The sequence below is a fragment of the Cervus elaphus genome, chromosome 15, assembly GCF_910594005.1.
Source record: "Cervus elaphus chromosome 15, mCerEla1.1, whole genome shotgun sequence".
Lineage (NCBI taxonomy): Eukaryota > Metazoa > Chordata > Mammalia > Artiodactyla > Cervidae > Cervus > Cervus elaphus.
The window spans coordinates 12094497-12238675 of NC_057829.1; the positions used below are offsets into that span (position 1 = coordinate 12094497).

The 144179-nt window shown below is 45.0% G+C and overlaps 2 protein-coding genes, 1 long non-coding RNA gene and 2 pseudogenes across 10 annotated transcripts; 2 read left to right on the plus strand and 3 right to left on the minus strand.

The window, feature by feature from the left end:
* Positions 1–18389: 18389 nt before the first annotated feature.
* On the minus strand, positions 18390–39872 carry LOC122709581. 3 transcript variants are annotated; one of them, XR_006345577.1, is made up of 4 exons: positions 39282–39872; positions 38129–38223; positions 37308–37438; positions 18390–19240 (listed from the first exon to the last, which is right to left on the minus strand). It is a non-coding gene; the product is annotated as an uncharacterized LOC122709581 (long non-coding RNA). The 3 variants fall into 3 exon arrangements; XR_006345576.1 differs by lacking the exons at positions 18390–19240; positions 37308–37438 and adding an exon at positions 36310–37246; XR_006345575.1 differs by lacking the exon at positions 18390–19240 and having other exon boundaries at positions 36310–37438.
* Positions 39873–39903: 31 nt separating this feature from the next.
* Positions 39904–90599, plus strand: RAB4A (RAB4A, member RAS oncogene family). 2 transcript variants are annotated; one of them, XM_043927078.1, is made up of 8 exons: positions 39904–40223; positions 65396–65476; positions 67512–67626; positions 71848–71910; positions 72987–73141; positions 74416–74511; positions 77887–78019; positions 86756–90599. In XM_043927078.1, the coding sequence occupies exons 1-7, from the start codon at positions 40193–40195 to the stop codon at positions 78000–78002; spliced, it is 657 nt and encodes a 218-aa protein (XP_043783013.1). In that variant the 5' UTR covers positions 39904–40192; the 3' UTR covers positions 78003–78019; positions 86756–90599. The 2 variants fall into 2 exon arrangements, with proteins under 2 accessions (XP_043783013.1, XP_043783012.1); XM_043927077.1 differs by lacking the exon at positions 86756–90599 and adding an exon at positions 82015–83687 and having other exon boundaries at positions 39936–40223.
* On the minus strand, positions 45482–46260 carry LOC122709578 (annotated as a pseudogene).
* LOC122709577 (centriole, cilia and spindle associated protein) lies at positions 83700–118232 on the minus strand. 5 transcript variants are annotated; one of them, XM_043927073.1, is made up of 4 exons: positions 118129–118232; positions 117241–117644; positions 104767–105035; positions 83700–83828 (listed from the first exon to the last, which is right to left on the minus strand). In XM_043927073.1, the coding sequence occupies exons 2-4, from the start codon at positions 117593–117595 to the stop codon at positions 83700–83702; spliced, it is 753 nt and encodes a 250-aa protein (XP_043783008.1). In that variant the 5' UTR covers positions 117596–117644; positions 118129–118232. The 5 variants fall into 5 exon arrangements, with proteins under 5 accessions (XP_043783008.1, XP_043783011.1, XP_043783009.1 ...); XM_043927076.1 differs by lacking the exon at positions 83700–83828 and adding an exon at positions 90639–91201; XM_043927074.1 differs by lacking the exon at positions 83700–83828 and adding an exon at positions 95608–97634.
* An 8095-nt stretch (positions 118233–126327) lies between these two features.
* LOC122709580 lies at positions 126328–127522 on the plus strand (annotated as a pseudogene).
* Positions 127523–144179: the final 16657 nt, after the last annotated feature.

Consider the following 144179-nt stretch of genomic DNA (forward strand, 5'->3'; position numbering starts at 1 on the left):
CATAATAAATCAAAGAAAAACCTTGTTCTTACTCACAGTAGCTCTTCTTAGAAGTTCACGGGACAGGATATTGTCATTGCTCTTCTTTTTTTTTTTTTCTTTTCATTGCTCTTCTTTTTATAGAAACAGCCTGTGTTTACTAGGCCTGGTAATAAAACCAGAAAGATTGTGGGAACCTAGGCAACAGAAAGACTGCGGGAAGGATTCCCTCTTCTGGGGTGCCTTAAAAGCCACACTGCTCCCCTTGAGAACCTCAAAGCCTGACATGGCCCCGAGCCACTTAGGGCCTTTGCAGAGCAGAGCTGAATCCACTATCAAGTGCACCCTTGGGGTCTGGGGCCAGTGGTTTGTGCGGTGACAGCTAGGCATTCAGAGGGGCCTCTGAGGAAGCGATTATTTACTCTACTTCCGCAGAAAGAGAAGCAAAACCTGAAACACCAAAAGCAGCTCTCGCTTACTGAGCCAAGACTACACATGTGCTTTTCATGCATTCTCTCATCTAAGCCTCAACAATGAGATGCTGGAGGGCTGTTACCAAACAGATGAGAAACAGAAAATACCAAGTACTGACAAGGAAGTAGAGAAACTGGGCCCCTTGGGAGCTGCTAGTAGGAATGTGAAATGGTGCAGTCACCATGGAAAACAATATGATGGTTTCTCAAATAATCAAGAACAAAATTATCATGACCCAGGGAGGCCACTCCTGAGGATATACTCAAAAGAATTGGAAGCAGGGGTTTGAAAAGACATTTGTACACTCGTGTGCACACGAAAAAGTTCATTTGAACTCGTGTTCAAAAGAGGGAAACAACCCATCAACACATTAATGGATAAACAAAATATGGTATATATTCAGCTTTAAAAAGAAGGGAAATTCTGACACCTGCTACAACATAGATGAAGCTTGAAGACATTATGCTAAAGGAAGTAATCCAGTCACAAAAGGACAAATAATGGATGATCCCATTCACATGAGGTACACGGAGAAGTCAGATTCAGAGATGGAAAGTAGAAGGGCGCTGTATGCTGGGGGAGGGGAATGGGAGTTAGTGTTTAGTGGAGACGGAGCTTCAGTTTTACGAGATGAAAAGAGATCTGGAGATGGATGGTGGTAATGGCTACACAACAGTAAGAATGTATTTAATCTCACTGAACAAACAGTGTACTTCAAATAGCTCAGATGGTACATTTTTTGTTCTGTGTATGTGTATTTTACCACAATAAAAACCAACCCCTACAAGTGAGGTGTTTTTATCTGGCATGCATGCTCATTTGGGTCCAACTCTCTGAAGCCCCGTGGACTGAAGCCCACCAGGCCCCTCTGTTCATGGGACTGTGCCAGCAAGAATACCGGAGTGCGTGGGGATCTTCTCAGGATTGAACTCCCGTCTCCTGCGGCTCCTGCATCATAGGTCAATTCTCTACTGCTGCAGCCACCAGGGAAGCCCTATTATTTTTCAGCATAGCAACTGAAGCATAAAGGCGGTACTATAAGAAGGAGGCAGAGCAGAGCCAGGACCCTCACCAGCCAGGTGGACTCCAAGGTCGGGGAGCCAACACTACCATCTGCCATTGGCCATTGACCAATGGCCATGGATATTAACCATTGATCATATACTCAGTAAAAATAATAAACAAATTAAGTAATAAAAATATCCAGTCTTGCCCTGGGCAATCAGAGGGCCAAGTGGCCTGAGACTGATCTCCCCAGGGCAGCTGGTTCCAATCAGAGACTAACCTCCCAACCCAATCAGTTGCAATGTTGTCTTATTCTACACCATGAAATGGAAACTGCACACAGAACTTACAAAACAGGAGTAAGTTTTAGCAATTCTTCGGTCAATTCACTGATTTCTCAGACGTCAGTGAAGTCATTTCCAAAGTGGTTGTTCCTTCCACACACCTGTGCTAGCCCCTCTGACAGTCATGAACGGTGTTGTGCAGGTGGTTGGCCAGAGTCATTGAGAGGTTGTTGTGACTTGGTCATCTCCAGAAGGTCACTGGGCACTTGGTAACTTGATCTGTTTCTCTGACTGAACTACAGTCCAGCAGGCTCTGGCAGTGGGTGTCTGGGTCCCCACTGGTCACACCCCATGGCCATGGTCTCTCCAGGTTGTGGCACCAGCTCCTCTGACTCTCCCCTCTGAAGGAGGAAGGGGCTGGGGAACGTCTCATCGATGAGACAGCACCACCCCCTCCGAGGGCCACAGGCACAGGCAGCCGATGTCAAGTGTGGGGCTTAAGAGCCAAAGAAAGAAGGAAGGAGTCAAGCAGAGAACCTGAAAAGCAAACATCACAAAACCTCCAAAACCAGACTCAGAGGTGCCCTTACTATGGGGACAGGCCAGTTAGCAGCTCTTCCTCTGGACAATGTGATGCTTGTTTAGCTGGAGAAGAGTTCGACTGGGTGGGGGGTGTGAGAGTGTGTGTGTGTGTGTGTGTGTGTGTGTGTGTGTGTGTGTATACGTGTGTGTGCGCACAGGACATGGAAGCTGGGAGGCTAGGGACCTCCGTTAGCACTCAGAATGTCCACCCTCTGAGTCACAGAGGGGCCAGCTCTCCAAGGCTAGTAACTAAACATGGGTGTGGACTCCAGAAAGAAAAGGACAGGCCTAAATAACCATGTTAAATGCCTCCTCTACCTGGACATAAAAACATTTTACACAACAATCTATAGCTAGAAATGTTTTACTGTAGCCCAGCACACACACACACACACACACACACACACACACACTTCATAAAAACAATGCTTGCCCTTACTACTGGTGAGGTACTCTGATACTTTTTTATTCTATTTTTTATATTGAATTTTTAATTGAGGTCTAACACACCTTAATAAAGTGCATAAATTTCAAACATACAGCTTGAGGAATTTTGTAGGGCTTGCTAAACTTTTTTATATATAGCTTTTTTGAGATATGGTTTACATAGCACAAAATTCATCCAACGTGTATAACTCAATAGTTTTCAGTAAATTATAAAAATTATTGCCAAAATAACTTTGAAGCTTCTAGAATTTTTAAATTTTCATCAGTTCAAGGATAAACTTCATACTTAACACCTATTCTATTTTATTTATTTATTTTTTGGACACACGTCCTCAACCAGAGATTAAACCCACAACCCCTGCAGTGAAGCTGAGTCTTAACCACTGGACCACCAGGAAAGCCCTATTTATTTTTTAATGCTAGTCACAACACAGCAAATTTATTCCATTAGTGGGCCACAACTGCAGATGATAAAACCGGAGTCAGATGTTTTACTGAAATAGCTCATTTGCTCCTTACAAGAGTCCTGAAAGATAGGTACCACTATGCTCATGTAGCAGGAAAACCAAGGAGCAGGGTGTCACAGGAATTTCAAGCTTCCAACATTCACCAGGGACAAAGCAGGAAGTCAAAGCTAGTCTGCAGACTCATGAGAGCTGCTGTCCATCCCTGAAGGATGGAGGCTGATCCGGAGGGCAAACCAGTGCCCCCAGTCCCCCCACCTCAGAGAGATGCTGGACTTGGTCAGCATAGTGACCTACTGCCCAAAATGTATCAGTCAGAAAGGTTGCCAGACAAGCTGAATTCAAACTCCATTGACGCAGAACTCGGCGATGGCCTTTGTAACCTGTGTGGGGCTGGGTAACACTAACCATAGTGGGATTTGGGAGAAGAGCTTGAGGAGCAAACTAACCACATAAAAAAGCCTTCAGGGATGTTGCTGCCTCAAATTCTTTAGGCAGGTAGCAGGTGACCATGTTTCAGAAGCTGCAAAGCATAAAAAGTATATCTATTTTTATAGCATTAAACTACTGTTACCAGTAAAATTTAGAGCAGTTTCAACCAGGCATAGGTTGAAAAATCCTACAGCATATTGTGAAAAAGTACAGACATATGACAAGTTCATGTCCTCTGAGTCAATCCTTCAACCAGTGGGAGGACCTGGGGTCAGAGGGGTGGGGGAGGGGTATACATGTGTGTGTGTGTGCGCGCGTGTGTGTGCATGTGTGTGTGTGCGCGCGCGCACTCATGCACACCTTGAGGGAAATGGGAACACTCAATCCTCACCTCCACTCAGAAGGACCCAAAAATTGGAGATATAAAACAACAGGCAAACACATTGTAGCCCAAGATGCCATGAATTATGTGGACACAGATGCCAAATATTTGCCCACTGGCCACAGGAGAGGCTCAGCCAAACACCAAAGTGAAAGAAGCCACAGAGGGCCTGGGCTCTGGATCTCTGACAAACTGAGCCATCCTGAGGCTGTCTGATCCCTGCGGAATGGAGGCAGAGGGCGAAGGGACAGAAATCAGGTTGCAGGGGACTGAGAAAGTGCAGCCAGCCCGCCGCTGGTCACATCAGCACGTTAATGAGCATATCTTATCCCTTACCCTGGGGCAGTACTGGAGTGTGAATGTCATTAGGGGAAGGGAAATGTATAAAATGAGTTTTCCCCTTGCACACTAGCCCTGTGCTATTTCTAGATACCTGTAAGTTACTAAACTGGATTCCCTTTGGAGAGCCCAGATTCTTGTTCCATGTGAAGTGAAAGTCGCTCAGTCATGTCCGACTCTTTGCAACCCCATGGACTATACAGGGGGTCCATCGACTTCTCCCCATCGACTATACCCCATCTACTTCTCCAGGCCAGAATACTGGAGTGGGTAGCCTTCCCTTCTCCAGGGGATCTCCCCAACCCAGGGATCGAACCCAGGTTTCCCGCATTCCAGGTGGATTCTTTACCAGCTGAGCCACCGGGGAAGACCTCTTGTTTCATAAGTAGAGTTTATTCATCCATTCAACAAGATTTTCCTGAGCACTTTAAGTACTACCAACTGGGACAGAGGGCAGAGAGCTGCTTCACTGTTCCCTAGAAACTCTCCACAGGTGGAGGGTAGCAGCAAAGATGTTTACATACAAACATCATGAGAGCCTGCATACAGCTGCTCCTGGGGCTCCCCGTCACTCGCAGGGCCCAGGGTCCCACGAAGAGCCAGAGTGTGATGGGCGCACGGCCACCATGGCCCAGAGCGTGGCTCCGCCACACCCTTGCTCTGGGCTGAGCCTGACATCTGCTTCACGGGGCCTATGGCCAGGAGGGTTCCTGCTTCAGGATGCTGTGTGGGGTCAAAGGGCACCGCCTGATCCCACAAAACCTACCAGAGCTGGTCTTGGTGAGGTTGGGCCTCCCCTGCCCTGGAGCCAGAGGCCCTGACATTGAGAGCAGCAGGACGTGGCAGGGGCGCCGAGGCCTTAGGACCCCCGACCAAGGTGCCGCTGCAGCTGGATGGCCCGAGGACATGCGTTCCTGGGACCTTCTCAAAGGTCTGGAAGAGAGCCTGACCTTTTCCAAGCTCTGCCGCGGGCTGTGTGTGGCGAGGCAGGGGGTGAGAGGCAGAAGTCAGCAAGCTGCTGCGTGCTCAGCCCAGCTCCTGAGGCCGCGCTTTGGGGTAGAGCACCGGCTCCTGGAGCCTTGGTCAGGCGCCCTGTCTGGGGCCAAGTCTGTCTTTGACCCCCTCCCTGCTGTTCTCCGGAGGATGGAGGCCTGGCCCACCTTCACTGGGGGCTATGAGAGGTGCCCCTGGCCAGGCAGTGCCCGCTCTGGGGCTGGGGAAGGTGCACGCCCTCCCTTCCTAGTGTCCTGTCCCCCAAAGGCCACATAGCCCTCCTGCAGGGATCTCACCTGAGGTGGATGCCTTTTGTGCTATAGCGCGGGGCGGCCGGTGTACCGAGGCCCAGGACTTTCAGGGGTGTGACCAAGACAGTTTGGTCACTGTACCTCATCCCTCCACAGAGAGGCTCGGGGTCTCAAACAAACTAAACCTGCCTTTGGTCAGAAAGCATCAGAACCAGCCCCCCAGCTGCAGGGCGTGCCCGTCCTCACTGGGATTTAGAGGACAGGGTGCATGCCGACTCCCAGACCTGTCCAAAAGCAAACCACCTGGGTTGACCCAAACCAGAACAGTCCTCCAGCCATGCCCAGCCTAGACCGAGCCTGACCCCCTCCTACCCAACGGCCGCCACCAGGCTCCCAGTGCCCTGAGGCAGCCCCCACGGCTGCCCTGCTGCCCGGGCCTGATGCAGATGGAGGCCACCAAGGCAATGACCACACAGCACTGCCAGCTCTGCTCCCGGGGCTCTACAGACCGGTCTCCACGGGCCAGACTCCTGGGACATCTCCCATCCCTGCTGGGGTGGGGTGGGGATGGGAAGAGGCTTGTGGCTCACTTTGCCTTCCAAGTGAGCAAGAGCCCAGACGCCGTCTGCAGAACGCCCCTACAAGGTGACGTGAGAGCAGGAGAGGGGCTGCCTGGCCTTGCTCCCAGCACCCTGGGGGCTCACCCCTCCTCTAGTCATCCTGGCCCAGCGGGATGGGCCAGGGCCGCCTCAGCATCACTGTGGGTGGCAACCTTCACCTTGCAGGGGGAGCAGAGTCAAGGAGAGGAAAAGGAGGTGGGGGCAAGGAGGAAAAAGATCAGCGCAAACGGCCAGGCCCCAAAGTCACCTCAGTGGCTAAGATCTCTATCAGCCACCCAGCGTTTCCAAGAGCTTCACCCCCGCACCACTTCCGAGCCACCTTCCTGGTCCCTCAGGTGGGTAGAACCCAAGGAAGCAGAACCAAGAAGCCTCACCACGGGGCCGTCTGATTGCAAAGCTCTCAACAGCTATTATACAGCACACAGTCTTCTGCCTTCTCCACGCTGCCCAGATGCACAGCCGAGACCCCGAGCTAAGGGACAGTCCTGTCCTCCCGCAGCAGGATCTCCGGAGCAGTTGCCACTCAGGCCGGGTCTGAAACTGGGACGTGGCCGCTCAGCGCCCCCTGCCGGCTCCTCCGAGAGCGCCGCGCACGCAGGCAGGAACCGGAGACCAGCAAGGATGCTCAGAACAAGGGCAGCCTTGCTCCGAACTGTTCTGGGCTTGGAACACATCCTGCAGACGTAGGAGGAAAGACCTGAACACTTCAAACGAGAGCTGATCCTAAGACGCAGATGACCTTTCAGAATGAAAAGTACCGAAGTCAGGTGGATGTGTTCCCACGGTCTGAACTCAGAACGCAAAAGACCCAAGTGAGGTCTGATCCTTGACTAAAAATAAAGCAACAGTAATAAAGGACAGAAATGGCATGGACCTAACAGAAGCAGAATATATTAAGAAGAGGTGGCAAGAATACACAGAAGAACTATACAAAAAAGATCTTCATGACCCAGATTATCACGATGGTATGATCACTCACCTAGAGCCAGATATCCTGGAATGAGAAGTCAGGTGGGCCTTACAAACCATCACTACGAACAAAGCTAGTGGAGGGGATGGAATTCCAGTTGAGCTATTTCAAATCCTAAAAGATGATGCTGTGAAAGTGCTGCACTCAACATGCCAGCAAATTTGGAAAACTCAGCAGTGGACACAGGCCTGGAAAAGGTCAGTTTTCATTCCAATCCCAAAGAAAGGCAATTCCAAAGAATGTTCAAACTACCGCACAATTGCACTCATCTCACATGCTAGTAAAGTAATGCTCAAAATTCTCCAAGCCAGGCTTCAACAGTATGTGAACCGTGAACATTCAGAAGTTCAAGCTGGATTTAGAAAAGGCAGAGGAACCAGAGATCAAATTGTCAACATCCATTGGATCATCAAAAAAGCAGGAAAGTTCTTTAAAAACATCTATTTCTGCTTTATTGACTATGCCAAAGCCTTTGACTGTGTGGATCACAACAAACTGTGGAAAATTCCGAAAGAGATGGGAATACCAGACCACCTGACCTGCCTCCTGAGAAATCTGTATGCAGGTCAAGAAGCAACAGATAGAACTGGACATGGAACAACAGACTGGTTCCAAATCGGGAAAGGAGTATGTCAAGGCTGTATCTTGTCACCCTGATTATTTAACTTATATGCAGAGTACATCATGTGAAATGCTGGGCTGGATAAAGCACAAGCTGGAATCAAGATTGCCAGGAAAAATATCAATAAACTCAGATATGCAGATGACACCACTCTTACGGCAGAAAGTGAAGAACTAAAGAGCCTCTTGATGAAAGTGAAAGAGGAGAATGAAAAAGCTGGCTTAAAGCCCAACATTCAGAAAACTAAGATCATGGCATCTGGTCCTATCACTTCATAGCAAACAGATGGGGAAACAATGGAAATAGTGAGAGACTTTATTTTTCTGGGCTTCAAAATCACTGCAAATGGTGACTGCAGCCATGAAATTAAAAGACACTTGCTCCTTGGAAGAAAAGCTATGACCAACCTAGACAGCCTATTAAAAAGCAGAGACATTACTTTGCCAAAAAAGGTCCATCTAGTCAAAGCTATGGTTTTTCCAGTAGTCATGCGTGGATGGAGAGTTGGACTATAAAGAAAGCTGAGCGCCAAAGAATTGATGCTTTTGAACTGTGGTGTAGGAGAAGACTCTTGAGAGTCTCTTGGACTGCAAGGAGATTGAACCAGTCCATCCTAAAGGAAATCAGTCCCGAATATTCACTGGAAGGACTGATGCTGAAGCTGAAGCTCCAATACTTTGGCCACCTGATGGGAAGAGCTGACTCATTGGAAAAGACCCTGATACTGGGAAAGATTGGGGGCAGGAGGAGAAGGGGATGACAGAGGATGAGCTGGTTAGATGGCATCACCAACTCGATGGACATGAGTTTGAGTAAGCTCTGGGAGTTGGTGATAGACAGGGAAGCCTGAAGTGCTGTTATCCATGGGGTCACAAAGAGTCAGATACGACTGAACAACTGAACTGAACTGAAAAAACATATAAGGACGGACAGGAAACAGAAAGTCTGTGTGCACTTTCTGTGAGCCGGGCACTGTTCAGGAGCTTTGCCTTTACTGTCTCATAGTGCTCCTCTGCAATGATGCTATTATTAATTAAAATTAGCAGCTGCAAGGGGTGGGGCACAGAGGTGGGAAGTAACCTGCGAGGCCACTTGGCCAGAATGGCAGGGCAGACAGACACAGCAGCGAGGGCCGCGGGAGCAGAGTGTGTGCTTAGGTAACATCCCCTCCCAGGTTACGCAGGGACAGCGATCCCACCCTGGGTGTGCAGGAGTGGTAACACCCCCACCCACCCCACTCCACCCCCTAACCCTGCTGATATGTAGAGTCCATGATCCCAGAGCAGCATGTCTTGTCTGTCTGCTACTCCGCCTATTCGTTCTGCCCTGGTGACTAAAACCAACCCACCAAGTGTGTGTGAGTCCACGGTCAGATGGGCCCCGCCACCCACATGTAGAAGCCCCATGTCCCATCCCAGAAGGCGATCCCCTGCACCTGCATGGTGAAGCTGGAGGAGGGGGTGGGGGGAAGGGGTGGGGCAGGCTGAGGACCCTGGAGCGGCTGGGCAGCCTTACTGAAGTCTTGGGGTTTGGGGTTCATCCTGGAGGTGCAGGGTCACCTGAATCTGCCTCCTCGGCTCCTCGGAGTCACTGCCCGTTCTTCTCTCCCACTTGGTTTTCTACTAAAAGATGAAGTTGTGCCTATCTGCCTAGCAGAGAGGTCAATGATTTCAGGGGGCAAAGTTCAGCCCTATTGACTCGCGTGACTCCCAGTCCTTTCATAAAATACAAACAAGAGCAGTCACTGGGTGGCTGCTGGCATCAGGGGCAATAGGGCGCCCTGAGCCAGACTCTCCACACTGGGAGCAAGGAGAGCAAGCCCGTGACCTGGGCAGATGCAGGGCAGGGAGTGCGTTTAAACCTCCAAACTGGCAGTACCTGGGGACCCTGGCAGGGGCTCAGCCTCTCCTCTGCCCTCGGGGGACAGACAGGGCTGACCTTCAAGATGTCCCTGCCTTACTCAAGGGCAAAGTGCAGCTTTGGCAGCTCACCCGGGCACAGCCGTGCCAGGGACGCACCCAGAACAAAGCACAAAGGAGAAAGAGCAAATCTGGCTTGTCCGCGGGTCAGAGCGTCATCGTGTTTATCCAGCAAGACAGAGCTGGTACAGTGAGGAATCATCCCTGCCAAAGGCAGATCCTCTCGGGCCAGACCCTGAGCACCAGCCTGGGCCCAACACTCCAGGCCAGTCCCTCTAGGATTTGGGAGATCAGGCAGCCTGGACAGTGTCCACCCCCCACCCCACCCCCAGGGGGAGCAGGGCAAGCAGGGGCCTTGGGAACCCAGCTGGAAGGGAGTGCTGCGGGGGCTGTGCTGTCCCGGATTGATGGAGGCCTTTCTGGGTCAGAGTGACACAGTCCGCCCTCGTTTATATCCTCAGGGCTTTAAATCATGGTGACAGCCCCGCTGGGCTCTGACCGCCTGGGGGCTTCCAGGGCCAGCTCGCGGCTCCTCACCTGCGGGGAACGAGGGAACAAGGGAGGAGTGGGCTTGCTGCACTGCACTCCCCCTCCCATCTGCTCCAAGCCACACCCCAGGTCCTCTTGGGCCTCTGTTTACTCAGATCATCATCAGAGCCAGACTCTCTTTTCACTGACTAGATGCTTCCTAAACAGAAAATATATATATATATGTATGTATAAGCCAGAAAAAAACTGATTGACACAACAGCTCACACTTACCTTGTATTATTGCTAAGCTTCAAAGCAAACACCTGCTACTGTCAACAGAGCAAATGCTAAAGCACTAGGCTGACTAACTTCTTTCTTTAAACAAATTCTACCAAACCTCTTCAATCCTACTGGGCTGGAGGAAATTCTGAGTGCCCACCCAACTTTCAGTGCCAAACCAAACCTTTGAAGTCTACTGCCTCTTGCAGTAAAAGAAAAAAAGAAATTAAAAAACACAGCACACAAGAAAGCCTTTTTATTTTTTTGAGGGGGAGGCCACAGTAGCTCACTCTCCATATGGTAGCTGTAGAAGCAAGTAGAAACAGAAATTAGGCAGCAGGTGAAAACCAGGCTAGCCAGAGCTGTAGGAAAGTTTGAGGCAGCAAAGTGACAAGGAAAAGGGAAACGGGTGGATGACTTCTTCTCTGAGATCAGATCTGAACTCCCCAGCTAACACCAGGGCGAGCCATGCAATTACCAGGCAGCAAGTAGGTGTTTCTTATGCTCCCACTCTGTGTTGCTGCTGAGTTCAGAATTAGAGGTTGTCTCTGAGATGATCTTGGCTCTCCTGGAAAAAGAAATCCAGCCTTAGAAATGTAAATCATCCAGAGATGCCCATGGAGCCTTTCCTGTCCTGCTTCTTATGACAGAAGAGATTCTGTTTCTGACACAGGGATGCCAGAGATGCACTGTGATCCATTGATTCGACTCAAGGGAGATGCTCAGGAGGCCAGGAGACTCCTCAACTTGCATTGTGGTTGGTGGGCTGTCCCGTCACTGTTTCCTCCAAACAGGAGGCTAGGGTTGGGACTTCCTTCAAAGGGTTTAGTGGCTGCCAACACCACCAACATGCGCTGCTCAGAGAAGGCACCTGGGCAATTTAGAGTTTTATTCTTTTATTATCAAAGTGGTAATTGAGGGGGCATTGTAAAATGGGGCTCTGATTAGGACTCCGAATTTATATTCCAGCTGGGGAAAAACACATGACAAACTGCAAAACTCTATGAGCTATTGAAATGAGTAAGAGACACATCATACCAAGAGTAATGGAAAGAGCAGCTGCTGGCAAACCCCAGACAAAGCAGAGGGCAGAGTGGGCAGGGGTCTTGGCCTTTTTGAAGGAGGATTGAGATGATTTGTGACAAGAAAAGGCAAAGGCATAGCTGTCAGGGGCACCTAACAAAGTGGGCTGAGATGGGAAGTGCACACAAAACCTACAGGTTTCTGAAGACACATGATCCACCCAGCAGGTGGGGAACTTTCCCTTGAGAAGGACAGAGAGGACGAGGTCATCAGTCATATGGGAGTCATTGGGCTCTTATGGAGGAGAATCAAGATATTGAAATCACCGTTTTACAGAGATTCATCTGGTATCAAAGAATAGACAGGATAGAAGACAGAAGAAAAACAGAAGGTCTCTAGGAAGCTCCCAGACCCTACGTCCTGAGGACCGCAGAGACAGGAAGAAGCAGCCAAGGTGACCGCTGCCCCACATTGCAAAGGGCAAGGCTCCAGGTCCAGGTGACCACAGCAGGCAGAGGGGAGGGAGGCATATGCACACACTGGGCTCTGTTTCCAAATAACTGGGTAGAACCTTCCATCGAAGCTTCTCTAGCTGCCACCACTGTCACATCCAAACTCTACCTGCACATTGGAATCTGCTCCTGCCAGTGGACTAAGCTCTGAGGCCCCTTGGGGCTGTTTTCATTAGAAAAAGTTTCAAGTGTTCTCACAGAGACCCCAAACATCAGAACTACAGGTAGACATGGATTTATCTCTCCTGTAATCATCCACATTTCATGTAAAGACAGGCACAATAAAGGACAAAAATGGTATGGACCTAACAGAAGAAGAATATTAAGAAGAGGTGGCAACAATACATAGAAGAACTATACAAAAAAGATTTTCATGACCCAGATAACCACGATGGTGTGATCTCTCACCTAGAGTCAGACATCCGGGAATGCGAAGTCAAGTGGGCCTTACAAAGCATCACTACGAACAAAGCTAGTGGAGGGGATGGAATTCTAGTTGAGCTATTTAAAATACTAAAAAATGGTGCTGTGAAAGTACTGCACTCAATATGCCAGCAAATTTGGAAAACTCAGCAGTGGACACAGGCCTGGAAAAGGTCAGTTTTCATTCCAATCCCAAAGAAAGGCAATGCCAAAGAATGCTCAAACTACCGCACAATTGCACTCATCTCACATGCTAGTAAAGTAATGCTCAAAATTCTCCAAGCCAGGCTTCAACAGTATGTGAACCGTGAACTTTCAGAAGTTCAAGCTGGATTTAGAAAAGGCAGAGGAACCAGAGATCAAATTGTCAACATCCATTGGATCATTGAGAAAGCAAGAGAGTTCCAGAAAAACATCTGCTTTATTGACTATGCCAAAGCCTTTGACTGTGTGGATCACAACAAACTGTGGAAAGTTCTGAAAGAGATGGGAATACCAGACCACCTGACCTGCCTCTGAGAAATCTGTATGCAGGTCAGGAAGCAACAGTTCTGGACATGGAACAACAGACTGGTTCCAAATAGGAAAAGGAGTATGTCAAGGCTGTATCTTATTTAACTTATATGCAGAGTACATCATGTGAAATGCTGGGCTGGATAAAGCACAAGCTGGAATCAAGATTGCCAGGAAAATATCAATAAACTCAGATATGCAGATGACACCATTCTCATGGCAGAAAGTGAAGAAGAACTAAAGAGTCTCTTGATGAAAGTGAAAGAGGAGAATGAAAAAGCTGGCTTAAAGCCCAACATTCAGAAGACTAAGATCATGGCATCTGGTCCTATCACTTCATGACAAACAGATGGGGAAACAATGGAAACAGTGAGAGACTTTATTTTTCTGGGCTTCAAAATCACTGCAAATGGTGACTGCAGCCATGAAATTAAAAGACACTTGCTCTTTGGAAGAAAAGCTATGACCAACCTAGACAGCATATTAAAAAACAGAGACATTACTTTTCCAACAAATGTCTGTCTAGTCAAAGCTATGGTTTTTCCAGTAGTCATGCGTGGATGGAGAGTTGGACTATAAAGAAAGCTGAGTGCCGAAGTATAGATGCTTTTGAACTGTGGTGTAGGAGAAGACTCTTGAGAGTCCCTTGAACTGCTAGGAGATCCAACCAGTCCATCCTAAAGGAAATCAGTCCTGAATATTCATTGGAAGGACTGATGCTGAAGCTGAAACTCCAGTACTTTGACCACCTGATCAGAAGAGCTGACTCATTGGAAAAGACCCTGATACTGGGAAAGATTGGAGGCAGGAGAAGGGGAGACAGAGGATGAGATGGTTGGATGGCACCACCAACTCGATGGACATGAGTTTTGAGTAGGCTCTGGGTGTTGGTGATGGACAGGGAAGCCTGGCATGCTGCGGTTCATGGGGTCACAAAGAGTCGGACACAAGTGAGGGACTGAACTGAACTGAATCATCCACGTGTGATGGCCCACGGTTGCCTGCATCGCAGACCAGCTCCCCCCTCCCCAGTGGCTCCACTGTCCCTGTGGTATTCTCTTCTTGGTTTTCCCCGAACTGGCTTGCTCCAGCCTCCATGGTCTCGGCAGCAGGATGGCGGAAGGTGTGGAAGGAGAGAGCACCATATCCTTTTAAGGAAATGACCTACAAGTTGCACCTACAAGTTTCACAGCCCTTTGGCCAGACCCAGTGTGTTGCCACATCCAGGGGCAGAGAATCTGGGAGATGGAGTCGGTGTCATGGGCAGCCTGGGTGAAAGTTCCATAACCGTGAAACAAGGGACAGATGGCTGTTGAGGGGTCACCTGCAGTTTCTGTTACAAAAGCACTTCACCTAAATTAATAAACCAGACCTTTCTGAGCAGTGTGGAAAGAATGGCCCAAGAAAGTGATGGGACCATTAACAGAAACAAGAGGAGTGAGGAGGGGCCAGCAAGACAAGTGAGATGATTAATTCGTGTGGGGATGTTGTTTGTTTTATTGAATTATGGTTGATTTACAATATTGCATTAGTTTCTGGTATACAACAAAGTGGTTCAGTAATACATAATTCTTTTTCAGATTTTTTTCCATTATAATTTATCTGACAAGATAGTCAGTATCCTTCCCTGTGCTACAGGAGAAACTTGTTGGTTATCTATTTTATGGAAGGTTGTATCTTCTTGTAGAAGCTTGTATCTCCTGATCCCACACTCCTAGTTTGTATTTCTCCACCTCCCTCTGTTGGTAACCATGTTTGTTTCCTATGTTTGTGAGTCTATTTCTGGTTTGCAAGAGAGTTCATGTATCAGAGTTTAGATTCCACATGTGAGTGATAAATCACATTTGTCTTTCTCTGCCTTACTTAGTAGGGTAAGCTCTAGGTGCATCCACATTGCTATAAATGGCATTATTTCATTCTTGTCTGTGGCTCAGTAATACTCAATTATGCATATGTACCACCTCTTCTTTATTCCTCTGTCCATTCCTCCATCAATAGACAATTAGTTTGCTTCCGTGTCTTGGCTATTGTAAACAGTGCTGCTATGAACATGGGGGTGCATGTATCCTTTTGAATGTTTTCATTTTTTATGGATATATACCCAGGAGTGGGATTGCAGGATGATAGAATAGCTCTATTTTAGTTTTTTAAGGCACCTTCACACTGTTCTCCATAATGGCTGCACTAATTTACCTTACCACCAGCAGTATAGGAGGATTTCCTTTTCTCCACGTCTCACATGGGGTGTTCTAATGAACCTCCCCAGGGACACAGCTCCTACATTTGGAGACCTGGCCCTGGGTCTCAGGGATACAATGGGTTTGGAAACCCACAAGACAGTCATGATGGCAGAGACCATGAATGCCCTGCCCTAGGACTGAGAGATGAGCCTTCTAGAGGCCTGTCCAGCAGGCTCACAGCACTGTGGTGAGTTCCTAGATTGTCTCCAAAAAGACACCGTAAATCCTAGTCTCCATTACTGTTGCATGTTCCCAATGGCACTGGAGCTTAACCTTGGGGGGAAAGAATCAGTATTTGAAACTCTGATGGATAATGACTCCTCCTTACTAAGCAAGCTGCTGCCTTCTTGATGTCAGTCCCTTGTTGTATGTGTGCGTCTTGGTGGGAAAGAGACAAAGACAAAACAGAAGCACTGAGAATTTTCAAGCCACCTATGAAGCACCAGCTGCCTTTTCTTGTGGTCGCCAGCATTTTAAAGTTTCCCGAGTGTTTCATCCCCATGGCTCTGTCGACCCTTTTTAAGGTCTTTACACCAAAAAGTAGGATTAGTGTCAAATGGATGGATGCTATCACTTTCACTTGGCAGAAGAAAAGGATCTCTGGCTGGAATAAAGTTGGCCCCAGAATATAAAGTGGTCCCTGCTCCAGGCTGCTTAGCAAGATTCTAGCTGAACTGGGAGCCAGCAGCCCAGTGCTCTAGAAGGTCAGTGTAAATGTCAAGTGCTAAGGGAATGTGTCAGATGTGGCAGAAAAGGGGGGCAGTTTTCTAACCCACAGATCTGAGGAAGGCTCTCAGAATCACAACTATAACAATGCTATTTTGTCTGGTGGCTTTCTGTGCATCAAAAGATAAAGTTTATATTGAATTACAAGATCAGGAATGTCGTACAGGATGTTTGGATTTACCCTGTGTGCAGGGTAAACCAAGAGTAAAATGAAGTCAGGGTGATGCTTGGCAGTTTGCGTTTCTTGCCAGCCAGCAAGGTACAGTTAGCAGAGAAGTACGGTCATGCCCACTTTAGTAGCTCTGTGTACCTCTCAGGCAAATGTAGCAAAGAGGCACCTGATGCCTTTGCTTCCAGCACAGAAGGAAACTAAGACTGATGGAATACGTCATGCATGCGGGACACTTTACATATGCCACCTCATTTACCATCCCAACAATCCTAAGGAAGGGATTTTGTTACTCCTACTCTACAGATAGGGAACCCAAAGTTCTGAGAGGTTAAGTCACTCACCCAAGGTCACACAGCTAGTAAATTGTGTGGCCAAGATACAAGCCCAAGTCAGTCTTCACCCTGTAACTTGGGGAAAAAGGAGGTTTAAGAAGAGGGTCTTCCCTGGCAGTCCAGTGGTTAAGACACCACGTTCTAAATGCAGGGGGGCATGGGTTCAATCCCTGGTTGAGGAACAAAGATCCTGAAGGCAAAATAAAGAACAAACCATGCTGAATTTATTTCAGCTTAATATTTATGCCATGTCTTAAATAGGGCAGGATAAGACAAAACTTAGGAGTGACGTATTGGATACCACTTCATAGGATGAATGAGAAGTGGTAAAAACACATTGTCAAAAATAAATGTGCAGGATATACATGAAGAGGGGTACAGAGAAGGGTGAAATCATCATAAAGGGACTATACCAAGAATTTTTTACTAGGTAGTGTTGTATAAAATCCTGTACAGTGTTTCTATAAAATCTAATATCTATAGATTAGTAAGGTTAAAATCTATTTTAAAACTAAACTAAATAAGAACAGAAAAGTAAAAATACAATATGTGGCAGCATTCTAGCTTATTGAAAGAAATATGGAACCTACCAGGATGATTAAAAATAGAGGACTGAAAATACCAAATGTCAGTAAAAGTCTAAAGCAGCTGAACTCTCAGACACCACTTGGTCAGCAGTTAAACTGGGTCTTTTTAAAACTGTTTAACATTATCTACTAAAGCTGAACACACACCTGCACTCTAGCCCAGTAACTCCACTTCCAGGTAACCCAACACAACGCTTGTCTGCCAAACACCCAGGTGCTCATGGCAAGTCTGTCTGTGAGGCCAGTAACTGGGCAGAGCCCAGACGTCTCTTCAGCAGATGGACAGTTCCATCCCTTTGGCTTTAAAGCCATTCACTATTTCCTGCTGTTTCACTGGTCCAACTTTATCCTCCATTCCTTTTCCTTAAAAGCTCAAAGTTCCAAAAAGGCAAAGTACCTCAGTACAGGCCCCTGTGGGTGCTGCAGGGAAATGGTGCTGGACACCCTGGGGGTCATGCAGGCAAGGCAGCTGGGGTCAGAGGATGAAGGGTGCTGAAAGGACTTGGGAGTCACACTACTATATATAAAATATGAAATTAATAAGGGCCTATTGTATAGCACAGGGAACTCCACTCGATACTCTGTAATGACCTATGTGGGAACAGAATCTTAAAACCAGTGGATATATGTCAATATAGATGCATAACTGATTCACTTTGCTTTACAGCAGAAAGTAACCCAACATTGTCAATCAACTACACTCCAATAAAAATGTGAAAAAAGAACAAGAAGGCCTAGGGAGTCAGACAGACAATTCACTACCCTGGGAAGGTCTGCCTGTACTTACATTTCAAAGTGTAATAAAAACTGGATCCACCCACTTCTGTTCCAAAGGGCCATAACAATCCAAGGACACCAGTGTTTTGATTTAAAGAAAGAAGTGATTCACAAAAGGGCTAATAAACATATAATAATGTGCAAGCTCATCGATACTCAGAAAAGAAACAAACTCAAAGCCCAGCACAATGTTTTGCTTATCAATTTAGTAAAGAGTGTGTAAATGTTTTGACATGATGTGGTGGAAAGGTGGAGATAAGCCTCCCCACTCACAAGGGGAGGGAAGTGGGCAGAGGCACCTTGGTACTAACTGAACGCCTGAACTCACATACACACCTTGTCTTCTTTTCGAATCATCCAGGGAAATGACAGTGGATCCATGCAAAGCACAGGGTAATCTTGGTAGCAAACCTAATAGACCAACCACAGGAGGTCGATAAAATAAATTATGGTGTATCTATCCATTTTGAAATGCTGCGGGAAAATAATGACACAAAAACATATTCACAATATATCATTTGCAAAGTGTATTGAACATATACATAAATCTATGCATAGACACATGAACAGAAACACTCAAAGTCTGTACACCAAATTGGTGAGAATATGCGATGTTTAAACGTCCTTCCTTCTATGTTTTTTAAGTTTTCTAAAATGAACTACCATGTCTACTGGATTAAGAACAACAATAAACATTATTATGTTCAATAATAGAGAGGAGTCAGCTGAGAACTGGATGCAGCCTCGTGGCTCCCGGGCAGGAAGGAGCCCACCCCACACCGGCTCCCACCCACCCACTTCCTCCTGCCCCTGGGCTTCTCCAGCCTCTGTGATGGGGGCTGGCGAGAGGGTAGGGAGCTTGTGACGCTCCTGGGCTCCTGGGGGAGGAGGAGTGAGATCCCGTCAATGTCTCCTGACCCTCCCCCCACACACATACACACACACACATGAACGCTCCCAGACGACTGGCCAGTCTTTGCAGGATTAATAGGTGAGGTCCCTAAGAGCTGAATCCGTGTAACTGAGCTGGCTGCCACCTCACCATCACACACGACATCGTTTCTAGGAAATACACTCCAGGTTCCAAAACACTGACTTATTGGCAGTTTTTGGCAGCTGACACACGAGTAAACAGGAAAATGCCCAATTGCCTCTTCTGGCAACTGGGGCTTGTTCAGTGCCAGCCAACAATGATTCCTAGAGGAGGGCTGCCCTCAGAGGTTCCACCTCTTGCTACCGGCTCGGCGACCGTTAAGTGAGTCCACGCTGCGTGACGGGGGAATCCGCAGGTTCACTGCCCCTGGGTACGGGGTGGTCAGCTCTGCCAGGCCCCACGGAGACACCCGGAGGCGCTGAGGGTGACGTCACAGGACCCCACCGAGGCGGCTGTCTCAGGGGGCCGTCAGACCCAGGGCAGTCAGGCTAGAAAGATAAGCATCGTGTGATATCACTGACACGTGGAATCCAAAACAACACAAATGAACATACCTGTGAAATGGAAATAAACTTACAGACAAAGAGAATGGACTTGCGGTTGCCGGGGGGAGGGCGTTGAGGGAGGAAAGGATTGGGAGTTTGGAGTTAGCAGATGAAACTCAAAGTATATACTATACTATATATAGTAATATAGCACAGGACACTAGACTCAACATCCTGTGATAATGCATAATGGAAAAGAACATGAAAAACAATATATATATATATGTATATACATATATAAAACCAAATCAGTTTGCTGTGCAACAGAAATTAAACACAACATTTTAGATCTAAATAACTAAAAATATCAGAGCTATGTATAAAGTCATGTGTTCTTATAGCCACGCCGCTTTCACAAGGTACTTCAAATATATCCCTCTGCCCTTTTTCCTCAAGCGTCTTGACGTTACTGTCATTTATGTGTTTACTTTATTATTTTTATTTTTGGCTGTGCTGGGCCTAAAGTTGCTGCTCTCCAGTTGTAACTCTCTGGCTTAATTGCCCCATGGCACGTGGGATCTTCCTGGACCAGGGGTCGAACTTGTCCCGCACTGACAGGCAGATTCTTAACTGCTGGACCACCGGGGAAGTCCCCGTCAAGCTTCTTACAGCTACATTAAGGACCAGCGTCTGTAGCTCATGAATCTAGTTAATCAAAATGATTTGTTAAGCCCATTGATTGTCCAGAGTTCAGGTTTTATGAACAGAAGCCAACAGACTCTGGGCTATGGCAGCTCAGGGTAAGAGCCAGCCTCCCGATGACTTGGAAATTGGCGAGTTTGTAGGGTTTGCTCACCAACACCTATGAAGCAGGCAGAAACGAAGCTGAGTTTGGGGACAACACTGTCCTCAGGTCTAGGCCGTGGGGCTGCCCTACGAGTGGGTGACGGAGCTCAGCAGTAGGGCCAGGCCTCCCTCAGCAGCCACGCAGGCAAGTCTAGAAGGAAGACCAAGAAATGGGAGTGGAAACAAACTGCTTTTCTGTGCCAGAGTGCAGTGTTAAAGTTTTAGAGTATCCATTCCAAAAGCAAAACGTACAGTGATTTAACTGTTCTGTGCCCAGCTTTGCTGGGTGCCAGGATGCTGAAAAGAGTACCCGGGGTTACAGCCCTGAAGCGACTGATGCTGCTTGGGACAAGCATTTACAGGACTACCAAAGACTATAGGGACACCTATTTACAGGGCAGGGGACATTTAAGATGAACTTTGAAGGATGTGTAGGAGCATGCCAGAAATAAAAAAGGGGAGCAAAGCCCTGGAGAGGTGAGCAGATGTGGAGGTTTGGGGGATCTGAGTGGAGTAACCAGAATATAATGGGGCTTAACGGGGGTTGCTATCACACGAGACAGGAAAGAGAAGGGTCAGATTATGGAATATTTTATGCATAATGCTAGGAAGCTTGTGTCAGTTCAGTTCAGTTCAGTCGCTCAGTCGTGTCCGACTCTTTGCGACCCCATGAATCGCAGCATGCCAGGCCTCCCTGTCCATCACCAACTCCCGGAGTTTACTCAAACTCATGCCCATCGAGTTGGTGATGCCATCCAACCATCTCATCCTCTGTCGTCCCCTTCTCCTCCTGCCTCCAATCCCTCCCAGCATCAGGGTCTTTTCCAATGAGTCAACTCTTCACATGAGGTGGCCAAAGTATTGGAGTTTCAGCTTCAGCATCAGTCCTTCCAATGAACACCCAGGACTTATCTCCTTTAGGATGGACTGGTTGGATCTCCTTGCAGGAAGCTTGTGTAGTCTGATCATAAAATAGAGATCTCCTGATGCTTTACTAGAGCCTTGCTTCTAAGCATCATCTGATCTCTTAAGGATGAAAAATGGCATTCTTATCTCATTTCTTTCTTCATCTTTATAATCTCAACTGAGTGCTTTAACCATCATCATTTCTTGTTCTTTCTTACTCTGACATGAAGCTGCTCAACAATGGAATAATTCATTTCTTTATTTTTCAATATTGCCCTTTTGAAGATTTTAGGTTTTATAAGAATCTAAACACTCATGGCTATTGTTTCACAGGGGTAGCCTGTAGGTACTTCCAAAGCACAGCAGAGAGGCTAGTTTCCTGGGGACAAACGGGACTGCGTTAGATCTGATCCTAGGGCTCTGGCACCAGGGCACTGGGAGGGAGATTAAAATGCAGAGTCGGAAACTGAGCTGAAATCCACGTTAATATCAGCAGCGAGCCCAGCTGCACAGTCTCCACAAACCGTCTCCCACGACGCTGAGAATATATGTATTCACGGCACAGTAAGTATTGCCAGGCTTCATAACCCCCTTCCTTTCCACTCATCCCAGATAGCTGTGATACCAGCAGTATACAGCAGCCTCACATTTTATTTCTCTGACTCTGACCTCTTTTGACTCCTGAATCCACCTGCTTGCACAGCATCCCAATTCACACTTGACAGATCTTGATCTCCGCATTCCTCCTGTGGCAGGATGTATTTCCCCAAAAGGGCAACAGGATATCCACCACCCCGTATACTCCTCTAGAATGTGATGCTGACACGCCCCATGGAGATCCAGGGTCCCTGTCCCCTGCCCTTGAGCTTGGCAGACCTCTATGACTCCGTCAAGCAATAGAGGAGAGTAGGAATGAGCCAAGGGACTTCGGGCTGGCGCATAAAATGCCACACCCTTCCACCTCATCTGAGTCTCACTTCTGGAGCCTGGCCTCCCGGCAGGGAGGGACAAAACACTGGTGCAGAAAGGCTAGGTGTGGGGGTTCCACCCAACAGCCCGTGTCAGCAGCAGGCGTGCCCGGAGCCTCGGCCGGCCCAGCCAGCACGCGAGCCGCCTCGCCCGCCAGGTCCCCGCTGAGCTCTGCCCGCACAGGAGGCTCGTGAACAGAACTGAGTTCAGGATGGTCTGTCACTCAGTGATTGATCGCTAGAACCCCCAGTCCTGCTCCCTTCTCCCCGCCCACCCCAACCAGCAGCTTCTCTTTCTCAGATAATAGAAATGTTGTTTACCCCATGGCTCAGGCCAGTGCCTGGAGACACTGTTTGCTCACTTCTCACATCTAATCTATCAGCAGATTCAGTTGATTTTACCTTCAAAATACACCCAGAACCCATCTACTTCCCATTACTTCACTGCCCCTGCCGCACAAGCCTCTATCATCGTGGAGGATGGTGGCAACAGCCCCCGCTCTCCAGCATGTGGAACTACCCCCTCTTCTCCCAGAGAGGACACATTCCGTACTGACTTGTTATTTCCCTCGAGTTCTGTCTCCTCCAACATATAAGCGAGCTGCAGGGGGCAGGACCATGGCTTGGCGCGCTCCTGCAGCCCTGGGAACAGAACAGACCCGGAACTGACAGGCATACAGTGAACGTCTGCGACCCCGACTCTGAACCCTGCAGCAGAGGGCACTGTCAGCCATAGGACATGAGTCAGCCAGAGGAGCCACCTTCGTTTCTGTCTCCTTAACTCAGATTGTTTTTTTGTAATGGACAATACAACCCAAATTGGCTTCTTTCCAAGATATGGTTTTAGATGAGCCATATCTCGGCTCTAGCATTTTCCTTGTCTCCAAAACAGGAAGAGTAAAACTCAGTTCTTGCGGGGGTCTTTGAAGGATGGGAAAGAGTGTGAGAAGTCCCCACCTACAGAGGACTGTGAGTGTGATGTTAGCACTGCTGCGGATATTAATAAAAGTAAGTGGCAATCAGATTGGGCCATGAAGGAGTTTTTATCCTGGGGGTCTGGGAGTCATGGAAGGATTTTAAACAGGAAGTCACCCAGTAGGATTTGTGTTTCACAGAGCTCTCTGTGGACCTTGGAGCCTCTCAAAACTCTCTCTGGGACATTCTGTGCTGTGGATGCTTGGGCTTCACTAGAGTGTCCCTCAGTGAGTCTGCGGCCCTGTTAAGGTCAGTACCACTGGGAAGGGAAGAAGGTGGTGAGGTAAGCAGGCAAGGGCAGTGGGAAGCATGAGGAGGTGCCAAGTCAGGAAATCATTCACGGGGACCTACAGAGACCACGCAGTAAGGGCCTGAGGCTTCCCATCAGCAGTCACGTGAGGGCGCCGCCCTGGCATCGAGCCCCAGCCCGTCTGAACTTCAGACGCTGCAGCCTCTCAGGAGACCCCAAACCAGAACTGTCTAGTTAAATTGCTCCAGATTCCCAAGTCACAGAATCTGTGTGCAGCAACACACTTATTGTATTAAGACACTAGTTTTGGTCTAATTCGTCACAGGGCAATAAATGACAGATCCCTTTAACTTCCTCCAACTCCATTCCTGGGCATCACTCCTTTGACTCATTTAATAATCCTGTCTTTATGATATTTCTGCACATGGACCAAGGCAAATGGACATCAGAGCCTAGCTCTTAGACTCTGCACTGCGCAACCTCCCAGCTTCCCTTCCATAACAATATAACATTTGCATCACACTCTAAAGCTTACAGATTGCATGGTCACACTTCATCTTCACAGGAAACTTAGGGTAAGGGAAACACTTGTATTTTCCCATTTCGTAGTTCAAAAAATTGACGCCCAGGGGAACTGAAATGATTTGTCCAAGGTGACAGAGGTAGTGAGTGGTAACAGGAATTCAAAACAGGTCTTCTGATTCCAATCCCAGCCTCTCTCTGTGTTAGTTTGCTGGGGCTGCCATAACAAAGTAGCATGAAGAGAATGGCTCAAAGCAGTAGAAAGGTATTCACTCACAGATCCAGAGGCTGGAAGTCCAAACTCAAGGCGTCAGCAAAGTCCTCCTGGAAGCTCTGAGGGAAGATGTGCTTCACACCCTCCCGAGATCCTGGTGTTGGTCTTGCCCACAAGTCCCCTGGCTGTGACTGCACCATCTAATCTCTGCCACCATCCTCACGTGACCCCAACTTACTCTGTGTCTCTGTTCTCTTCTTTTAAGGACACAGTGTTACTGGAGTAAGGGTCCACTCTAAAGACCTGATCTCACTTCTTAACTACATCTTAACTATACCTGCAAAGACCCTGTGTTCAAATAAAGTCCCATTCACAGGTACCAGGGCTTAGGTTTTCATCATATCTTTTGCAGGGACACAAATTAACCCAGAAAACCTTCATAGTTATTTTCTTGCCTAGTAGACAATCTACAGACAGTCACTGAACTGGGCCTAACCTGGGAATTCTTGGGATCCTCCTTGCCCTGAAGTGCAGCCTGGGAGAATTCACAAATGACCACGAGGGGGCACCCCTTGACCAGACAATAACTCTATAATATGTGTTGGTTTATTACTCTTTCATGAATTGTTTCTTAATTTTATTTCTTATATAGATAAATGGAACAAAATAGAAAGCCCAGAGATAAATTCACATACCTATGGACACCTTATCTTCGACAAAGGAGGCAAGGATATACAATGGAAAAAAGACAACCTCTTTAACAAGTGGTGCTAGGAAAACTGGTCAACCACTTGTGAAAGAATGAAACTAGAACACTTTCTAACACCATACACAAAAATAAACTCAAAATGGATTAAAGATCTAAATGTAAGACCAGAAACTATAAAACTCCTAGAGGAGAACATAGGCAAAACACTCTCTGGTGTAAATCACAGCAGGATCCTCTATGACCCACCTCCCAGAATGTTGGAAATAAAAGCAAAAATAAACAAATGGGACCTAATGAAACTTAAAGGCTTTTGCACAACAAACGAAACTATAAGCAAGGTGAAAAGACAGCCTTCAGAATGGGAGAAAATAATAGCAAACGAAGCAACAGACAAAGGATTAATCTCAAAAATATACAAGCAACTCCTACAGCTCAATTCCAGAAAAATAAATGACCCAATCAAAAAATGGGCCAAAGAACTAAACAGACATTTCTCCAAAGAAGACATACAGATGGCTAACAAACACATGAATAGATGCTCAACATCACTCGTTATTAGAGAAATGCAAATCAAAACCACAATGAGGTACAATTTCACGCCAGTCAGAATAGCTGCTATCCAAAAGTCTACAAGCAACAAATGCTGAAGAGGGTGTGGAGAAAAGGGAACCCTCTTACACTGTTGCTGGGAATGCAAACTAGTACAGCTACTATGGAGAACAGTGTGGAGATTCCTTAAAAAACTGGAAATGGAACTGCCATATGACCCAGCAATCCCACTTCTGGGCATACACACCGAGGAAACCAGATCTGAAAGAGACACGTGCACCCCAATGTTCATCGCAGCACTATTTATAATAGCTAGGACATGGACGCAACCTAGATGCCCATCAGCAGATGAATGGATAAGGAAGCTGTGGTATATATACACCATGGAATATTACTCAGCCATTAAAAAGAATTCATTTGAATCAGTTCTAATGAGATGGATGAAACTGGAGCCCATTATACACAGTGAAGTAAGCCAGAAAGATAAACACCAATACAGTATATTAACGCATATGTATGGAATTTTAAAAGATGGTAACGATAACCCTATATGCAAAACAGAAAAAGAGACGCAGATGTACAGAACAAAGTTTTGGACTCTGTGGGATAAGGTGAGGGTGGGATGTTCTGAGAGAACAGCACTGAAACAAGTATACTATCAAGGGTGAAACAGATCACCAGCCCAGGTTGGATGCATGAGACAAGTGCTTGGGCCTGGTGCACTGGGAAGACCCAGAGGGATGGGATGGGGAGGGACGCAGGAGGAGGAATCAGGAAGGGGAACACATGTAAATCCATGGCTGATTCATGTCAATGTATGGCAAAAACCACTACAATATTGTAAAGTAATTAGCCTCCAACTAATAAAAATAAATGAAAAAAATTTTTATTTCTTAAATTAGGATCTTCCCATTTGATAGTCCAGAGAGATTCAAGGATTTACTGGTTTTCCAATTACAGGTTTCTGAGCAACTTTAAAACTCACCGCTCCCACATTTGGAGCCAAAAACTTGGAGACACCCTGTGCTGCCAGGCTCTTCAGGAAGAGGGTGTCTCCCTGGTACTTATTCGGGACACTCCCTTGGGATGAGCTCAGTTAGAGGGGCCAGGAGCGCCCACTGACCCTAAGATTCAAGTGAGTACAAAAGTACATGGAGGAGCAGGAGGTCATCCCTCTAAGACTGGCTCAAGCTCCTATCTTGCTAAGGGAATTTCAACTCAGCGAAGCTGCCCAAGAACAGAAGTGTGCTCTGGCCACTGCGTCCTCCCCCACCCGCCCCCTCACCCCACTCTCTTTCCTCATGTCCCACAGACTCGCTCCCAAGTCCATAACACACCAGGTCCCAGAAAGCCCTCAAGTTCCCCAGACCACATATCCAACAAAGAAAATCACCAGTTCCCTGAGGGTCAGTACTGAAGAAAGGCCCCTCATTACCCACATTCCATGTGCAGCTTGTAAGCTGAGCAAGAAAGGGCAGCAGGAAAACCCACAGAAGCAGCCTCAGAATAACTGTCCCTGAGTCCCAGCCCTGAGTGGTTCACCCATCCTGGAGATGCTGGCTTGCAGCCTTGGCACGGACTGGGGCTCCCCTGGGATGGTTTAAAGACTTGTCATGGTCTCCATGGGGCCTCCCTGGGGGCTCAGACGGCAAAGAATTCACCTGCAATGCAAGAGACCTGGGTTCAGTCCCTGGGTTGAGAAGATCCCCTGGAGAAGGAAATGGCTACCCACTCCAGTATACTTGCCTGGAGAATTCCATGGACAGAGGAGCCTGGCAGGCTACAGTCCTCGGGGATCGCAGAGTCAGACAGGACTGAGAGGCTAACACACTCACATAATCTCCACAGCCACTGTTCCTGTCCCCACACAGGTGGCACCAGCTTCCACTGACCCGGTCACTCATCCCACACACATTCGAGGGCATCTAAAAAGTGCCTGGACCCAGGGCAGGTGCTAGAGGGGGAAAGAAGGGAGCACAGCAGCGGTCACGTGGGTCCTCAGACACCCCTGGTCTGAGGCTCCAGACTCCCGGCCCAGTGACGCTGAGCCATCGCTCAATCACGGAGTCAGGAAACTAAAAGAAAGAAACTGAACAAATCGGGCTGTAAGAATGGAGATAGGCCATCTCAACAAAGGGGATCAGGGAAAGTCCTGAGTTTCAAGAGCCTCCTGAGGATGGTGAGAGAGCGAGGAGGGGGCCCTGCACGCCCACTGTCTCCCCACCTCTGACGGCTCACACGGCGTGGCTGCAGCCCTGGAGAGCTCTGCTGACTGCGAAGTGGGGGGAGCGTTCTTCAAGGGGAGAGAGCAGCCCCCCAAAATGGATAGCTTGAACTTTAGGCCACGGTGTATTTTCAGCTCTTCTATACTTCTAACCAGAGGACTACCTCCCTGCAAGACATCCTCACTTCCAGACAGGGTAGCCCCAACACCCACTGCATTTAAATACTCTACTTAGCCTCTGCCTGCTCCCTTGCGTGTCCCTTAGGCAGCTAGGGCCCAAGGCCTTCTGTAAGGAAGCCCACCCCACCCAGCCCATACCAGGATTCCTCATGTGTAGGGACCACCTGTATCAGAAAACTGAGAAGTTGGTTAAAAAATACGCAGATCCCTGGGCCCTGATGCAGGACCAGTGAATCACAGGCCCTGGAGTTGGGATCCAGAATATGTGTTCCCACCAGTCTCCTAAGTGTTTACAGTTTCAGACTCTGCAGAAGCAAGAAGACAGTGGGACCTACATACTGTGAACCCTCGTGCGGCACTTGAGTGATGAAAAGTGTTACTGATGGGTTGAATTGTGTCCCCACCCCCACACCCACATGTTGAAGTCCTAGCCCCTAGTTCCTCAGAAAGTGAACTTTTATTTTGGGTCAGGTTTGTTGCAGATGTTATCCATTGAGGTCATTGGGGTAGGCCCCAGGTGGTGCTAGCGGTAAAGAACCCCCCTGCCGATGCAGGAGACCTAAGAGATGCGGGTTCAGTCACTGGGTTGAGAAGACCATGTGCAAAGGGCATGGCAACCGACTCCAGCACTCCTGCCTGGAGAATCCCACAGACAGAGGAGCCTGTCGGACGACAGCCTGTGGGGTCTCAAAGAACCAAACGTGACCGAAGTGACTTAGCACACATGCGGCAGCTTTAATTCAATATGACGGGCGTCCTTAAAGAAAGGGAAAATGTGGACACAGATACACACACAGGGAACAGACCACATGAAAATGAAGATGGGGGGTGCCAATGACCACAAGAATCTGGGAGCAGCGGGAACAGATCCCCCTCCCCAGCCTCAAAGGGAGCCAACCCTGCCCACACCTTGATCTGGGTCATGTTGCTGCCAAGACTGGGGGACAGTAAACGTCTACTATTTAAGCCCCTGAGTCTATGGAATTAATACTTTGTCACAACAGCCCTGGAAAATTCATAGAGGAATAGAGGTGGTATTTGGCACAGTTTGGGTCCAAATAAATAGATGTGGAGACCAACAGAAAATTCCGAGTTTGGAGGAGGGAGGGCAGGCTGCAGATGGAGGATAAGGCAGGTGTCCTCACAGTGGGAAAATCTGCCCTCCCTGCCCCGCAATTTCACAGAACACATTATATTTTCCCATATGAAATCCAGTAATCTTCTACCAGAATTTCTTAAAAATCAGCCTAGAGAGGATTGGGAACAAGCATGAAAGAGCTTTTAGGGTGACATAAAGATTCTATCTCACGATGGTTGTTATTGGTTGTTCAGTCAGTTCAGTCCAGTTCAGTCGCTCAGTCGTGTCTGACTCTGTGACCCCATGGACCCCACGGCTTCCCTGTCCATCACCAGCTCCTGGAGCCTACTCAAACTCCTGCCCATCACATCAGTGATGCCATCCAACCATCTCATCATCTGTCGTCCCCTACTCCTCCTGCCTGCAATCTTTCCCAGCATCAGGGTCTTTTCAAATGAGTCAGCTCTTCACATCAGTAGGCCAAATTATTGGAATTTCAGCTTCAGCATCAGTCCTTCCAATGAATATTCAGGATTGATTTCCTTTAGGATGGACTGGTTGAATCTCCTAGCAGTCCAAGGGACTCTCAAGAATCTTTTCCAACACCACAGTTCAAAAGCATCAGTTCTTCAGCACTCAGCTTTCTTTATAGTCCAACTCTCACATTCACACATGACTACTGGAAAAACCATAGCTTTGACTAGATGGACCTTTGTTGGCAAAGTAATGTCTCTGCTTTTTAATATGCTCTCTAGGTTGGTCATTGCTTTTCTTCCAAAGAGCAAGCTTCTTTTAATTTCACGGCTGCAGTCACCATCTGCAGTGATTTTGGAGCCCCCCAAAATAAAGTCTCTCACTGTTTCCATTGTTTCCCCATCTGTTTGCCATGAAGTGATGGGACCAGATGCCATGATCTTAGTTTTCTGAATGTTGAGCTTTAAGCCAACTTTTTCACTCTCCTCTTTCACTTTCATCAAGAGGCTCTTTAGTTCTTCTTCACTTTCTGCCATAAGGGTGTGTCATCTGCATATCTGAGTTTATTGATATTTTTCCTGGAAATCTTGATTCCAGCTTGTGCTTCATACAGCCTGGCATTTCACATGATGTACTCTGCATATAAGTTAAATAAGCAGGGTGACAAGATACAGCCTTGACATACTCCTTTCCCGATTTGGAACCAGTCTGTTGTTCCATGTCCAGTTCTGTTGCTTCTTGACCTGCATACAGATTTCTCAGAGGCAGGTCAGGTGGCCTGGTATTTCAATCTCTTTAAGGATTTTCCACAGTTTGTTGTGATACACACAGTCAAAGGCTTTGGCATAGTCAATAAAGCAGAAGTAGATGTTTTTAAAGAACTCTTTTGCTTTTTCGATGATCCAACAGATGTTGGCAATTTGATCTCTGGTTCCTCTGCCTTTTCTAAATCCAGCTTGAACATCTGGAAGTTCACGGTTCATGTACTGTTGAAGCCTGGCTTGGAGAATTTTGAGCATTACTTTGCTAGCATGTGAGATGAGTGCAATTGTGCAGTAGTTTGAACATTCTTTGGCATTGCCTTTCTTTGGGATTGGAATGAAAACTGACCTTTTCCAGTCCTGTGTCCACTGCTGAGTTTTCCAAATTTGCTGGCATATTGAGTGCAGCACTTTCACAGCACCATTTTTTAGTATTTTAAATAGCTCAACTAGAATTCCATCCCCTCCACTAGCTTTGTTCATAGTGATGCTTTTTAAGGCCCACTTGACTTCACATTCCAGGATGCCTGGCTCTAGGTGAGTGACCACACCATCAGGGTTATCTGGGTCATGAAGATCTTTTTTGTACAGTTCTTCTTTGTATTGCTGCCATCTCTTCTTAATATCTTCTTCTGTTAGGTACATACCATTTCTGTCCTTTATTGTGCTCATCTTTGCATGAAATGTTCCCTTGGTTGTTACATGACTGTATGAAATTTGTCAGGACTCATTGAATTCTATATAAAACTGGTGAATTTTGTTGCATGTAAATCATACCTCAGGAAAGCTGATTATTGGAGAAGGAAATGGCAACCCACTCCAGTAATCTTGCCTGGAAAATCCCATGGACACAGGAGCCTGGTGGGCTACAGTCCATAGCATTGTAAAGAGTTGGACACAACTTAGCATAAATGACAGTGATGATGACCTGGATAAAGCTGATGCTGAAGCTGAAGCTCCAGTACTTTGGTCACCTGATGCAAACAGCCAACTTATTGGAAAAGTCCCTTTTTCACTGGGAAAGACTGAGGGCAGAAGGAGAAGAGGAAGACAGTGGGTGAGATGGCTGGATGGCATCACCGATGCAATGGACATGAATTTGGGCAAACTTCAGGAGATGGTGAGGGACAGGGAGGCCTGGTGTGCTTCAGCCCCTGGGGTTATAAAGAGTCAACACAACTGGTCAACTGAACAACAAGAAAGCTGATAACAGCTTCCCAGGTGACGCTAGTAGTAAAGAACCCACCTGCCAATGCAGGAGACATAAGAGACGCAGGTTCAACCTCTGGGTTGGGAAGATCCCCTGAAGGAGGGCATGGCAACCCACTCCAGTATTCCTGCCTGGAGAATCCCTTGGACAAATGAACCTGGCGGGCTATAGTCCATGGGGTTGCAAAGAGTTGGACATGACTGAAGTGACTTAGCACACATGCACACAAAGCTGATTAAAGTAAAAATAAATCAGTCCAGAAAAGAAAATTCAGGTAAAATTAGTTTGGTGGTGACTGGGGAGAAAATCTGAAATAACAACATAACAAAAAATTTTTTTAAAAAGCACTTATTCTTGCAAACCATCTTTTAAGCAAGAAATCAGGCTACCAATAGGCCATGTGATTTGAAACATAGTATAGAAAGAAAGGGGCTTCCCTGGTGGCTGAGACAGTAAAGAATCTGCCTGCAATGCAGGGGACCTGGGCTCTTTCCCTTGGTCAGGAAGGTCTCCTGGAGAAGAAAATGGCAAACCACTTCAGTATCGTCTATAGGGTCACAAAGAGTCGAACACATCTGAGCAACTAACACACATATGTATGCGTGCTAAGTCGCTTCACTTGTTTCTGACTCTTTGCGACCCTATGGACCACAGCCTTCGAGGCTCCTTTGTCTGCGGGATTCTCGAAGCAAGATTACGGGAGTGAGTTGCTATGCCCTCCTCCAGAGGGTCTACTCAACCCAGGGATGGAACCTGTATCTCTTATGTCTCCTGCATTGGCAGGCAGGTTCTTTACTGCTAGCGCCACCAGGGAAGCCCCTAACACACACACACACACACACACAGAGAAAAGAAATAGAAAAATATAATAAGTATAATTCCATGGTATTTTAATCAGAAAAATGGAAAGAAAATAAGTTTTGTAGTATACTCAGGCAGATAGTTAATCTGATACAGAAAATATAATAAAATGAGGAACAAGAAAATCTTCTTCTTCTGAAAAAAAATTAAAAGAATTCATGAATAATCCCTGAATATAAATGTTATTAAATTCAGAAATAAGCAGAGAAGCACTACCATTAGAACTAATGGAAGATTCACTGGCAACTTTCAAATTAAAAGATGAAGGTGGGGAATAACCATGTCACTGAATTGTACCCACAGCTCCATCTTCAACTGAACACTGTCCACTGTGTACTCACATAGAGCGTTTGCCATATAGCCTGGTCAGGGCAACAAGCCTGCGTGCTTTTAGGGGAAGTCCAAAGCCTTGAGCTTGGTCTTCAGTGTCTATTCTGTCTTGCAACCAGAAGTGCTCCCGTGAACTCTCTCCCTCTCACAGCTGCATACATTCAGCACGGTGGTGCCCAGGCAGAGCTGGATTGGCACGTCCTTGGCTACAAAGGAGGGTGACAAGAGCTGCCGGGCAGGCGTCGTGGGGGCCAAGAGACAGCCAGCACCCACACGGGGCGTTGTTTCTTAGGTTCCCCAACCTGAAACAGCTTAATGCCTTTTCAAGTCATGCTTCTGTGTTTTTGATTGCTTTTATACTGCATTTTTCCCTCTTACCCAGATTATAGAAAAAAGGAAGACATGTCTAGTTTAGTTTGGCTTTCAAGAAAAATCCCAACATTGATACATACTGGGGCAAAATATATACCCATTCAGACCTTTAATCCTGACCTGCAAAATGAGATGATACCTACCTTATGAGTTTGTTGTGAGCATTGGGCTCTATAATACATGTAAAGCACTTAGCACTACATCTGATGTTTAAGTCCTCAATAAGTAGCATTAGATGATACTTTCAAATGGCTTTCTTGCAGTCTTTCCATAATTACATGGTGGCATATAAAACACTGACTTTCAAATTTCCCATAAATCAACAAGTTTAAAATTAAGTTCATTATATTAAATTAATCCAAGTTAATAAAGAGCTTCTGAGTTTTATTCCAGTCATTCCTCATTCAACAGCTTTTTAATTATTGAAGCTATGTGACCAGTACTATTTTAGGTATGAGGACAGAAGAGGGAATAAGACGAATGCATCCCCCTCCTTTACAGAGCTTACAGCCTAGAGGACAGCAGACAACATATTAATACTAATAAATGATGCACAGGGTAAATGCTGCGGTTGTGGGGGGGCAAAGTAGGAGATGTGTGAAGGACCAGGGAGGGGAGGAATCACTATTTGCATCTGAAAGCGAGGGCCCGAAGGTGAGGTGACATCTAAGCAGAAAGCATGAAGGCTCTGGAGATATACGCATGGAGATGTCTGGGACAAGAGCATTCCAGGCAGAGGAAAGATCACTGCAAAGGCTCTGAGGCCAGAGAACGCCCTGTGTGTTCAAGCACAAGGAGAAGGCCTGTGCGAGCAGACCCAAGAGACCACTTGTGAGGGTGGTGGTGGGAGGAGAGTATCAGAGGAGAGGCAGACACAGAGCCCTGGCAAGTGATGAGAGGAGGGTTCTGAGCAGAGCATGATCGCCCCCTAACCCCACCATCATCAGCTGCTCTAAAGGACTATTTATGATTTGCTTCAGTTCAGTTCAGTCGCTCAGTCATGTCCGACTCTTTGTGACCCCATGAATTGCAGCATGCCAGGCCTCCCTGTCCATCACCAACTCATGTCCATTAATCCAAATGAATAAAGAGCTTCTGAGTTTACTCAACTCATGTTTACTCAAACTCATGTCCATTGAGTCGGTGATGCCATTCAACCATCCCATCCTCTGTCATCCCATTCTTCTCCCACCTTCAATCTTTCCCAGCATCAGGGTCTTTTCAAATGAGTCAGCTCTTCACATCAGTAGGCCAAAGTATTGGAGTTTCAGCTTCAGCATCAGTCCTTCCAATGAACACCCAGGACTGATCTCCTTTAGGATGGACTGGTTGGATCTCCTTGCAGTCCAAGGGACTCTCAAGAGTCTTCTCCAACACCACAGTTCAAAAGCATCAATTCTTCTGCACTCAGCATTCTTCACAGTCCAACTCTCACATCCATACATGACGACTGGAAAAAACATAGCTTTGACTAGAAGAACCTTTGTTGGCAAAGTAATGTCTCTGCTTTTTAATAAGCTGTATGTTGTGCTTATCTACACTTTAACAGGTTTGCTGCAGCAGCTATATAGAAAGTAGAAGGCAGGGAGGTCAGGAGAGACGCAGGGAGTCCAGTGAGGAGCAGAGGGCATGCGGGGAGGGCAGCACAGATGATAAAGGTGGAGCCCAGGGGACTTGCTGGGGGTCAAATGCAGGCAGGCGCGACAGAGTAGAGTTGAGGACTGCAAGGTTCTGTCCTGAGCAAACTGCCGTGTGCCGAGACAGGAAGGCCCACGGAGGGCACGGGTTTGTTGAGAACTTTGATGTTTCAGTTTTATTTTCTGGGTATTAAGAAACCTCATATGTGTTTAAGTGAGAGACACCAAGTAAGTGATTGTATACAAGAGGCAAGAGGAAGATCTGGAAGGATCAACTTGACAAGATATTTAAAGCCCTGCGACCGGATGAGATCAACTAATGAGGAAGCGAGTGAGGATAAGAGACCAAGTACTGAACATGGTACACACACACCCAAGACCCACTTCCAGAGATGAAACCACAATGTCTGAAATAGAAAATACCCTGGGTGGGGTTGACAGCAGATGAAACACTGCAAGAAAGATTAGTGACTTTAAAGACAGGGCAACAGAAATTATCCAAAATGGAACAGAAAGAAAGACTGGCCAGAAATGAACAGAGTAGCCACTAATGGAACAAATTCAAATATATGGGTGATCTAAGTCATCAGTGCAGAAGAAGGGGAGGGGCAGAAAGAAAACCTGAAGAAATACTGGCTGAAAAACTTCCAAATCTGATAAAAACTAGAAACACACACACACACATACCTAAAGAAGTTTAATGAAACTGGAGGACAAAAGCCATGAAGAAAACCACACCAAAGCACACTGTAGCATATCATAATCAAACTGCTTAAACCAGCAATGAAGATGAAATCGTAAGTATTGGCAGAGATAAAAGACACCTTGCCTACAAAGGTATAAAGATAAGAGTGACAGCAGACTTCTGACCAGAAACAACATAAGCCAGAGAATACTTTAATAAGGGGGGAAAACACATCAATTTAGAAATCAAAATTTATCAAAAATATTCAAAAACAGAGATGAAATAAAGACTGTTTTAGATATACGCAAGCTGAAATAACTCACCACCAGCAGATCTGTGCTTAAGATCCGCTGGGCAAGTCCTGCAGGCAAAAGGGGAATCACAGCAGTGGAGATCTGCATTCTCACCAGGAACTGGGGAATCCTAGATATGCTACCTATGGGCTAAGTATGAAATGCTTGCTTTTATTGTTGAACAAGGAATTTGCTGGAAAATGTGGTAAAACATACAGTGGAATATATAAGAAGGTGATTCTGACATGGGCTACAACATGGATGACCCTGGAAGACATGATTCTCAGTGAAATAAGCCAGTCACAAAAGGACAAATATGTGATTGCATTCACACGATGCAGTCAAATTTGTAGACAGAGAAATGGAATGGTCGTTGTCTGGGGTAGGGGGTAAGGGGAATGGGAGTCAGTGTTTAATGGGTACAGTTACATTTTTGCAAGATGGAAATAATATTGTGAATGAAGGATGTGATGGCTGAACACTGTAAATAGAGGTGACCCTTGAACACTGCAGATTTGAACTGCAGGGGTCTAATTATACATGGATTTTTTTTTTCAATAAATATAGAGTGGACCCTCCATATGCATGGGTTTCACATCCACAGATTCCACCAACCACTGATTGAAATTTTCCTCTATGGTTGGTTGAATCTGTGGCTGTGGAACCACAGAAACAGAGGACCAACTGCACATCATTTTATCCAAAGGACTTGAGCATCCAAGGATTTGGGTATCCACAGGGGCTGCTGAGACCAATCCCTGACAGTCACAGAGGGCCTGAATGACTGAACTGTACTCTTCAAGTCAGATGGTTGAGATGGTCAATTTCATGAGAGGAACTTTATCACAGTTTTAAAAAGAGAGTAAACTGGCTGCTTAAAGCAAAAACAGTAACAACAACATCCATGGGGTGTATAAGAAATGTGAGGATAGAAGATGCACAGCACAGAGGGTGGGGAAGCTAGGGGTGAGCTGCTGGGAATGGAAGGTGGACAGTGATAAGGTAAAGAATTTACCATAAAATTGTTCTTTTCAGAAAATCTTTTATTTTTGGCTGTGCTGGGTCTTTGTTGTTACATGGTTTTTTCCCTAGTTGCAGCGAGCAGGGGCTACTCCCCAGCAGTGGTATGAGGGCTGCTCAATGCCGTGGCCTCTCCTGTTGCAGAGCAGGGGCTTTAGGTGCTCTGGCATCATTGGCTGTGGCTCCCGAGCTCTAGAGCGCAAGCTCGATAGCCGCTGCACACAGGCCCAGCTGCTCCTCGGCATGTGGGATCCTCCCAGACCAGGGCCTGAACCTGTGTCTCCTGTATTGGCAGGCGGACTCTAACACCAAGTGAACCCAAAGTGAAGTGACTGTTGCTCAGTCATACCTGGCGCTTGGTGACCCCACTGTACCCCGCCAGGCTCCTCTGCCCGCCAGGCTCCTCTGTGCATGGGATTCTCCAGGCAAGAATACTGGGGTGGGTAGCCATTCCCTTCTCCAGGGGATCTTCCCGACCCAGGGATCGAACCCAGGGCTCCTGCATTACAGGCAGATTCTTCATCATCTGAGCCACCAGGGAAGCCCCAAGACCTAAAACAACCACTAAACTACCACTAGAGACCCTAAAACAACCACGAACATAATCTCACATGTACTTATTCCTAATAAGCAAAAAGCAGATGAAACAGAATCATTAAAAAATGCCTCTGTCCACCTTAAAGGGACATCCAAGTAGCAGTGACAACAGGTATACACAGACACCAAAAATCACTGAAGTGTGCAGTTTAAATGTCAGTTATACTTCAGTGCAATTGTTCAAAATAAAAGCAGAAAGAGCTTCCTGCACAGGTGAGAGTCCCAGGGGCGGAGGTGGCAGGGGAGGGCAGGGAAACGTCTCTCCACAGCCCTCTCTCTTCTCTCCCTCTGGAGCAAGAATGACATTGTGCTCTCCGCCTGAGCTGTAACCACACCACTTGCTTTGACCTGTGAAATGTCAATGAAAGCGATTCTGTCAGCTCCCAATCGGTCCTCACAAGCTATTCACGTGGCACCATGTCTTTCTTCTGCCCCAGAGATGGTGGGAGTCCACGCACAGCTGAGCCTTGGGTCAGCCTGGGTCTGCCAACAGCACGCGGAGCCGAGTCTCTGCCAGGACGAGGGAGTGGGGCAGGCAGTCTGAGGGAGAGAGGGCCTTCACGGACATGTTGGGGCCTCTTTGTTACTGTAGCCAACTTAGCCCATGCTGACTGAATACCCCCTGACAGCACACACATCCCGTTACAGAGGTAGTTCTGTTTGGCCCTAGAAGGCAAACCAGTCCAGCAGCTTCTGGTCTCCTCCACCTTCAAAATATGAGTTATATATGTCACAGGTGTCACCAGCCTGAGTGTTTAACTAAGGGACCTTTTCAAGCCTCCACCAACCTGTGCAGAACTTGGCACCTTCTCACAGTATCATCCAGATACTTCTGAGTCCCCAAACACTCAAACACAAGTTGGCTCCTGTTCTTCACCTCCAGTTAGCAAGGAAAGTTGCTGGGACACAGACTGTGACCAGTGCCTTCCGCCAAGCCTGACACTGCCAAGATGCCACGTCCTTTTGCTCCCAGTGTCACTGTCCCTGAAATGTCAGGGTCATGCAGGATTCTCACCCCTAGATCTTTCTAAGGCCTCTCCAGGGGATGAGGCCACTGCTCCAGGTCCAGCCCTGTGCATAGGAGCCCATCTGTCCCGCTGTCCCCGCCCATGCGGGCTTCTGCCAGTCCTGGGGAACAGGACTTTTTGGGAGCCTGGCAGTCTCCAAAGCTCCTAATTGCTTGTTAAATGTGAGGCATGTCAGGGAACAAAAAGGAAAGTGCCAGCTGACCTGAGGAGGAGGTAGTATCTATTTTGGAAGAAATCCTTCTCCCTTCATTTCCCTCAGAAGTAGCTCCAGTGTGCCTTGGCTTATGGAAGCCTTCCCTGAGGAGAAAGGAGAGAAGAGCTGAAAAAAAACACAAATTAATTTTGTGGTAGTTTCCCTTACACACAATCATCAGTCCTCAGAATCAAAGCAGTCTCCAAGAACACTTAGGAGAAACAAAAGTTGCTGAGATGCAAATCACCTTTCACATTATTCAAGTAAGCCTGACTCCTTCAAACCTCAGTTCTTGAGTATTTCCCCTTCCAGTTGTGATGTTTGGCTTTATATTTGCAAACTAAAACAAAAATGGCTTCTCCAGGGTGGTTTTTCCAAAACAGTCTTTCCTGAAGGCTCATCTAAGTATTCGTCTTCTAAGGAAAACTGCTCTCACTTTTGAAACAGTCATTTAATTTTTATTTCTGTCACCCTGTCCAGGTTTCACAGTTCATCAGGTCCAGTTTCAATAATTCGTTGATTTCTTTCTTGTCATCCACAGAAGTTCCTGACAAGAACACTTAGATGTAAAGAATGGGATCACCATCTTTCTTCTGAAATAGCTCTAAACAGAGGAAGACTACTATACTCAGCAGTGTAGATCAAACCTAACCTGAAGAAAGCAACAATGTGTTCCGGCCACTGAACCAGGGATACATACAAAATAATCCTAGAGAATTACAATTCCTACCACATTGCTCAGCGGGGAGGGGGCGGGGGAAGGGCTCCTCTGTGATGTAGAAGCAGAGTATCTATTTTCTAGGAGAATCAGAGAGAGGAACCATGTAGAGCCAGACAGCCGCTGGGGAGGAGAGGAATGACCCTAGGGAAGGACTGATGCCAATTTGGAGGACATACTCAAATGGACTTGAATAAAATGTATTTTCTGGCATTGCCCCCACCATCCAAGTCACTTGGGAGCTTAGCCAGGGCATCCCCTCAGCATTCTGTGTCTTTTAAACAAGGTTGAGTCTTATGCGATACCACGTGGTCCTGATCATGCTCCAATGGAGCAAAATCCCATCCAAAAATCTCTTCCTGTTTATCCCTACATTGCCAACAGAAGGGGATTCTGAATTCAGCTGTGCTCCTTACATCAAAATATTCAACCAACGACTCCTACCCGTAGAAAATGCACCCGCGGCTGAGGGCCGAGAGATGCTTCCTGTCCAAAGGCCACACTCCCCTAAACTGGAGTGCAGAGGGGCGATGACTACAGTTTTCTAGGGACTCTTCGGAACAGGTACATCCTGAGATTGTGCCAGCTTTCCCCGGACGCCAGCTCAGCCTCACCGGCGAGGGCCCCGTAGGTGAGGAGTGAAAGCTCCGTCCCCGGCAGGTCAGCCTGCCTCCCAGCCGGCAGCGCTGGCCTCCCGCTGGACACCTGCGGCCACCGCCTCCTAGTTACACATTCCGCCCGACCCGGGTTGATTATTACAGCTCAGAGGAAGTCCTTCCTTGGCCGAGTGCCCCAGATGACAACGACCAAGTCTTTGCGGAGGCGGCCCGCCTCGCAAAGGACGGCCTTCCTCTCCAAGGCGGGCGCTCAGCCTCCTCTGTGAGGGAGCGGACCCTGCTGGCTCAGCCCCGGACCCCCCCAGCCCCTCCCTGTCACCCCCGGGCCTGCGGGCCGCCGGCTCCTCCCCGACCCTTGCAGCCTCTGCAGGCCCGCCGCGCCCCTCCGGCCTCCCCGCGCGCCCCCGCCCCCGGCTCGGCGGCGCCCCTCGCCAGACCCGCCCCAGCAGTCCCGCGCGCGCGCGCCCAGCGAGGGCCGGGCCTCGCGGCCCCTCCGCCCCCGCCCGCCCCTCCGCGTCCCGACCGGCGGGGCGGGGCCGTGCGCCTGCGCGGAGCCCGCAGTCCGGCGGGGCCGCAGCCGCTGGGGGCCGGCAGTTGCCGTGGGGACCGCGGGCCCCTCCCTGCTCCGCTCCGCTGCCCCTCGCGTGCCCCACCGAGGCGCGGCCGACCCCTGGCCTCCCTGCGGCCGGTCCGGCGGAGCCGCAGCGGCGCCCCGCGAGAGGCGGAGCCGCTCCCAAGATGTCGCAGACGGCCATGTCCGAGACCTACGGTACGAGGCGGGGGGCGCGGGCCGGGGCCGGGGGCGCGGGCGGCGGGGTCCGGGGACCCGGATCCCAGTGCTGGGGCGCGGCCGCCCGAGGGTGGCCCGGCTCTATGATCTGCTTCCCCGAGGGTCTGCTTGCTGCTTCTCCGCGTACTTGCCCGTGGGGTTTGCGTTTCTTGGTCTGCTCTTAGTTCAGGGTGTAGGGAAGCCCATTAGAGACTGCGATATTGTCCCCAGCGAGGGATGCGTAGGACTTGGGGCGACGCCTGCAGTTGAGTGTGTTCTTCGGCTCTTCCACGTTGAGCTTCCCTTGCTTCAAATCCCTTCCTTTGCACTGAAATTACAAGGACTTATGAAAACGCATTTCTTCCTTCGGAGACCTTTCAGGCTGTATGATAGCTGTTTATAAATGTGTCTTTGTAAGACTATAAACACCTCGGAAGCAGAGCCTATTCTGCTTGATCTTTGCTTCTTCTGTAGCACTCACACCCGAAGGCACCCAGCAGAGATTTTTTTTTTTAAAAATGAAAGCCTTCCCAATTCATAATCTGTCTGTTTTTGTCCTGCGTGGTAAAAATCAACAATAGAGTACATCTCTACTTTGTATCAAGGTTTACTAGTGTTTACCAGTCTGGAGTCACTCTCAGATGTGTGCATTCTCAGATTAAGTCTGATTTGGATTTTACAGCCCCAGGGAGGGGCTCGAGTTCAAAACCATTACCTCTAGTTAGATCCCTCATGTCTTCCGTGTGCCCGGGCGTCCGCCCCTTTCTGTCAACAGATAGGTGTGGGCCGGCTTTATGGGCTGCTGTGGTTTCCAACACTGCAAGGTACCCGCCTGCACTGCTCTGGCCTGGCAAGCTTACAGTCCATTGGGGGATGCAGTGTTAATCTACTTATGATACTAATGAATGTTAAAAACAAACCAACCCAGGCTGGAGTTCTGAAGGAATGTGGTCTCTGAAGGTATGTTAAAAAGAAACCTGACTCAGACCTGGGGCACGGAGGCGTTAACTGGTCTACAAGTGCCCAGGCCCTGAGGGATCCAGAATGCCTGTAAGAGGACTGTGGTCCCTCAAGCACTCAGGCATTTGCCCCACCTTCAGCCACTCCTATGCCTGCTACCTGCCCTGTTCTTGGTAAGGCTGGGAGCAAGACAGCTATTCCTAGAAGGTGTAGGAAGTCCAAAAGGACCCTGGCTTGTAAGGATCGGTGTCAGAGCTTCTAATGCTACTGCACTTGCCACATCCACGTGGTCTGCCTCTCTGTAGAGAACCATAGTCAGATTTCCTAAAAAAAAAAAAAAAATCCCTTTCTCCAGCAAGTGTTGGTTATGCTTTTGCTTTTTCTTTATTTTCAAGTGCTCCTTTCCCCACACTTTTTTTTCCTCTCTGACCTGGAGAAGGAGCACATGGGCGCAGTGGGAAGTCCAAGTAAGAAACCAGGTGGGGTTATGAGTTAGGAGGCGGACTGGAAGATGCAGTTTCTATGTTTCTTCTGTCTCATGTGAAACATGCGTGCTAAGCTGCGTCAGTCGTGTCCGACTCTGCGCTTCTTGGACTGTAGCCCTCCAGGCTCCTCTGTGCATGGGATTCTCCAGGCAAGAATACTGGAGTGGGTTGCCATGCCCACTTCCAGGGATCTTCCCAACCCAGGGATAGAACCCACATCTTTTATGTCTCCTGCATTAACTGGCGGGTTCTTTACCACTAGCACCACCTGGGAAGCCCCCATATGAAACAGTGTTTGCGTGCTAAGTCACTTCAGCCATGTCCAACTCTGTGGGACCCTATGGACTGTAGCCCGCCAGGCTCCTCTGTCATTGGGATTCTCCAGTCAAGAATTCTGGAGTGGGTTGCCATTTCCTCTGAACTGGAGACACCATATTTTGTATGAAATGATAACCTTGATAAAATATGGTGTCGAGCATCACAGGTCAACTGATCAAATTCTGTTCATCAGGCTTTGACCTTTAGTACTCTTATTTCATGGTATCTTCCAAATATGTTTTACTTTTTACTAGTTGTAGTCCTTCCCTCTAATAGAGGAAATTAAGTGAAACACATAGAAAATTAGTTTTAGCAAGAGCAGGTGTGGTACTTTACAGTGCTAACCCAAAATATAAGTCACCCCAAACCAAGCTGTCACCTTCTCTTATCATTGGTGGGTTTGCACAGCATTGTCTCCCAGATGGAAAACAGTTCCCCTCCTTCCAGACGTTTGTCTGTTAGGTAGGTGGTTTGCCTAATCTTTAAACTTCTTTGCCTAAAGGAATGTTTGCCTCGTCTTTAAACTTCTTTGTACTCTGTGCTCACTTTCTTTCTTCTGGAAAAGGAATCTCTGTAGCTTGACAGGGGTATGATGAAAAATGAAGAGCTGTTGCTTACCAGTATCCTGTTAATGAATATACGTTCATGAGCTGTGTCTGCATGCCTTTTAGCTTATTAAGGCAGTATTTCACCTTCCAGTGACTAGTGTTCAACATTTTGCTGCACCAGAAGCACCAACCACATGAATACCATACCTTATATAATACTTTATGTAATATTGCAATACAACATTGAAATCTCAAACATACAGGTTTCTGACTGAAAGCTCCTGCTGATTATCCCTGAACTGAAACAGTGCTTCACAAATACTGTTAGATTCACAGCATTCTTAAAGGCCTGGCCAGTTGGTGTGGCTTGGGACTTCCCAAGGAGCTTGATTGGCTGATCACAGATTGGCTTTAGGTAATTCCTGATACCAAGATTTGTGAGACAAAAACTAACAAATCAGATATTAATATCAAGCAGTGATGTTCAGAAAGGAGCTAAAAAGTGTAAGTGGTATAGAAGGCGCTAGAAATTAAAAAAAAAAAAAAAGATTTAAGGGCTGATGCAGTTTGGAAGTGAGGGAAAAAATCTAAGCCAAATCTCTATACACACTGTAATTTATGCATTCTACCGTGACAGCAGTTTATGAAGCAAGAACACAAATTCTTGGTCCTGTACTAGCTTTATTACAGTATACTCTTAACATTTTTATTTTGTGCTTTAGTTTGAAAGTATTACAGCATTTACCATATAATTTTGAGAACTACCAGGGTATTTTCTTTTTAAAATGTTTGACTGTATGCTGCTGTGGGTTGCATTGTATCCCCCAAAAGGTACGTTCAGGTCCTAAGCCCAGGCACCCTGTGAATGTGACCTTATTTGGAAACAGGGTCTTTACAGGTGTAATCAGGTTCAGATGAGGTCATGTCGGGTTAGGCTGAGCTCTCATGCATTGGAGTCCTTGTAAGATGAGAGGAATTTGGATGTGGACTCACTCAGGAAGGAATGTGGTATGAAGACAGGCTGAGGTTGAAGTGATGTAACCACAAGCCCAGGACCACCGAGAGTGGCCAGCAGCCCCCAGAAGCTAGGAAGAGGCAAGGAGGGAGCCCTTCCCTGGAGTCCTCAGAGGGGCTGACTGGCAGCTTGACTTTGGGCTTCTAGCCTAGAACTGTGAGACTACGAACCAAGCGATCCAGTTTGTGGTGTTTTGTTGTGGCAGCCGTAGGAAGCCAATGCGTGGTAGTCACACTATGGTTCCAGGAGAGACTTAGGCTTGATAAGGCAAAGTGGAGTAAGCAGAATATTCTAGGCACAGGCCATGCGTCTTCAAATTCACCTTGGTTCCAGTGAAGTACGAGATGACTCGCTGTTAGGGAGATCACTTAAATTGCCTTTACTGTATTTTGTTAGGGCATATGGAAAAATGTCAACAGAGGAAGCACGTGACCTCAGAATAAAGGGTGTTTCCCTAAATTGGATGAATTTGTCATTTTAAATGTTTGTATTTTTGTCACCATGGAAAATTGGTGAACAAAGACCAGAATTTGGGGAACACTGCCACCGTGGTTCTCAACTGCACGTGCCACAGCCCGCTGGTGTGTTAAAGACACAAATTCTGGCTTTGCATATTCACTTCTGCACCTGCCCAGCTCCCTGGCCATGCAGGTGCTGTTGGTCTAAAGACCACAGTTGCATATCAGGGCACTATTCTGTGTGGTGCCTCCAGGCCATGGAATTTTGAAAACATTGATCTTTCAGAAATCAAAAGTTTATGAGAACTTTTCATGGTCATTCAAACTATAAGGCATTCCAGTCCTTGCTGTTACTTGCCTTTCTCTGAAGTCTCCTAAGTATTTCCAGCCACATCAGTCCTTCAAGCTAAATACCTTTGTTTTCAACTTCCTACCTACTTCTTCCCTATGGATGGCCTAGGGGTAGCCTGTCCTATGTCCCAAATCCAGCCGATTACCCACTGCTATTCCACAGACTCTTGTTTTCCCCATTTGCCTAGGAGATAATCTTAGCTCTGAATATTTTTTGGAATAAGAAGGAAGCCAAAGTTTCTTTGTTTTTTTCCTTTCCTCTTAAACCATCCTCTAGAAATTGCTCAGACCAATGTAATAGATTTTTTCCCCACTTCTAATAACCATTAGAATACTCGCCACTGAGAATAGTTTGAGGGAAAACTTTTGATTCCTGTGTATCCTGTAACACTTGTCTTTGGATGTCACAGCTTTCCCTGCCAGTCTCATCTTAGTAATGGACTGAGTTCTGTGTGTTTGAAAAATACTTTTGCTTCTCTTTAGCTGTGACTATGAATCAAAATCTGAAGTGATGTGCAGGGTACTGTCATTTAAAAGATGGATCAAGAAACAGATGTAGAGGATAGTGGACTTCAGCACGACACATAAGTCAAAGGACTCTGTCTCTACAAATTGTCTCCCTTGGTAATCCCCAGTGAGCTTTCTAAACAAAAATAAGTTTGCATTGAGAGAAATTTGGCCAATAAACAAACCCCTGATAATGAGAGATGTGATACCTGGAGGAATCACACTTGGTTGCTCTGCCACAGCCACATGCAGCCCTGCACTCAGAATGGTACCTACTTATGTGATGACATTTAGTGACCTTGGCCTTGTACGCTTTCTCTTTCTCTTATGTGCTAGGTTTTGGGCATTGAAGAAGTCTTAAAAAGTGGCTGATGTTTAGATATGGAGGGAAGGACACCATTTATAAAGCACTAATAATTTACGGATGAGAATATTATGTTATTAGTTAACTTTATTTGGCTGTGTCGGGGCTTAGTTGGGGCACACAGGCTTCGTTGCTCCTTGGCATGTGAGATCTTCCTGGACCAAGGATCAGACCAGTGTCCCCTGCATTGGCAGGTGGATTCTTTTTTTTTTTTGATGTCTGATCTTATTTATTTGTTGCTCTTAGAACATCTCATTTTTGACTGGACTCAGAAGTAGAAGCTCTCAGAGAGGACAGCCTCCATCTCTTGGCAATCTGTTCCTGCCGTTTTTCTTTGGCCTCCTTCATTCTCTTGGCCAAAAGTTTAGCATATTCTGCAGCCTCTTCTTTGTTTTTCTTAGTACGCTGTTTCTTCAGAGCAATACGCCGGCGTTTGTGTTGCAGAACTCGTGGAGTCACGAGACGCTGAATCTTGGGTGCTTTAGTCCTAGGTTTCTTACCTTCTTTGTTTAGGGGCTTTCGCACAACATACTGGCGGACGTCATCTTCTTTAGAGAGATTGAAAAGTTTGCGGATTCTGCTAGCTCTTTTGGGACCCAGGCCACGAGGCACTGTAGTATCAGTGAGTCCAGGAATATCCTTCTCCCCTTTTTTCACGATGACCAAGTTGAGAACACTCAGATTGGCATCCACAATGCAACCCCGTACAGATTTGCGCTTTCTCTCTCCAGTCCTCCTTGGTCTGTAACAGGAATGCCCCTTACTCAGTAGCAGGCGAACTCAGCCATGGGTCAAGACACCCTGCTTCATGGGGAAACCCTGCTTATCGTTCCCGCCACTGATTCGGACCACATAACCCTTCCATTCTTCACCCAGAGCGTCAGCAGCAACTTCTGTGGCCATACGCTTCTCGTAGAAGGTACGAAGTTTTCGTTCATCGTCCACTTCAATGAGCTTCTGGCAGCCAGTGGCCGGGAAAGAGATGTTCAGCTTCATTCTGAAGTGGCCGACAGCCTCCGAGGCGCCACGAAAAAGAGCTGTCAGGTGGATTCTTAACCACTCGACTCCACGGAAGTTGAGAGAGGATGTACTTTAGAAGGAGGTTTATCATTTTTAAATATGAATTTTTAATCTTCCAGAAAAGAGACTGAGGACTTAAAAACACAGCATCTCCCTTCTTGGTTGTAATATTACAATATTATTATGTGCGATGTGCTCACTTCATTACAGTTGTTTCTCTGGCTCACTTGCTTACATGGGTTATGACAGCTGTCCTCATAAAATAAACACTCTTTGCTGCCTGTGGGGACTTGGCAGATCTGTTTTGCAATTCAGTCAACTGTCAGTGGTGACAAAGCTCATCTCTTTTGAGATCAGACCACAGACTCTTTGAAAGTAGGGGATTGCTTGCGTGACTGTCTGTCCCGCATGCTGTGACCAGTCCCTGCAGGGAAGGCTGAATGAGCCTTTGCTTTGATTCTACTAGACAGGTGGTCTGTTTCCCTCTCCACTACAGAAGATGAGACAGAAGGCCAGGGTGAACAGAAAGCCAATTTGAAGATTAGTTTAATTCTTTTCTTTGTGGTAGAAGTCTACCAGTGTTTTACATTGTATGTGATATAAACGCAACTTGAATTAAGACGTCCCCTAAAGAGGTTACCCAGGCATTCTTTTTGTAAATAGACTTCCCTCAAGAAGTCACAGGTGAAATCAGCTGCCAGTGCCTTGGAACTGAGGGTGCTCAGGCACCTTTGCTGTGCTTCTTGGGTGCCAGCACTTGACCCCTGCCCAATTGAACGTAGAGAGAACACAACAAGTTAGGTGGCAGCTGACTGGCTTGGAGCTACGAGAGCCCAGAGGCAGGCCTTGGTGTGCCATCAGGCGCTTCAGGGAGCCGGGCGCCCTGCCCCAGAGCCTGGGGCACCCAGGCAGACCTCTCCCCACCGAAGGGATGGACCGCAGGTGACCTGAATCTGTGCTCACAAAATATTAAAATACCTAGCAGTTGGTAGTTATTAAATATGTATTTGTTGAATGTACTCCCCTGGTTTTATATCCATGTTTACTTAACCACCTTCTGTTTATAAATTGACTGTACATGACCAAAAATTAAAAAAAAAATTTTTTTTAATTATGCTTAAAAGAAAATTTCTGTTCAATATATGTAAATAATTAGCTCTTTTGGTGATTTTATCAGGTAGGTTTCCAACTGCAGGTGGCATGGATGATAAGAAAATGTGTTTTTGCAAATAGCTATAGATGAGGTTTCAGGGCTGCTTGATTGGGAAGCACAGTCATATTAGCAGGAACCTAAATTCTTAGCATCTCTCTCCTCTGACCCTGTTTCCTCTTCCCTCATTTCCTGGGTCATAAACGGCTACTGCTTGTAATCTGGTACCCTTCCTTGTTTACATCCACAGAAAAGAGTGCCTCCCCATGTTTGTGAAATAAAGTCCTTCCTTCCTATGTATTTGGGCCAAGTTAGGTCAAGTGCCTGCCCTGGACCAGTTACAGGCAGGTAATGTCTGGCTCTGATTGTCTTAACCCTGTGTTTCTGGCTTCCCAGGTGGCTCAATGGTAAAGAATCTGCTTGCCAGTGCAGGAAACAAAGGAGATGCAGGTTCGCTTCCTGGGTTGGGAAGATCCCCTGAGTTAGGAAATGACAACCCACCCCAGTATTCTTGCCTGGAAAATTCCAGAGGAATTGTCTGAGGAAGAAAATTCCTCAGACAGAGGAGCCTGAATGTTAGGCAGACATCTACTGCAGTAGCGCCTCTTAGTCTCCAAATAAATGTCAGCTGCAGTTCAGTTTGAACTTAATTTGTTCCATTAGTAATCTTACTGAAGTGGATGACAAACTTAGATGTCTCTTCTCCAGTGTGGAAGCTGCCGCAGAGCTGTGGAAAGGGCATGGGCCCCGCCATGGGTGTGTACAGGTCAGAATCCCTGGTCTTCGTAGGAAGAGTGAAATTTTTCTTATTTTGCAGACACAATATACTTGCATTTAATCTTAGTTCTTACTGTCTTTGTGAACCTGATAGAAGTATTTGGTATTTTGAAGACTAACATTCACCTTCAGAACCATCTTGACCATGACAATACTTTCGAGGGGAAATGAAAGTCAGTTATTTGGTGACCATTGCTGTTTCCCCACTTTCCTTAAATTATCACCATGAGTAATTCTGTCATAAATACATAAGTAAACTAGGATACTATACCTGTCACATACCTTTATAAGAATGAAGTCCTTATTTTGGATTGTCTTTCTAATATTAAAATTCATAGAGACCTTCCTAGTCTAAACATCAATAAAACTTTATTGGTAAAATTGATATTAAAGTTTGTTATTACATAAACAAGTTCAATAAATATTCACAACTATAAAAAGCATTATAAGTTAAAACTGTCCCTCTCTGTATTTCTTCTTATATGTATTATTTAGTAACAAAGTAAATTTTCCCTAGTTACATTTCCCAAGAACAGTGTCATTTCTAGCAGTCATGTGACTAAAGTACCTTTCAGGTCAATATCGTTGAATAAGATTCTTCTCGTATTGACCTGTTACTGTTTCCCTTGTATTATGAAATCTTTCCTTTTATTAAGGAAGCCATGGGTATGTCAGCCTGAATTATAATCTTAATCTCTAGATAAAGGGTGAAATTAGAATAATCTACACAAAGTACTCTCTGTCCTCATTAGGTAAGGTAAACCCTGGGACCCACTTACAGGTGAGGGAACTAAGAGGCTAGGTGTCTGCTCAAGGTCCCAGAGCTGAAGGCAGCGGGGCTGGTGTTTGAACTCATTCTCAAAGGTAGTCAAGTTCTTACTCTGTTTTTCTTTCCCATACACAAATCTGTCTCCTCCTCATACTCTTTGATCAGTGATGACCCCCTGGATCGCACAGCTCTAGGGCGTGTTCTCCACAAACATTGGATATTTGATATGAATCAAAATCTAACTCTTAACTCAAGACAGAATTGGGAAGTGGGTGCTAATGCTGGAAACCTCTCCCATTTGGGAGGGGTGCTTTCATAGATCTGTGTGATCTCTAAAGTTGCAGGTACTGTTATGTACTCAATGCTTGCTTCAAACTTGTGGTTTGGAGAGATACACTGTGTGAATCCTCAAATACAAAAATAACAGTTCAGCTTCTCCCTTTTTATTACCCTAGTTGTAGTGTTCTTTAAAACTTTTTGACAAACAACTTGCCTTTATTTCTTTAAACGATTGTTTCCTTTGAAATACCTCAATCAGATTTAACATTCTACTCCTTAAAGGATCCTAACTTGTTTCCTGGTTAAGGATAGTTGTTTTTTATTTAGTTCTCTTCATTTCTATCTACTTCACCAGCCACCAGCTTCCTTTTCTGAGTCATTTTCTACTTCAGGAGAATAATTTCTTTTCTTTTTTTAAAAAAATACTGTTACATCAAGTAGAAATCACCTAAAAACCTATGGTTTTGATGCTGGGTTGCTGGCTAGGCTTCCTCACCTGCTGAGGAACCTGGATGCACACCTCAGACCCGCAGTGTGGTGTCAGGTCCACACAGTACAGAGCCCGCCCTCCGCCTGGAGCAGCACTGGGGGCCCGTGCCTCGGACGGGAACTCACAGCGTCACGGTCCTCTCTGCGGTCAGGTGGCTCAGGCACAGCCCAGCACCCGGGCCTGAGCCCGGGCGCCGTGTGTGTGTGTGCATGTCTGTGTGCGTGTGTGTGTGCATGCGTGTGTGTGTGCATGCATGTGTGTCTCTGTGTGTGTCTGTGTGTGTGTCTATGTGTGTGTATGTGTCTCTGTGTGTGTCTGTGTGTGCGCATGCGTGTGTGTGTCTGTGTGTGTGCGTGTCTGTGTGTGTGTCTCTGTGCATGCATGTGTGTGTCTCTGTGTGAGCGTTTGCGTGTGTGTGCGCGCACGTGTGTGTGTCTCTGTGTGTCTGTGTGTGTGCGCGTGCGTGTGTGTGTGTGTGCATGTGTGTGTATGTCTCTGTGTGTGCATGTCTGTGTGTGTGCATGCGTGTGTGTGTCTGTGTGTGCGCGTGTCTGTGTGTGTGTCTCTGTGTGAGCGTTTGCGTGTGTGTGCGCGCACGTGTGTGTGTCTCTGTGTGTCTGTGTGTGTGTGCATGTGTGTGTATGTCTCTGTGTGTGTGTCTGTGTGTGTGTGCGTGCATGTGTCTGTGCGTGTATGTGTGTGAGTGTGTGCGTGCACGTGTGTGAGCGTGTGCATGTGTGTGTGTGTCTGTGTCTCTCCCTGCCACTTGCAGCTCACTGCTCTCCCCCCGCCACACTGACCACCTGGCCTCAGCCAGCGCTCCGCTGGGGGTTCTGCTGCTCGACTCCTGCCCCCCAGTAGATCAGAGCTGTGTTTGAAGAACATGTGGTCTGATGTTCTGTGCCTTCCCAGCTCCTCCCCGTTGCTGTTCCCTGGCGTCCTTGCGACTGTTCCTTAACCGCGCCCCCCGCAACGTCCCCTATCCTGGGGTCCTGCTCGCCACCCCAACTCCTTGCCCAGCCTGGGCAGCCGCAGGGCCCCCACGCAGGAGTCACTCGACAGCTCTGGCGTCTCGCTTCCTTGATGTCATCGCCAGTCCCCTCACAAGCTTCCCTTCTGCCCCACTCCCAGGCTCTTAGCTCTCGCTCCCCCAGTTGCTCACTGGCTCGGGGCCCGTGCCCCTCCGGCCCCTTCTGTTCAGGAGGTGAGCCGCTGTCTCCAGCGGTGCCGCCCGCAGCCCTGCCTTCCCCGGCCCCTCCTCGGCTGCCCTCGCCCCGGGGCCCCGGCCTGGCTCTCCACCAGCTGCCCTGCCTTCCCCGGTCCCTCCTCGGCTGCCCTCGCCCCGGGGCCCCGGCCTGGCTCTCCACCAGCTGCCCTGCCTTCCCCGGCCCCTCCTCGGCTGCCCTCGCCCCGGGGCCCCGGCCTGGCTCTCCACCAGCTGCCCTGCCCGCTGCCGGTGGACAGCGCTCCGCTCCCACCGAGATCCTGCGGGCCCGGCCACCCGCCCCCTCTGCTGGCCCTCTTGCTTTTCCTCTGCATCAGTTGTTTCCAGCCTTCCCTGTGATCTCCCTAAGCCCCAGGCTCCCCTCCGCTGGGTGACTGGGGGAGAAGGGGGCCGCACCGAGGAGCCTCCCTGCTCTCCCGCCCGTTCTCCACCTGTGTCTGCCTCCACGCCTCACGTCCACGCTATTCCTGCTGCCTCTGTCCCAGCTGAGACTCAGCCCTGCCTTTTGCTCGGACCGCGTCTCTCAAGTCTCAGGGACGGGTGTCACCAGTCATCCCCTTTTCTTGTGGTCTCTTGTCTGCTGGTGTCCACACCACCCCCTCACCTCACTGCCCCGGCTCTCCTTTCCATCCTACCTAAGCTTCTGGTGAGAGCTGCTCGTGACGTTTCTCTGCATCCTCTCGCTTCCCCGGCTCTCCTGCGGCCTCTCGCGGCCCCCACCTCAGGTCGCCTGGCTCCCCTCGGGGTCGGGCCCTGGGCATTTCACGGCCGACCCTCCCGGCCTCCCTTCACACTCGGCCCTCACAGGCCCTGCCCCCCCAGAGCTCCTCCGCGGTCACAGGTGTAGGCTGTGAGTCTGCTTCTGCCACAGGGGTGCGTCCTCCGGACCTTCAGGCTTCCTTATCTCAGTCGCTGGTGTCAGAGGCCAGAAACCATTCTCAGATGACCCCACTGACCCAGGAAGTGAAATACATGGAGCCGATCCCGCAGTCAAGGCCATCTTCCACCTGTGCTTCCTTTCAGATCTTTGGGAACCTTAAAAGCAGAACCAGTGCTTCTGGGAGAAGCTAGGAAGGCAGAGGGCATCTGGTCTACCAGCATGACTGTCTCTGAAGGCCGGGGGCCAGCTGTTGGCTGTGCGGTGCTGTCTCTGAAGGCCGGGGGCCGGCTGTTGGCTGTGCGGTGCTGTCTCTGAAGGCCGGGGGCCGGCTGTTAGATGTGCTGTCTCTGAAGGCCGGGGGCCGGCTGTTAGATATGCTGTCTCTGAAGGCCGGGGGCCGGCTGTTAGATGTGCTGTCTCTGAAGGCCGGGGCCGGCTGTTGGCTGTGTGGCGCTCTCAGCGCCCCCTCTTGGCCCAGCGCCCTGCCACTGGCCGCCGTTGTCCCTGTGGCCACCGCCCTGCTGTAGCATGTGCTGCCAGCCTGCCGTGCTCCAGGAAATTGGAGATTGCTTGAAATGATCACTAAAACGAGTCAGTACATTCCAAATGAGGTTTCTCCCTGGGGTTACTTCCCTGGCTTTGTGTTAGCTGTTTCAGTGGAGGCCATTTTTTTCCTGATGTGAATTCGTCTGTGTTCCTCAATGACTGACTTTTGCCCGACTGATTTCTAATTATTCAATACCTTTCCTGTTATTTCATTCAACATTTATCATGCAAAATTAAAAATATAGGGGCTTCCCTGGCAGTTCAGTGATTAAAACTCTGAGCTTCCACTGCAGGGAACTAATATATCCTGCATGCCATGCAATATGCCCCCCCCCCCAAAAAAAGTGCATTAGTAGCATATATCTATTTTAGATTTTCTGTTTTAGAATATGGTCTTTCCCCCACCCTACAGCTTAACTCATTCTGAGGAAACCCTCATCAGGTGAATATAATGATCATAAGTTGTATGCAGAAAATCTTTGTAATTTTGAGCAAAGTGACATCCACTGTAATAAAACAACATCAATCCCATTAAAGTGGACATAACTATTTAGTTCACACTTAGTTATCATATACAACCTAACAATGTATCTTATATCCCTCCATTAATTGCTCTGTAACACAGCTAGTTTTCTGTTCCTGGTGAGCCTTTTTGTAGCTGTTAGGCACTGTGCACTTCACATGTAAAACATACATGACCTGCAACATGTATGCCATCCAACTTCAAGCAAAGAAAGAGAAAAAAATCCCACAGATCGTAAAAACAAATTAATTGGTAAAATCAGCACGTTTTCTACTAAATCCATGGCTGTGTGCCTGGTGTGTTAAGAGACTTGCTGCTGTGATAAGCCACCCAACCTCATGCTCCAGGGGGAGAGCGTTTGTATGGGAAGGCACTCAGCTCTGAGAGAGGCTGTGAAATTCACATCCCGTTGTGCGCAGGAGGAACTTAGTAGAAACTCTTACTAAGTTGGATTCTTGTCACCTACAGGGAATGAACTGTTCCCCATTGTGGCGCTTGGTTGTGTTTGCATTACCCAAACACATGCATCCCCAGACTGGAAGACATAGGACACACACCCCGCGTCTCACCTGCTCCCTTCCCTCTGGGTATGACTTCTGTGAAGCCCACCCTTCAGTAGTCCTTTCAGTTTGGGATGTGCAGAGTAAACTTACAGAGTCATTGTCCTTTTGAGATCTTCATAGATTCATAGCCAGGTTTAAGAAAAATAGAAAATTTTCCCGTCCCCCCTGCAAAACTGTCCAAGGTAACCAGGATGTTGATGTTGCCATAACTGCTGATACATATCACTTCTATCAGCAGAAGTATCTCTCCTGTGCCCCCGAATACTCTTTCTCCCTGTCCCCATCCCTCCCTGTCCCCTGGCAACTACTAATCTTTTCATCTGTTTCAAGACTGTTTTGTAAATGGAATCATGTAGTGTAGAATCTTTGGGGATTGGCATTTTCACACAGCATAGTTCTCTGGAGATCCATCCAGCTTATTGCAGTATCAACGGTTCACTCCTTTTTATTGCCGAGTAGTGTTTCTTGATCTGCATGTATAATTTGTTTAACCAGTCACCTGTTGAAGAACATCTGGGCCCTTTTCAGTTTTTGCCTGTTATAAATAAAGCTTCTATAGACATTCATGTACAGGGTTTTGTGTGAACATAAGTCTTCATTTTTCTGGGTAAATGCCTGGAAGTTCAGTTGCTGAGTCATCTGGTGGTTGCGTGTTTAGTTTTTTGAGAAACTGTCAAGCTGTTTCCTAGATTCACTGTTCAATTTTATATTTCTTCCAGCAATGTATGAGTGATCTAGTTTCTGTGCATCCTGGTCAACATTTGTTGTTGTCATTACTTTTTATTTAAGCCTTTCCTGATAGATGTGTAGTGACACATCATGATGGCTTTATTTACATTTCCCTAATTATTGGTTAATGATCTTAAGCATATCTTCACATTCTTATTTTTCATTTGTATATTCTTTTAAGTGAAATGCCTCTTCATAATGTATGCCCATTTTCTAACTGGGTTTGATTTTTTAATTAATTAATTATTGAATTATAGTTCATTTACAATGTTGTGTTAGTTTCAGGCATCTAGCAAAGTGATTCATTTACATACTTTTTGCAGATTATTTTCCCTTCTGGGCTATTATAAGATATTGAATATAATTCCCTGTGCTGTATGGTAAATCCTTGTTGCTTATCTATTTTTTGTATAGAAGTTTGTTAATCTGATACTCTAAATTTATGCTTTCCCCCCACCTTTCCCCTTTGGTACTTAAAAGTTTGTTCTTTATGTTTGTGAGTCTGCTTCTGTCTTGTATATAGATTCATTTGTATTATTTTTTTAGGTTCCACATATAAGTGATATCACATAGTATCTGTCTCTAACTCACTAAGTATAATATTCTCTATGTTGCTGCAAAGGGCAATATTTCATTCTCTTTATGACTGAGGAATATTCTACTGTACATATATACCACATCTTTTTTTTTTTTAATGTCCTCTTGGGTCAGTGATGCACCACTTCTGTGGACCTTTGTTTTATTTTTTAGCTACACCACGAGGCATGTGGGATCTTAGCTTCCAAACCAGGGATAGAACCCACACCCCCTGCATTGGGAGCACAAAGTCTTAACCAGGGAGCACCAGGGAGGTCCCTATACCACATCTTCTTAATCCAGTTGCCTGTTGATGGACACTTGGGTTGCTTCCATGTCGTGGCAATTGTACTTAATGCTTCCATGAATATTGGGGTGTATCTTTTCAAATTAGAGTTTTTTTGTCTTTTCTGGATATATACTCGGGAGTGGTATAGCCAGATCATATGGCAACTTGTTTTTAGTTTTTTAAGGAACTCTTCTCTGTAGTGGCTGCACCAATTTACGTTCCCACCAGACACATAGGAGGGTTCCTTCAACCGTCTCCAGCATTTGTTCTCTGTAGACTTTTTGTTGGTGGCCATTCTGACCAGAATGAGGTGGTACTTCATTGTGGTTCTGATTTGCATTTTCCTGATGATCAGTGATGCTGAGCATCTTTGCATGTGCCTGTTGGCCATCTGTTAGTCTTCTTTGGAGCAACGTTTATTTAGGCCTTCTGCCCATTTTTCAATCGGATTGTTCATTTTCTTTATATTGAGTTGGATGAGCTCTTTTGTATAGCCTGAAAATCAATCCCTGGTTGGTCTCATTATTTGCAAATATTTTCTCATTATTTGCAAATATTTGCAGCCGATAGGGTGTCTTTTCATTCTGCTAATAGTTTCTTTTCCTGTACCAAAGCTTCTTAGCTGATTAGGTCCCATTTGTCTATGTTTGCTTTTATTTCTTATTTCTAAGAAAATATTGCAACCATTTATGTCTGAGTTGGTGTTGATTCTTTTTTGAATGTCTATAGGATTCTCTAGTAGAACCATCCTGGCCTGAATATTCTTTTGTTTTAAAATTACCAATTCAGTTTCCTTAATATCGATATTTAAATTACTTACTTTACATTGGTGAGTTGTAGCGCTCTTTGTTTCCAAAGAATTGGCCTGTTGCCTGTGCTGCGGCCGTCAGATAAAGTGTGCGCCGTTGCTCCTTCGCTGGCCTGCTGGGTCTGGTGCTGCGCCCCGAGACTGGCTGTGTGCCCTCTCTCTGTTGCTCTTGTCAGTGTTTGGTACATAAATGAGTTAAAATGGCCCTGCATGTCGGTCCCTCTGTGGTTTTCTTCTTCATAACCGGCCGAGACGATAGTTCGAAGCCTGCCAGCACCAAACTCTGTTCTTCATGAGAGGGTAACAGGCAGGAAGGCCAGGGGTCGCCAAACAGAGGAAATAGGCTGCAAGTGTTAGACATGTTTTTAATTTCTCTTCTAAGCGGCAGGAGGCAACACTTTTACAAGTGTCAGATTTTTTTCCTTCTCTATACAAAATTAAAAGGAGATTTCTTTTAAAATCCTGTGTTGCCATGATGACACCTGGTGTATTTACCCTAGACTCTGTCTTCAAGTTCCTCTTAAGAACTTTAAGATTGTGCTTAAGACTCAGAACCTATAAGGGCTCAACAAGCCAGTATGTTTTACCCATACATTGTTCTCCTAATCTATGTTAATGAGACCGTGTATCTGCCTGGAAACCTGCCTTTCTTCAAGATTCATGTCAACTGTTTTATGGCCCGGGATGACTCACCTAGTGCCAATGTTATCTCAAAATGCATGTTGTGGGTGAGAGGCCTGGTGCCGCTCTGAGTTTGGGGACATCTCCTTTCTTTAATTAACAGCCTGCTAATAGGTGTATAAAGTATGCTAAAGGCTAGCATGGGGCACGCTTTCTGCCCCCTTCTGATGTCTATGTCAGAAGCTTTCTCTATCTCTTTTATACTTTAATAAAGCTTTATTACACAAAAGCGCTGAGCGATCAAGGCTCGTCACTGGCCCCAGATTGATTCCTCTCCTCCAGAGGCCAAGAATCCCAGCGTCTTTCATGGCTCAGCAACAACCTTTTACTTGTACACTCGGTTACTTTAAGTGTAGCCCCAATATGCATATTTTTAGCCATTCAGAGGCTGCCTGCTTTGAATACCCTGTGAAGCCACACACTCATCCACTCATCTTTGCTTAAACAAACTGGGGCTGTGACAGAGCTCCCGCAGGTGCTGCCAGCCCGGCTGCTGAGCAGCATGACGTGGACGCTGAGTTCCCTGGGGTGTGATGCTGGATGTCTGGGCGCCCCTGGGCCCTGTTCCCCCTTGGGAGACAGTAGGAAGGTCTCCTGTGATGAGGGGTTTCCCTCCCATGCACCCTGTCAAAGTGCTACCAAAGCAAAGCTGGTGTGTGCTGTGACCATCTCAAGGACCCCTCCTTTTCCTTGATCAACTTCCAAACCTTGAACTCATCAGTTATGCTAGACGTTTGTCAATTTTATTGGCCTTTTCAAGGAACCTGCTGTATCTTATGGATTTTCTTTGCCTTTCATTTCCCTGATGTCTGCCCTTTATTTCCTTCCTCTGTTTGCTTTACATTTATTTTGCCCTTCTCTTGCCAGGTTCTTCAGGATGGGTGCTTAGATAATTGATTGAGACTTTTCCTCTTTTCTAATATGTGCGTTCAGTGCTCTGAATTTTCCTTTCAGCACTGCTTTAGTTGTAATCCACAACTCTTGATGAGTTGTAGTTTCATTTCCTTTTGGTTCAGTGCATTTTTCGATTTCCCAGGAGACTTCCTCTTTAAATCATGGTTTATGTAGACATAGATTGGTTAGTATCCAAGTATTTGGAGATTTTCTTTGTTGTTCAGTCACTCAGTCATGTCCGACTCTTTGCATCCCTATGGACTGCAGCACGCTAGGCTTTCCTGTCGTTTACTATCTCCCATAGCTTGCTCAAACTCATGTCCTTTGAGTTGGTGATGCCATCGAACCATCTCCTCCTCTGTCGTCCCCTTCTACTCCTGCCTTCAGTCTTTCCCAGCATCAGGGTCTTTTCTAATGAGTTGTCTCTTCGAATCAGGTGGCCACAGTATTGGAGCTACAGCTTCAGCATCAGTCCTTACAATGAATGGAGATTTTCTTATTGTATATATATTTCGAATTTCTGTTTTCATTCCCTTGTGTTTGGAGAACACATTCTACATGATTTGTTTTATGGCCCAGGGTGTTGGGCTATCTTGATACATGGGTCGTTGGAAAGAATGTGTCCTGCTCCATCCTGTTGGTTTTCCATGCTGAATTCTTCTCTATCTTTGCTGATTTTCTGTCTAGTTTTTCTATCAGTATTGAGAGAAAGGTGTTGATGTCTCTGCCACAATTTTGGTTTTGTCCATTTCTCTTTTTAGTTCTGTCAGGTTTTAGTTGAATGTGTTTTGTAGATCTGTTTTATGGTGCACACATTGAGGTTTCCTGTCTTATTGGTGGATTTTCCCTTTTATCGTTACAGTGACCATTTCTGTCTTTGGTCATTTTCTTTGCCCTGAAGACTATTGTATCTGATAATGATAATGATTTACTTTGATTAATATTTGCATGATAGATCTTTTTTCATCCTTTTACTTTCACTCTGCCTGAACATCATAACTGAAGTGAGTTTTTTGTAGGCAACTTGTAGTTGGGCTTTTTTTCCTCTTTTCTGCCAATCTTTGTCTTTTAATTGGTATATTTATGTAGTTTGTATTTAATGTAATTATTGACCTATTAGAACTTATTTTTGCCATTTTATATTTTTTATTTCTGTTCTATTTTTCATTTTTCTCTTTTCTCTTTCTAGTCTTCCTGGGTTTATGTGACATTTTTTAGAATTCTTTTTGAATTACCTGTAATGTTTTTGAGTATATCTCTTTGCATAGCTTTTTTAGTGGTTGCTGTAGGTATTACATTATAGGTACATATTGCAGTCTACTTGTGTCCTTGTTTTACTAGTTCAAGCAAAGTGTAAAACCTTCCCTTCTCTTACAGGCATACCTTGTTTTATTGTGCTCCACAGAGACTTTTTTTTTTTTTTTAACAAATTGAAGGCTTGTGGTCTGTTGGCATCATTTTTCCAATAACATTTGCATACTTCTTGTTTCTGGGACATGTTTTGGTAATTCTCAAAATATTTTAGACTTTTATATTATTACTATACTTGTAACAGTGACCAGTGATCTTTGATGTTACTCTGGCAAAAGATTATGAGACTAAGACTTGCTGAAAGTTCAGTTAATGGTTAAGGTTTTTCACCAATAAAATACTTTTAATTAAAGTGTATGCATTTTTTAGACATAACGCTGTTGCACACTTAATAGGCTGAAAAATAGTATAAACATAACTTTATATGTACTGGGAAACCAAAATATTTGTGTCACTCATTTTATTGTGATTTTTGCTTTGTTGCAGTGAACTGGGACTGAACCACAGTATGTCTGAGTTGGACTTGTGCATACCTTTACCCTCCCTCACTCATAACGGTCTTAAATATTTCCTCTTGTTATAGTTAAGAGTTACATCAAACGGTGTTAACCATTTTTGCTTAAACAGCAAAATGTGTTTGCCTATGTTGTTATTTACCATGTTCTTCCTTTGTATAATGTTCCATTATTATGATATTATAATTCCTTTTATCACTTCCTTTCAGGCTTTATTTATTTTATTTTTGTGGGGGGGGCATGGCTTTTGAAACTGTAGTTCCCCCACCAGGGATTGAACCCTGGGCTCAGCAGTGGAAGCACTGAGTTCTGACCCCTGGACTGCCAGGGAATTCCTTTCCTTTCAGTTTGTAGGACTTCCTTTAGCCATTCTTCTAGGGTAGATATGTTGGTGGCAAATTCTGTTGGCTCCTTTTTTCCTCTAAGAGTGTCTCAGTCCTTCGCTCTAGAAGGATATTTTTAGGATATAAGATTCTGGATGGAGCACTCTTTACTTTCAGCCCTTGAAAAATAGTGTGCCCCTTCAGGCCTCAATGGTTTCTGATGAGAAATGTGCTGTCCTTGGTATTGTTTTTTTCCCTGTAGGTAAGGTATCATTTTTCTATGGCTACTTTCAAGATTTTTTTGTTTACTTGTTTTAAGTTTAATTACGATGTGCCTTGGCATGAATGTATTTAGATTCTTGTTGGGAAGAATCTGGCTTCCCTGATAGCTCAGTTGGTAAAGAATTCGCCTGCAATGCGGGAGACCTGGGTTTGATCCCTGGGTTGGGAAGATCCCTAGAGAAGGGAAAGGCTTGCCCCCTGCAGCTTTCTGGCCTGGAGAATTCCATGGACTATACAGGTCGCAGAGTCAGACACAACTGAGCATCTTTCACTTTGACTTTGGAATAATCTAGCTTTTTGAATTGCCGTCTTGCTAAATTTAGAAAGTTTTCAGCCATTATTTCTTTTGAGTACTTTTTCAACCCTATCCTGTTTTCTCTCCTTCTGAGACTCTGGTGACATGAAAGTTAGATTTTTTTTTTTTTTTGGTAGTCTGAAAGGTCCATGAGGCCTGTATCAGTACATTTTCAGTCTGTTTTCCCTTTGTTGTTCAGACTGGATATTTTCTATCAGTTTGACGCTCAGTTCATGCTTCCTCTACCCCATTTTGTTTTGAGCCCATCCACTGAGCCCCGTACTTCAGTTATTTTATGTTTTAATTCCAAAACATCCATTTGGTTCTCTTTTGTGCTTGCTTTTTCTTTGATGATACTCTCTCTCTTTGGTGAAGAGTTCTGCCTTTCATGTGTTTCAAACATGTCTTAACTGCTAGTTGAAACATTCATGAGGCTGCTTTAAAATCTTTGGCAGAGTTTCCACATGTTTCTGTCATCTTGGCATTGGAATCTGTTGATGTTCTTCCTTTGTTTGAGGTCTTCCTGGTTCTTGCTGTGATGAGGGGTTTTTTTCCGAAACAGGGACATGTTTGTATCATGTTGGAGACCCTTGATCTTAAAGTCTCGTGTAGCTCATCTCTGCTCCTAGCCGCCCTCGTTACCGCCAGGTCGAGGTGGAAGTCCAGGCTGCCGTCTGAGCGTCCGCGGACGTCCGGGCGGAGGGGCTGCTCCCTGTGCTGCCGAGTGGGGATGAGAGCTCTTGTGACCTGCGCCCTCTGCCCCCTACCGCTGCCGTGTCTCGCCTGGCATGCAGTGAGGGCAAGGACAGCTCAGAGCTGGCTTGCAGCCCCGGCCCTGGTCTCTGAGACACCACCCTGCTGGTGCTGGGGGACCCTCATTACAGCCTCCAAAGGGTGGCTGTCCGGGTTCCCACCCATCCTTTGCTGGCGTGGGTAGGGTGAGACCTGGGGTGAGTTCTTCCTGTAGTGTTTGGAGTAGAGCAGTTTTGTGTTAAGTTTTCCGTCTTGCTAGGCTGGCCTTTCCTGGTCCTATGAGTAGAGAGACCAGGCTTTTGCTGGGGCTTCTTAAAATCTGCCTCCATTGGCTGTTAGCTTGTTCAGCTCTCTGCCTGGGAGAGAGGAGAGAAAAGGAGAAAACCCACGGAAAAACCCACTGTGTCATTCCCCAGGCCCCTGGGTCTCTGGCCAGCTTGTCACCTCCTCTACACTTTCCCAAGGCTCCTTTGGTTTCTTTTATGTGTGATGCCTAGGATCCTTGGTTGTACTGAGCAGGAGGAGTGAGGAAAAGTGCATCTTTCTGCTCCCTCTTTTTGGAAGCAGAAGTCCTCCTTGGTGTTTAGGGTGATCATTGCATGTTGAATTCTGCATTAGACACTGTGTTGTTTCTGTGCTCCTCTCTCAGCACTGAAGACGATGACCTTTGATTAACCCCAAAGGAACCTAGTTTCTTCTAGGGAGTTTTCCCTTTCTTATTGATTGTTGTTACAGTTTAACATTGACTTTCTCTACCGCATTCTCTCTCGCGCTCTCTCTTTTTATTCCAAAATACATATCAGACTTGTGTTGGACCCTTTCTTTCAATTCTGCATTTTTCTTAAACTCTCACATTGTCTCTCTCTTCAGTTCTCTATTTTGCCTCATGGTAATTTTCTCCAGTCTCTATTCCAGTTCACTAATTTTCTCCTTAGTTTTGTTCATTCTGCTCTTTAACTTATCCATTGATTGTTTCTAATGACTGCAGCTTTTATTTTAGACACATTCCAGAAATTGATCTATTCTTTCAAATCATTTTATTCTTCACTTATGGATTCAATTCCTTTTTTATGGTATTAATCATGTTGAGTATATTTCATCACATTCCTTTTTTTTTTTTTTTTTGACCATGAGGCATGTAGGATCTTAGCCCCCCAGTCAGATCAAACCTGCATTCCCTGCATTGGAAGGCACAGTCTTAACCACTGGACCACCAGGGGAGTCCCTTACCAGGTTCTTTTTAAAATCAAATTCTCAAGGGTGTAATATCTTTGGACTGCTGACTCACTCATGATGGATTGTTTCCTGGAGTGTTTTGTTGTTTTAAATTGTGAGCTCATCTTCAGAGAAGCTATAAGTCCGGGACTCCTGAGTATCCTGGTTGGAGGATGTGTCCTTCCAGTGTGCTAAGTCCCTTCAGTTGGGTCCAAATTCTTTGCAACCCTATGGATTGTAGCCCTCCAGGCTCCTCTGTCCATGGGATTCTCCAGCCAAGGATACTGGAGTGGGTTGCCATGCCCTCCTCCAGGGTATTTTCCCAACCCAGGGATTGAACCTGAGTCTCTTATGTCTCCTGCATTGGCAGGCGGGTTCTTTACCGCTAGCATCACCTGGGAGCCAGTGTGATTCCAGAGTGATCTGCAGAGTGATCTACTTTGCTTCTTCCAGGCATCCTGGTGACATCACTGTCTAGGGCCATTTTTACTGTTTTAAATTTCTTGACTTGGAGTTCCACCATCCACATGTTTTTTGGTTTTAATTTCAAACTCCTGTGGAGCCAGCTCATAATAAATTTTCAAAGGGGAATGGGTTTTTGTTTTTTTTTTTTTTGCTGAGAGGCCAGACAGAGTCAGAGAAGGCTCCTTGTCCCCCTGAGCTGGTGAGAGGATTTCCCAGCCTGTCCTCCACTTCAGGCCGAGCCTTGAAGAAAGTTCAGGTTGACCTCTGTCCTCCATCCTTCACATGCGTACACTCTTGAACCCTGTCCCACATGTCTTAAGACCCAAAACTGACAGCCTTCCAGGGCCCCTATTGCTTTTTCCAGTCCTTCTTCCTGAAAGGTCAGCTGTAGAGTTTTTTTTAAATGTGATATGTTTTATCCAGCATTTCTAGATGTTTGACTCCAAAAGCATTTTCAGACAAAAAGGTTTTCTATTTTAAGTAAGAAAACTTACCTCTTTGAGCTACAAGATTCAGAGTGTGAAGAGTTTTCTGGAGAATTAAATATTTTCATATATGGAAATTGCACATCTTACTTGTCTTTTGTCCAGCAAGGTGAAATCAGTTGACATTGTTACCCTTTTACCTGTTGAGACTGTGGTGTAATCTGGAAAGCAGTTGCCGTGTGTGTGTGTGTGTGTGTGCGCGCGCGCGTGAGCGCGTGCACACACACGCGCTTAGTTGCTCAGTCATGTCTGACTCTTTGCGACCCCACGGACTGTAGCCCACCAGGCTCCTCTGTCCAAATGAAGTCCATTTAAGCAGAACTTCCAAAGCAGAAAATAATAAGGGAACAAGCTTTAAGTCAAAGTCTGTGCTTAGACATGAGTTTTGTTCCAGGATTAGATGGATTAGTGAAACTCCTTTTGCTGTGTACATATGAAGCATGAGAAACACTCCCATTTGTGTTTGCAAATTACTTTCTCAAGACTTACTTTTGCCTACACGGTGGCAGCATTCTTACCTGGTTCTCATCTTCCTGTGGTTACAACTTATACAACAATGTATTGGGCTTTATTTCTCAGAGAGGACATTGAACAAAATTGAGAAATTTTAGTATTGTCATTTTAACTTGGATATTTTAATTTCTTGGGCTGTAAAAGCTGTTCAGTGCAAATGATCGGACCTGGCATGTTTTATTTTGTGTGTGTGATAAAATGCGCACATAACATGAGATTTGCCATTTTAAAGTCAGTGGCATTGAGTACATTCACATTCACTGTACAGCCATCATCACCATTCCTCCTCAGAACTTTTCCAGCTTTCCAGACCGATGCTCATAACCATTAAACGCTGACTGCACATTCCCTCTCCCCCAGCACTCCTACAACCACCATTCTACTTTCTGTCTCTCTGAGTTTGAGCACTCCAGGCCCCTTATGTGAATAGAATCTTCTGGTATGTCTTCTTTTGTGTCCTCTTATTTCACTTAGCACAGTGTGAAAATTCATCCATACTGTAGCATGTATCAGAATTTTCCTTCCTTTTCAAGGCTGAATAATATCCAAAGTTTATATGTACCACATTCTGTTTACTCTATCTGTTAATGGGTAGTTAGGTTGCTTGCATCTTTTGGCTGCTGTGAATAGTGCTGTCATGAACGTGAGTGTGGCATGCTTCTAAAACAGTCAGTGAGATGCATAAAAATGTATTTGTAAATGCTAACAATCCTAATAGCACTGTCTTATAAGTTTAAATGCCTGTAAATATGAGAGGTGGAATAGGCTTCATCTTTGAGTGATAATGAATGTAGTTCTTAGGAACAGGGCTGGGCCAAGCACAAGCTAAGAAATGGACTGCTTGGGCTTAGCTGGGGGAGAGAAGGAGCCAGGGCTGGGAGTGTGTGGTCAGGTCTAAAATGGGAGTGTGGAGGTGATAGCATCAGAGGTGCAGCCACGGGAACCAAGAGCACAGAGCAGGGCCTTCAGAGCAGCTACAGGTGAGCCTTGCAGCCTGAGGGTGGGCAGAGGTGGGTGGCCGTCAAAGCGTGAGGGTGGGAGCTGTGCTCGCAAGGCTAGGCTGAGGCAACTAGACTTCTTTGCCATCAGAAAAAGCAACATGAATCACCAGGGCAGTGTCAGGCTACTCGTGCCCCTCATTCTGACTCACAGGTTCCATGCTAGAAAGTTTCTCTTTACAGTTTATGCAAAATAAGATCCCAAATTAAATATATTCCTCTGTGTAAAGAAGTGAAGAGCTCTCCCTATATTGAATGAGACAAACTTCACACGTGGAATACTGACCAAATTGGGCAATACTGACCAGAAGCAGCCTTCCCATGAGCCCTGGGTGCGGGGACAGAGGCCAAGCCACAGAAGCAAGGGCGGGGAGAAGTTGCACCTGTTTTTTTGAAAGAAGAAAGGAGTGAACTTCTCAAAGCCCATGAGTCTACCAAGTTTTTTCCTCTGTATAGAAAGCATTTGAAATTTCTAAGTGATTTTTTACTTCTCACTGGATATGCATATTTATTTGAATAGCAAAGAGAGATTTTAGTCACTTTTGTCATTATAGTTATTACATTTCAAACTTGCAGTATCAAAACAAATTATCCCCAGAGAAGTTAGAAAAGGCACTGGGTTAGCAAGTAAGCCAGGTATTGAAAAGGTGGAAAGGTAAGTCAATATGTTTATTGCCATTTTCTCAAAATATTCAGTTACCTCTTTTTTCTGTGATGTTAACAACTACAATCTCATTAAATTTTATGACTGTAGTCTAAGTTCATAGCACCTGTTTTAATGTTACTGTTCACAGTCTCTTTTTGTGTTTCAGATTTTTTGTTTAAATTCTTGGTTATTGGAAATGCCGGAACTGGCAAGTCTTGCTTGCTTCATCAGTTTATTGAAAAAAAATGTAAGTGACATCATTTGGTCAGGGCTCCTTTTATGTCGTCTTCTGAGAGTGTGCTCCTACACAGATTTGTTTACGGCAAAACTTCTGAATATGTTTGCAGGAAGAAAGTTGTAGTTTACAGATATTTTTAAATGACAGTAAAAGTTTATGTTATTAAATGTTTAGTAATCTGACTTTTATTTAGCACTTCAGTTTCATAGTGGGTCATTGTTCATCATGTAGTAAATTGTCCTGTACATTTTCCAGACACTAAAATACCTTATAATGCTGTGGAATTCCATTTCCTGACAGGGAGTGGCCCGATAACCCTAGTTGTACACTTTGGATAAAGTAGTGTTTGGTCCCCAGCGGCCTTGTGTTGTCGTTAAGGCAGCTGTTGTCATCAATCGTGTTTTACAGGTAAAGAAACAGGTAGTGATTGTAGATGTAAGACTCAAACCCAGGCCTTTTGCCCACAGAAATATCTTTTGCCATTGACTTGCCCCACGTTGTAAGAGAGGTTACATTTTGTATTCCGAACTATTGTAAAACATGGTACGTTTGAAAGGCCCTTAAAATATACTGTTCTTTTATAATTATCGAAAGACTTGTGGAGAATGACCTGTCTATATTACTATAGTCAGGTGAAGGCACAAAAACAGAATTAATTTCATTTAATGAAGTTCATCCTAAATAAGGGTGTGTGAGATATGTTAGATGGTGGGTAAAATGCAGACAGAGGGTGTCCTGGGAAAGAACTCAAAGAGTAAGACTCTAGGATGTTTTCTGCTGCTTCCATTTCCATCAACCAGGAGCTCATTGGAGTCTCTGTGTGGTGATGGAGACGCAGCGTGGCTTAGTCACGGAGCCAGTGCCCACTGCATTGACAAGCGTTCGTCTGCTGGGTGGGCCCAGGGTTCTGAACCAGCCACTCAGTCGTGTTGTTCCATCTTAGAAGAGAGCACGCTGGCCAGATGCCAGGCCGGGGCAGGCACTCCCCTCATACAGCCTTCCTTCGCTCCTCATGACCACAGTGGTGGTATTTCTCTCAAACGCGTGTTAACCTGGCTTTTAGCTGTCACCTTTGGAGGCGTTTCCCCCCAGGCTGGCCCAGTAGCTGGGTGCCGGTGAGTGTCCACACTGGCTCTGCATCGTCCAGGATGAGACAGGCTGCTGGACTCAACCTTCTCCTACCCCCAGGTCCCCAGCATGGAGGGAACACAGCTGTCAGATGATTTCTGTTGCAATTAAATTCTATCCTATGGTTATGAACCATAACCAGTCAATGGACTGTATAGCCAGGATGTTTGTTTTATTCCCTTTTTATCATCACAGATATTTTCTTTTATAGATAGCTTATTCCAGTTGGGTTTGGCAAACTACATATTTTGCCTGCATCCCTGCCCATTCAGACAGTATTGATTTTGCCAACAAATTCATTCCAAATGATTGCCACACACAATGCTGAAGTTCATGAAAATCGACAGCTGTAATAATGTGCATAGAGGTCTTGGTTTTGGGGGGTTTATTTGCATTTTTTTACTCTATCCTTTCCTCTTTTCCCCTTAATATTTGGTATCCATCGAGTTTCCTTCTTGGGCTACAGTGCTTTTCCTTCCCTTAACTTTTTTTGTTTAGAATATTTGTCCAAACAGTTGAAACCATCACTGGCCGAGTTGCAGCCTGTCACTGGGCAGTAAGCCTCTCAAGATGGTGCCCAGTATTTTGTACAGTTATCATTCTTGAGAACCTTAGCAGTGGTCAGGTGGATATGGCCTCACATGGCAGGGTCACCACGCGTTTAAAGCGTTGGCTTTAAAGTATATGGCTTGTTTAGGGGTTTGGGGAAAAAACTTGATTGGCTCTTTGAGAACAGAAACTGTATGTATTCTGTTTAAAGCAGTGAGTGCTTTTTATCATTTTACTTTTGGAGAAATGAATGGCATAAGTAAATTACATTCTGCATTGACTTAACTCTTGATTTGAATGTTACTTGTTTAAATTTATAAGCTTGTTACCTTAATGTCCTAAAATTAAATTTCTTTTTCTTTTGCAGTCAAAGATGACTCAAATCATACAATAGGAGTGGAATTTGGTTCAAAGATAATAAATGTTGGTGGTAAATATGTAAAGTTACAGATATGGGACACAGCAGGCCAAGAACGATTCAGGTAGCTTTTTCTCTAACTTAATAACAATATTTGAAAGTTTGGTTTGAAATAATCGATAATAGTCTGTTAATGTATATAATCCCTTCCTCCCCACCACAGGTTTTAGAAACGTCACCTGTGAAAGTGTTAAGACAAGCTAAAACTCTGTTTTTCTCCACTCAGCATTGATTTATGGAAAAATATGTTAGAACAGTGGTCCCACTCAGCGTTGATTTATGGAAGAATACGTTAGAACAGTGGTCCCACTCAGCGTTGATTTATGGAAGAATACGTTAGAACAGTGGTCCCACTCAGCGTTGATTTATGGAAGAATACGTTAGAACAGTGGTCCCACTCAGCGTTGATTTATGGAAGAATACGTTAGAACAGTGGTCCCACTCAGCATTGATTTATGGAAGAATACGTTAGAACAGTGGTCCCGAACCTTTCTGGCACCAGGGACTGGTTTCACAGAAGACAGTTTTTCCACAGACGAGGAGGGGGTGTGGTTTAGGTGGTAATGTGAGCGATGAGAAGTGATGGGGAGTGGCAGATGCAACTTCCCTGGCTGGCCCAATTATCTCCTGCTATGTGCCCTGGGGGTTAGGGACTCCTGCCTTAGAATCACTTCCAAATGAACATTTTCTAATTTGGAGGATAATTTATTCTTTGAGACTTAGTGGCACATTAGGAGGGTGTAGCATTGCACATAAGGAATTTTTTAAAATCTCTTTGGAAGTTGGTTTTGCTTTACATTAAATAGTCCACAGAATATTCTCTCCTTAGCACTTTCGTTACACTCAAGTCATAATCAACATTTGGAATAATAACCGCCAGATCACTGCAGATAAGTTCCATGTTTGATATTCCATAACTACTGAAGTGGGCTCAGTGGTCAACAGTCCACCTGCCAGTGCAGGAGGCGTGGGTTCGATCCCTGGGCCGGGAAGATCCCTGGGGGAGGAAATGGCACCCACTGCAGTATTCTTGCCTGGAAAATTCCATAGACAAAGGAGCCTGGCAGGCTACAGTCCATGGGGTAACAAAAGAGTCAGACACAACTTAAACCCTAAACAACAAACAATAATTGCTAAAGCAGGAAAGTAAATTAATATTTTGGTTGTGTTTTTTGAGTCGATATACAAAGTCAAACAAAAGATATTCATAGTTTCAAAATTCAGTTAAATAAAACTCAATCCCAGTGCAAGCATTTCACTTAAAGTCAGGTATAGTATTTTAAATGCTTAATAATTGTTTGCTTCAAAAAGTATCATAACTCCCTTAGAAAAAAAAAAAAAGTATCATAACTAGACTTCAGGCAAGAATACAAAGCTACAGTAATCAAAGCAGCATGGTATTGCACCAAAACAGACATATGGATCAATAGAACAGAACAGAGAACCCAGAAATAAATCCTCACAATTAATCTTCCACAAAGATGGCAAGAATATACAATGGAGAAAAGACAGTCTTGTCAATAAGTGGTGCTGGGAAAAGGGGACAGCTACATGTAAAAGAATGAAATTAGAACATTCTCTAACACTGTACACAAAAATAAACTCAAAATGGATTAAAGACCTAAATGTGAGACCAGATACTATAAAACTTCTACAGGAAAACAGAGGTAGAACACTCTCTGACATAAGTCACAGCATTTTTAATGGAAATAAAAGCATGGGACCTAAAAAATAAAAATGGGACCTAATTAAACTTAAAAGCTTTTGCACAGCAAAGTGAACCATAAACAAAGCAAAAAGACAACCTACAGAATGGGAGAAAATACTTGCAGATGATATGACTGACAAGGGATTACTAAATTCCAAAATACACAAACTCATATAGTTCAATATAAAAAAAAAACCCGATCAAAAAAATGGGGAGAAAACCTAAATAGGCATTTCTCCAAAGAAGACATACAGATGGCCAACAGGCACGTGAAAAAATGTTCATCATTGCTAATTATTAGAGAAATGCAAATCAAAATTACAATGAGATATTACCTCACACTTGTCAGAATGGCCATCACAAAAAATCTACAAACAGTAAATGCTGAAGAGGATGTGGAAAGGAAGGAACCCTCCTACGCTGCTGGCGGGAATGTAAGTTGGTGCAAACACTAAGGAGAACAGTGTGGAAATTCCTGAAAAAACTAAAAGTAGGGGCCCATTCGGAGAAGGCAGTGGCACCCCACTCCAGTACTCTTGCCTGGAAAATCCCATGGACGGAGGAGCCTGGTAGGCTGCAGTCCATGGGGTTGCTAAGAGTCGGACACGACTGAGCGACTTCACTTTCACTTTTCCCTTTCATGCATTGGAGAAGCAAATGGCAACCCACTCCAGTGTTGTTGCCTGGAGAATCCCAGGGATGGGGTCGCACAGAGTCGGACACGACTGCAGCGACTTAGCAGCAGCAGCAGCAGGGGCCCATTAGAGGGCAGGGGTAAGTGAGGCCAGGACTGGAAAGGTGGACGTTAATTGAAAACTGCTGACCCTTATCTCTTCCCCCACCTCCTCTCAGTTACTGGCAGCCAGGTGTGTATTTCTCAGGCAGAGGAAACGATTCTTCTCCACAGAAAAATAGCTGCAAGGAAAAGGCTTAAAGGTACTAACATTTTGGTTTTCCCAATGAAATAGCCCAATCTCTGTCCAGCCATCTCACAGTAGAGCCCCCAGCCCCACACGTAAAGAGCATCTTTTACACTTTGGTATTCCTAGTTCTGAATATAAATGATCAATATAAATGATCTGTGGCTTGCCAGACAAGTGAAGAAAGTTTCCAAAAGAAAGAGCCCAAAATAAGTAAGAACTCTCAGGGAAGAGACAAAAACTAAAAACTACTGTATCCTCACAGGTAAGAGCAAAGGTTGCATCAAGGAAACAAAAACAAAATTAAAATGTAAAAAGATAAATTATAATAATGTATTAAGTAGAGTAGTACTCTTCCAGAAAGTTAAACAGTAAACTCGAGGTGAGAAAGAGAAGAGAGCATGGAGAATCATCCAGAGTTAGTCCAGGAAGGCCAAGACCTGACCAGTGACACCTTCCTGAAGGCAGAGGAGGAGAGGAAACAATAAAAGCAACAGTTGAAAATTTTCCACTGAAGGAAATGAGAGTCTATAAAATTCTATCTTACACCAAACACAGATGAGGCCAGGGTCTGCCACGTGAAATCTCAGAACGCCAGGGGTGGGATGGAGATACCGGAGATGCTAAGAAGGAAAAGCAGGCACGTCTCAAGGATCAGTATGACCATTGCACTGGGCTGTCCAGCAGCAGCAGTTGAAAGCTGGAAGATAATTACAACCTTGACTTCAAAACTCAACATGAAAATTTTTTTCCAACCTAAAATTGTACGCTCAACCAGACTCTCCATTAAGTATGAGAGGGAAATCAGAGTGTCTCCAGTGATGCAACTGGAGTGGGCTGTAACGCAGAGGGAGGGGGCAGGGGGTCCAGGCAGAGGGGGAGGGCAGGTGGCACTGGGTCATCTGTCCGTGCCGCTGCGTGGCCCAGACGGGCTGTGTCGTGGAGGAGGAGGAGGAAGAGGCACTGCTGAAGCAGCCAGGAGAAGTGTGGGTGCAAAAGAACCCCCTTTGGAAGAGTAGCAGGAGCACCCTGCTGCCTGCACCATGCTTGTTCAAGACGGGAGGTGCCAAAAGCACGTTTTATTCTGCCCCTGGGAAAATCTCATGAACAGGGAAAGAGTCACGATTCAGGCAAGTGTTTACTGAAGGAAAACTCCCGGAGGTTGTGAGAATGGACGTGACATACCTGGGTGGACACTCGGTTCAGACTGGTGTGCCCCCAGGAGGGAGGGAGCATGAGCTGCACCGCCGGGCCTGGGGCAGGGTGTGCGATGGCCCATGTCCTGGAAGACGTGGACCCGAGGCGAGCAGAGGAGCCACTGAGGTCCTCGTGCGCTGTAGCCTTGCTGCCTCCTTCTGCCTTTCCCCTACATGTTCTCAAAGGTCCCCTCAGTCCTACAGGGCCTCCCCCACTCCATAGAGGGTCACACTTGTCCCCAGCCTCGCGGCCCCGCCCCCTCATCACTACTGTGATACTGTTTTGGACACAGCAGCCCTTCCTGTCTGCTTTCAAATGTCTTTGTATCATTTCTCTTTAGAGCGGTATCTGTCACTGTATTGCAGTTGTCAAGGCAGAAAATGGGTGTTTTGTGTGGGAGGCTGCTGCTCATGAGCAAGGGCTCTGCTCCAGTGAAAGTAAAAGCCTGTAACTCTTCCAGGTCTGTGACGAGAAGCTACTACAGAGGTGCAGCGGGAGCACTGCTTGTCTACGACATCACCAGGTAATAACACCCCTACTCAGCCTGTGCTCCCCGGGGTCCGCACCTCCCCATAGGCGGCCGGTGCGTCAGCGGACAGCAGAGGTGGGACTCAGCAAGACCCCCCGCCCTTTTCCTGAGGGTCTTGCAGGTTTTCAGAGCAGCCCCTTTCACCCCTTTACCCTGTGAAACGTGTTCCCAAGTTTCAGATAGATAAAGCATCTCCAGTGTCATTGTGTTTCCTTAAGGTCCGCAGCTTGAAGCTTGGCACGTGGTAAATTGTTAGTAATTGTCCTCCATCAAGCACGGGCCATATGCTGGGATGGCCTGGGTCCACATCCTGGCTCCTGTCCCCAGGCAGTGTGAGCCCTCTGGACTTTAGTTTCCGTGTTTGTCCCACTGAGCCATGATGACCACACAGTACTTGTGAGGCTGTTGGGCGGTTAAATTGGTTCCTATAAAGCTCTTGGCCCAGCGTAAGGATCTGAGTGCATGGTCCTGCATGGAGCTGGCACCTTGGTGTCACAATTAAATTCAATTAAAAATTCAGTTCCTTGGTCGGTCCTTAGAATATACAAGGATTTTGTCCTTAGATAAATAAGAGCTGAACACAGTCCTGGAGGCAGACAGACCTGGTCACGTCCTGGCTCTGCATGTGTGACTTTGGACAACTTAACTAGTCTCTCTGGGCCTCAGGTTTCTCGTGTAAATGGGAGATGATAAGAGGGCGTCACAGAGAATCAGTGTGATAAATTCCTGTGAAACAGAGGACCATCATGTTGCACGGATTTGTTGAGTGACAGCAGTTAGCCTTAGGTCTTGCTCGCATGTTGCATGGACCAAGACCCCAGCGCATACTGCACGCTGCTTGGGGAAGCAGCAGGTGGCAAGCTGTCCGACTCGCTGGGGCATCTCCCTGGAAACAAGGTGGAACACACCCTTAGCATGTGGTGTGCCCTTGGGGCGCCCAAGTCCTGAGTGCTTCGAAGGTCGTGGGCACTGCCCTGTGTGTAGAGGCGGTGTGAGTGGTGTGAGTGACTGGAAAGAGTTGCTAGCTTTATAAAATACATGTACTGTTCTCACAATCTTATATTACGCAGCCGAGAAACCTACAATGCGCTTACTAATTGGTTAACAGATGCCCGAATGCTCGCGAGCCAGAACATTGTCATCATCCTCTGCGGGAACAAGAAGGACTTGGACACTGATCGGGAAGTCACTTTCCTGGAGGCCTCCCGATTTGCTCAGGAAAATGGCAAGTGGCCTTTCACCTGTCACAGCTACTGGAGGTTTAAGATGAAGCTGTATTTGGGGAGTGTGGAACCTCCTATTGTTTTTTTATTATACATTTAGACATTTAGCATACTTTTAGCCTATTGCATTGTGCCTGCAGAGGTTCCTATGATGATAAAAGCTAATCTCTTTCATTCTGTGATGGTGTTTCAGTTTAGGGTCTTTAATATCACAGCTCTTGGTTTGAAGTGAAAATTATAACAATTTTTAAAGGCCCTAATCAGATGATGTTATCATTTTTAAAATGTAATTTGAAGTTAATTTGGTGAAATATTAGATCTAAATATAAGGTGAAGCAGTAGATGAGATACTGGACTTAATGGCTTTATTTTGCTTACATTAAATTTAAGTCATTTGGCTAAAGATGCCTTTGAAACTTGCTGAATTTTTATGTAGAATACATAAGTATGACACATAAAATGAATGATTCCTTATGGACAGCAGAGTGACGAGAATTCAGACATTTTAAAATAACTTTAATTTTTAGAACCAGTCAGGAAATAAAATATGCTAATAGCAACTTTCAACAGGAGTCTAGGACTGCCAACCCTACACTCTCACAAACAGGTTTTCTGCTAAGAAAATAAGCATGCAATAACAACATAAGCCGTTATGAGTTTGTAAAGAAGCTGTTTAGAAGTATGTAAGCTTAGAATGTTAATGCTCAAAAGGAATTTCTCTATCATTTACATGCACCTCATTTTTACTAAAAAGGAAACAGGTGTTTGGAGAGGTGGTGGTTTGCTCACAAAAGCAAGGAGAGCAGCCTTCCCCTGGGTGAGTGACCGCCTGGTGGAAAGCAGAGGGCTCGCTCGTGTACACTCTCTCGCTGTCAGGGACCACATGGCCTGTGGCCCCCGACGCCAGCACTTGCAGGCTGTGCTGTGGCGACGGAAAGGAAGCTGCTGCTTTGTCCTAGGTCAGCAGCTGGGTGCCTTCAGCCAGCCTGCTTCCCTGCCAGCATCCTGCTTGCTTAGTTTCTTCTTCAGCACATGTAAGTGCTGGCACACACTGCTAGTTACTTTTCAGAAGAGTTAGAGTTCTTTTAAGACTTAAAAAATATGTATGTATTGACATTTATTGATTTTATATTTGCAGAAATACCTGGTTTTAAGGACAAAATTCTCTTTTGTCTGCTATTCTAAGAGAATAGGATACTAAGCAGGTGGTTATGAGTTGAATAATTGTGATTATCTTCTAAGTATGGCTTCCTGTTTTGTTTGATGCTGGTTTTAGAGCTGATGTTTCTGGAGACAAGTGCGCTAACAGGGGAGAACGTGGAAGAGGCCTTTGTACAGTGTGCAAGGAAAATACTCAACAAAATTGAGTCAGGTGAGAGCTTTCCATTAATAAACTTTCCGGGAGCACGTTTTCCTCTCTAGCTCGGTCGTGTCACTTTGCAGTATTTCCAGGAGTGATTTGGTCATGGAGTTTCCTCTCTCACCTGCCTACCTGCAGTGGCCTCTTACGGGTTTGAAGGTCTTGTCTGCAGTGGAGGTGGAAGCCCAGGCCTCCTTCACAGGGACTTCTTCAGCTCTGTGGTGGCAGGGAAGCAGCTGTGTGACGGGAAATGAGTTATGGGCACCTCGCCTAATGTTGCTGGTTGTAAATCGGGCATCGTGGAGAATTTATTTCTGAAGCTAACTGAGCATGTCACAGTAGTAACTGGTCTCATTATTGTTCTACTTGTTGCTTCAGTAAAAATAAGCTTAAAACAACCCTCCTATAGGCAGCTGACACAATAATATGTAGTTGTCGTTTATTAGAGTTAATTTTTATTTAAATATCACCAAAATCACATGTGGACATTACATTTTTTTTTTTGTTTTTTTTCTTTGGACATTACATTTTTAATTGATTCATTTAACTGAATGCCTTTGTCAGGTGCTGGGATACAAAAATAAATTGATCCCAACCCTTGCCCTCAAGAAACTGTCTTTCATGGGAAACAGTGAAAAGATAATTATAACAGGGTGTGGTGAGTACAGTGACGGAGAAGCCACCAGATCTCGGGGCCACAGAAGGAAGGGGAGCCCTCTTGCTGAGGAGGTGACAGCCGGAAGGGCTTCTAGGAAGAGACGCTGACTGGGCTCAGGCTGTCAGTGTGAGGAGGAGGACGGGCCATGGGGTGGGAAGGAGGGCAGGCCATCAGAGGGCAGCACGGGTGAAGACTGCGGGGAGCTGCAGTTACTGGAGATAAAGACCACAGTGGGGACTGCAGGAGAGGAGATGAGGAGCGGCAGCAGCCAGGCCAGTGATCGTCACCCAGGCTCTGGACTTCACTCCGCGGGTGACTGGGTCTCCACCTTGGCTGGACGCAAGAGTCGCCTGGGATACATACACATTTGAATTCTAGGCCCCACCTCTGGAGATGCTGAATTAAAGCCTCAGCAGCATCATTTTAAAAGCTGTCCCATGTGACTCTCATGTTCGTCCAAGATAGAGGACCACTGCTGTAGGGCTGGGAAGCCTTGTGATCGGGGAGGCAGAGAGTGATGTGGTCAGGCTGTGCCTGGAGACTCGTGGTGTGTGCAGGCGGTCACATCAGAGACGGACCAAAGGGAGCCCAGGGCTGATGGCCAGGATACCAACCACGCATGTTTGAGTGATTCAAGGAAAGATGCCTGATGAAAGCTGTAACAAGGATTGGAAGCAGAGATGAAGGGACATAGATGAATCTAAGAAACACATTGGCAGTGGCATCCTGGCTCAGATGCAGCAGGGCAGGGCCTTTTGACTTTGTGGGGTGTTGGGAGAGCAGGGGTCAGAAGAGAGGAGGAGCCACAGGGAGCTCCATGTCACAGCTGGGAGACTCAGCAGGAGAAGCCCGTCAGGGAATCAGGGTGGTTGTGCTTTGAAATGTTCCCTGGGTGGCATCACTGGAGCAGGCTCAGGGCGCCGTCCAGGGACCTGTGGGAAGAATCCAGCTGGCGGTGCCCACTTGGGAGCCGTCGGTCTATAGGACCAGGTGCAGCTGTGGAGGGAATGTGATCCTCCAGAGAGCAGTGCAGAGTGGGAAGAGCAGTGGCCCAGAACAAAGCCTTGGAGACGAAGAATGAAAGAGAGGAGGAGGGGAAAGGCCAGAGATGCAGGAAGATACCCAGGAACACGAGTGGCACTTCTGCCCACGTTCAGCCAAAAGGCTGTTCCTTATCAAATACAAGGGAGAAAAGTCTTGTAAGCTCAGACTTGAGCTGAAAAGTATCCAGTGGGGTGGGCAAGAGGAAGTCACCAGTCTTTGTTACCAGCAGAATGATGCAGGGAGGAGATGGAGCAATTGAGCACAGAGGAGATGAGGAAGCAGAGCCTGGCGCCTCCCTGGAGGAGGAGGCAGAGGGCTAATTTAACATGAGAGGTTTCAGGAATGGAAGAAGTCTTAGCACCTGTAAATGCTGAGGGAGAAGAGAGAGGAAGGTAAGGGAGAGAAGGTGAGAGGGGGACTGACAGAGAGGGTGCGGCAGGGAAGGTGGTGGGAGAGTGTCAGGGCCCAGACCTCTGGTCTCAGCAGATAGAGGGGTGCTCCATCCCTCTGTGGGCTTTTGGTCTGAAAACAGCAACTATAAAATAGTTACTCAACTTGGTACAGTACTGTTATTTTTTTTAAGAGTCTATAGCCTAAGTAGTTAGCATTAAAATTGGCATTGTGTTGAGTACAATCAGGCTCAACTTATTTAGATTACCTTCCCCTCCTTTGGTATCCACCCATGAAGACAGTGCATATAAGTTAACACACATAAAGCTTTCAAGATCTTTTTCGCCTAAAATCATCAAAATCATAATTACATCAAGTGAAAAAATATACAGATGTGTTAGACTTCTTCAGCAGTACTTTTTCATTGTAATCTTCTAAATAGGCAGTATATTCATATGGTTCAAAAACCTTTATTTTCTCTACCACTTTATACAGAAAGGTTAGCATACTATACATTCTGCACTTACTGTACCTACCAATCATTACAAATCAGTATTAGAGACTTCCACATACACATTATGCTAATGTATATATACATGCATAGTGTGTATGTATAATATTCAATTTTGTATATTACCATAATTTATCTAACCAGTCTGCTTTGGACATTTGAGTTGTTGCCAGATGTCACAAACAATGTTGCAGTAAATAGCCTTTTGTATATCATTTCACATGTGTGTGAGTGTATATGTAGGATAAATTCCCAAAAATGGAGTTGTTGGGTCAAAGAACATAGGCATTTGGAATTTATGTAGAGGCTGTCAGATTCCCCCTTTCAGGCTTGAAGCAGTTTATTATCCCACTAGTATGAATAAAGGTGTTTATTTCACTAAAGCCATGTCCACAGGGTGTATTATCATGTTTGTGTCCTTACCAGTCTCATAGTGAAGAATGGTATCTTTGTGGTTTCATTTCAATGCTTTTTGTGTATATTATATATTCACATAATTCCAGATTCAAGTAAAGAGGATACAGTAAAAGTCACCCTCTACTTCCCCCATCTCCTATCCCCTAGCATCTTGAGCTCTTTCTTGAAGTCAGCCACCATTACCAGTTTTTTATGTACCCATCCAAAGATATTTTTATGCCCATGCAAGCAAATATGTGTGTGTTTTTCCTCTTTATTCAAAATAATGTTTTATATACAGTGTTCTGCACTTTGCTGTTTTCACTTCATATATTTTGAGGATCACAGAAACATAAAAACTTTTTCTAAAGACTTGCTTGATCCTCAGGTGAGCTGGACCCAGAAAGAATGGGCTCGGGTATCCAGTACGGAGATGCGGCCTTGAGACAGCTGCGGTCCCCCCGCCGTGCGCAGGCCCCGAGCGCACAGGAGTGTGGCTGCTGAGGCAGCTCGGCGCACAGGTAGGCGCCCACGTTGCGGCAGTCCTGTCGCCCTCAGACCTGCCCTCTCTTTCCCACCCAGAGCCCACACGGGCTTCCCAGTGGAGGTTGTTGCTTTTTGGAGCTGCATTATGAAAAGGAGAGGTGATTGTATAATTAAAAGTTTATTCTCAGCCGTGGAATACACATTCTTCTCCAGCTTACATGGAGCACTTGTCAAAACAGACCACATCCTAGGCCATACAACACATTTAAAAGAACAGAAGGCATTCCGTGTCTTCTCTCAGAGCACAGTGGAGTAAAACTAGAAATCTGCAGTGGGACGATAACTGGGAAATCCAGAAATGTGAGCATTATGCAGCATACTTCTAAATAAGTGGGTCAAAGAGGAAGCCTCAAGAGAAATTTAATAGTACTTTGAACTAGATGAAAAAAACACAACTTATCAAAATTTGGGGGAGATTCAACACAAATAGTACTTAGAGTAAAATTTGTAGCATTGTATTAGAAAAGAAGAAAGATCTAAATGTAATCATATGTGTCCTCCATAAAAAAACTAGAAAAAGAAGAACACATTAAATCCAAAGTAGAAAGAAGAAAAGAAATAATAAAAATTAGATCAGGAAATCAATAGAAAATAATTAGTGAAACCAAAGTTGGTTCTTTGAAAAAAATACAGTAAAGTCAATGACTCTAGCCAGGCCAAAAGAAAGAAAGAAAGAAACCAGTATAAACTACTAATATCAGAAATGAAAGCAGGGACATCACTGCAGATTGTATGGACATTTAAAGGATAATAAAGGAACACTATGAACAACTCTGTGCCCACAAATTTGATAACATAGATGAAATAAACCAATTCTGTTTGCCAAAACTCACACAAGAAGAAACAGATAATCTGAATAAGGCCTATATCTGTTTTAAAGAACTTGAACCAATAACTAGTAACCTTCCAAAACAGAAAGTACCAGACCCACGTGGCTCCACTGGTGAATTCTACCAAACATTTAAAGAGATCATACCAGGTCTCTGCAGTCTCGTTCACAGAACAAAAGCAGACAGAACACTTCCTAACTCATTCTGTGAGGCCAATGTTACCTTAATCCCAAAGCCAGACAGAGATGTTACAAGAAAAGAAAACTACAAACTATTATCTCCTGTAAACATAGATACAGAAATTCTCAACAAAATAGCAGATTGAACCCAACAATGTATAAAAAGAATTACATACTTCTAAGTGGGATTTATCCCAGATATACAAGGCTGGTTCAACATTCCAAAATCAATTAATGTAATTAATCATCACATCAACAGGGAACAAAAATCACATGATTTCATCAAAAGATGTGGAAAAATCAGTTGACAAGTTCCAATATCCTTTTGCGATGAGAACTCTCAGTAAACTAGGAATAGTGGGGAATCACCTCAACTTAGTAAAGTCTACCAAAACCTACTGCTAAAATTAGACCTAATGGTGAGAAAGTTGAACTTTCTTATCAATATCAGACACAAGGCAAGATTGTGTCCTCAGCAGTCCTTTTCAACATCAAACCAAAGTCCTAGCTGATGCAATAAGAAAAGGAAAATAAGGTATACAGATTGGGAAGGAAGAAATTAACTAACTTTGTTGGCAGATGACATGATTAGATAGAAAATCCAAAAGGATCCACAAACTCCCATATAAGTGATTGTATATTAATAGCACAGTTGCAAGATATGAGGTTAATATACAAAAGTCCATCACTTTTCTGTATGCCAGCAATGAACAAGTCCAATTTGAATTGAAAAACACAATACCATTTACGTTAGTTTCCCCAAAAAGGAAATGCTTAGGCAGAACTCTTAACAACATCTATATGAGGAGAACCAAACTGATTCTAAAGTTCATGTGGAGAAAAGACAAAAGACCCCTAATAGCCAACACTGTATTGAGGGAGAACAAAAATGAAGGACTTTCACTACCCAACCTCAAAGCACTGTAAAGCTATCGTATTAGTCAAGACAGTATGGTGTTGGTGAAATAAGAGATCAATGGGACAGAAGAGAGCCCAGAAATAGACCCACGCACTGATGTTTGACAGAGGAGCAAAGGCAGTACAGTGACGCAGAAATAGTCTTTTCAGCAAATGGAGCTGAAACAATTGGCCGCCCATATGCAGAAAATGAATCTAGACATCAGACCTTATACCCTTTACAAAAATTAGCTCAAAATGAATCATAGATCTAAATGTAAAATGCAAAATCTTAAAACTCTTAGAACACAAAATAAGAGAAAATGTAGATGTCCTTGAGTATGTTGATGATTTTTTAGATACAACACTAAAGACACAACCCATGAAAGAAATAATTAGTAAGCTGAACTTCATGAAAAGGAAAAACTTCTGCTCTACAAAAGACAGTGTCAACAGAATTAGACAAACTACACACCAGGAGAAAATGTTTACAAGAGATATATCTGATAACTGTTACTGTAATTATACAAAGAATTCTTAAAACTCAGTAGTAAGAAAGAAAACAAACCGAATTTAAAAATAGACCAAAGACCTTAACAGATACCTTGCCAAGGAAGGTATCCAGATGGCAGTAAATACAGGAAAAAATACTTCATAAATGAGCTGTCACTAGAAGCCTATTAGAATGGCCAGAATCTAAGACAGTGACAGCAGCAAATGCTGGTGAGGATGCAGAGCAATAGAAATTCTCGTTCATTGCTAGTAAGAGTACAAAATGGTGCAGCTACTTTGAAAGACAGTTTGACATTTTCTTATAAAACTAAGCATACTCTTACTATATAATCCAGCATTCTCACTGCTTGGTATGTACACAAAGTAGTTGAAAACTTATGTCCACACAAATGCCCACACATGGATGTTTATAGCAGCATTGTTCACAATGGCCAAAACTTGCAAACAAACGGGATGTACTTCCGAAGGCAAATGGGTTAACTATGGTCCATCCAGACCATGGAATATCATTCAGCACTGGAAAGGAATGAGCTATCAAGCCATGAAAAGACTTATAATGCATATAACTAAATGAAAGAAGAACCTTCAATGCATATAACTAAGTAAAAGAAGCCAGTCGGGCTACATGCTGCCTGATTACAACTGTGTGACATTCTGAAAAAGGCAAACTATGGGGACAGTGAAAAGATTGGGGATGAGGGGGATGAGGGATGAATATATGTCTTCTTGTATTTGTCCAAACCCATAGAATCTACAAAAGTGAACTGTGGTTTAACTGTGGGTTTGGGTGATTGTTATGTGTCAGTGTAAGTTCATCAACTATAACAAATGTTATATGTTGATGTTGGGGATGTATGATGTATGGGGATGTTGATAATGGGGGAAGCTGTATATGTGTGAGAGTTGGGGGTGTTTGGGAACTGTATATAATTTTTTCCTCCTCAGTTTTATTGGGAACCTAAAACTGCACCAAAAAAATTAAATCTTAAGAAAAAAACCCAAAGCAACCACTGAAACAACACAACAAAGAGTTTTGGCAAATTTAAGTCAACATGGGAATTAAAATGGAATAAACACATAATTAAATAATCTGAAAGAAGACAGAAAAAGAAGGAAAAGGACTTAGGACAAATGGGGAAAATATGAAACAAAATGCTAGAGTAAACCTTCCCAATTAAAAAAAAAATTAGATATTCTGCTTGAAATAATTTGTAGGAAATCCGTATGCTCTTGCTCAGAAAGAAAGGAAAGTTGATGGGAATGATTTGGGTTAGAGACTCTTCTGCCTTCATGTCAGTGACGAGTCCTTCTTGGGTTAGTTGAAGTTTAATCGAATGTGCCTCTCGCTAAGGCTCGTTTATAAAATTTGCAAATTGAGATTTTTAACTTTCTAAAGCTTCCTCTTTTTTATGTATAGTCAACATTATCCAATAGGCATAAGTAAGTTTAAATAAAAGTTGGAAGTATTCACTGGTTCCCTTTGTGACTTTAAGCTATGTTTGGACATTTATAATTATGCATATTTCTAAATCGTTCTTAATATTTTTTTAGGTATTCGTACAGTGGTATTTGGGACACAATTATTGAAGCTTGAAGAAGGTTTTTTTAACCACCGTTTTTTTCTACTTTATATGGAAGTAGATCTTTGTGCAAAAAATAATAATAATAATTTGGGGTGTTATGCAAACTAGTAGATGTGGCACAGCAAACTGTATAATAAATCCAGTTCGAAGGACGAGACCGTTAAATGTATACATGTATGTAAAAGTGTTCTGTTCCATATTCACCCTTTCACTCTGGTTTGGATCCTGGCTGTGTACTGTATATATGCTTGTCCAGCGCATCTCCACAGCATGGTATCTGATGTATGGTATGATAGAGCACTGCACTAAATGCAGTCTAATACTTTATTTTTTTTTAATCATCTGAACTAAAATCTGTTCATTGTGAGGTGTGCTTTGATCATTATGTTGGTTATATTGCACAGTTGGTTATGTTTGTGACCTGATATTCAGAGATTCTGGCATTGATGGCCGATGCAATACTTGGTTAATTCCATTTACCACAGTCCACAAGGTATTACATGAGCCACACTGGAAATACTAGATCAGAATTTACTCACATACTGAAATAAATCAGTAAATGAAAATTTCTCATGAACTTTACACTGTCTAGCACTCTGATTTTAAAGCATCTTCATCAGATCAGTTCAGGAAGTAGAGCTGAGCACCTGATGTGTTTCAGGCACTAAGGATGCTGGTACCTTTCACCAAACTTCCTAGGCAACGGATGCTACTCTCAGCATTGGTCAGTGCAATAGCTGAACCAGGGCTGTTTACCAGGTCTCAGTTTGCTGATCCATCTGGTCTTCCTGTTAGAAAACACATTTTTGCTACTGTGCTTTTTCTGGGATTCAGTATTATAGCATCACTGCCTCCTTTTTAGTCTTTTATTGTTTTGCATTCATTTTAAGGACACCCACTAAAGTTAATATTAAAGGGACACCTCTAAGAAATTTCTGTACACTTTTGCTGAATACTTAAATGCCTTACAACAGTTATCAAGTTGACATGTTTTTAATTCACATGAGTTAATGTATATTGTATTACAAAGACGTGTTCTAATATTTTAAAATGTTTATGCAAAAATATATAATAGAACTTTTCTTTAAAGCTAAAATACAGTACTATTTAAAACTGAAAGGTTTAAGTAGTGTTCTTCACCTTACACGTGTTCTTCCACTGTGACTTTTAGCTCAGACTGGTAAATTTGATCACCTTTAAGGCAGAAGCTGCCTACTGCTTCTGTTGTTTTGTTTTAACCAATAGAACACAGCAGCACTACAAACTCTGGAAGAGACTTGGATAAAAATATCAAGTTGTAACTGTTTTAGATATTTTAATTTTGCTTCTTTATATCTTGAATATTTGATTTTGAAAAGTCAGAATATGAAGCAAATTCTCAGACTGATCTGCTTCTAGGACCTCACTGGAAGAATGTTTCATTTAGTGTCTTGTTAACAGTGGGTTTGCAAGCTGCTCATTTTGGAACAGCTTTTTGCATGGGGTAGGAGCATGTCTGTTTGACCACATCAGTTTATGCAAAAGCAAAATTTTTTAAAAATAAGATAAATGTTGGTTTATAAGTGAGCCTGTTAATTTAAACCCCAGGTATTGCATATAATTCCACATACCTTGACCAATAAAATTTGCTGGAGAACCAAACCATGGTGGTTCTTAATAAAGGCCTCTAGGAAAAAAGGAAGAGGAGAGAACATTTGGTATTTGGTCCCTGGAGTGTTTTCTACCACCAGCCAATCCTCTGATTCTTCTGACACCAGATGGTTCTGTTCTGACATTGTCTACCTGGAAATGGCATCAGATCACACAAGTTAAAGCCTGAGTCAACACCTACCACCACCCAAACCAACACATTTTAGACTCCAGTCACAGGTCCAGGGTGTCACCTCTGCTTTTCACCAGCCGGCCCTAAACCTGAGGTTCCTGTGACCCACTCCTTGGGTTTGATTAATTTCTAGAGCAGCTCACAGAACTGAAACAGTTTCCTTATGAGCTTCTGGTGTATGCTAAGTCGCTTCAGTCGTGTCTGACTCTTTGCCACCCCATGGACTGTAGCCCACCAGGCTCCTCTGTCCATGGGATTCTTCAGGCAAGAATACTGGAGTGGGTTGCCATGCCCTCCTCCAGGGGAATCTTCCCAACCCAGAGATCAAACCCATGGCTCCTGCATTGCAGGCGGATTCTTTACCGCTAAGCCACTGGGGAAGCCCATGAGATGACTGGTTTGTTACAAAAGGTACATATGAACAGCAGATGAGGAGGCACATAGGGCCAGGCCTGGAAGGGTCCCAAGCACAAGAGCCTCTGTCCCCATGGAGTTTGGGGTGCCCCACCCTCCTGGCTCATGGCTGTGTTCCTGTTCACCAACCAAAAGGCTCCTCAAATCTTGTTAAGATTTTTTCTAGATCTTAATCTCTAGCACCCCCTTCTCTGAAGTCAGTGGGTGGAGCTAAAACTTCCTTAGATCTTTCTGGTGACCAGCTGACCCTGAACCTCTCTAGGGTGACCCTGAAGTCATTTCATTGGCATAAACTGTGCTCAAAAGGGACCCCTAAAACTCAGGAAATTCTTAATCTTTTAGGAGCTTTGTGTCAGGAACCAGAGATAAAGACCAAATATATCTAATAGTGAATGTTATGAAATGTGTCCATTTCCCACAATTTGTTAAGTTTGCAGGATGCCCTTAATTTACATTTCTAGAAAAGCATTTTCTCAGTCTTCCTAGAAGATTCTACACTCCATTTAGACTTGAGATTTTATTTTTTCATAGTTCCAACATCTAAGTGAAAATGAAAACATTACAAATTGGGGTACTGTAATGGTTTTATTGAAAACATAATAATTGTGACTTATGTAAGAGTTCTTGAAATCTTAGGAACATTGATTCCTAACAGATCAATATTATTCAGAATGAAGAAAATGCTAAAATTAGTCATCTATATGATTTGCATTTCATACTGTGACACGGTAGATGGTACTTTATTTTCTGTCAAATTTGTCCTGTTTTTTAGCTTTTTTTTCAGAGGGGAAGGTTAGCCTTTAAAACACCTGTACATTTTAAGTAATTTTTTGTCCTAGTTATAAAGTGATTTTACTAATCAATTGAAGACAGTCCAGGTTTGTCCCAATTGTCACTTGGTTGCTTCCTGATTATGTTTACTTCTTTAAGGAGTTGTTTTTAGAAATTTTTAGAGGGATTTATTTGAGAGCAGCCAACTGCCAGGTTCAGGAAGAACAAATAAGCTGTCAGCCATCACCCTCTGAAGGTAGAAACTAACTGCTGGAAAATAATGTGATCAGGGAGTCTTTTTTCTTTAAGAATAGAATATATGTTTCCTTTTTTTAATTTTTATTTTGAGGATTTTTGAACATACACAAGTACGAAGAAAATAGCTTATAGAACCACTACATCAACTAGTTTCCACAACTGTCTATTCATTATGCCAATCTTGCTTTATCTACCTTTGCCTCACTTTTTTTACACGGTAGTATTTGGAAACATCCAAAACCTTTGTCATTTCACCCAAAAATAGTTCAGCATACATCTCAACAAGAATATATTTTTTAAATTTTTTATTGTTGACATACCATTGGGAACTTCAGAAGAGATGCTATTACAAGTCAAGAATGGTTATGGTTTTTTTTTCTGGGAATTATATAAAGTTGTTTTTCTGGATGTACTGAAGAAGCAAGATACACATCCTTTATCCAGCATTACTAGAGGTGACTTCCCAGCATGTGGCTGATTGTCCTGGAAGTTCTGTCTCCGAGCCCGGAGGACAGTGTACCTTCAGGAGGGACGTGGGGCAGCCAGCCTGCAGCCACAGCCAGTGCAGCCTCAGCCGCAGGAGCCCTTGTCGGGCTGGCTGTTAGGACGCTCTCAGTATCACCCCTGCCACTGTCGTAATGCAAGGCCCTCTTAATTGATCCTCAGTGTGTCCCCATGAGGGAATGTACCGGACTTGATGCACACATCTATGGAACTTAACGCTAACCAAGTGTGACGTGGTTGAGTCTGCAGTAATGTCAGCTTGCTCCTTCACGCTAAAGGATGGGTGTTGTCCTTCACCTGTGGGAACTGGATGAAAAGTAGCCTGTGCTCTGAAAGCCCCCTTCTCTGATTTCTTGATGTCATGTGTAAACTTCATTTTAAAGGAAAACTAGCATTTGAAGGAAAATTTTAAGAAAAAATGCTAAATTTCTGAAAATGTCACATTCCAAAATACCATAGAAATAATTGGATTCATTAAATATTTATGGGCCAGCTAACTCTGTATGAGAGTAAAAATGCTGATTTCTGTATGTTGGGTGGGGAGCCCTCAAATCATTTTACACTGGTTAGGAAATTTTGTGATGTGATTATTTCTGGGTAAGTCTACAACATCTGAAAAGTCATCATATTGGTTTCTGTGGTCATAAACATTGGTCATAGGCCCTCATGCTGTGCCTGTTTCCTGGGGAAAATGGTGCTTTTATAGGACACTCGTGTTTGTCTGAACGCCCCTTGATTTCTCATCACCTCTGTGCCTTTGTATGGACTGTGTTTTGTTATCCTCACCTATACTGCACGCTGCTGTTTGTCCAGGTCTTTCAGGCTGAAGCCCCCTGTCCTGACAGGTGCAGCTGGGTGCTGTCCCCAGCCCCGACCCCTGACGCCTACAGACACACTGCTCCAGTTTCTGTCCTGACCTTTCCTTTGCTCTTGGTCACAGGGATCCGGGTACCGTCTTTGTCTTCTCTGCTGGGCTGAGATGTCCTTTGAAAAGGGTGCCTTCTGTGTGCCCCGGGCCTGGCACATAGAAGGGACTGAAGTGCTTGTGAAAAGAACAGATGATCGGAGTTCGGTTTGTTCCCAAGTCCTTCTAAAGTACATGGACGTCAAGCCTATCCACTGCAAGGTGCCTGTTTTACAAAGTCCCCTAAAAAGTGGTCATATGATCCCACTCAGTCCCTTCCTTCCTGGGAGGGAGCCTCTTAACTCCTAGAGCTCATTTTCAATTGACATCACCGAGATGGTGAAGTAGGAGGCCCCAGCCGCCATCCCCCCACCCACCCGCCCAAAGACCAACAATTAGCTATCTGCAAAGATAAACAGCTCTGAGAGAGCTCAAGAGTCTACTTAAGAAAATTCAGCAACTCAGTGGTACATAAACCTGAGAATAATGACACAGAAATGGAAGGAAAAAGAGCTTCGTTTTGTCTGCAGTCTCCCATCCCCTAGGCAGGCTCTGCTCAGCCCCAAGAGGAACCTCCCAGACTAGGAAGAGTTCCCCACCCCAGGAAAGGGCGTGGGCATGACCAGCTTCCCCAGCCTTTTGGGGCATCACACAAAGGACCTGTTGAGTTTATCCCACTCAGAGACCAGCAAAGCTGAGACAGAAGAGTGTCAGCCATGCAGCTGTTAACAACTCTGGTTCCTAGTGCCCTGGTCCACAGGCCTCTGCAGCTTTCCCCATGGGAATTCCAATCCCCAGCCATCTGCTACCTGCTCCCCACCCTCCCCTGGCCCCACCCGAGCCCAGGATCTGGACTGGCAGCCTACCCAGACCTCTGAATCTACACGGTGCCAGATACCAGCCTAGGCCCCTGAGGTTGCCCTCCCCTGCTAGATGCACACTTGTGACCTGCCCCTTCCAGCCGTGTACCTGCACACGCCCAGGCTGATCCCCATCGCCAGCTTCCACTGCTGGGTACATGCCTGTGGGAAGACGCTGCAGCCCTGGGGGAGCACACCACCTGCCTGACGGGCCCACACTTGGCCCAGACCCTTGCTACCGGCTCTGTTCCCCACCACCGTGTGTGTCTACAGCCAGCCCCTGCCACTACACGTGCACCTGCAGCGGGCCTCCCCAGCCAGATGTGTGCGTGCCTCGAGCTCCCGGTCATCACTGCTTCCTGCCCTGATCAGCGGGCCTCCCCAGCCAGATGTGTGTGTGCCTCGAGCTCCAGGCCATCCCTGCTTCCTGCCCTGATCCCTAGATGCTGAACCTGGAGGTGCCGCTGGGGAACCCACCAGCCCTTGCAGACACTGCAGACCCCCCACAGTGCTTGTCAGGAACCACACAGTTGATGCTGTGACCCTCCATGACCTGAGTCAATGACACAGTATCCCTCCCACCCAGACACAAGCCTGCACTTGACACCCTGTACCACTGGGCCTGGGTCACAGCATGTTCCAGCACATCCCCACCTAAGGTGAAGGTCTTATACCAAAATCAGCTCATAAAGTTTGGGTGAGGTAACTGCATACACACCTATGCAAGACTTCAGGGATCACAGAGAATCAGGGAGTCATGAGACCAGCAAAGGAATATGGCAGACTTCCAGCAACTCTCCCTAAAGAAATGGGGATACATGAGTTGCCCAACAAAGAACTCAAAATAATTGTTCTAAAAATGCTCAGAGAGCTACAGGAGAACATAGATAAAACAGTTAACAAAATCATGAAAGCAAGAACAAAATGAGAAGTTTAATAGAAAGCATAAAGAAGAACCAAATTTTGGAGCTGGAGTACAATGACTGAACTGAAGAACTTAATACAGAGCTTCAACAACAGACTAGATCAAGCAGAAGAATCAGTGAGCTTGAAGACAGAGCATTTGAAATTAACCAAACAGAAGGGGATGGGGGAAGGATGAAGAGAAATGAAAAGCTTACAGGACTTCTGAGACACCATTAAGAAACAGTCTGCACATCAGTGGAGCCCCAGGAGAAGAAGAGGGGGAGGGAGGGCAGGAGGCTTGTTTGAATAAATGATGACTGAGAACTTCCCAAACCTGGGTAGGCATTGGGACATCCAAGTTTCAGTCTGAAACACTCTTCTCCAAGACACATTTTTAACAAAACTGTCTAAAATCATAACTCCCAGAGCAGCCTCTTCATTTGTGACTGTTGGCTTCAGTGCATAGTTATCCAGTTGTTTACATTCTAGGTCAACAGCCTTACTGTTTAATTTGGATCAGCATTTCTTGGAAACACTATCTGTCCACTCTTAGTTGGCCTCTTGTTATGTGACAGCACAGCCTGTGGGCAAGCAGTTGTCCAGGATGCTGTCTGTCTGCGCTGACCTGTACATGAGGCTGTGAGGGGCAGCTGAGGAGGTAATTGTCAATAAATGTCTGCTTTCAGGCCTAGACCCACTTAGCTATCCAAGACTTGCAGGATGGGTCATCAATGCTTGGGGTGAAATGTGTGAAACCTCTCAATTTTGTTAACACACACTCTGTTACAGTTGACAAGTCCTTGTGTTGAAGCAGAAGCCAGAGCTATAAAAACGAACTGCTGCTCTTTCAAAGCAGTATTAGAGGAATGGCAAATAGTAGTTTCCCTACTCTAATTTTAAGATAAAATGGTTTCACCTGAAGCTTTTAAATTTGTTTTTCTATTTAGGTTGTTTATACCTGTTTTTAGCTGATTTTTCCAATGCTAGTCCTACCTGAGCTGTGAGAAGTCTACTTTTGCACTTGGAGAAATTCAGTACCCAAGTGCTGCTTTTGTTATTCACTGTGTCTCCGATCAAGGTATAGGATTTCGTGCCCACTTTTCTTTTCTTCCTTAAAAAAAAACAAAAAACAAAAAAACCCCAGTTTATTGAGAAATTATGGGAGAATTTTTAGTTTAACACTCATTTTTCATATTGTCATTTGAAATGTCTTTAACTGAGACCTGAAGGGGCATGGCACTTTTTACACTTTAAAAGTGTTCTCACATGTAACATTCTGATCGAACCTTCAAAACAGCCCTTTGCAGTGGCACAGAACAGACAGTAGGCCCATTTCACAGCCCAAGTGCCTGAGATGCGGAGACAGGGGCCACCACCCCGAGGACGTGGACGGCAGGCCCAGGGGAAGCCCTGGGCTCCCCCGGGCGGCACCGTCAGACAGAGCACTGGGTTTTCTGTTGACTGGAATCTTCTTTTTTTCCTTCAAAATTGATGGCAATTTCAAACACATGTTTATTGGGATTTCAAGAGCCATAAAACATTCTTTTTTAATAATTAATTTATTAGTTTTAATTGGAGGATAATTACAATGTTGTGATGGTTTTTGCCATACATCAGCATGATACAACAGGTATACATCAGTCGCCCCCCCATCCTGATCCCCTCTCCCACGTCCCTCCACACCCTAACTGGTAAGAGCATTTTCCATGTTTAAAATGCCTTTAGTGCTAAGCCATTCGAGGTGGGAAACAAGTTGAAGCCATGCTTTACAGAGAAGTTTGCAAGTTTGATAACTTGTTTTATTGTCCTTGCCTTCAACACATTGAAAATACCATCAATTGAAAATGCACGACTGAAAATGCATGCCGACTGGTTTTCAGAACGCTTGTGACAATGTTCTTGTGTTTTGTGGTGAAAGCTATATCGCGGTTGCTGTGGGTCAGATGTTACTCTAACGGTGAGGCCCTGCCTGAGGGCCTGTGCTGCGGCCATGGCCTTCCCGGCCTGGGGGTGGTCTCTGCCTCACAGCCCTCCCCGCTGCATGCACTGTGTGTGGTTACTGTGGCCGCATCCCTGTGCCGTCTGCCAATAAAGTCCTGCCGCCGGCCCTCATCTGAGCTGCCTCTCTTCTCTGCTTATTTAACTTGGTCCTTGAGCAAGAATAGAAGAAAAATGTCTCTACGCACTTATTTTTACTTGATTTGTAACCACCTGATTGTTCTACTCTGGCCTTCCTTTTTTAATTTCCAAGAGTAATGTTGGCTTTAAACACTGGTGGGTGACTTCAGACTTTTACCCAATTCAGTTACATTTTGGGATCCGTGTATCGACCTCAGCTTTAGGCCCAGTCTACTGTTTGTCCTCGGGGACGTCCCAGGGGGTGGTGTCTCACTCATTGTCAGAGCTATTCTCATGGGGGGACCTCACACCAGCAGAGTGCTTGACGGGGTGTGGGTATAAGTCTAGTTCATAGAAAACACCGTTGAAGGCACAGCCAGCAGTGTTGGGTGGGAACCGTCCCCGAGGGACCAGGCGCAGTGCCTGGCGCGGGGCCCCAGCAAGGTGGGGTGTTGAAGGGGGCTCTTGGCAGGAAGCAGGCATTCGGTCCCGACCCCCAGGGTTCCTCTCAAGGGGCAGAAGGCAGCATAGAGACAGAAGACTCTCCCTCCGCCCCATTCTTGTGAAGTCCTCGGTGATCTCAGGCCACAGTCAGCACCTAGATCATAAACCCAGTGAAGGATGGATTAACAGCGTGACACTTGTCACAAGTGCTTGTGCGCTTAGATGCTCACCGTGTCTGACTCTTTGCGACCCCACGGACTGCAGCCCACCAGGCTCCTCTGTCCATGGGGTTCTCCAGGCAAGAATGCTGGAATGGGTTGCCATTCTCTCTCCAGGGGATCTTCCTGACCCAGGGATTGAACCTGGGACTGCTGCCTTGCAGGTGGATTCTGTACCATCTGAGCCACCAGGGACGCCTAGTTGTCACAAGTAGTCACTCTTAACTAGTTCAATCTACCTCTCATAGTCAACATGGCCAATGTTTTGGCTTTAAATTGAAGCCACATTCACACCAAGATCCTAGGCAACAGGCATAGTGTCCCCTCCCCACAGGCCACCAGGCTTCCTGCCCCTGTGCAGATGTGAGCAGAGGAGATCTGCTGGACCTTCCTGATGCTGAAGACACCCCGCACTTCTCTTTCTTCATTGCATCCCCTGTAGGTAGCTCCTGATGGGCGGAGGGGGGTAGCATGTGAAGGCACCCCCTTCTGCTTGGGACGCTGCATTGTCATCAGCTCCCTGGGCCAAGGAATATGCCCGCGTATGGATGTGGGGGGAGCCTGGGAGTGGGCTTGCCCCTCAAAGATGTGCTCATCTTTAAGGGCCATAAAGCCAAACTGCCCTCCAGAGAGCTTGTGCCAGCCTACCCTCCTACTAATAGTGCGGGAGTGCTATGCCGTGCTTAGTCGCTCCATCGTGTCCAGCTCTTTGTGACCCCGTGGACTGCAGCCCACCAGACTCCTCTCTCTGAGGGGATTCTCCAGGCAAGAATGCTGGAGTGGATTGCCATGTCCTCCTCCAGGGGATCTTCCAACCTAGGGATCAAACCCAGGTCTCCAGCATTAAAGACAGATTCTTTACCTTCTGAGCCACGAGGGAAGCCCAGGAATACTGAAGTGGGTAGCCTGTCCCTTCTCCAGGGGATCTTCCTGACCCAGGAATTGAACCAGGGTGTCCTGCATTGCAGGCAGATTCTCTACCGGCAGAGCTACCGGGAAGCCCAATAGTGCAGGAGACCCAAACTTAAATTCATGCTGCTTACCAAAAAAAGCAGTGTTTTTCTTTTTTTTTTCAATTAAGGTTTACATTTTGTCTTTATTCAATTTTAACCTTTGGCGGTCATGAAGAAGGTATTGTTTAATCTATAAACAGCTGTCACAGGCTAGGAGTGCTGTCGTCATGCAGTGGACACCAGTCATTTCTGGGAAGTCAGTCCTGCTATAGGGGAAAGTGGAGCAGAGTTTGTGTGTCCAGAAGGGAACGCTTGAAAAACCAGCAGCCTGGCTCACCTCAGCAAGCCCTGGTTCTTCTGAAAAACTTGATAAGCTTCTATTGTTACTGTAATCAAGTTAAAAGTTTTATTCCTAGGAAAGGTTAGTCTATTTGGTGTCAATTCAGGGCTTATACCTCGCTACCCAACAATCTCCACGTTTTGAATATGGTAAAGAATCTGCCTGCCCGTGCAGGAGACTCGGGTTTGGTCCCTGGGTCAGGAAGATCCCCTGGAGAAGGAAATGGCAACCCACTCCAGTATTCTTGCCTGGAAAATCCCATGGACAGAGGAACCTGGCAGGCTACAGTCCGTGATGTTGCAAAAGAGTCGGACACAACTTAGAGACTAAACAACAACAAATGTTCAAGGTATGCTTCCAACCGGTTCAGGCCCAGGACAGGAGGCTGTGGTCCACGGCCCTACAGGCCCCAGCTGGCCCTGCTGTCAGCCTGGCTTAACCATCACAAGCTTGCTTTTCAGGGGGATGCATGGTTTCAAAGAGTGGGTATTTAGTTTTTGCTTTTATCTGTTTTCTCATATGTCAAAAGTCAAAGCAGTGAGGAAAGTCACCCAGGCTGCCTTGCCTCCCTTGGCTCCCCTCTTCCCCTGCACCTAATAGTGACCACTGGCTAGTCTGTGTATCCTTCCAGAGCCTCTTGACATGGATACAGATGTTATTCCTCCTAGCTGTCTTACACAAAAAAGCAACATGTTACACACATTGTCTGTTTCCATATGCATTGCATCTTGGAGTGAGCTTTCTCCTCACTGAAGGCTGCAGAATGTCCCATTGTGTGGATGTGCCATGTTTTCTTTAACCAGCTCCTTACTGATAAACAACTGTGTTGTTTCCAGTTCTCTGGTTCTCATGAGGTAATTCCAAAATATATGATTAATGACAGCATCATCAATTTCTATCTTCATTCACATTCATTAGAAAAGTAACATCATTCCTCCTAGTTCAGCCTCTTCTTATGCAGAGGCAAGAACAATTTACAAAATCAGGTGGAAGGGGGAAAAGAAATCCAGCAAGAAATATGAAAGACTTTTTCAATGAAAACTTTATTAAATAAATACATGAAGACCCAACTTAAATGGAGACATATTCTATTTGGGGATACAAAGACTCACTACTACTATAAAGATGTCAATCACCTCAAAATTAGTGAATTCAATACAGTTTAACAAAATTGCCAAATGGAATGTTAAAATAGAAATCAACAAGCTCATTCAAAAGTTCATATAGGAAAGAAAAGAACCCAGGAAAGTAAAGAACAAGGTAGGGGAGGGGAGACTTGCCATACCAAATATTAAAATGCACTGCAAAATTAAAACCTTTGAGCTCAGGTGTAGATCCACAGAGGACCAGCATCTAGAACCTTTCCCTTGTATCTGTTGCAGTTTACAAAAAAGTATGATGTGACATTTTAAGTCAGTAAGAGCTCTTCACTGGATGGTGTTAAGTCCTTTTTCTACCCATTTCATTGTTTTTTTCTAAAAAAACATTGATCTCAAATTCAAATTCACCAAAAATTAATTCTAGTTGGATTAAAGGTCTAAAAGCGAAAGGTGAGATTTTTTTTTTATTTTAAGACACTGGAAGAACATACAGAATTTTCATTAAGACCAAACAGTGAATCTTTCTGTAGGTGATGCTAAATACCTCACCTGTAAAGAAAGTGTTTGAGCTTTGACATCACAAATTAGTATTTCCTATACAACAAACAGAAGCAGAGGAGATTAAGAAGGTGGCAAGAATACACATAAGAACTATATTTAAAAAATCAATGACCTGGATAACCACAATGGTATGGTCACTTACCTAGAGCCAGACATCCAGGAGTCTGAAGTCAAGTGGGCCTTAGAAAGCATCACTATGAACAAAGCTAGTGGAGGTGATAGAATTCCAGCTGAGCTATTTCAAATCTTAAAAGATGCTGCTGCTAAAGTGCTGCACTCAATATGCCAGCAAATCTGGAAAACACAGCAGTGACCACAGTACTGGAAAAAGTCAGTTTTCATTCCAATCCCAAAGAAGTGGACAATGCCAAAGAATGTTCAAACTACCACACAACTGTACTCATTTCACATATTAGCAAGGTAATGCTCAAAATCCTTCAAGCTAGGCTTCAACAGTATGTATGTGAACCGAGAACTTCCAGATGTACAAGCTGGATTGAGAAAAGGCAGAGGAGCCAAAGATCAAATTGCCAACATCTGTTGAATCATAGAAAAGGCAAGGGAATTCCAGGAAAACATCTACTTCTGCCTCATTGACTACACTAAAGCCTTTGACTGCGTGGATCACAAGAAACTGGAAAGTTCTTAAAGAGATGGGAATACTAGACCACCTTACCTGCCTCCTGAGAAACCTATATGCAGGTCAAGAAGTAACAGAACCGGACATGGGACAACAGACTGGTTCAAAATTGGGAAAGGAGTATGTTGAGGCTGTATGTTGTCACCTGGCTTATTTAAGTTACATGCAGAGTGCATCATGAGAAATACATCTAACATGTGTTGGATGGATCACAAGCTGGAATCAAGATTGCCAGAAGAAATATCAACAACCTCAGATATGCAGATGATACCACCCTAATGGCAGAAAGTGAAGAGGAACTAAAGAGCTTCTTAAGGAAAGTGAAAGAGGAGAGTGGAAAAACGGGCTTAAAACTCAACATTCAAAAAACGAAGATCATGGTATCTGATCCCATCACTTCATGGCAAAAAGGTGGGGAAAAAATGGAAACAGTGACAGATTTTATTTTCTTGGGCTCCAAAATCACTGTGACTGCAATCATGAAATTAAAAGATGCTTGCTCCTTGGAAGAGTAGGTATGACAAAGCTAAGCTGTCAGTGTATTAAAAAGCAGAGACATCACTTTGCTGACAAGTTCTGAACAGTCAAAGCTATGGTTTTTCCAGTAGTCATGTACTTATATGAGAGTTGGACCATAAAAGAAGGCCAAGGCCCAAAGAATTGATGCTTTCGAATTGTGGTGCTGGAGAAGACTCTTGAGAGTCCCTTGGACAGCAGAGAGATCAAACCAGTCAATTGTAAAGGAAATCAACCCTTAATATTCATCGGAAGTACTGATGCTATAGCTCCAATACTCTGGCTACCTGATGCAAAGAGCCAACTCATTGGAAAAGACCCTGATGCTGGGAAAGATTGAGGGCAAGAGGAGAGAGGAGCAACAGTCTTGATTGCTCCAGAGATGGTTGGATGGCATCACCAACTCAATAGACACGAGTTTGAGCAAACTCAGGGAGACAGTGAGGGACAGGGAATCCTGGTGTGCTACAGTCCATAAGCTCAAAAAGAGGAGGATACCACTTAGCTACTGAACAACAACAAAAGAAAGCATAAAGTTAGCATTGGGCTAAGTTTAGTGAAATTCAAATTCATATAACCACACTTTATTTCTGATATTGCTAATCTTTGGCTTGTTCTTTTTTGTCAAGCTTGCTAGAGGCTTATCAGTTTTATTGATCTTTTCAAAGAAACAGCTTTTGGCTTCATTTGTTTTTGTTCTCAATTTCCTTGATTTCTGCTCTTTTTCCTTCATTGAAGATGTGGTCTTGCTTTGCTTATTCTTTTCTAGTCTAAGATGGGAGCTTAGATTATTGCTGAGACCATCTTTCTTAACATAAGCTCTCAATGCTAATCAGTTCCTTCTAAGCACTGCTTTAACTGTGCCCAAAATTTTTAAAATGTTGTAATTTCATTTTTCTCCCATTTAAAATATCTTCTAATTTCTCTTTGAGATCATCTTTTTGGTGGATTATTTATGAGCAGGTTATTTAATTTCCAACTGATTGAGATTTTCTCTTCTTTACTGATTTCTAGTTTAATTCCATTATAATCAGAAACATGAGTTGTATGATTTTTAATGTAAGATTATTTTAATAACCAGGATATGGACTTGTCTTGATGAATGTTCCATGTGCATGTGAAAATTTTTTGTTCTTTTTTTGGGTAGAGTGTTCTATAAATGTCAGAGTGAGTTGGTTAATGGTATTGTCTAGCCCTTCTAATAGCTTTACTAATTTTTTGTCTACTAGTTCTATTACTGATAGGTCTTTATAATTGTAAATTTGTCTAGTTCTCCTTTCAGGGGTCAGATGTGTTCCTTCATAATATTTTGCCTCAGGAAAATTTGCTTTGTATTTTTTTAAATAGAGTAATAATTTTTATTTTGTTGTATAATCCGTATTAAAGACAGTGATTTAAATGGCTCCTGTGATGTATGGAGTATTCGATATATCAAAGGCCCTGAGTCAAGGCTCTAAGAACCTTAGAACTTTATAAGATGATTCGCATGCATTTTTTAAAAACTATTTACTTTCTCCCTTTTACTGGAAGACCAGTTTATGGGACCACACTAGGAGGACAGAGGAAGGGGGAGTAAACCCGCCCATCGAGCCACCGCGTCTCCTGTGACAGTGCTGCTCTCCCCATGCGTGCAGAGAGCCCCAGCCCATCTTGCATCCTGTCAGCTTGTAGAGACGCTGTCTGCCACACTTCCCACAAGTCTGCCAGATTCTAGGGACATGCACAGCTCACTCTCACTGCGGCACAGATGCTCGTCTCTTGGGAAGCTCTAGTGTCGGGGTCTGAGTGAGAGCCCGCTGCTGTGTCTCCCCCACTGTAACACTCTTCCGCCTCTGCCCAACTCTGACCCCAGGTGAGAAGAGGCTTCCACATATCAAGCAGTTTTTCAGCCTCAGCTAAGTGTCCTTCAGTTCAGCTCAATTCTGACAACGTACTTGGAGAGAGTGGCAGGTCCCACGAGTTAAGCACTCAGCCCCATGAGCCTGCCCCCATCCCAACTGCAGACGCCAACCACAGGTCCAGGCTGTCACCCGTGCTTCTGAGCAACCACCTGTAAACTGGAGGTTCCCAGGACCCCCTCGTTGGGTTCAACTAATTTGCTAGAGCAGCTCACAGAAGTCAGAAAAACAACTTACTTACTTGATTACTGCTTTATTGTAGAGGATATAACTCAAGAACACCCGGAGGGAAGCCATGTAGCGGCATGGTAGGGGGAAGGGTGCAGTTTCCTCTCTGGGCACGGTTCTCACATCTCCACACCTGTTCACCGACCAGAAAACTCCGTGAACCCTGGGCTTCTGGGTTTTACAGAGGCTTCAGCACATAGGTGAGAGTGATTAAGTCATTGGCCATTGGTGACTGACTCAATCTCCAGCCCCTCTCTCCTCCCTGGAGTCAAAGTCCCAACCCTTTCCTCCCAGTCAGTTTCCCTGGCAATCAGACAGCATTCTTAGGGCTGGCCAAAAGTCACTTCAAAATGTGTGTTGAAAAGGGGGCTTATGAATGACAAGGCATGCCTTCCACCTTTCTGGCTCTGGAGCTATTTCTGAGACTGAGAACAAATGACCAAATTCTAGAACTGCTGTTTTCATTCCCCATGCTCCCAGCCTCCTTTGGTATCACTTCTCTCCTGTCTGAATACATCCTTTGGCTGTTTCTTTAAAGCAGGTCTTCTGGCTATCAATTCTCTTAGTTTTCCTGCATCTGAGAATGTCTTCATTTCACCTTCATTCCTGAGGGATATTTCACTGGATACAGAATTCTAAGTTGACAGTTCTTTTCTTTCAGCACTTTAAGAAATGTGCCACTTACTTCTGGCCTCCATAGTTTCTGATGAAAAAAATGCATGGGCATATGAATTGTTCCCCTGTAGGTCATCTCTCACTTTTCCCAGGCTGCTTTCAAGATGTCTGTTAGTTTTCGACAGTTTATGATGTATCTGGGCTTGAATTTCTTAGGTTTATTCTGTTTCAGCTTCACTCAGCTCTCCTGGAAGAATTTTAGCCATCATTTCTGCAGATGATTTTAAAGCACTACACTCTCTTATCTTTCTATGATTCCTATAACACAACCTGGAAACTTTTCTTCAGCCCTTTTCTGTTGTTCAGATTGGATGATTTGTATTGATCTATTATCTTTTGTCATCTTCAACCTGTTACTGGGTCTATCCAGCAAGATTTTTTAAATTTCAGTTGGAGCATTTTTCAGTTCTAATATTGTCACTTGGTGTTCCTATTATCTATTTCTCTATTGATAATTTCTATTTTAATACTTATTTCAAGAGTGTGATTGTTCATTTGAATTTTTCAATAATAGCTTCCTTCAAGTCTATGATGGCAGCTACTGACTGCCTTTTTCCATGACAGCCGTTTTCATGGTTTCATATGCTGAGTAATTTGGAGTGCCTCATAGGGATTTTGAGTATTACATGATGAAACACAACCAAGTCCTATGGAGTATGCTGGCATTTTTGTTTTATCAAGTAATCAATCTGTTTAGGCTCAGGCCCCAAGTCCTGGGGTGCTTCTTCCAGTGCCAGTTCAGCCTTCAAAGCTTTTGCAGTGCTCTTTGGACCTGCCTCACACGTACAGAATTTTGTGGTCCGTCTGAGACCCGAGGAGGGGTCTGCCCGGCGGCCCACTCTCAAAGGTGCTCGGCTGGCTAATTAGGATCGGGGGACAGTGTGAACAAGGAGAGCAGGTGAGGGAAAGATGGGGAGTTACAGAATATGTATAGCATTATTCCATATTTGTGAATAAAACAAACAAACAGTGTATATGTACCTCCAAGTGCCTGGAAAAAAGGTCTGGTTTCCTCTAAGAAGGGATGTAGAATATTGGTGAGGGGGTGGTGTTGAAAGGAACTTTGACTTTTTACTCTATACTTCTCTTTGAGTTAGGGCTTCTCTGGTGGCTCAGCAGAATCTGCTGCCAGTGTAGGAGACTTGGGTTTGATCCCTGGGTCAGGAAGGTCCCTAGAGAAGGAAATGGAAACCCACTCCAGTATTCTTGCTTGGGAAATCATATGGACAGAGGAGCCTGGTGGGCTATAGTGCATGGGTTCACAAAGAGTTGAATGCAACTAAACAACAAATCTCTTTAAGTTACTTTTGTCCATGCCCTATCCCTTTTGTAATTTTTAAAGCAATAAGGTATGTGGGAAAGACTGGGGGAAATGTGGAGTTTAATTCAAAGTGTATACACAGAAAGTATCTTTTCCTGGATGTAATACACCTTACTAAATATCTATCTAATGAAAAATACATTTAGGAGTCAATATAATCATTGAATTCTCTTCAACCATTAATGTACTAATCAGAATTACTGCCCACAAAACAGAAGCTTAGCCTGTAGTATTAATGAACTTTATTCACATTTTTCCAAGTAACTGCAATATTAAGTACAAGCTAAAAGCAACATACAGTTCTTAGAAAACACAGCCCCGAGTTCCCACCGCCTGAGCGCTGTGACTGTGGGTGCCCAGCCTTAGTACCTTCAGAATGTTAAAGTGAGTGCAGTGCTCAAAGTACATACCCAGCACAGGGGGACAGCTCTTAAAAACAGTTCTGCTAATTATAAAGAAATCCAAAAAGAGCCCTCTAGTGTATCACGCAGGTGTCCTGACTTTCAAAATGGAAATAATGAAGGAGCGGCTTTCCAGGCTGGGAGGAAGCCTGGGCCTCAGCCCTGGACATGGCTCCTTTCACAGAATTTGGTACTAAGTGGACAGCTCCCTATTCAGCCTATTGCACAAAGTCCATTTCAAATATTATACATGGTCACACTTTTCGGATCACTTTTTAAATACTGTTTAACTGATCACAAGACTATGGTAAGGACCCATGAGTCAGGCTTTGGCAGTTTGATCCCAAACCAACTACAGAATCAGACTGTATAAATATTAGCACCATTTTTTAACTAGTCCAGTGAAATGTAAAACTGCCCACTAAGCTATTTTTCACTGAAGCAGTCAACAAGACAGTTGTTTTCACTTCTAACATATGCTTGGCCCCTCTTCCTCTTTGCCAGTAATACATTTGAACACTTTGATGAGCAAGTACTAACATTTCCGCTGATAGTTTATGTTCAGCACAGCCTCAGCACTCAAAAGCCACCTTTGTGTTATTTTAGCTGGGTCATGCAAACTCAGACAGCTAAAATGCACAACAGAAAGGGGGCTTTTGGGTGCTGAGGCTATGCTGGACATAAACTTTATCAGCGGAAATGTTAGCACTTGCTCATCAAAGTGTTCAAAGCTTTCAAATTACTAGTAATCTACATCTGATGAATCAACGACAAAGCTATTTCATAAAAAGCACCACAAATGTGTGCTTACATTAATTCAGATAAACTATACCCTATTTTACTTTTAGTAGACTTTAAAAGAAATGTATATAGGTACTTGGGAATTTTCTGGCAGTGGGGGAGTACAAGCATTTTGACACCTCATAAATAGAGCAGTCTTTTAGGTTTTAAAAGGAAGAAAAAGGACAGATTCCTAGTCTCATTCACCTCAGCCCAGCAGAAGTATTCTGGTGTTACTTAATATTCTATTATTGCTTTTAGTAAACACAGGAAATATGTTACAACAAGTTGTTTTAATTAAGAACTTAAAAGGTAAAATTTTAAAAAGAGACTCTTATGCAGCAGTTATTTCAATCTATATTTTAAATATCAGTGGATTCTCAGTTTCAAACTTTTCAACATGAAAGGCAATTTTAAATTACCTCACTATTTCATAAGTTGTCTCAAGGAATAAGAACATGATCACAATGACATTAGTGAGAAGGAAAAAGTAGGACATCAAGTTGTTACAACTTAAAAATTTTGTAGGTTCAAAAGGTCATCTTTACCCCTAAAGAGAAAGAACAAAATGAAACCCTAACCTACTAATGGCTTGGACACAGGAAGGGGACTCCTAGTCACTTCATATTGACTCATTCATTGTTCACGCACATTAAAAACACTTAAAAAAATCTTGTTCATTGGTCTTCTACTTAAAAGGGGGAAAATACTGGCCAATATCACCTTCTAGGTTCTTCCAGATCTGCATGTGGAGTTTGCAGTAGTAATTAAGCATATTAAATACAAGTCTGTGTTTTAAAGGAGAGAGTCGGGCTTGCTCAGGACCCTGAGGGGTCGGGTCTCTAAGGCAGTCCATCAGCATGGACCTGAGCTACTCCCCACTTCCTAAGACTGTCAGCTACAACGAACAGAACACTGGAGCTGGTGGTTGAAACTATACATGCAGGAAGTGGTTTTAAAGGAACAGTTTCCACCACCACATTACCACAGAAATTTCATCTTTAGGTACCTGCAGTGTTTAAGGACTATAATAACAGCAAGATTCACCAGAATCCCTAGCAAGGACATTTTGGACAACACACAGACCTTTCTCTTACCAAACATACATCATAGTGACTAGGAGGGCTCTCTATATATTCACCTCAAAATAACGCACACATTTTAAGTTTTTTTAAAAAGCTCATGATTCTTCAATATGAATTTGCAAAGCTTAATATGATTATGTAAGATGATACTGTGAAGATTTTATATGGAATGAAACATCTTTGTAGAAATCAACCATAATACTTCAAAGACCCAGAGTAAAAATATCAAGGAAATGCTCAAATGCATATCAAACACCAAATTTTCATTCATACATCTCTACATGGTAAGCTGGCAAAGTACTTTTTTCTCTCATCAGGAATTTAGCATTCATCCTTACTGTAGATTCCTACCTCTGCTAAATGGAAAAAATGTTTCTCAAAACCACTTTCTACCCCAGAAGCAAATGTCCTGGAGAGAAGGAAACACTTCATTGAAATGCTTGCATCTACGCCCATACACATAGCAGCATCCCCTCACATTAGCTTCTACACAAAACCTACCAGCTAGGAACCTATGAGGAATGTATTTCAACCAAAAGTCTGAACAATGTACATCATCAAGCCTTTGTTATTGGTAAGTTCCATGGAGGAGAAAAGTAGGGGTGACCCACATCTCTAATAGGTAGCTTAAAATCTGTCCCCCATCCCCAGTAAGACAATGTCAATTTACTAAGCGAAATTTTAGCTTTTAAATTCTAGTATCATTGCTAAACTCTTCTAGCAGAGGCAAAACTCCACAGTGGGTGAGTGCCAAAAGGCCAGATTGCAGCAAGTGACTGGTACCCCATTAAGTGTCCTTAAAAAATCTCAATAAAAAGTGACAGTCTTTGACTCAAAAGAAACTTCAGTACTACTTCTAAACATTTCATTTGGAATGCACTTGAACTAAACTATTAATAAGTGCCTAGATGACAATTTAAAGAGAAAGGATGACCCTCACCCAGTCCAGATAGTTCTTAAATATCACAGTCCACATGAAGTGATGCTTGAACTGAAACGCAAAAAAACATTTAACTGTTTAGGAACTACCAATGTTCTACAATGCTTTCACTATACATGGTATCAACAGCAGTGCTGAAATTCACTTTTAACTTGATGTTCTTTCCCAAAGCAAACTACACATAAGGAAAAGGAATCTTCTGTGGCAAGCTGGCGTGAGCTTGCCAGCTCTGGAATCTGAGGAGCTGTTCAGAACAGGAGGAAAACAGGCTTCACCTAACCTGAAGCTAAAAACTGAAGTTAAGCATCTGTCAGCCATTTAAAGGCATGTGGTGTCAGTATCTTAAAAGATTAAGATGCTTTAAAACAAAACCCTTAGAAGAATATCAAAGATTTAGGGAATTCTCATAAATAACCGAATGTCTATGGCTTCAGTTGTCACCCTGCTCCTGAGGCGGGTGACCAGGATTCATCAAAAGAGACAATCTTTTGGAAATTCCCCAAGAAAAACCTTGCATAATCAGTTGGTTTCTTAAACCTGTGTCCAGTTACTTTTGGTAGTTTTTGTTTTGTTCTTTTCTTTCATTTACACTTTTAAAAAGAGGTTGTCCAAGCAACTGTTCCTTCCCTCAAGCTCTGGCAGAGTAGCATCTCATATACTCTGTCATCCATGGGTTCTCTGAGGAGGCAGGCTTGACCCGCCTATTTTTCTCCACATCAGCAGAGTGAGCCCGCTGCCTCTGAGCCGCCAGCCGCCTCTTCTCCACCTGCCTTCTGCTCTTGGCTCGCAGTGCCGATTCATGGATCTAAGGGGAGTCAGAATGAATGAACAGTGGCTTTGGCACTAACTTCCCAGAGTATTCACAATGAAGCTTCCTCCAGGTCACCTGGAGCAGGGCAGAGGCAAGTCAGTCTCACCATATTCAGGACTTCTGTGAATAAAAATTTCTCCAGAAGATCCATTTCCCTGAGTTCTCTCTTACCCATTGTCAGAAGTAAAGAAACTCGGCAACAGAAAATGTCCACCAGACTAAATTTCAGTTTAAATGGTAAGCAACTAATCTACACGTGCCTTGAGAAACTGGCTCTGGAAAAGGATTGGAACTCCTTAGCATTAAGCAAGAATAAGTATTCCATTGAAGGAACTTACATATTTTACAGCAAAATACTATCAAATTTCAAGATTTTACCACCTAAGATGTTTAATGAACCTCATTCAACTTAACTCCACAGGATTGCCAGAGGACAACTCTGTTGTCCTCAAACAGAGTTATTTGAGATAACTCTGTTATCTCAAATATCACTCCAAAGACCACCATCTGCTAGAGTTGAGAAGTCTGTTCAGTAAGAGTTGAGAAGTCTGTTCAGTAAGAGTTGAGAAGTCTGTTCAGTAAGACTTGGACCGTGGCACTTAATGACTGCATCTCTGCTTCTCTTCAGGCCCTCTTTGCTTTGGGCTGGTGGATGCCGTTGGCACTAACACAGTCATTGCTCTGTGACCCCACAGGTGAGGGGCCCTTGTCGGCCCTTTGACTAAACCTTGGGGGAGGGATGAGCAGGGGACATGCAATCACTCTAATTTAATCCAAAGAGAAAACAGGAGTCTAGATAGATGTGCAGAACCAAAGCAGATGCGATCTGATAGACAGACAGCAAGAAAGGGGCTGAGGCGCGAGATGCGAGTTATCAAGTCCAACAGAGCAGGAGCCTCTCAGGAGGCCAGACGCAAATCTAGACGGGCAGCTGCCAGCCCTGGCTATGCCCCTCGGCTGTACCTCCTGGGCCCCAGGAACTTGAAAGCCCCGTGTCCTGCCCCTTCTCCACCCGGCTCGGTGTCAGTAAAACCTTCCAGCTACCAGTTAACTCCCAGCAAAACCCCAGTCTCTAGGTAGCTAACATCCTGCATCCTGTTTGCGATCAGATGCCCAGTCCCGGGCTTTCCTTGGCCCACCTGAGACCTCCCACGTCCCAAAACATCACAGCAACCACAGTATGATGGCCAGTGCCAGCCAGGCCAACCCCACCCCCAGGGGAAAGCAGAGAAGCCCGTTCACCGGCACCTACCTCCCGCACGGGGGCAGAAGCACAGACGTTGTGAGTTTTCTGGCTTCCTGTGTCCGTCTGTTTCTCTCCCCACCCATAGAGGGCAAACGGGTGCTTCTGTTCTTTTATCTTAGTGGATGACCTCTGAGGACTCTTGATGGCTCTCCTGCTTCCTCGGGCAGCTAAGGCACTTGGTGGTTGCTGAGGGTCAGGACCGCTGGCTGATTTTTCAGGGTCTCTCATCCTGATCTGTCGTTCAGGTTTCTCTTTTACATCTTTCACTGGCAGTGCTTTTTAAAAAAAGAGATAAAACAGGATGGATGCTTTAAATTCAGGTTTACATATAATTACACATAATTTAAATATTTGGGATGGAAATTCATAATGCCTAGTTAAGTCAGTAACTTTTTTACTTACAGCTCAATTCTACAAGTGTCACTTAAAATGGATGGACAGAAATAAATTAGTCTATCCTATTTTAAAATCAACAATAAATACACCAAGATTGAACCAAGCCTATTCAAAAGTAACAACCATCATTGGCATTCTGAGGTTATGAGTCTCAATTGAATACTAAAAGCTAAAAAGCTAGAAAACACCAGGGCCTACTGGCTTTCCCCATGATAAATCCAGTCATTTTACCATTTTGCTTCAGGGACAGATCTGGATTTGTGACAATCATTCATCAGCTGCAAAAGGTAAGTTTTTAAGTTACTCAGCTGGAGTTTCGGGATTGTACTGCTTTGTGATGCTCCATGACTGTGGAAAATGCTCCTTTCAGCTCTCCCGAGCTCCTTATAAGAGCTGGCTGGTGACCTTAACATGAAAAGCCTTCCATCACAATAAGGAGCGGTTTCCATAGCTCCTCACCTCCATGTACAGCTGGGTGCATCCAGGAGGAGAGCTGGGAAGAGGGCTCTTATTCCTGACAACATGAACCAGGGCCCCTGGCCTACACAGTCCTAAATCTGTCAGCAAGGCTGGTAAAACTCTGGTGGGGAACAGACTGCCCACCTGAGGTGTACTCAGATATTCAGGACACACTCGAGAACATAGCCATTTCCCCTAATTACCCTTTATGACTGTCCAATCATTACTTCTATAACCATCTGTATAATCCTATATGATCTTATAATCTTATGTGATCTTACACAGGTTGTATTCCTTGTGTAAAGCCCGAGTGAGCCTACGTTTTCTGAGTAAGAGCCCCTTGTGCATCCAGGGCACCACCTTATAGACCCACTTGCTCCCGAGGCTCCAGAATTTGGCTCCAGACACAGTGCACATGTGTGAACCCTGACGCATCACCTGCATTTCTGTCTTCAGCAATGACCTTTATCTACCAAATCATTTCCTTTATTACTAAGCATTTTAAATAGACAGCATGCGTCCAGCCCTGGGGTTCAGCACTTCACACTGCTGTGCACCATATCTGTAAACCCAGCACTCAGGCTATCTGGGGACACATGAGATGCCAGTCTTACACTAAATCCTGAGAACCCAAATCCCCCCATCACTCACTCTTCTGAGTAATGTGTCCACACCTCATCCTCTTTCCTCCCCTGGATCTAGGAAGAAGGGAAAGAGCCCATCAGGACCAAGACAATGGGAGGTAGAAGGGAGTCCAAGCCTGGCGTAGTTACAACACAGAGAGGGGGAAACAACTCCACTCATCTTCAGGGATTCATTTCCTTCTCTTCCTCTCCCAGCCCCCATATGTCTAACTCAGACCTTCCAGAGAGCATGTCCACAGGAGATGATAACAATTCGGTTCTCGGGACAAGCTGAAGCCAATCAAGGAGAGATTAGGAAAGAATTCCAGCAAGTGGGGAACTGGCTTCTACAAAGACATGAAGAGAAGAAAGAATAATTTAAAATGACAGGTACATAGTCTATGGATGAAGGCATGAGTGGGTAGCAGTGGGGAGATAAAGACCTTCTATGCCAAACACAGGAGTTTTATTTTTCCTAAAAATGAAGAAGAATCACTGAAGGATTTTAGGCTGAAAAATGCTATGGTCCTATCTGCATTTCAGGAATGAGGCGCCTAGCAACAAACATGCCCCAAAGAAGTAGGGGCAGAAAGGATGGAGAGTCCAGGGTAGTGGGTAACCCACAATGCTGGCAGGCGCAGAACAGGGAGAAAAGGCCCAGATAGCGCCCACCACCCCTGGCTGGTGCTCAGACTCACCTGGGCACCTGTGAACTGGGAGGTGGTACCCCGACCTCTCCAGAGAGCCCAGCCACAGAGGGCTGAATGGGCAGCTGAGTGGGTGATGCTGGGAGGCAAAGAGGAAGCTTGGGCCCCTACAGGGATTGGGAGTGGACGGTCACACTATCCTCAGAAGGCCATCAAAGATGGGGAAAGGGTATTTGACGACTCAGGTATGAGACACCCCTGGGACCACCAAGCAGGCCACAGCAGGACCCTTAATCAGAGGCCCAAAAGAGAACGTGGAATTGGAGAGAGTCATAAGCGGGCAGGTGGGGGCTGAGGCTCAGATGCAGAGCAGATCCCCCAGAAGGAACGCAGAGTCAGGGGAAGGGGAGCAGAGGTTGGCCCCCTGGGACACCAGCGCCTACTGAGCCAGTAGAAGGGATGAGGAGAGCCAGAGAGGGAGCCAGGGAAAGAACAGCCAGCAAAGTCCAGAAGCTTCCAGGAGAGAGGCTGGAGAAGGATGTTCAGAAAAGCACAGGGCAATTAACAGAGCCAAATTTTACAGAGAGGGCAGGAGAATGAGGACAAAACAACACTGGGCATTCTAGGGTTTAGGAGACACAAACGACCATGTGAACACAAACAGCTACAAGGGCACGCTGCAGGGCGCAGGGGATACGGCCAACACTCTACTCTAGACGGAAACTGTGAGTCACCATGTTGGACACGAGGGCTTCCCTGAGAGCTCAGCTGGTAAAGAATCCGCCTGCAATGCAAGAGACCCCGGTTCAATTCCTGGGTGGGGAAGATCCACTGGAGAAGGGATAAGCTACCCACTCCAGTATACTTGGGCTTTCCTGGTGGCTCAGCTGGTAAAGAATCCACCTGCAATGCAAGAGATCTGGGTTTGATCCCTGGGTTGGGAAGATCCCCTGGAGAAGGGAAGGCTACCCACTCCAGTATTCTGGTCTGGAAAATTCCATGTATAGTCTATGGGGTTGCAAAGAGTCGGACATGCCTGAGCAACTTTGACTTTCATGTTGTACACCTGAAACATATAAATCAAATATACCTCAATAAAAAAATCAGATGGTTAAGTTTTATGTTAGGTGTACTGTACCACAATTAAATAAAATAAAGCAACATAAGATAAAATATCTACACAAGTTTTTTAAAAGACAGACTTGGCTCTGGGCAGTCAGGCTGTCTCACATGACAGAGAGGAGCATAGGGGATGGGGAGAACCAGGTCACAGCAGGTTGCAGATCAGGGAGACCCCAATGATCTCCTCACCATGGATCACTGAAAGGTCTGACATTAAAAACAGTAGTATCCACCAGTACCCAACACAAGAAACTAAAATCCTCTCTAGGGAGCCTGGGTCTCAGATTATTCCTACAGATAATTTTCTAAACACAGCAGTGAGTGTCGTGGGGATAATGACCAGTCACACAGGAGACAAGACAGTAAGGAAGTCCAGCAGGAGCAAGAGACTTGGGAAAATGGGGTTATCACTGACAAACCATAAAACTAACATGTATTTAAAGAAGGAACACAAGCTCAAAAATATCTGTAGCAGGAGAAAAAAGATGGAAAACACAGAAGAGAGAGAACTTATCACTATAAAATTAATACTTATAAAACTCTTGAAACAGTGCCTGGTACAAGATAAGTGTATATACACTTCAAAATCCCATTCAAAGTTTTAAATAAAGTCATTTCCAGGCAAATAAAAACAGTGTCATCACCAATTATTGTGGAAGATGCTAATAGCACCTTTCTCAGTAACTGACAAAAATCAACTCAGCCTTGATTTAGGACTATGCTGTTCATTACAAAAGCCATGAAGCAGAGGTGACTTACATATAATTTTACATTAATCAAAATTAGCTAGAAACAAACTTTCACTCCCTCAGTTATACCAGAGTTCAAGTGCTCAAACATGTGGCTCATGGTTAGCATGTTTCACAGTCCAGACAGAGAAACTGCCCATCATTACAGGAAGTTTGACTTGAACAGACTGATACAGACTGGTACATACAGAATACTGCACCAAAACCACAGAATATACAATCTTATCAAGCACATGCAGAACATTTACAAGAATTTACCCAGCCAAAGCTATAAAGAAAATCTTAATAAAGTCACAAAACTGGAATCATACAGTATATAGTCTCTGACTCGTGTGCAATTAAGCTAGATCATGCTCATCCTCAGTCACTTGAGTCGTGTCCAACTCTTTGCAATCCTATGGACTATATAGTCTGCCAGGCTCCTCTGTCCACAGGATTCTCCAGGCAAGAATACTGGAGTGGGTTGCCATGCCCTCCTCCAGTGGATCTTCCCAACCCAGGAATCGAATCCCCTGCTTACAGATGGATTCTTTACCGCTGAGCCACCAGGGAAGCCCTAATTAAGCTATATACAACAGCAAAAATATCTTTTACAATCTCCAGCTATAAGAGGATCCCCTGGTGGTCCAGTAGTTAGAACTCCATGCTTTCACCACTGAGGGTCAGAGTTCAATCCCTGGTTAGAGAACTAAGATCCTGTAAGTCTCGTGGCATGGCCAATAAATAAATAAATAAAATCTCCAGTTATAAAATTAACATTTCTCTTTTTTTCTTAAATTGAACCACAATATGGTATTAGTTTTAGGTTACAGCCAAGTGATTCAGTTATATAAATATATTCTTTTAGGTTACTTTCTACTATAGGTTATTATCAGATATTCAATATAGTTCCTTGTGCTATACAGTAAATCCTTGTTGCTTATCTGTTTTATATGTGGTAGTTTTTATCTGTTAATCACATACTCCTAATATATCCCTTTCCTTAAAAAATTTCTAAATAATGCATGGGTCAAAAACAAATCATATGATTTCACAAAAATGTAAGTGTTCTCCATGTCATTGAGCTATACACTTAAAAATTGTTAAAATGATAATTTGTGTAGTGTGTTTACCACCATTTTTAAAAATAAAAAAGTAATGGCAATAGAGAGCATCAACCCATTCTTATTAGAAATATTTCTAAATTTTTTCATTAAGTATGATGCAGCTAAAGCAGTAATCAGAAGTAAATCTAGAGCCTTATATCAATATATCAAGAAGAAAAACAGGCAAGGGAAGAAAAAAAAATCAATGATAAGCAATCCATCTTAAAATGTTATAAAAAGGGCTTCCCTGGTGGCTCAGTGGTAAAGAATCCGCCTGCCAATGCAGGAGACATGGATTTAATCCCAGTCCAGGAAGCTCCCACACGCGACAGAGGAATGAAGCCGGTGCGCCAAGCTGCTGAGCCTGTGCTCTGGAGTCTGGGCACCACGCTGCAGAGCCCGTGCGGGACAGCGACTGAAGCCTTCGCACCCTCAACGAGAGAAGCCACTGCAAGGAGAAGCCTGCACACTGCAGTGAAGAACAGCCCCACTCCGCAACTAGAGAAAAGCCCAGGCAGCAAAAAAGACCCTAGCACAGCCAAAAATAAATTTGAAAATAAAAAAAGAATATTAAAAAAATTATAAAAATAAGCACTAAAAAATGAAACTAAGGGGAAAAAATCATGAATTAATAAACACATAATAAACAAAATGGACATGGCCAAGGGTTAGCTTGGAACAAAAATTAACAGAATTCACAAACTTCTAGCAAGTCTAACAAAGAAAGAGGGTAAAAAATAAAAATAAGTAAAAATAGAGCGAGTGAAGCCGTCAGGTTAAATGTGCACTGGTGACCCGTGATCGTAGTCCTTTCCTCTTCAAACCCCACTACAGTGAAGGAAGAAAGGCCAAGGAGCAGAGGGAAAGGACAACGAGCAAGCAGGCAATGACACCAGACAGATTCTGGAAGGTGCAAAGTGATGAGGAGAGAGGAAAGACTCATGGGACTCAGCAGGATGATGCAACCGGACACAGTGGCGCCATGCAGTAACCGGCATTGAGGCACCAGGCTTCCCAGAAGGCGAGGCCCAGCCTCAGTCAGCGCCCCAGGCCATGTGCTCCAATGACAGGTTAACAAGAACGCGCCTCGGCTGAGAACCAGGGTCCACACTGCCTGCCCGTGAAACTGGGCAGATGTTTGTGAGCAGAGAATGGGGTGAAAGAGGTGCCCCATGGCTCCTGGAAATAAGCCATGATGGGCAATACAGCAGCTGCCCAGCTCTCTCTCAGGAGTGCTCACCATTGGAGGCCGGCCTGCAAGAGATGAGGAGGGCCAGGCACACGAAGAGGTCGCCTGCAAGTGTCTAGCAGACAGCTGCAGTCAGCACGCAGCAGAGACAAGCCACGCCCTGTGCCCTAGCCAAGTTCTAATTCACAGAAACCATGAGCTCACAGGTGAGACCTGGAACCTGAAGTACTAGTTTCCAGGGTAAGCCTGGCGTGCAGCAATGGATACTCCCTCAACAGTCCTTCCTCTGGTCCTCAAGGCCGGTGGCTGACCCCACCCCCCCACCCCCCCCCCCACCGGTCCCCAGGCCAGGTCCCTAAAGGAGGAGGACCAGAGGGCAGCAGGCACAGGAGAAGGGAGGGGGGCAGGATGAAAACAGGATGAGGTAAAGAACGCGGTCCCTCCTCCTCTCCCCCAGCTGTGCCCAGGATGCTGACAGGCAGGCTTGGGCCCCCCGGCAGGAGGACGGAGGAGCAGGGTCTGGCAGGCTGACACAAACAGGCAGGCACCGACGTGGGCAGCCCCCGGAAAAGCAGCAGAGTCCCCCCTACAATCACAGTCACAAGGTCCTCCACGCACAGCTCCCAGAAAGCCCTTCAAGCTTCCCTCTTAAAGAAGCAGACAGGCTAAGAGCAAGCATTCGAGTACCTCCTTTAATAAGAAAGAGACCAAAATATAGAGGAAAAAACTAGGCTTGGAATATAAGAGATCTCTCAAAGGATATTTATGGCTTGGGGAGGGTGGGGGGCAGGGGGGCTGGAGAGAGGAGTTAGAGAAAAGGATGCTATTTTTTGTTAATTTTTAAAAGAACATTTGGGACAAAAAAGCAATCTCTTTGAAATTAAAAACCAGAATGGAAGAATTTAAAATTTCAACAGAAAATTTAGAAGATAAAATTGAAGCATTCTCAAAACAAAACCAAAGTTCCAATTTAAAAAAAAAAAATAAATAAAAATATTAGGGTTTGCTCCAGGAGGCATACAAACCAGCTAAAAATAGCTATCAAGAAAAAAATGAATAGAAATATTTTAAAAGTTTTTTTAAGTCTTTTTTGGCCTCTCTGCATGGCTTGTGGGATCTTAATTCCCTGACCAGGGATCAAACCCATACTCCTTGCAATGGCAGTATTGAGTCATAACCACTGGACCGCAAAGGAAGTCCCCAGAACAGAAATTATTTTAAACAGTACTAGAAAATATCACTGAACTGAAAGAAGTGTTTCTAGATTTAAAAGGCTCACCACGGGATTCCGCTAGCAGTCCAGTGGTTAACTCTGCACTCCCAATGCAGGGAGTATGGGTTCAATCCCTGGTCGGGAAACTATATCCCACATGCCATGAGGTGTGGCCTAAAATAAGTTTTTTTAAAAACCTAAATAAAAAGTCCCACCAAGTTATCAGCCCAATGAATGAAAAATAACACACAGTATTTTAGAATACCTAGGATAAAGGGACTGTCCTAAAACTTGAAAAAAGAAAAAGGTCACATATACAAAACAAGTGTCAGAATGACATGGCACTTCTCAACAATAAGACCAAAACCTAGGATTCAATATAATACCTTCAAATACTGAAATGTCTAACCTAGGAAGGCTCTATCTTGCCCAAATGGCAATCCAGCCTTGGATAAAGGCATTTTTAGACTTCAAGATGATTTTTACTTCCCTTTCAACATTTCTCAGGACTTAGAGAGGATGTGCTCCACCAAAAGGAAGGGAGATTGGAGGCTTCTAGAACAGGGATCAGATAAAGGAGGTAAGCAAAAGGAATACTCAGCTAACATGGACAGAAGTCCCAGCTTGACAGCAGTGTCAGACCTGGACAGCATAAAGTCTAAATTAAAACAAGAGAGTCAAGGGTTCCCCAAAATTATTTCCCCAAGGAAAATAATGCAACAAATAGAACACCAAATGTGCCTGGCATATAACACATTTTACAATCCCACTAGACTATTTCAGGCTAAATTATAAAAGAAAAAAGAGAAGCAAATATAAAAGTAAAGCAATAATTACCTCTAGGAAAAACATAAATAACAAAGAAAATATAATCAAAATGTACTGTATGGATTATCTGCAAATAATATTTACAGAGCCATGATCATGCAAATATAGAATAGTACTTAAATGAAATAGTCATATAGTTAATACTGTGGGACAAAAGAGGTGCTTGTGTATATCTAGGTGGGAGGAAGGGAGGGTTTGAGGAATGGCCAAGCTAAGATCTTAAACTAAATCATTTCCCATTATGGGATGTCAATATACAATTTTCAAAATAAAAAAGCCAACATTAGTCTGAATCATTGGCCACAGCACTGAAAAGAAAGGTAAAGAGTTACTCCAGGGAGCAAGGGGCATGGATGGTGAATGGACCAGGATTACTTTTTCATTTTAAGTGTATTTTAAAAAATTATGCATATGCATAACTGGTTTAAAACTAAAATTGAATTTAAAAGGAAATGTAAATATGAAGAAAAGAACTGGAGACATTCTAGACACTCTTGAAAGCGTGTTGGCTACAGAGAGAAGGCACTTCACAGTGAACAAGCATTCCCACACCCACAGCCCACACACAGGCGACTTCCCAACAGCTTTTTAGTACCATCTCTCAAATGAGAACAAGAAGCCAAGAATCATTAGACATTTGAGGAAAGTTGCTAACTTGAAGTACAGGATTACAAATTACATTAAAAAAAAAAAAAAATCCAGAGAGGGAGGGGAAACCTGTGCCAAAGAAACATGCAAAAACTAAAAATTCCTAGTCCTCAGCAGGACAAGTGAGGATACTATACATACAAATCAAGAACAGAATACTGTTTTTTTAAAGAGGATTAAAGAGAAGGAGAGAAGGAAGGAAAACCCAGAAAACAATTCAACAGGTTCTTAAGACAGATGGAATGGAGGCCAGGGTAGAAAATTAGATATGTTTGTGAAGTCTAACATCCAACTAAGGAGTTCAGAAAGAAAAGAGAAGAGAAAAAAATAGTAATAAGAAAACAATTCAAGAAAACTTCCCAGAATTACAAGATAGGAGTTTGACTGCAAGGACTCATGAAGCACATTAGAGGAAAACAGGCCTAGACAAGAGGAAAATTTTCAGAACAGAGGACGAAGAGAAGACCCTAGAAGCTTCCAGAGGAGGGAGCACGTTATCTATGAGGGATTAAGAGTGAGAACAACACGGGAGTGTAACAGCTACTTCACAAGTCCCAGTACCAGACAGCACCGCCTCTAGATTTTGTAGAGACAAAAACTTCCAACCTAGAATTTCATGCCTATTCACAAACTTGCTGAATTGTGAGGCTAGAATCTTTTGACATGCAAGATCTCAGAAAATTTAGCGTCTCACACACCCTTTCTCAGGAAGGTCAGGCAAGAAGATGATGGGAGAGCCACACAACAGAGGGTCCTACAGAGGGAAGGCAGGTGTCCCTGGGGTGGCAGCCAAGAGCCCTCCCAAGAGGCAACAAGGCAGCAGGCTGCCAGGACAGCGAGCAGGCCAGGTGGAAGTAGGTCAGAGGCCCCGAAGGGATGTCTTAAGATGGGGAGGGCGACAGTAATCCTGATGCGTTGGTGGCATTGCAACAGAAAGAAAAGGGAGTCACAGCAAACAATATGGGGCCGCTCTAAGCAACCTCGTCCACAGCCCTAACTGAATCTAACTAATTCTCTGACGACTACACCAGAGGGTGAGGATGCACCGCGTGTACCGGTTAGGAGGTCACTAAAAGGAATGAAGGGCTTCCCAGGTGGCTCAGTGGTAGCGAATGCACCTGCCAGTGCAGGACATGTGGGTTTGATCCCCGGGTCAGGAAGATCCCTTGGGAAGAGGAAATGGCAACCCACTCCAGTATTCCTGCCTGGGAAACCCCATTGACTGAGAAGCTTGGTGGGTTACGGTCCATGGAGCTGCAAACAGTCGGACACTGAGCAACTGAGCACGCACACAGAAAGAATGAGAGCCAGTAGATAGTACTAAAAATCCAATCAAAAATCAACAATCTCAATAAAAGCCATGTTGGAAAAGCAGACTTACACACCAAGGAAAAACCAGAGGACTGGGAAGGGGTCACCTAGGGAATAGGTAATTGGGATGGGGGAGGAGGGCTGCTGTATCTCCGTACTAAGCCATACATAACCATATGATTCTACGTGTACATATGGCTTCAGTTAAGACAGGAACTAAATGTTCATGTTTCAGAGAAACTCAAAAGAGTGCTCCTCATTCTGTCCACTTAAACACAAGGACTTTCAATCCTGCCAGACATAGGGATGAACAGAGGCTGTGATAGGCATGAGCAAAGCAAAAAGATCCTGGGATGGGGAGTCCTGAAAGAAGAAACACTTTTTCTTCCCAGATTCCTAAACCAGAAATATTAGCAAAGAAGAAATTACCTCAGCCAGCCCCTGGGAGGATTCAGTGTCTCTAAGGGAACCACAAAAATCATGAACTCTTACAAACACAAGCCCCATACTCCATACTACAATGCTGTCTAAAAACTGCATTTATATACACCTGGAAATAATTGACAGCTCTTTCATAAGCAATGAAGGGAAAGAACGAAGGAGAGAGAAAAGCTCATGCAGTCTGATAAAGTGCATCTCATAATTGAGCTAGTAGCTCAGTGCCCCATACCCTCCCCATCTTCTGTTATTCAAACTTCTAGCAAAGGTCAGGCAGAGAAGGCAATGGCACCCCACTCCAGTACTCCTGCCTGGAAAATCCCATGGATGCAGGAGCCTGTTATGCTGCAGTCCATGGGGTCGCTAAGAGTTGGATACAACTGAGTGACTTCACGTTCACTTTTCACTTTCATGCACTGGAGAAGGAAATGGCAACCCACTCCAGTGCTCTTGCCTGGAGCATCCCAGGGACGGGGGAGCCTGGTGAGCTGCCGTCTATGGAGTCGCACAGAGTCAGACACGACTGAAGTGACTTAGCAGCAGCAAAGGTCAGGAATCAGTGGGAATTCATAAGTAACATGTGAGGATGGAGGGGCAGCCCTGCCACATGATGAACTGAGAACAGCTGGGAACAGTATAACAAGACTCAACTTCCTCTCCTCCTCAGCATCTCACAGACAAGCGAGGATGAGAATCCTGAGAAAAGTCTGATCAGAGTACCACTGACAAGGTGGTAAACAAAAATAATCATCGATCATTGATTCTGAGCTTCTATTTCTTCGTCTATAAAATCCAGGTAAACGAGGTGAAAACTACGGTCCTACCTCTTAGAATTGTTTTTGAGTGTTGACTAAGAAAATATATACTTTAAGATCGGTGACTGAATGCATGACAAGCTCTCAGGCCATTTTAGTTATTTGGCTCACTGGGATCTCTTTAAAACTGAGTGACGTCGGGTGGTGCCTGGTCCAGGTTGGAGTAGAATAGAACCCCACGGGGTTCCTCCAGGCTGTATCTGGGGCATTCATTCAACTGGGCCCTGAGCACCAGCGCCCACTCGGCCCGCCTCACACTCCGAGAGCCCGCCTCTGCGATCCTCCGGCAGCAGAGAAGGTGCAGGGCCCCGCTGGGAGCAGCAGATGCACCACCCCCAAGAGCCATTTTCCAGCTGCCGCTCCTCAAGCTCACAGTAGCAGCTGGAGGAGAGGAGGCGAGCGAGCAGCCGACAGCACCCGGCATTTAGAAGGATTATCTCCCAGCAGCGGGGATTTATGCAACAGTCTGCGGAAACAAATACAAAATATTCCTAAGGGAAACCGCGGTCAGGTCAGGGTGTTAACACAGAAAACAACAGCCCCAATCACAAGACAATGCGCTTAGTTAGTTCCCAACCTCTGGCGGTCTGATGAAAGCTGGGCTCCTCTCATAAAACAAATGAGCGTTTAGAAATAAATAGATGGGAGTTCAGTGGTCCAGAGGCCATCAAGGCTACCTGGTGAAAATCTGGACTTCGCCAGCGGCACGTCTACGGTGTTCACAGCTGGCTCAACCCAGAGACACACTTTACGGAAATACAGGGTGGGACGGCGGGGGCGGGGCCGCCACCTTCCTTATTTTGTCAAGGGTGGCGGAAAATACGCCACCCTACCAAAAATAGATTAAATAAAATCAAGAGCTCGCCGGGAGCCCTCGCTGCGAGAAACGGCTGCGCAGTTCAGGAGACGAGCGATCCCGCGAGCTGGCCCCTCGCAGCCCCCTCCCCGGCCCGGTACCTGGCGGCGCCGCGTCCTCCGCGTCCACGGCGTCCCTGGTCTCCGCGTCCCCCGCGGCCTCCACGCCCCGCTCCTCCGGCCCTACGCGCGCCTCAGGCTCCGCGGGCGGCGGCGGCGAGGCCGGGACGCACTGGGGTGCGGGGGCCCCGGTGCCCGACGACGCCGACGACGCCGAGTCGTCCGAGGCGCCGGCCTGGCCCCAGTCGTCCCAGAGCCAGGGCGCGTGCGCCTGCTCCAGCAGCCGGCGACCCAGGCGGTAGTGGCGCAGCGCACGGTAGCACGGCCCGTACTCGTCCCAGCGCGGCTCCTGGTAGCGCTTCATGTACTCGCTCTTCACGCCGCTCCCCGGGGACATGGTGCCCCGCGCCGGCCCCGAACGCCCGCCTTCCGCGCCGCGCGGTCGCCTACGGAACCCACGACACGACACAGAGGCACGCCACACCCCTCCGCCAGCCCGGCCCGCCGCGACGTTTAAACCCAGCGCCCCGCCCGGACGGGGCGGGCTGGGGCGGAGCGTGGGAGGGAAAGATGGGGGAGGGGAGGAGGAGGGGGAGGGGCGCGGGGGCGGTGGGGCGGGGGCGGGGCGTGGGGCGGGGCGGAGGGAGCGCGCGGCCCGCCTGGGGAGGGGCGGAGACCTGGGGGGGCGGCCAGGGGGCCTGGGAGGGCCGGGCGGCCGGGGCTGCCGGGCTCGGGGGTCACCTGGGCGGGCGGCTCGCGAGCTCAGAAGCCAGAGGCCGCGGGAGCCCGCGGATGGGAGGGGAAGAGGCAGGCGTGGGCGCGGGGAGCCGGGCAGCCTCGGGGTCTTGGGCGCGGTGAGCGGGGCGGCCTCGGGGTCTTTGGAGCGCCCTCCGAGCGGGACGTGTGGGCAGGAGGGGCAGCCCCGCTTACCTCCTTCTTGTGCCTCCAGCCGCGCGCCTCCGGCGGGTCCTCGGCGCGAGTGGCGCAGCAGCCCAGATTCGCCCGCTCTCCCAGCGCTTTCCTGCCGAGCAAGATGTCGCTCCTGCAGCAGCCGGTAGGGGAAGGCGCCGCCTCAGCCCCGGGAGCAGTCGTCTCCCGCGCGCGCTCCCGGCCCCCGGCCCCCACCCCTCTCTCGGTGGGGGCGGCGACTTCGGCGCCGGGCGTGGGGTGGCCCGGCGACTCGGCTGGCCCAGCACCCTCGCCAGGTCCCCGCCCGCCCGAGGCGCCCACGAACCTTGTTGTGGGAGGCGCTGCCCGGGGCCCCCGCCGCATCCCGAGGCGTCGGGGAACGGAGCCGCCCACCAGCCCGCGACGCTGTGTTCTCTTCCCGACACTTGCCAGGGTCGCGCTTCCCAGAAACAGCCCCAAGTGCGCGCGTTGGCTCTTGCTTTCTGTCCTCTGCTCACAACACCTGTTACTCTGGCTTTTAACTCCTTTCACTGCTTTAGTGCAACTCCTTTCTTGTCTACACCCCGAACATTTTGTGAGGCTATTGGTTAAAACTGCCAAGCCACCCTCCCAGAGGCCCAGGTGCACCGAAAGCCTTGGCGGACTGGGTTGCGGTGTGCTAAGTATACAATGTTGCGCTGATTGTTACAGTTTCCAGAGTGGTCCCGTGCAGATACTTACCCTTTATGAAAAGGAGCCCGGATACATTAGTAACAGAAAGATGTGAAAGAAAAGAAGTTGGGGGAAGTCAAAACATTAGCAGTTAAAAAGCAGGCCTAGGTTCTGGCTTCCATACTGGATTTCCACCGACTCGCGTCTGTTCTCCCTTCTGCCTCCGCGTCCTGCCCCGCTCCCCATCATAACCAAAAGATCAATAGGTAGACACTGCCCAAGCAGGACGAGTCAACCTGTTCTGAGAACTTGAAGGTAGTTGTCCAGAAGTCATTAACACTAATTGCTAACGGCAGTTTTCTGGAGAAACGCTTGTGATCTCCGCTGATGACACCCACACGGTGGCCCTGATTTCTCCCCTCCTCAACTTTATCTTCTATAGCTTGAAATATCCCAGGAACCTGCTAATGCATTTCTCTTTAAACTGGTTTCCCATGGCTGCAAACAAAAGAACCTTAATAAATATATTAATAACGTGGGGGGAATGACGATGTGTGGCTACATCAAAAATTCAGAACACAATCTGTTTCAGTTAGCCTTGGTTGCATAATTAAGCACCCTAAAACTTGTGGTTTAAAACAGAGATGTATTATTTCTCACAGTTCTATGGGTTGAAGTGAAGTGGCTCAGTCGTGTCCACTGTTTGGGACCCCATGGACTGTAGCCTACCAGGTTCCTCCATCCGTGGGATTTTCCAGGCAGGAATACTGGAGTGGGTTACCATTTCCTTCTCCAGGAGATCTTCCCAACCCAGGGATTGAATCCGGGTCTCCTGCATTGTAGGCAGATGCTTTACCATCTGAGCCACCAGGGAAGTCAGCTAGGCCATTCCAAAGCTGGTTTCACTCTGCTGGTTTAGACTCAAACAGTTGCATTCAGCTGGAGGGAGAACTGGTCTGGAAGGTTCAACATGGCTTTACTCACATGCCTGACACTGGGGCTGGCTGTGGGCTGGGCTGTCTTGATACCCTCCCTGTATTCTTGTCCTCCAGGAGGTTATCCTAGCTTCTTCACCTGGCCCTTTCTTCTAAGCGGTTAATAGCATAAGTTGGAAGGCCTCTGAAGGTCATATACATCTCTCCTGCTGCAAGCTAATGCTCAAATAAGTCCCAAGGCTAGCCCAGATTCAGAGAGCAAGAAACCCCACCTCTCCCTGAGAGGAGTAAATGCAAACTTAAGTTGCCAAGTGGTGTGCATACTGGATGGAAGAATTTGTGGCTGTATTTTACAATCACACAACCACGCACACACAGTATAGAAGGTATGACACCATTTTCTGTATAACTGAAAAATAGGGTTAGGAATGATTTTTTTGCTTTACATTTCTCTATTGTGCACATAGGTGCACGCCATTCATTCTAATTTTTTAAAGTATTATTATTCAGGGCTTACCACTTGGAAGTGACAAAAACCTGATTCAACTAGCTTAAACAGAAAGGGTATTGATGGGCTCTGGCAAGCCTAGTCCCACGAATCCAGTCAATATCATCGGGACTCACTTCTCTCTCTTGGTCTCTGAGCCTTCCTCTGGGGGCTGGCCTTTTCTTCCACTACAGTGGACTTCCTCTTCACAGCTGGAGAAAGTGCAACTTGTACTCCAAGCTTGTATTGTCTTAGCTGAGGACCACCAGCAACAGACAACTTCTTAGTATTCCAGTTATAGAGAAAGCTTCTTGGCAGTCGCCAGGGGTAGGAGGTGATATGACTGGCCAGGCATGGGTCATGTTTCCATGCCTATGAGTGGGGATAGGGTGGGAGGCTGAAACTGACAGCCCCAGGAGACACAGGGAACAAGGAAGGGCTGGCTCCCCAGAGGAAGGAGCAGTAGGCAGACAAAACAACATATGTTCATCCATATATTCGTCTTTGTGTTTAAAAAAAAAAAAAAAAACAGGATGAGAAAGATCTAATTTGACAGCATGTGTGGGGAGAACCTTCTGGGACCTAGCTGACCATAAGTAAGATGCAACTGTTAAGACGTTGAATACAATCATAAGCAGTAGCCACAAAGTTGTATTTCTTTATCAGGGGCAGTAAACCTTTCCTGTAGAGAATCCTCTGTTCCCAGAGCACTGAAGGACTGCCTGTGTAGAAGACAGTGTTGTTTTGTTTTACAGATAGAAGTAGGACCGACAAGCAGAGATTAAAAGCTACAGCTGTGGCAAATATGGACCTGCAACTGGTTTCTGAAGCAAGAGGGAGACTTTAGGGCTGGTCTGTGGCGCTCACAGAAGAAAGAGCATAGAAAACAGACAGACACCAAAGGGACATCAGAGGCCGGACAGCAGGGTCCCCAGAAGGACAGGAGAGGGCTTTGGTAGAAGGAACCTTCAGTGAGAGGCAGCCCTGAGTGGGTCCATCTACAAGAGAGAGCGGGAGCTGATAGAAAGGAAGGTCAATGCTAGACTCCGGAAAGGTCATAGAAAGATAATAGAGATTTGCTACCCAAATATACAGATTCCAGGTATGAAAACCTGCTAGTGACCAAGTCTGACAGCCTCACAGAGTGGCAAGCCCCGCAGGCTGGCCTCCTTCGGGGTGCTGGGCTGAACTTCCTAGCTCCCTGCCTCCAGAGTCCTGCATCCTGAGGCCCAGACACTGCCACTCCCTCCCCTCAGGGTGCCATCCCATCTGTGTCAATATCTGTATCCTTCTGAGCTAAGAGAGGCCATCTTCCGAGAACCCCCCAATTCACCCTTCCTTCCCCCTGAGGTGTTCTTTCCAGGCATGTGCCTCCTGCCTTTCCTGACCCCTCCCAGCCGGTGCTCCATCAGCTTTCATCTTCCCTTTTGTCTCTGGATTTTGCTTCTTTTTCTATTTCCCTCTCCCTTGCCTTTTCCCTCACCTTCTGTCTCCAAACACAGACTTGGGAATCCACTATCCACTCTACCCTTTTTATAAACCCACCCCCCAGTGTAGAAGCTCACATGCTAATGTGCTAAGTCGCTTCAGTCATGTCCGATTCTTTGTGACCCTATGGGCTGTAGCCTGCCAGGTTCCTCTGTTCACGGGTTTCTCAGGGCAAGAGTACCTGAGTGGTGTTCTGTACCCTCCTCCAGGGGATCTTCCCAATCTAGGGATAGAACCCATCTCTTATGTCTCTTGCATCAGCAGGCAGATTCTTTAGCACGAGTACCACTTGGGAAACCCCTGGATGCTACAGATGCTAGATATTTTCCACAGCATCCTTTGCAGCTATAATGTAGGTCTGTGACTTGAAAGTGAAAGTCGCTCAGTCATGTCTGACTCTTTGTGACCCCATGGACTATACAGTCCATGGAATTCTCCAGGGCAGAATACTGGCCTTCTTCAGGGGATCTTCCCAACTCAGGGATCAAACAGGTTTCCCACATTGCCAGTCGATTCTTTACCAGGTGAGCCACAGGGGAAGCCCAAGAGTACTGGAGTGGGTAGCCTATCTCTTCTACAGCGGATCTTCTTAACCCAGGAATTATGGGTCTCCTGCATTGCAGGTGGATTCTTTACCAAATGAGCTATAAACTGCTAATCAGATACTCCTGCCCTAGGCTTGGAATCAGGGTCTGATGGTGCTGAGAAGCAAGGACCAAGAAGGTTTCTCTATGGCTGAAATGCCAATTTCAGAGCCAGGTTCCTGGAGCAGTAGTGACCCCAGCACTTGGACAAATGCCTTTGTCCAGAGCCAACAGTGTCAGGGAGGTAAGCTCCATTAGTCTCCACTGGTGTTCTTCCTCTCAGAGCCCCAAACCTGTTCCAGAGACTCTGGAAGCCACCCAAGCAGTGTTTAAATATTAATATGTCTTTTCTCCTAAAATTAGCAGTGTTGATTTCTCTGAGCAAGCGCCCTGATGCACTGGACTGTCCTAATTCCTTCCTCCTCACTGACTGGTATCTGGTTTCTTTGGCAGCTTCCTATTCCTCCTCCTCTGTTTTCTTAAATGTGTCTATTTGTTTATTGAGAGGTGTGCTGGGTCGTTGCTGCTCTGGCTTCTCTCTAGTTGTGGTGCGCAGGCTTCTCATTGTGCTGGCCTCTGTTGTTGCAGGGCCTGGGCTCTGGGGCACACAAGCTTCAGTAGATGTGACTCCCCAGCTCTTGGGCACAGGCTCAGTAGCTGTGGTATATGGGCTTGGTTGCTCCACAGCATGTGGGATCTTCCCAGATCAGGGACCAAACTTGTGTCTGTTGCATTTGGCAGGCAGATTCTTTACCACTGAGCCACCAGAGAAGCCCTCCTCCTCCTCTTTTTAAAATTCAGGATTCCTCATTCTTTCTGCACCTCTCCCCACCTACGTGCAGAGTAGTGATGCCTGTGTCTGCTATGGCATCAATGCCTCTGTGACCCCCAACCCCCAGGGCCAGACCACTGTGCAGCTCACTGGCCATTCCCCCTTGGTGCACAGCTTGCCAGAAGCTCATATTCAGTGTTCATATTTACCATCTTACTCTCCCACCAAGCCCTTTGTTTCTGTTCCGCATTTTGTTAATGGCATTTTCATTCTCCCAGTCATGGAGTCAAAATGTCAGGGTCATCTTAGAGCCTGGGTGCCCACATGCTAGGCTAGGGTGATCTTGTCCATTAGACAGTGCCTCCTGAGTTCAACCCCCTTATCACGTTGGTCAGGGATGGGAGGCACAACTCAGGCATCATGCCCCCTTCGTGGCCTTGCAGAGAACAAGGACCTGATCCAAACAAAGGGTCTGCAGCAAGGGCAGACCCAGCTGTGTCACCGCACCCTCAGCCCCACCCCCATGCATGACTGCCAAGGGAAGCCACTCCTGTGGCTCGGGATGGGATGGGGCTGTCAGAGCCACAGGCTGGTCCAGACTGCTGAATGTGGGCAGAGAAAAATCATACTTTTAAAAAATCATCAAATACAACTCAGTACTGTTTAACTGCTCTCTTTTTCTTCTTGTCTACAATGAAGATAGTCAGGGACTACAATATAGAAAAATACATATGAACAGTTCCCTTTTTGTGGATAGGATCTGGGTGAAACATTTGTTTCACTGGATCAGTCCTGGTGGTCATAACCTTATGTCTGAACACCGTACCAGCAACAGAAAAAAATCAAGAATATGCATTGAAAACAACAAAATATTTAGCTTGAGTTCCTGCCAAGAAGCCTGGGGAAATACCCCCAGCTTGATAACCTGGAGCCTGTTCTTCAGAAGAGGATTCCCAAACAGCAAACCCCAACCTGTGTGCAAAACCGTCTGTCTATGCAACAGTGAGGTTGCCCAGACTCCTACTTATCTCTAGGGCTCTGGAGTTGTTCACTTCCTGAGAAGAGTAAAAGAGAGGTTCTGCGCCAGGACCCACTGACCGCAGACCCTGGCCTGGGCCCCCAGTTGAGCTCTGGCCTGAGAGGCTACTCAGCCCTAGGCCGCCTCTCAGGTGAAGACGCATGTCAGTCTGATCAGGTCACTATAACAAAGCATCACACACTGGACAGCTTATCAACAACAGACCTTTATTTCTGACAGCCCTGGTCAAGCTGCCAGAATGGACAAGTTCTGGGGAGAATCTAGTTCATCCCTCACAGACTGTGTCCTCATATGGTAAGAAAAGGGGTGAGGGAGCTCTCCGGTATCTCTTATGATAGCAGAATCCAATTCATGGGGGCTCCACCGTCAGGACTGAATGGTCCTCCAAAGGCCTTACTCACCCCTTAGTATCATCACCTTGGGGGGTAGGTTTCACCATATGAACTAGTGAAACAAGGACATTCCATCCATAGCAACCCCTTGCTGCCTCTTATCTTCTAAGGCCTTTCTGGAACAGCCCCCAGCTCCTCCCTCCCTCCCCCTCTCCACCCTTCCCCTTCCAGTTCTGCCTGTCTCCCATTCCTTGGTGTTCCCACTCTTGCTTCCATCTAACAAAGAAGCAAAAATATCCCCAATTACCTTGACTACTTGATAATAAGCCATCAAATCCAGAAACAGTGTGATTACCATGGCAATTTGTCAGAACATGGAATTCTGTGTGCAGCTCTCTGACAGCAGCAGGAACGCCTGTTTTGAGAGTGAGCCCAGACTCATATCCCGACTGTCTTGCTCTGTGTGGGAATGCTGAGCCCAGGACCACCTAGCTGTGTAAGTTTCTGAAGACACTCTTGGCCAGACTGCCTGTATTGCATCAGCCCATCACCATGCATGTAAGGATATCTGTCTTTCTCTGAGGCTTCAGAATTTTCATGAGAGGATGACATTCTTAGTTAAGCGGCACAGACTCCCTACATTTCAATTCCCTCCCCCCCAACCAGGTAACAGAGTCTCTAACTCTACCAGGCTGGGGAGCAAGAAAATATCGTTCTGGCGGATTCCCTATTGAATATGCACTCTCTCCATGGCTCTAGAATTCCAAAATCTATTTTTTTTCCCCTGTATTCTAGCCAATTTAGTAGAAAACCATGTACTTCAAGAGCACCGCTCTGGCCCCTCACAGAACTGCTTTTTCGGAATTGCATCTGGACAGGAAACAGCCAGACAGAACTGTTGGATCTGGAAAGGGAGGTGACCTGGTCCTCATTTTGTGCATAATCCTCTGTGACAACCCATGACAGAAAGTCATCTCAGTCTTTTATTGACAAGCTGACTAGTTTTTACATCTTGAACATTGGAAATTCTGATTTTTTTTTTCTTTGCTTCAGCTGCTATTAAGTATAGAGCCAAATTTGTGGTGCACTTTTGGGCATTAACATACTGGGGCTGTATTCTTTTCCTTGCTCTAAATTCCTTTCTTACAGATTTGATCTTCTTGTATTTCAGAATCACATGTATTTCAGAAGCTGACTTAAAATTTTTTTTTTATTTTTGAAAATTGTTATTCTCCAAAATTCATGTAAAATGTGAACCTTTTAATTCAATGTGTTTTGCAGGAAATATGTAATATTTAATGAGATGTAATATGAGATTAAATATGTAATATGTAATGAGATCCTACACAGATCTCACATTTGTGTATAAGATACATGCTGCTGCTGCTGCTGCTGCTAAGTCACGTAAGTTGTGTCCGACTCTGTGCAACCTCATAGATGGCAGCCCACCAGGCTCCTCCATCCCTGGGATTCTCCAGGCAAGAATACTGGAGTGGGTTGCCATTTCCTTCTCCAATTCATGAAAGTGAAAAGTGAAAGTAAAGTCTCTCAGTCGTGTCCAACTCTTTGAGACCCCATGGACTGCAGCCCACCAGGCTCCTCCATCTATGGGATTCTCCAGGCAAGAGTACTGGAGTGGGTTGCCATTGCCTTCTCTGATAAGATACATAAGAGATATTAAATAGCTTAATTGGAAATCAGTATCTAAATACACTTGAATCCTGAATATAAATATATATGTATATATATATATCCATTTATACACATATATATGCATGCATAAATGAATCACTTTGCTATACACTTAACACAACATTGTATTAGGTTGGTACAAAAGTAATTGCAGTTTTGGACCCATGAATTTTAAGTCATTATAACTAGGCTCAAACACATTTTTATTCGTCAAAATAGGAACCATTAAAATCAGCACATATTGCATATGAGAAATAAGTTTGTTTATCCCTGCAGCATAAAAATCCATGCTTTAAGATTCGACAAACTCTTGGAAAGCATTTTCTGCCTCTTGCTGGTTGTGGAAGCATTTTCCCTGTGCATCCATGGGTGCTCCAGGCAGAAAGATCAACCGGCCACGACCTGAGCTGAAGAAGAAGCTGTTCAAATGACAGCAGATTTTGAACCAGGATCAGCGACTGAAGCACCGGGTGTCAGAGCTGTGAGCGTGTTTATGCAGTACCACCTCAAGAAGTGGACATCCAGTGCCAGCATGACTCTGGGAAGAAGCACAGAAAACTCCAGCAGATCAGGCTTGCCTGGAAAGAGAAAGCAGCCATGGAAGTGGACTAGTGAACCACAGCCCAAATCAAAAAAGAAGACAAAAGCTCCCTAGAATGTAGGCATGGAGGACTTTGAAGATTAAGAGCTAACTCTGAATCTTACCCTTCTACTGGATTCTTAGCTGGAGCCAGGAGGACTTGATGGTTGTTTTAGACTGGAGAAAGCATTGCTCCTTTTCAGTCTCCACATATTTCTCTTCCATGATGGCCTACTGCCCTGTCCTGAAGGGATGCATTGAGAAGAGTGTAGAAAAGAAAGATTGGAGAGGGAGTTCTAAGCAGTCAACTGCATTTGTAATAAAGCCCTAGCAATCTCACTGAGATGTGTGTGATTAAATGTAGGAATGGGGATGGGCCAGGAAAAGGGATGGTGAGCATGGAAACAACAGTTGGGAAACAGGACCCACAGTGCTTACTTGAGCAGAGGCAATAAGAGTTAACCTCTTGATGGCCCTGTCTCCCCAGTGAGTGATACTGCAACTTTCTATTTCTGACAAAAATAAAGATTATCATGGAGATGGCAGAGGAGGAAAGGTTCTTGATACCAGCCCTGCCACTTCCCTGTGTGACCAAAGTGGACAAGTGACTGTGATTGTCTTTGCTTCCTTTGCTGGATTATATTTTTAATAAAATGAACAGTCTTTATCACTAAAAAAAAAAAGTTGTCAAGATGCTTGAAGAAGTGGTAGTCAGTTGACAAGCGGTCAGCTGAATACGGCAGATGGGGTAAAATTTCATAACCAATTCATTCAACTTTTGAAGGATTGGTTGTGTGACCTGTGGTCAGACAGTGTTGTGGAGAAGAATTGGGCCCATTCTGTTGACTAATGCTGGCTGCAGGCTTTGCAGTTTTCAGTGTATCTCCATCTATTAGCTGAGCATGCTTCTCAGATATAATGGTTTTGCTGGAATTCAGAAAGCTGTAGTGGATCAGATGGGCAGCAGACCAAACAGTGACCATGACCTCTTTTTGCTGCAAGTTTGGCTTTAGGAAGTGCTTTGGAGCTTCTTCTCAGTTCAGCCACTGAGTTGGTTGTTGCTGGTTGTATAAAATCTACTTTTTGTCCCATGTCACAAATTGATCAAACAATGGTTCATTGTTGTCCCATAGAACAAGAGAAACACATCAAAACAATGATGTTTTTATTTTCAGACAGCTCATGAGGCACCCACATACAAGTTTTTTCACCTTTCTTTCAAATGCCAAATGTCCATAGAATGGTCAACGTTGAGTTCTTGGGCAACTTCTTGTGTAGTTGTAAGGAGGCCAGCTTTGATGACTGCCCTCAATTGGTCGATGTCAATTTTTGATGGCCAGTCACTGTGCTTCTCATCTTCAAGGCTCTTGTCTGCTTTGCAAAACTTCTTGAACCACCCCTGCACTATACATTCATTAGCAGTTCATGGGCCAAATGCTTTGTTGATGTTGCAAGTTGTCTCCATTGTTTTATGACCCATTTTGAACTTGAATTTTAAAAATTGCTTGAATTTACTTTTTGTCTAGCATCACTTCTATAGTCTGAAATAAATATAAAATAAACAACAAGTAATAAATCAATAGCAAAAAATAAAGTGAGGAATGGACATTAAAGTGATACAAAAATATTAAATATATATATATGTATGTATGTATTGTTGTTGTTTAGTTGCTAAGTTCTGTCTGATTCTTTTGCAACCCCATGGACTGTAGCCCACCAGGCTTCTCTGCCCATGGGATTTTCCAGGCAAGAATACTGGAGTGAGTTGCCATTTCCTTCTCCAGAGGATCTTTCTGACTCAGGGATTGAACCCACAACTCCTGCATTGGCAGGCAGATTCTTTACCACTGAGTCACTTGGGAAGTCCCATGTATGTGTGTGTGTGTATATATATATAATTTTTGAATTGTGGATGAGTATAACAAACGACAAGTAGAATGGTAAAAATTAAAATAAACACTTTGTATTTCCACTCTTTACACAGCAGTGATAGCTTATGGTGAATGATGTCAGATTTGTGATCTCTGAAGAAGACGATTTAGCTTGGGGATGACCAGCTTTGATCATCCAAGGAACCAGGTTTGATCACCCAAGAGCTTTTGTATAGCAGAGTTGGACAGAGAAAGCTTCTGACACAGACATCAAATGGGGGGTGGAGAGTGTCCCCCTTCCTTACTAGTCTTAGCAAGGAGCTATATACTTTTTCAATTGGTTGTTACAGTAAATAAAAAGAATGTCTCTAGGTTGTAAAGGTCTTACAGGCCCACTCCCACAATTTACATTTTAAGATAACAGGATTAGAACTAACAATAGAAAGATCTTACCAGAAAAGCAAGAGAGTTCCAGGAAAACATATATTTCTGCTTTATTGACTATGCCAAAGCCTTTGACTGTAAGGATCACAAGAAAGTGTGGAAAATCTTGAAAGAGATAGGAATACCAGACCACCTGACCTGCCTCTTGAGAAACCTGAATGCAGGTCAGGAAGCAACAGTTAGAACTGGACATGGAACAACAGACTGGTTCCAAATAGGAAAAGGAGTACGTCAAGGCTGTATATTGTCACCCTGGTTGTCTAACTTATATGCAGAGTACATCATGAGAAACGCTGGGCTGGAAGAAGCACAAGCTGGAATCAAGATTGCCAGGAAAAATATCAATAACTTCAGATATGCAGATGACAACACCCTTATGGCAGAAAGTGAAGAAGAACTAAAGAGCCTCTTGATGAAAGTGAAAGAGGAAAGTGAAAAACTTGGCTTAAGGCTCAACATTCAGAAAACTAAGATTGTGGCATCCGGTCCCATCACTTCAAGGCAAATAGATAGGGAAACAGTGGAAACAGTGACAGACTTTATTTTGGGGAGCTCCAAAAACACTGCAGATGGTGACTGCAGCCATGAGATTAAAAGATGCTTACTCCTTGGAAGAAAAGTTATGACCAACCTAGATAGCATATTAAGAAGCAGAGACATTACTTTACCAACAAAGGTCCATCTAGTCAATGCTATGGTTTTTCCAGTAGTCGTGAATGGATGTGAGAGTTGGACTATAAAGAAAGCTGAATGCTCAAGAATTGATGCTTTTGAACTGTGGTGTTGGAGAAGACTCTTGAGAGTCCCTTGGACTGCAAGGAGATCCAACCAGTCCATCCTAAAGGAGATCAGTCTTGGGTGTTCATTGGAAGGACTGATGTTGAAGCTGAAACTCCAATACTTTGACCACCTGAGGCGAAGAACTGATTCATTTCAAAAGACCCTGATGCTGGGAAAGATTGAAGGTGGGAGAAGGGGATGACAGAGGATGAGATGGTTGGATAGCATCACTGACTCAATGGACATGAGTTTGAGTCAACTCTAGGAGTTGGTGACGGACAGGGAGGCCTGGCATGCTGCAGTCCATGGGGTCGCAAAGAGTCGGACACGACTCTGCGACTGAACTGAACTGAACCAGACAGACACTGTAAGATGACAGGGTTACTCAGAAGTTTCTTAAGAAGGAGAAACATGTCCTCAATCAGGATACATTGTTGTTATATAATCACTGGCACAGAGTTGAAGGAAGAGCAGACCCTTGAGCAAGATGAGTTGTTTTGTTGTGTAATCATTAGCTCTGGGCTTAAAGAAGAAAAATTTGTCCTTTTCTTCTCTTGGAGAACCCCAGACCCCTTTCTCATCCCTGGGGATCCCAGACTTCTTTTCAACCTAAGAACTGACTCATTTTCCCCTTTTTCTTTTAGGACAATTATGTTGCCAAGGAAAAGGGGTGGTGTTTTCATTCCATAACTACTTCCTGCTGGCATGGGGCACTGTCCCTAAATTGTTGAGGCAGCATATTCCCCTAACCCTCATATTGAGAGTCTCTGACCCAGGGGCCCCAAGTAATAGTTGAAGGAGGCTGTGGCACTCTAGGAGCCTGGACAACCATTTGTAACTTAAAAGCTTTCACAGGGTTAGAAACAAGTCCAGTTACACAGTTACAGATGCAGGAAGCAAACAGTAAAAACAAAACAGTTAGAATTGTTACGATTAAGACAGTTTTCCACCATGGGGGCTAGTTAACATTTCCCAAAGTGAGGCGACTGAGGCTTCGGGAGAATCCATAGCCTGAATCATCTTGTTCATGTGTTTAGTAAAGTGGGTAACATTAGCGCTCATATGTGGTATATATGTACAGCACTGGGTGTGAATAATGGCACAAGTTCCTCCTTGTGCAGCCATTAGAATGTCTAAAGCCAATCTGTTTTGCAAAACCACCTTTCTAATTTGTATTTGTTCAGCATTAAGGGCTGAAATAGACTTTTTGAGAATCTTGTAAAGTCCGTTGAGTAAAGTTAGTCAGAGCATCAACTTGTAGCATAACCTCTGTAGTTCCCAGAGAGGGAAAGATTTGCAGCCAGATAATCGTACCAGTGAAATACATACCTGGTCCAGTGAGTTTTAAGGCGTGGCAGATTAGCAGGCTTCTCTGGAAACTGAAAACATGAAGTCATGAATAAAATCTAGACCTAGGGTGCATCTCCCTATCCAGCCAGGGGGAAGCCATGCCCATAGGTAAGAGCCACACATCCAGTGGGTCCTGTCTGGAGCAAGCCAGCATGACTGAGGGATCCAGTCCCAATTAGCGCCTGGCCAGGCAAAAGGAGGACCTGAACTGGGGTTGGAACACATAGGAATGATTACACTGCTTGTTTCTTGGGGCAAAAATCCCAATTGTTTGTTATAATTAAGTTGTTGGCTCACTTCCGGGGATGGCTCTATTGGTTCCCAGCATATGGGGGTGTTAGATAGTAGGTGTCCCTTTCAGGAGTTAGCCATATGACCTCATTCCATATTTGATAAACATAAGAGAGAAAACCACCAGTTCTAGATCCATTTACCTACTTATGTGAAGCAAAATAGTCATTAAACCAAGATAATGTATAATGAAAGTTAAAAGTCAGACAATAAAGTATAAGGATTAGGTGCCATGCGGTGTAAAGAAACCATAGCCTCATTTATTATTCATAAATCTTGAACTAGTCTCCATTTATCATTTGACTTTTTTTTTACACTCAAAATAGGAGTGTTGCATGGGCTGTTACAGGGAATTAATAGCTTTTGTTTCTTTAAATTTTCAATGATGGGTTTTAACCCTTCCTTAACCTCAGGTTTCAGTGGATACTGCTTTTGATATGGAAATAGATGAGGGTCTTTAGCTTGACAAGGATAGGAACAGTATTTTGTGCTCGACCCACAGTTTTTCCATCAGTTCACACTCTAGGATTTACATTTTGTTCAAATAATGGGAGAGAGCAGGCTCCATACTATGAAAACAGAGGCCTGGACCTTGCTCAGTACATCCTACCCAGAAGGCATGAGGGAGAGACTCCAGCACAATCAGAAACTCATGAGAAACAGCGTAGAGTCCCAGTTACAGCTTAAAGGATGACTGAAATAGTGTTTGGCTCATCCAGACAGCCCCAGTAGAGGATTGGGAGGAAAGCAGGCTTCAGTGAGTACAGAGAAAGTTGCCCCAGTGTCCAAAAGAAAATCAACTGGCTGGCCCCCCACAGTTATTAATACCCGGGGTTCCTCAGGTGTTATTAGGATGGGGACTCACGTGGGGACCTCCAGGCACCTTCAGTCCTGATTGTCCTGAGTGTCTGACCCCTGAGGCCCACGCCTCTGGGGGAAGTCTCTCCTCCAGTGTGGTCCTTTACAGACTGGACAGGGAGCGGGGCGGCTTCAATGCCTGAGGGCAACCTCACTTGAGATGGCCCTCCTTTCCATCAGTAATAGCAATGCTGTCCCTTTTCACCTGGGTTCCTCTGGGCATTTTTGAGGCTATTTTAAAACGGACCTGAAAGCCATTGTTACGGCTTCAGTCTTCCTGGTCTTTTTCTGCCTCTCCTCCTCCTCCTCCCTCCCATAGTAAACTGAGCCAGTTGCAGCAGTTTATCTCAAGACTGATTTGGTCCGAATGCCTGTTTTAGTAGTTTACGGTGGATGTCTGGAGCTGACTGAGTGAGAAATCTCTTTTAAGATCATTCCTCCCTCTGTACTTTGGGGTCAATGTCAGTAAACTTGTGGAGAGCCTCCCATAGTCTCTGTTAGGAGTTTCCTTTTCTCCCAGTTCTATGTCAGCCAACTTAGCATAGTTTAAAGTCTTAGCATGTGCTTGCTCGAGTCCTTCAAGAGTACATCTGACAAAGAAGGCTCTGATCCCATCTTCATTTAGCTATGTTATAGTCCCAGTCTAGCTCGGTTACGGGAACTGCTCAGCTCCCAGGAGGGAGGAAGGCTATTCTGTGTTCTCTCTTTCCACTTGTCTCACATTCAAGTCATTCATCTCCAAAAGTAGTAGCTTCCCCCAAAACTCGAGCTCTTGAATCAGGAGTCAGCATCTGTCCCAAGACATATGTTACATCTCTCCAAGTAAGGTCATAAAGTAAAGTTAGTCCCATAAAGGCTTCTATGTACTTTTTGGATCCTCAACCACAATTGGGACTGTTTGAATTTCTACTGAGGCTGAGGCAACCCCTCCTGGAAGGGTGGCCTGATTCTCAGTCTGTTCAATTGGAAGCTCCAGATCCAGGGGCAAAGTAAGAGGACAGGAGGGAGCTGACTGTTTCACACTCAAATCTGCACAAGTCTGGCATGTCTCACAGAGAGAAAAAGAGCAACACATATGGCACGTCTACCCATTTCTCTTGTTTTCTACAGAACCAGTCTAATTATAAAACAATATTATAATTAAGATACCCTCCAACCAGCTAGCGTTCGCCTTCTTCCAAAGGATACTGTGGCCATTCAGTATCACAGAAGATCAGACATGTCTTTTTTAAACTCTGGGGATCAAACTTGTCCCAGTTTTTTTAAAAATACTTTTTAAAGGAGTAGTTCTTGGAACTGCTAGCTCCCATCTGTAAGAGAGAAAAAAGCAGCATCCACGGCCATGGCTTTTTTCCACCGGAGGTGTCCCTCCCTTCTTTAGATGAGGGTGGAGACACTTTCCAGCAAAGCTTTTCTTTCCTAGTCTGACTTAGTCTGTCCCTTACTGACACAGGCACCTTACTCATTCCCATCAGCCCGCTCATTCTACCATTGAGGCAGGGCAGAGATGCACCAGGGGTAGACCTGGTGCATCCCAAATTGATTTCTAGTTTCTTACCACCAATACCTTTGTTTGATTTGCCTTTTTCCTCTGATGCCACCCAGAGTGTAACAGAGTAACTTTCCAGAATATTTCCCAAGCTAGGGCTACAAGGAGAAGCTTCCGTGTTCTGTGTGCCCATGCACATTCCTGAGTACAGTCCTGACTGCAGTAAAAGTGGTGAGTCATAAAGGGATGAACAAAAAACCCAAGATGTCCCTTCTGAGTGTCGCCACACCAGTACATATGATAGCAAAAGAGGTGGTGAAGGGGCAACCATCTAGGAAGAAGTGACCCCTGTCCTCATTCCCAAACGTGCTCCTAGCAAGTGTGGGTTCCTCATGACTACCAAGTTTGGGGTCTAAGTAAAGGTACACGGTAATGGCATGGATCACAAGTCTGTTGAAACTCTATGATCCAACAGATTAGGTTAGTAGTTCTAATTCCCCAGGCAGTTACAAAATGGTCAAAGACACCAGGTAAGGTGACTGAGAAAGGACAGCTTGGTCCACACACTTCACCCATTTCTGGCCGCTCCCCTTGCAGGGATGTTGGGTGTCTCTTGGCATTGGCAAGCTGGTATAAACCCCCGACAAGGTTCCCCTCTTGGGGCTGCCTTCAGTCATTATGAGGCACCACGAAACTGCAGAGCAGGGCTCAATGCTCACTTGGTACTTATTTCCGTATGTATCAGGCTCTCCGTCAATCACATACACAGACACACCATATAGTTAGTAAAGTAAAAGGACAAACATGTATACTAAAAGAACAGGTGAGCTAGAGCTCTGCGTGTCCTTACCTTGTCCTGAAGATCCCAGACAAGCCCCCAAGATGATAGCTTGCAGTGAATGATGTCGGATTCATGATCTCTGAAGAAGATACAGCTTCAGTACTAAGGACCAGCCTCGATCACTCAAGAACTTTTGTAGCAGTTTTATTAAAGTATAAAAAGGGACAGAGAAAGCTTCTGACATAGACATCAGAAGGGGGATGGAGAGTGTCCCCCTTCCTCACTAGTCTTACCAAGGGAGCTATATACTTTTTCAGTTGGTTATTACAGTAAATCAAAAGAATGTCTCAAGGTTGTAAAGGTGTTACCAGACCCATCCTACAATTTACATTTTAAGATAATGGGATTAGAACTAACGATAGAAAGATCTTACCAGACATACACTTTAAGATGACAGGATTAGTCAGTAGATTCTTAAGAAGGAGAAACATGTCCTCAAGCAGGATACATTGTTGTTATATAATCATTGGTACAGAGTTTAAGGAAAAACATATCCTTGAGCAAGATGAGTTGTTTTGTTGTATAATCATTAGCTCTGGGCTTAGAGAAAAAAAGTTTGTCCTTTTCTCCTCCTTGAGAATCTCAGACCCCTTTCTCCTCCTTGGAGACCCTGGACTTCTTATCAACCCACGTAAGAATTGCCTCTCGGTACCTGCTATTATTTTAAGGACTTGAGTGAAGGCAGGGCAAAAAGAGGTAACACAGACTTCCCATGTAAACAGTCACCCCCTTCCCCCACGTAGCAGTCAGCTAGCAGTAAAGGTCATGATGCGGCTTGGTTGATGTCATCAGTCTCCTTTTCCAATGCAGCATTTGGGATACCCAGTTTTGAAATATTGTTATTGGATTAAAGATGTGATTTGGAAATCTTTTAATAGTGAGCATTTTTTCCCCACATTGCACAGCTTGTGGAATCTTAGTTCCTGCAGGCCATGACAGTGAACGTGCAGAGTCCTAACCACTGGGCTGCCAGGGAGGTCCCAAGTGGGCGTTTTTGAATGGAATGAAGACAGGTTGGTAACATCAGGGATCTCACCATCACGGGCCTTGACTTAGCTGCTAAATTCCAGTGGGATCCAATTCTATGCCCCCTGCTGAAAGCTTGCTGTGTGCCCAGCACTGTGATCAGGGGAGGAAACCTAAAAGACCTAAGTCCTGCTGTGGCCCAGCTGTGCTGAGGGCAGGACACGTGAACAACTCAGGTTTCAGCCTCGAGGCTCACTTGAAGTTCAGTAGTTCCCAACTTTTGGGGAGTTCCATATTCTCTTGGGAATATAGTAAGAGCTATAGGTTTTCTCCCCAGAAAAAAATCAATGTACACACAAGATATTTGCCTGCCTGCCAGCCTCTCCCCATGCTGGCTTGTGGATCCTAGGACAAAAATCTCTATCCTGCATTCAAGAGAAGAATAATATATGATTAGCTGGCTAATAGAACTAGCATCAAATGTCTGCTAATATCAGGCATTTTATTTACATCATCTCAATTAATTCTCACAGAAACTTTTTGAAATAGAATCTACTATTGCACCCATTTTATAGACAAGGAAACTGAGGATTAGACCTAATAAATAACTTGACCAAGATTACATGGCTATTCAGTAGCAGAGATAAAACTGGAACCCAGGTATGACAGTCTCCAGAGTTAATCCTCATGTTGTTAGAAGGACTGATTGAAACAAAAAGAATTTGGCTGAGCAATAATCAGCCAGGTGCTCTAAGACAGAGAGAGAGTAGTGAGGATGGAGATGACATGATGTATAGGTAAGTATACCAGATTGCCTGAGCTTGAATCTTGACTTCGCCACTTACTCTGTGACTTTGGTCAAGTAACTTGTTTGTGCATTAATGTCCCAAGGTATAAGATAAGTTTAATTGCCATTTTTGTGAGGATTGTACAAAGTTACAGTTTATGAAGTAGTTAGAACTGTGTGCATTTAATAAGCAATCAATAGATGATAGGTCTCTCTATTAGAATAACATTGCAGCATGTATATTATCCTGTGTGAAACAGATCGCCAGTCCAAGTTTGATGCATAAGACAGGGTGCTCAGGGCTGGTGCACTGGGATGACCCTGAGGGATGGGATGGGGAGGGAGGTGGGAGGGGGGGTTCAGGATGGGGAACACATGTACACCCGTGGCTGATTCATGTCAATGTATGGCAAATGTCATACATGTCAATGTATGGCAAAACCACTACAGCAATGTAAAGTAATTAGCCTCCAATTAAAATAAAGTAATTTTTTAAAAAAAGAAAGCAGCACAGCAGGATGACACAGGGCCTTGAGGATGAACCCAGGCCCATCATGCTGGGCCCTCATTGAAGGGCTAAATACATCTTTGACACTTGTTCTCCCTGTATTTGTAAGTCATGCTGACAACTTTGGGGGAATTACACTGTTTGAGCCTGCTCAGCTGCCATAACAAAATACAACAGATGGAGTGCTTAAACAATAGGAATTTTTCCTGCAGAGTTCTAGAGGTTATGAGTCCAAGACCTGCATCCAGTATGATGAGATGCTGGGAGAGCTCTCTTCTCAGCTTGTGGGTGGTCGCCTCCTTGCTGTGTCCCCAAGTGGTGGAGAAAGAGCTCTGCTGTCTCTTCCTCCTCTCATAAGGATACCAGCCCTGCCAGATTAGGGCACCCTTATCACTTCCTCACAGGCCCTATCTCTAAACACAGTCATAGTGAGGGTGGGGCTTCAACAAATGCATTTGGAGGGGGCACCATTCAGTCCATGCGATATACTTGGACAGTTTTGGAGATCCCAATGTGATGTCAAAGTAAATTCAACTTTCAGCACATCATTGCCCCAAAAAAGTGCACCCCTTAGGCCGGGTAAGCCCAGGAACGTATTTTGTTAGTCCCCGGAGTGAATCCCAAGTGGTAATAGGAATCGTCTGTTTGACTCTGCTTCTCTGCCCTCCATCCCTGCTCCATGGTTTTGGTTGTTTCAGGTCCTTAGACAAGCTTGCTTCTGGCTCTGATTTGGACATGGCTAATAATGTATTCCTCATTGCAGCAATGATTAGGAGTCTAGTCTAACCGTGTAGGAGGATGCTGATAAACTTTCTCTACCACATGAAATACAATGGAGACTTGGGTAATAGTCTTGTTTGTCTATTTATGAACTCAAGTCAATTACATAAATATTTCATGCACACCATGAAGGGGGTCAGTTCTCTGAGCTATGAACTTGCTCTGCTCTAAACTATTAATACAGACTCTGGAAGTTGGATTACAACAGGGAATGATGGTCTTAGGATGTTGGTAGAAAAGATTTTACCAGAAATGTCTAACAATCGATACCTCAAGGAGTAAATTTATAGCTATAGACTTCCAAGTTGATGCTGCTTGGACAACTCTCAGTATGAGATCAAGTCAAAATTTCCAGAACTCTTACTAGTAATTCCCAACCAGTAAGGATGTGGCATTTGCCAATGTCTGGGGACAATTCTGGTTGTCACACAGGGGAAAGAGTGCTAGTGGCATCTAGGACAGAGATGCTACTAAACATCCTACAAGGCACAAGACAGTGTCCACAACAATTAATCTGTCCCAATATATCAGTAGTGCCAAGGTTGGGAAACCCTGCTCTAGTGATATGTATCTTGCTTAATTATTGACTAGACATTTTTAAATTGTGTAAGGAAGTATCAGTGTTAACTTATAAAAATGCAAATGATTTTTTATTGTGGTAAAATATACATAAACCCAAATTTACCATTTTAAGTGTACAATTCTGTGACATTAAGTATGTTCACACTGCTATGCAACCATCACCACTACTCACCTCCAGAACTTTTTCATCTTCCCAAACTCAAACTCCATTCACCCTAAACAGTAATTCATCTCTCCTTCCTCCCCCAGACTCTGGCAACAAGCATTCTGCTTTCTGTCTCTATGAATTTTGACTATTCTAAGTACCTCATATAAGTGGCTCCATAGGGTATTTATTCTCCTGTGACTGACATACCAATTAGCATGATGTCTTCAAAGTTCATCAATTTTGTAGCATTTTTAGAATTTCCTTCCTTTTTAAAGCTTAATAGTACCCCATGTTTTGTATACCACATTTTGTTCATCCATTCACCTATCAATAGACATTTGGGTTGTTATCATCTTTTGGCTATTGTGAATAATGCTGCTGTGAACATGAGTGTTTAAGTCCCTGCTTCAATTCTTTTGAGTATATACCTAGAACTGGAATTCCTTCATCATATGGTGATTCTGTGTTTAATTTTCTACACAGTAGCTTCACCATTTTACAGTCCCACCAGTGATACACAAGGATTCCAGTTTCTCCACATCTTTTCCAATACTTCTAATGTGTATGAAGTGATATCACATAGGGGTTTTGATTTGTATTTCCCTACCAGTCAGTGATGTGAAGCATCTTTTCATGTGCTTCTCGGCCTTTGTACATCTTCTTTGGAGAAATATCTATTTAAGTATTTTACCCATTTTTAAATTAGGTTATTTTAATTGTTGTTGTTAAGTTGCAGGAATTCTTTATAATTCTGAATATTAACCCCTTATCAGATCTATGGTTTGCATATATTTTCTCCCAATCTGTGGGTTGTCTTTTCCCTCTGTTCATAGTGTACCTTGAAATGCACAAAACTAAATTTTGATTAAGTCCAATTTATGTATGTTTTCTTTTGTTACTGTGCTTTCTGTGGCATAGCAAAGAAATTGTTGCCAAAGCTAATGTTATGAAGTTTTTCTTGTTTTCTTCTGAGAGTGTTATAGTTTGAGCTCTTACAGTTAAGTGTGTGATCCATTTTGAGTAGACTTTTTGTATATGTTGTAAGGTAAGAGTACAACTTCACTCTTTTGCATAAGGATATCCAGTTTTCTAGCACAATTTGTTGAGGAGTCTGTCTTTTCTTTATTGAATGGTCTTGGCATCTTGTGCAAAGGTTTATTTACGTGAAAAGATTTGTTTGGGATCTCTCTATTCTATTTCATTTGTATTTGTGTATGTCTCTATGCCAAGTATCTCACTTTTTAAAAAAAATTACTGTAGCTTTGTAATAAGTTTTGAAATCTAGAATTATGAGTCCTCAACTTTGTTTTCTTTGGCTATTCAGGGTACCTTGAATTTTAAGATAAATTTTTCTATTTTTGAAAAAGAAATCATTGGGATTCTGATAAGGATTTCACTGAAGCTGCAGATCACTTTGAATAGTATTGCTTCCCAGGTGTCACGATAAAGAAGCCATCTGCGATGCAGACCGGGGTTTGATCCCTGGGTTGGGAAGATCTCCTGGAGTAAAAAATGGCAACCCACTCTAGTATTCTTGCCCAGAAACTTCCATGGACAGAGGAGACTGGCAGGCTACAGTCCATGGGATTGCAAAGATTTGGACACAACCGAGCATGCACACATGGGATAGTATTGGCATTTTACAACATAAAATCTTTTCAATCTGTGAACAAATGATGTCTTCCCATTTTTTAGTGTATTCTTCAATTTCTTTTAAGCAATGTTTCACAGTTTTCAGGGTACAAGACTTTTGCCTCCTTGATTGTTTATTCCTAAGTATTTTATTTTTTTCTGATGCTATTATAAACAGAATTGTTTCCTTAATTTCCTCTTTGGATTGCCATTGTTTTTGTATAGAAATGCAACTGATTTTTGTACAATGATTTTGTATCCTGCAACTTCGCTGAATTCATTTATTAGTTCTGACAATTTTATGTATAATTTTTTGGATTTTCTACATACATGATCATGCCATCTGTGAACAGAGATCATTTTACTTCTTCAAGAAATTGCAAAAGAGGAGCATCCTTTTCTTGTTCCTGGTCTCAACAAAAACAGCTTTCAGTCTTTCACCATTGGATATGAAGGTTTTCTTATGTGACCTTTATTATGTTGAGGAGATTTCTTTCCATTCCTAGTTTACTGACTCTTTTTTATCATAAAACGGTGTTGAATTTTGTAAAAAAAAAAAAAAAAAAAACTCTGAATCAATTTCCATAATCACGTGATTTGTTTCTTTCATTCTATTAACATTTATTACATTAATTGATTTCCATATGTTGAACCATCATTGCATTCTGAGAGTAAATCCCACCTGGTCCCAGTATATAATCCTTTTAATATGCTGGTAAATTCAGTTTGCTAGTTGAGGATGTTTACATCATATTCAAAAGTAAAAGTGTGTAGTTTTCTTTTCTTGTAGTATTTTTGTCTGGCTTTGGTATCAGAGACATGCTGGTTTCAAAGAGCAAGTTAGGAAGTATTTCCTCCTCTTCAATAGTTCAGAAGAATTTGAGAAAGATTGGTAGAAATCCCAAGAGAAGCAATCTGATCCAGGGCTTTTCTGTCTTGGGAAATTTTTAATTAATGATATACTGTCCTTACTAGTTAGAGGTCTATTTACATATTCTATTTATTCGTGATTCAATCTTGGTAGGTTGTGTGTTTCTAGGACTTTGTAAATCTCATCTAGGCTATTCATTTTGTTGGTCTACAATTGTTGCTACTACTTTCTCATATTCCTTCTTATTATATTTCTATAAAGTAAGTAGCAATGCCTCTGTTTTCATTTCTGTTTGTCGTAATCTGACTTTTCTTCTCTTCCCTTTTTTCCCTAATCAATTTAGCTAAAGATTTCTAAATTTCATTAATCTTTTTCAAGAACCAAATTTTGGTTTCACTGATTTTTTTCCATTGTGTTTCTATTCTCTATCTCATTTGTCTCCATTCTAACCTTTTCACTTCCTTTTGCTAGCTTAGGGTTTAATTTTTTCTTCTTTTTCTCAATTGTAAAGTTAGGTTGTTGAATTGAAGTCCTTCTTTTTAAACGTGTTTACAACTGCAGATTTCCCTGTTAGCACTGTTTCTGATACTTCATTTAAGTTTTGACCTAACATAATTATGTTTTCTTTTCATTTTCATTTGTTGCAAGATATTTTCTAATTTAGCTTATAATTTTTTCTTTGACTTATTGGCTATTTGAAAGAAGTATTTAATTTCCATATATTTGCATATTTTCCAGTTTTCATTTTGTTATTGACTTCTAGTTTTATTCTATTGTAATCAGAAAAGATATTTTATATGTGGTTTAACAGAAATAGGTATAAAATAATTTTGCTAATATCACTCAAAAATTATTGTTATCCAAAGAACTTTGTCCTATAGAGATGCAAATGATTTATATAGCTTATAGAAAATAAAACTCCAACAGTTATTATTCCTCTATGGAACATTAACCAATTTGTATGGAATTTTGTAATCTTCCAGCTTCTTTGCTGCTGCTGCTGCTGCTAAGTCACTTCAGTCGTGTCTGACTCTGTGCGACCCCATAGATGGCAGCCCACCAGGCTCCTCCATCTATGGGATTTTCCAAGCAAGAACACTGGAGTGGGTTGCTATTTCCCTCTCCAATGCGTGAAAGTGAAAAGTGAAAGTGAAGTCGCTCAGTCGTGTCCAACTCTTAGCGACCCCACGGACTGCAGCCCACCAGGCTCCTCCGTCCATGGGATTTTCAAGGCAAGAGAACTGGAGTGGGGTGCCATTGCCTTCTCCAGCATTCTTTCTGTGCCAATAAATATTTCTGTATCTCCCATAACCCTTTGAACTAGCTCTCTCAGCTTACTGGTTCCTTTAGTCATGAGTTAAATAAATCTTTGGCATGTGTTTGATCTAATAAATAACTCTAATAGAAAACTGGGATATAATTAGATGAAATAAAAATGTTTATCAAAGGAAAAAAAGACAGGTGTAACTTGTTCATATTTGGTGAAGAAGAAAATCTGCGGAGAGAAACGGGTAAAAGAGGGGTAAATGAGACCTCGTGCACAGGCAGAGGTCTTACCCTTCGGAGCCAGAGTGTCGTCCGTTTTCTGAGCCTGGAGAGAGACAAAAGTGGTGTGTGAAAGGGAATTGAGTGGCAGTGACAAGTCAACTGCCGCTTCTGGGGCTGCTGATACAGTTCCACATCTCATCATGCTCCTTTTCAGAACCCAGGGAGCTGGCAACCATGCCCGAAATAACAACACCAGTCAGAAGCCAGGTTAAGCCTCTCCCCACCTTGGGCTGCCTGAGCTGCCGGCGCATGTAACACGTGACGCGTCATGACCGCCGGCCAGTAGAGAGGACAGGGCTAAGACGTGTAAGGTAGAATATGTCAGCATTAACTCTGGGTTCTCCAAGCACAACAGCAGGTAATCAAAACGCATTTACTGTGGGTGGTGCAGTTGACTCTGTTTTGTCTCAAACAGAAAACAAATTTTTGGGTTTTTTTTAAGTGAAGTGAGTGAAGTCGCTCAGTCGTGTCCGACTCTTTGCGACCCTGTGGACTGTAGCCCACCAGGCTCCTCCGTCCATCGGATTCTCCAGGCAAGAGTACTGGAGTGGGTTGCCATTTCCTTCTCCAGGGGATCTTCCCAACCCAGGGATCGAACCTGGGTCTGCCGCATTGCAGGCAGACGCTTTACCCTCTGAGCCACCAGGGAAGTAACTGTTATTTCCAAGCATATCTAAAAGAAAACATTTCTGCATGTGTAGTAAGAATGTTAACATTGACCAAAAGGAGGGTTGACTTAGCCCCCATCCCATGGTGGGTAATTTCCAAGCCCTTGGAATGCCATACCTGGTGAGTGTCTTTGTTGACTTGATGTTTCGGACTGCACCAGGATATCTAACAATGTGTTGATGTGGGGGCTTCTGAGTCATGCTGTATCAGCTCAACCTCTAGAGACTGAGGTCAACCACATGGATAGCTGACCTTGGAGCCCCAATAAAGTCTTTGGGTGCCAAGACTTGGGTGAGCATCCCTGGTTGGCAATATTCCCCTCATACGGCCTCACATCTTTGCTGAGAGGAGTTAGCACCATTCTTGTCTGCATGCGGGAGGAGGCTGGAAGGCTTGAGTTGGAAGCCCACCTTATTTCTGAGTCTTACTTTTCCTTATTCTTCTGCGGCACCACTCCCTCAGGTTGGTTCTTTGTTGGGCTGGTCCTGACACACATTTATAAAGTCCTAATGGACGGAGGAGCCTGGTAGGCTGCAGTCCATTGGGTCGCTACTAGTCGGACACGACTGAGCAACTTCACTTTCACTCTTCACTTTCACACATTGGAGAAGGAAATGGCAACCCACTCCAGTGTTCTTGCCTTGAGAATCCCAGGGATGGGGGAGCCTGGTGGGCTGCCATCTATGGGGTCGCACAGGGTCAGACATGACTGAAGTGACTTAGCAGTAGCAGCAGTGAAGATTTATAAGGTACTAGTGAATGTCCCACAAGGTCACACCCTACTGACAGAGCTGCAGAATTAAATCCTTCATTTGGTTCATTCACATGGACGAAGAGGACTTCTGTAGTGGTCCAGTGGTTAAGACTCTGCACTTCCACTGCAAGGGCCATGGATTTGATTCCTGGTCAGGGAAGTTGTGCATGCTCCAAGGTGCAGCCAAAAAAAATCCACTTCCCTTTACTCCCACATGGAAGAAGATACATTACATTCTGTGAGATCCACCTGTTATAAACCCCAAAGATAACTCTGAAGAAAACTGTTGTCTATGATTTACAATAAAGATGTTTCAAAATATAATTTAGATATACAAGATGTT

Bases quoted from the DNA above. Each gene is read 5' to 3' on its own strand.
- RAB4A (XM_043927078.1), top strand. From the start codon at position 40,193: ATGTCGCAGACGGCCATGTCCGAGACCTACG. The intron at 40,224-65,395 runs GTACGAGGCGGG...TTTGTGTTTCAG, and splicing joins GGCCATGTCCGAGACCTACG to ATTTTTTGTTTAAATTCTTG. The intron at 71,911-72,986 runs GTAATAACACCC...TATATTACGCAG, and splicing joins CTTGTCTACGACATCACCAG to CCGAGAAACCTACAATGCGC.
- LOC122709577 (XM_043927072.1), bottom strand. From the start codon at position 117,595: ATGTCCCCGGGGAGCGGCGTGAAGAGCGAGTACATGAAGCGCTACCAG. The intron at 105,036-117,240 runs GTACCGGGCCGG...TTTTTTAAAAAG, and splicing joins GGAGGACGCGGCGCCGCCAG to CACTGCCAGTGAAAGATGTA. The intron at 103,509-104,766 runs GTAGGTGCCGGT...GACTCCCCTTAG, and splicing joins CTTCTGCCCCCGTGCGGGAG to ATCCATGAATCGGCACTGCG.